The sequence below is a fragment of the Rana temporaria genome, chromosome 6 (assembly GCF_905171775.1).
Source record: "Rana temporaria chromosome 6, aRanTem1.1, whole genome shotgun sequence".
Lineage (NCBI taxonomy): Eukaryota > Metazoa > Chordata > Amphibia > Anura > Ranidae > Rana > Rana temporaria.
The window spans coordinates 126,931,888-127,076,066 of NC_053494.1; the positions used below are offsets into that span (position 1 = coordinate 126,931,888).

The 144,179-nt window shown below is 41.8% G+C and overlaps 2 protein-coding genes across 2 annotated transcripts; one reads left to right on the forward strand and one right to left on the reverse strand.

The window, feature by feature from the left end:
• Nucleotides 1-16,103: 16,103 nt before the first annotated feature.
• On the reverse strand, nucleotides 16,104-80,483 carry LOC120943787 (carboxypeptidase O-like). The gene is made up of 11 exons (XM_040357332.1): nucleotides 80,264-80,483; nucleotides 67,009-67,084; nucleotides 64,274-64,398; nucleotides 50,030-50,141; nucleotides 42,973-43,074; nucleotides 40,797-40,901; nucleotides 38,708-38,818; nucleotides 38,486-38,576; nucleotides 32,886-33,088; nucleotides 28,037-28,121; nucleotides 16,104-16,460 (listed from the first exon to the last, which is right to left on the reverse strand). Exons 1-11 carry the CDS (start codon nucleotides 80,341-80,343, stop codon nucleotides 16,189-16,191), a joined length of 1,362 nt encoding a protein of 453 aa, XP_040213266.1. The 5' UTR covers nucleotides 80,344-80,483; the 3' UTR covers nucleotides 16,104-16,188.
• Nucleotides 80,484-109,164: 28,681 nt separating this feature from the next.
• On the forward strand, nucleotides 109,165-122,541 carry LOC120943788 (gamma-crystallin 2-like). Its single transcript, XM_040357333.1, has 3 exons — nucleotides 109,165-109,250; nucleotides 117,631-117,873; nucleotides 122,194-122,541. Exons 1-3 carry the CDS (start codon nucleotides 109,203-109,205, stop codon nucleotides 122,467-122,469), a joined length of 567 nt encoding a protein of 188 aa, XP_040213267.1. The 5' UTR covers nucleotides 109,165-109,202; the 3' UTR covers nucleotides 122,470-122,541.
• Nucleotides 122,542-144,179: the final 21,638 nt, after the last annotated feature.

The following is a 144,179-nucleotide window of genomic DNA, read 5'->3' on the forward strand; positions in this document are numbered from 1 at the left end:
TGGAAAGCTTACTGAGGAGAAACAGAACGTGAGAAATTCCAACAAAGAAAAAAAACATTTAGAAGGGAAATCAAACGAAAAGGTAAGTGAACCAACAATGCACTCGCTTAAAGGAACCCATTTAGAAAATAAAAAACAAACCTTTAAAACCCCTTTAACACCATGTCACCCTTATTTCCCTGAAAATTAAAGTCAGAAACAAGGCAGTCAGTTCACAGTTTCCTTGTATAGAGTTTAACCACTTCAACCCCGGAAGGATTAGCCCCCTTAATGACCCCCGTTCTCTGTGAATCCGGGCCATTAAGTGTAATGATACAGGATACAACTTATAGGCCCGGATTCACAGAGAACGGGCGCACATTACGCCGCCGTAGCGCATCTCAATGTACGCTACACCAACGCAGCGCAGAGAGGCAAGCATGGAATTCAGGAAGCCAGTGCTCCCAAAGCTGCGTCAGCGTGGCGTAGATTTCGAAGGCGCAGGCCGGCGTAGGTGGAAGTGGGCTTGCCCCATGCAAAAAATATGTGTGAAAGTCTACAGCGCTACTAGTGATTAAATAATTATACCACTTAACCAATGAATAAATGAAAAAGCTGCAATTATATCGGTGAACTAAACCAAGCAAAAATATGTGAAAGTGATAATGCGCTAAAACAACTGATTAGGTGAGGTGTCAACACATCAAAATTACTGGAGGAGACAGGCAATTTATACAAAGAATAAAGTTCCAAATTTCATTGTAAAACGTCCCTTGATGCTATAATCCTAAAGCAACTCAGCTACACCTTCCCAAACCACACATGCACAGTGTGTGGGATATCAACAGCTTGATGGTGTGATAATCAGACTTGTCAGGTCAGAGTGTGCTTTCCACCAGGTATTCACGTGCTCAAATATGCAAAGAAAGGGAGACAGAAAAGACCGATAGTGTGATACCGTAATTGAAACACTGGCATCTCACAATACTCAGAATATCACTCACGAATCCTCGATAACATTAAGGCTTCAACGTATGTGCATGTGTGCTGCTCAGCTTGTCAGGCTCCTCATCCGGCACCTCCGTGCGTCCCGTCACTAAAGCTCCTCCCCCACGCGTATCGTCACTGGACACGTGACTTAATCATGGGTCAATGTGTCACTGAGGCTTGCTTAGGCTATAAATAGCCAATCACACACTCGCATCAGCGTGAACGGACCAATGGGGAGGCACCAATGACTACATCATTGCAGAAACACCACAACATCTCAGCAATTGCGGTTTATGAAAAAGTAATAACATATTTTAATATGATACAAAATAGAAACAATTAACTTTAAAACCGCTGTGTTTACAAAACAATTGAAATATATCTCAAATTCTGGTACAAAAATCCGTGCAGCACGGATTAGAGCCAATCACATGAGTATATGCATACAACATCCCGTGGTGTTCATATAGATAAACAGATACCACTACCACGGAAGCAAAAATTAAACATTAAACAATTACACTGAAATCCCACAATATATATATATAAAGGGAGGTAATCCAACATATTAAAAAATTCATATTTAAAATTCAACATTATACATATATTACACATAGGTATAAATTATGCTACCGGCCAATCAGGATAAAAAGCACCAGGAGCATGAAGTTCTGATAACTACCTTACAATTTGTGTGACAAATTAACAAATCAATATGATGATACTATGTACAAGAGCGCTGCACCACTAACCAACAAGTGGACACACACTCATGTTAAGGTAGGACCTCATTGTATATAAGAGATGTATATTATTAATGAATATTAAAAATATAAAAATATCAAAAATATTATTATTGAAGATTAAAATAAAGGTTAAAAATCAAAGGTTAAAAATCTGATATAAAACAATTAAGATCAAAGTCAATGTTTAAACCATTCGGGGAGAGCGATCTCATCTCATGAATCCATCTGGATTCAGCTTTACTAATCTCTCTCACCCTATGGCTTCCTCTCCAGTGGGGGCTGTATTTTTGTATGCCCCAAAATTTCAAACCCTTTGGGTTCCCTTGATGGCATAACTCAAAATGCCGGGAGACATTATGTTTTGGGAATGCCTTAAGAATATTCTGTACATGCTCTCTTAATCTTTTCCATAAAGGTCGTTTAGTACGGCCTATGTATTGTAGAGAGCACGGGCACTCTGGGACATACACAACGCCCTCAGGTCTGCAGGTAATAAGGTCATCAATGTTATACTCCTTCTTGGTGACATTTGAAGTGAACTTAGTACATTTCTGACCATTAAAATTGGTGTTCTTACATGCAAAACACCTCTTACATAATGCACTTACCTTCTTTCAGGGAAAGGGATTCTTTCCATGTAAGAGGTGTTTTGCATGTAAGAACACCAATTTTAATGGTCAGAAATGTACTAAGTTCACTTCAAATGTCACCAAGAAGGAGTATAACATTGATGACCTTATTACCTGCAGAACTGAGGGCGTTGTGTATGTCCTAGAGTGCCCGTGCTCTCTACAATACATAGGCCGTACTAAACGACCTTTATGGAAAAGATTAAGAGAGCATGTACAGAATATTCTTAACCTTCCTGGCGGTGTTCCCGAGACTGACTCGGGGTTAGATTTTCCTGCTACGATCGGTAACCCCGAGTCAGTCTCGGGCTTGCCTCGCTAGATCCACAGGCACTTTTTACTTACCTTGTCCCTGGATCCAGCGATGCCACCGCGCTGTGTGAGCGAGCGGGACCTCGCTCGATTCACATAGTGCCTCCGTGTGACGCCGATCTCCGTTCCCTGCGACGTTACGACGCACGGGGACGGAGAACGGCGCCAAATTCAAAAACGTAAACAAACACATTACATACAGTATACTGTAATCTTATAGATTACAGTACTGTATGTAAAAAAAACACACCCCCCTGTCCCTAGTGGTCTGTCCTGTGTCATGCATGTCATTTTATATAATAAAAACCTTGTTTTCCCCCTGCAAACTGTAGATTGTCCATAGCAACCAAAAGTGTCCCTTTATGTCAAAAATAGTTTTAGATCAGCTAAAAAACAGCGATAATAAATTATAATCACTTGCAGAATTGTGCGATAGCGATTTGTGGGGAAATTCGTCATAAAAAAAAAAAATAATGACAGCAACAATTCTGCAACTGAGCAAATTTCAGTGATTTTAATTTGATTACATTATTGAATAATTTTTATTATAATTATATTATTATTTGTTATAATTATTTATAATTATTTATTATATTATAATTTAGAATTTTGTTTTTAAAAAAATGTCATACCCGGGATGCCTATTAGAATCTTGTTTGGTCAGATTAAAGTGAGTTATTTCTAAAAATTACAGACCTACAATATAAAACGCCAAATTTCCTTGCAAATAATGGTACCGCTTTCAGCATGTTTTTTCGGAATGAATCATACCGCCAGGGAGGTTAAGGCATTCCCAAAACATAATGTCTCCCGGCATTTTGAGTTATGCCATCAAGGGAACCCAAAGGGTTTGAAATTTTGGGGCATACAAAAATACAGCCCCCACTGGAGAGGAAGCCATAGGGTGAGAGAGATTAGTAAAGCTGAATCCAGATGGATTCATGAGATGAGATCGCTCTCCCCGAATGGTTTAAACATTGACTTTGATCTTAATTGTTTTATATCAGATTTTTAACCTTTGATTTTTAACCTTTATTTTAATCTTCAATAATAATATTTTTGATATTTTTATATTTTTAATATTCATTAATAATATACATCTCTTATATACAATGAGGTCCTACCTTAACATGAGTGTGTGTCCACTTGTTGGTTAGTGGTGCAGCGCTCTTGTACATAGTATCATCATATTGATTTGTTAATTTGTCACACAAATTGTAAGGTAGTTATCAGAACTTCATGCTCCTGGTGCTTTTTATCCTGATTGGCCGGTAGCATAATTTATACCTATGTGTAATATATGTATAATGTTGAATTTTAAATATGAATTTTTTAATATGTTGGATTACCTCCCTTTATATATATATATTGTGGGATTTCAGTGTAATTGTTTAATGTTTAATTTTTGCTTCCATGGTAGTGGTATCTGTTTATCTATATGAACACCACGGGATGTTGTATGCATATACTCATGTGATTGGCTCTAATCCGTGCTGCACGGATTTTTGTACCAGAATTTGAGATATATTTCAATTGTTTTGTAAACACAGCGGTTTTAAAGTTAATTGTTTCTATTTTGTATCATATTAAAATATGTTATTACTTTTTCATAAACCGCAATTGCTGAGATGTTGTGGTGTTTCTGCAATGATGTAGTCATTGGTGCCTTCCCATTGGTCCGTTCGCGCTGATGCGAGTGTGTGATTGGCTATTTATAGCCTAAGCAAGCCTCAGTGACACATTGACCCATGATTAAGTCACGTGTCCAGTGACGATACGCGTGGGGGAGGAGCTTGAGTGACGGGACGCACGGAGGTGCCGGATGAGGAGCCTGACAAGCTGAGCAGCACACATGCACATACGTTGAAGCCTTAATGTTATCGAGGATTCGTGAGTGATATTCTGAGTATTGTGAGATGCCAGTGTTTCAATTACGGTATCACACTATCGGTCACACCATCAAGCTGTTGATATCCCACACACTGTGCATGTGTGGTTTGGCAAGGTGTAGCTGAGTTGCTTTAGGATTATAGCATCAAGGGACGTTTTACAATGAAATTTGGAACTTTATTCTTTGTATAAATTGCCTGTCTCCTCCAGTAATTTTGATGTGTTGACACCTCACCTAATCAGTTGTTTTAGCGCATTATCACTTTCACATATTTTTGCCCCATGCAAAGCCATGCAAATGAGGCGTGACCCAATGCAAATGATGGTTTGAGAGCCAGACAAGTACGTTGAACGAACTGCGCATGCGTCGTGTCGTGGACGCATCCCCGCGCGCATGCTCATAACCACGTCGGAAAAAATACCTAAGATACGCCGGATCACTGCCTACGCCATGAACGTAATCTACGCCCATCCAGACACACGTCCAACGTAAACTAGGTAAAAACCGCCGGCTTCTGTTCCCTGATGCAGACCATTACATGTCTGCTGATGAGTTACACCTCCTTTATGGGGCTTAACTTTACGCCGGACGTACAATTTACACGCACCTCTCGTAGCCTGCGTCGGGCGGGCGCAGGTTCGTGAATCGCCGTATTTTCCTCATTTGCATATTTGAATGGCTAATCAATGGCAGCGCCACCATGCGGCCATCGTAAATGTGCGCCCACCCTACGCCGGCGTAGGCAAGTTACGCCAGCGGGATTAAGCCTTTTTAGGTGTATCTTAGTTTGTGGGTACGGCGCACAGATACGACGGCGCATATTTGCACTTACGCGGCATATCTGGAAATATGTCGGCGCAAGTGCTTTGTGAATCCGGGCCGTTCAGTTTAACGAGTACGTAGGTTGGGGCCACAGAGGAAACTGAATCATAAGAGGTGTAGCCCCGCTGCTATAGCGTAAATAGGATAGGGACGTTCCTCTATAAGTTGGGGACTAGGAGTCCTAAGGGTAAGTTAATTTAGCAAAAATCATTACCAGTGGAGAGATTATGAATAAAAAAGGTAGTTGAGGGAGAAGAGGACAGAGCAGAAAGAGAAAAGCAAAGATAAAAAAGGAAGCAGGGGAAGGTAGAGAGAAGGTGGTCAGAGGGATCGCACGGGTCCCCGATATATTGTGATGCAAATTTGGGACCATAAGGGGGGGCTAAGGCTCTAGTAAGTGGTAATCAAAGTCTGGGGTCAGAAAATGTTCCACCCATGGGCGATTTTGAGATGTTGGGGGATTCAGTCTAAGATTGTAGCCTCAATTTTGCTATGTATCATGGCTTGGGTAATTCTGTTTTTTACCTCAGCAATGTTTCGTTTTGGGGTTTTCCAAGCTTTAGCTATCATCTGCTTGGCCGCTGTAGTGAGTTGGAGGAGGAGTCGGAGCTGGGACTTTGTAAATTCCGCCATGACATGGTTCAACAATGCAAGGAATGGGTCAGGGTCTAGGGTAACACAAAGCAATGTAGAAGCCATGCGGAATATTATTGCCCAAAATTGTACAATTGGGCACGACCAATATATATGCGCGTGCGTTTACCTCTCACCACAGCCTCGAGAAGCATACTGGAGGATAGTTCGGCAAAAATTTTGATATCCTAGCTGGGACTAGGTACCACCGCATGAGTACCTTATAGCTTGCTTCGAGTGCGACTATGTTATGGGAGGCAATTTTTGTATTAGCCCATATATTCTTCCAGTCTTCATCATCTAGTTTTATTGCTGGATCCTTAGACCACTGTGCAGCATATGATGGGAGGATAGCTGGAGGAGATGTAAGGTGACTGTAGAGGCGAGATATGATGCCCGGAGCATGAGGGTCCGAATTGAAAATACCTTCAAACATAGATATGCTGTCTAGGGAGGAGCATGAGCCTATAATTGTTTGGGCAAAGTGGGAGATTTGAAGATATCGAAAACATTATTTTGGGGGGGGGGGGTTGTTTTGGACTGTAGATCAGGGACTGGCTTCAGGAAGGTGCTAGTCACAATGTCACATATACGACTCAGTCCAACTTGGGACCAGAGCTGAAAAGAAGCTGGTCAGTAAAGGCTGGGTAGACATGTGGGTGGCTCAGGAAGGAGAGTAATGGAGAATGTGGATGACATCTGTTTAAATGGGCCTTGTAATTTTTCCCACAGTCTGAGAGAGTGTTGTGTTATGGGCTTGGTTATGGGGCCACGGGCAGAGGAGGGCAGCCATAGTAAGTTAGTCACCAATAGGGGGTAAAGATCTATCACTTCCAGACTGACTCATAGTGGTATTTCAGTTTTTGCATGGAAGAGGGTGATCTTGGCTAGCTGGGCGGCGTGATAGTATTGGACAAAGTTAGGCAATCCCAGGCCTCCACTAAGCTTACTAGGGAGTAATATAGATCTTGACACACTAGGTTTTACAGTGCCCCATATGTATTTAGATACTCGAGTTTGTATGATTCGGTGGAAATAAGGGGGGACTGCGATCGGAAGGACTCTGTAGAGATATAAAAGTTTAGGAAATAGGGACATCTTCACAGCCGCAACCCACCCCAGTCACGAGACGCACAACAGAGAGGACAACTGTGTCAACATAGGAAGATAGTTTGTTTGAAAGAGGTGGGATGGGTTACTAGTCAGTTTTATCCCAAGGTAGGGTATCGATGTCATGGACCAGGTGAAAGGGGGGGAATTCATTCCAGGGGAGAACGCAGATCTAAGGTTATTTACAAACTTTTATGAATTATCCCTGGTAATTATGCTATGCTAAGAGAGCCGACCTGATGCAGTATATCTGCGTGAGCTGGTCGGTTAGTGGTTAATGAGAGCTCCAAACAATGTCTAAAGCCTGATGGAATCTAATCCAATGGATTTTTTCGTTGGATATCCAATGAAGCTGACTTTCATCAGTCTTGCCTACACACCATCGGTCAAAAATCCGACCGTGTCCAAACGCAGTGACGTAAAACACTACGAAGTGCTGAAAAAAATAAGTTTCAATGCTTCCAAGCATGTTTCGACTTGATTCTGAGCATGCGTGGATTTTTGACCGATGGACTTCCACACAGAAGATCGTTTTTTTCTATCGGTTTCTTATCCATAGGAGAAATTTAAAACATGTTCTATTTTTTTAACCGATGGAAAACAAACCTATGGGGTCCACACACTATCGGTTTGACCGATGAAAACAGTCTATCGGTCTGTTTTCATCAGACAAACCGATCGTGTGTACAGGGCTTAAGAGTCTACAATTTACTGATAAAATTAGGTCATAGTAACACAGCAAAGCCAACACATTTCTTGGACAAAGCAAACTGCCCCTTTTGCAATGCTCGGGTATTTTAAGTGGAGGGACTCTTAGCATAGCATAATTACCAGGGATAATTCATAAAAGTTTGTAAATAACCTTAGGTCTGTGTTCTCCCCTGGAATGCGTTTCCCCCCCGAAACACATTGTATGTTCTGTGTCCACTTTTTGTGTTTTATCATTTGTAGAATCTTGGCACTTTTATTACACATCAGATTTATCAGGTTCCCAATTCCCTTTATAAGGGCTGTCTCTGTTTCATGGAGTGTGGCTGAACCAGAGCCAGTGCACCAGGAATAATTTGGCTGACCTACCGAAAATCTGTATTCAGTGTTTTTCACTCTTGTTTATATCTAAAAAAAAAATCTTTGCTTAAGCAGCCAAATAAGACAACACATTAAAACAAGTGCAGTTAAAAGGAATGGCATCACAAACCTTAAAGGAGAAGTCCAGCCTGAGCTTATTTGTCTGGGCTTCTCCTATGGGTCACAGGAGTGCAATTCGTTTTGCACTTCTGTGACCAGTTTTCAGCAGAGAGCGGGCTGAAGAGCATGAAATGCTTGTAATTATACTTCAATATACCATAGTAAGCACTGAAAAAAAGATCTAAAAACACTTAAGCAGCAGAATTTGTAAAAAATGTATTATCAATCAACTGTGTTTACTCTTTTTAAGTCATAATGACAACAGAAACTACCCAAATGACCCTGATCAAAAGTTTACATACCCCAGTTCTTAATACCGTGTATTGACCCCTTTAACATCAATGACAGCTTGAAGTCTTTTGTGGTATTTCTGGATGAGGCTCTTTATCTTCTCAGATGGTAAAGCTGCCCATTCTTCTTGGCAAAAAGCCTACAGTTCCTGTATATTCTTGGGCTGTCTTGCATGAACTGCACATTTAAGATCTTCCCAGAGTCGCTCAGTGATAGTGAGGTCAGGAGACTGAGATGGCCACTCCAGAACCTTCACTTTATTATGCTGTAGCCAATGACAGGTCGACTTTGCCTTGTGTTTTGGATCATTGTCATGTTGGAATGTCCAAGCACGTCCCATGCACAGCTTCCTGGCTGATGAATGCAAATGTTCCTCCAGTACTTTTGATAACATACTGCATTCATCTTGCCATCAATTTTGACCAAATTTCCTGTGCCTTTGTTGCTTACACATCCCCAAAACATCATCAATCCATCTCCGTGTTTCAGAGTAGGAATGATGACCTTGGCTTGGTATCAAAAGAGCCCCTAATTTTCCACTTCCTAATAAGTTATTAAACAGTACTGACTGGGATATTCAAGGCTTTGGATATCTTTTTTATATCCTTTTCCATCTTTCCCTTAAAACCTTGTTACGCAGGCCTTTTAAATGTTATTTTCTACCTCCTCATGGCTCAGTGTCTAGCCTGCTTAGTGCATCCATGTCAGAGCTAACAAACTCATTAACTATTTATACACAGATATTAAACGTTATTTAAAAAGCCACATATGTGGTAAATTAACCTTTATTTTTGATCAGGGCCATTTGGATGATTTCTGTTATCATTATGATTTAAAAAGGATCCAAAAAACTATGTGATAATAAATGGTTTCATGTGATTGCTATCCTTAAATACAATACTTTTTTTTAGCATGAACAATCATATTTTCAATATTAATGCCAAGATTTCACAATTTCTGCCAGGGTATGCAAACTTTTGAGCACAACTGTTTGTGTGTATATATATATATATATATATATATATATATATATATATATATATACATATTCCATAATAATAGGCAAACAGCCTGTGATGTCTCATTATACGTCACTAATAAAAGGATAAACTACACTATACGTGATTCAGTTCAGTCCTCCATGGCTTCTTTGCAGAAATCATACCACCAATAACCTAATGCTTATGTGAATACACATGCTTATTATTAAAAAATATATACATATATTATTTTTCCATAGTGTATATATATTTCTGTCTACGCCACAGTTATTACCATACTTTTTGGCCAAAATGAAACTATCTTTGAGAAATTTCTGTAAATCTCTATAAATTTACCCAAGGCAGTCAAACAAGTCTCAGGGCAAAAAAAATATATATATATTTTTTAAATAAAACCCTTTATTTAAAAGCATAATATGAGCATATTCAAAGAAAGTGACAGCCATGTCTGGGCCCATTACTCTTTACGGGCTCAGGCAAACCTTTTGAACTTCACATAGAACTGTTTTTTTTTAAATTGTTTTATCCACTTGTAAAGCTCATCAACACAAACTGACTACAATCTTCTTTAGATTTACCAAAACTATGTAACATGGGGAACTAAATCTAAATGATGCAATCAATTTGTGTCCAACTAAACAACCCCTTACACTTCATACTTGTTGGTAGATCTAAAGGAGATTGTATTGTCAGATTGTAATGTTTGTGGAGAGCCTAAAGTTTATGGAACAGGGCATTAAAATAAATGATTGTAAATTCTCAAGGTTTTTTACCCTAATGCATTCTAGAGCTGCACGATTAATTGCAAATTAATCGCGATCTCGATTCACCCCCCGCAATCTCCAGGCCGGATGACCCGCGATTTTTGGGTACGGCCATAGGAAAGTCCCTGGCTTCCGCCTAGCTTCGGAGCGGCGGCCATCTTGGTGCACCCGGCGGTGGCTGTCTCACCAGGAAGTGACGTTTCGTCCCCGCCATCTTGCTCCACCCCACACTTCTTCACAGTAATGTTAGTGAGAAGGGGGTAAGCAGACATCTTGTTACACCCAACAGAGTATTACATTTCACAGTTATTTTCAAAACAAAACGGAGCTTATGCGGTTAAATACAGTATATGAAAATCTGACACTGGGCCAGATTCACGTAGAATCGCGGCGACGTAGCGTATCGCAAGTTCATCACAAGTGCCTGATTCACAAAGCACTTGCGAGAAAACTTACGCCGGTGGCCTCCGGCGTAAGCCCGCGTAATTCAAAAGGGCATGTGCCATTTAAATTAGGCGCGCTCCCGCGCCGGACCTACTGCGCATGCTCCCTTATGAATTTCCCACCGTGCTTTGCGCGAAGTGACGTCATTTTTTCGAACGGCGACGTGCGTAGCGTACTTCCGTATTCCCGGACCTCTTACGCAAGAAGGAAAACATTTAAAATTTCGACGTGGGAACGACGGCCATACTTTATACAGCACATACGTGTGCTGTGTAAAGTTAGGGCACCTAAAACAACGACTAAAATTGCGACGGGAAACTAGACTAGCAGCGACGTAGCGAACGCAAAAAAACGTTGTGGATCGCCGTAACTACTAATTTGCATACCCGACGCTGGTTTACGATGCAAACTTCCCTCAGCGGTGGCCGCGGTATTGCATCCTAACATCCGACAGTGTAAAACAATTACACCTGTTGGATCTTAGGGCTAACTATGCGTAACTGATTCTATGAATCAGTCGCATAGTTAAGAAGACCCTAAAACAGAGATACGACGGCGTATCAGGAGATACGCCGTCGTATCTCTTTTGTGAATCTGGGCCACTCTGTTTACATGTTACATTTTAAAAGCAGCAGCAAACATTACATGCTTGCTAATGTGACAGATCACCTCTGATTTTCACATTTAGTTAAATGTGAAAATCAGAGGTGTTATTTCACATTAGCAAGCATGTAAGGTCAGCAGGTTTGCTGCGGCTTTTAAAATGTAACATGTAAACAGTCCGTCAGATTTACATATACTGTATTTAAAGTGGAGTTCCACCCATTTTTTTATGTTTGTCTGTGCTGCATGCTCTAATCTCATAGTGTTCAGAATGGACAATTTTTATTTAATTTGTTGCTTGTAAATACCTTTATTTTGTAGTCCTTCATTACTTCCTCCTCCTTATTTGCCTAGGCTATTTGCAAGGGTTTCTGGGATAGGCATCATGTTTCCCAGTAGTCCTTGCAAACCTGACTGAAACCTATTACATTGCTTGCGCACTGAGCATGTGCGAGATATGCAAAGCTGAAATCCAGGAAGTCATACAGTCTGGCTTCATGATGTCCACACTTAAGATGGCCACGGTCTATTTCTAGATTATAAACTATCTAAATGCTGTAACAACCTAACAAAACGGACCTTAGTTTACAGACTAACTTTACTAGAATACATTAAGCTTGTGTATTACAGGGGTATTTATATTTAAAAAGTGAAATTGTGGGTGGAACTCCCCTTTAAGCACATAAGCTCCGTTTTGTGTTGAAAATAAGTGGTAGTATACTCTGTACTGCCACTTTTACCTACAGGTATGCCTATAATAAGGCTTTCCTGTAGGTATAAAGAATATCTCCTAAACCTGAATGGTTTAGGAGATATTCCCCTCGCAATGCGCCGCTGCAGTCAGCATGTGCAGGAGTGACGACATCGCTGCTCCAGCCGCGGTGCATACTAGCTCATTATGGCTTTTGCCTTTCAGGTAGGTTTAAAATAAACAAGAACGGGGTTTACTACCGCTTTAAATATTTTTTTTTGAGAATCGTGATCTTCATTTTATGCAAAAGAATCGCGATTCTAATTTTTCCCAGAATCGTGCAGCTCTAATGCATTCTATGCATTGAGGTGAAAAACCTTATTTGCTGCAGCTGCCCCCAGAGCTCACTTTTTTGTTACCTGAGCCTAATTCGATCCAGCGATGTGCACAAGCCCAGCGGCTCCAGCCGCTCAAGCCGCTGTCTCTCTCCTTATTGGACAGATTGACAGCAGCATTGGCTCCCATAGCTGTCAATTAAATCCAGTGACATGGTAGCCAGGTGCGGGGCCGATTCCCGCTGTCTGTGTCAATGGACACGATGAAGGGGAGAAGCCAGGAACGCCGGCAGGGCACCCCAGAAGAGGAGGATCAGGGCTGATCTGTGCAAAACCCTTGCACAAAGTAGGTAAGTATAACATGTTTGTTATTTATTATTAAAAAAAATAAAGGAACCTTTAAAAACCCTTTAATGTTCTTAAAATGTTTTAAAATTATCAAAAAATACCTTTGTGAAAATGTATAAATAATATGGTATTTTATAAAGCACTCATACAATGAGCATTTTTAGTCTTAACTCTGTGGAGTGCATACTCACCGGGTGACTGCTTGTTAAAAAATTCATAGGATGCCTAAAAGTAAAAGGCAAGGCACCAATATAAACAAGTACTTCAGTAGAAAAATTCTACTACTACTAGCCCCTTTGCTGTAGAAATTAATGTGAATAGTGAAATATTCACTGAACAGCAATGCAGAATATTGTAGAAATATATGAAAAGAAAGAAATATATACGTATATGTATAATGTTTATAACTGTGTGTGTGTTTGGGGGCACTTTGGTATGGACTTCTTCTTTAGTGGAGGCTGAAATAAATTGGACTTCTACAGCACTGTTAAAAATACTAGAGCTATGCAAAAATACTTGTGAATGTATATTTTGATTTGTTTCTACAATTTGAAAAGTCCTGCAATAGACCTCAGACCCTTCAGTCTGCAAAAGCTGCCCAAAGCCTAAGTTTGCCTTTGCTGCAAATACGCAATCCATAATTTCTCAGAACTGAACTTTACCTTTTTCCTACTCCGTGTCCCTCATTGATAAAGTCATAAGCTATAAAGTATAATATATGGAATACTTATCCCCACTCAGGAAACAACAGGGATAATGTTTAATGAATGCCAGATAAACACTAAGATAACGCTAGAGATGACCTTGGAAGGGCTGTTAAAGGTACTGTAAACCTATGAACAAAATTAAAGAATGTTAAAATCATTTTCCCGTAGTTGTATATAATTTCTGTGAATGATAGGAGAAACTGCTGTAGAATCTGCTGTTTTATGTATCTAGCTTGTCTGGAAAAAGATTTATTTTTTGCTTTTGTGAAGCGTACCTTATTTTATAAATGAATATTGTTGCGCTAGTATTAACTTATTCCTATAAATACAATAGTGCATATGAGATCCCCAGGTGGAGCATAATAAAGGGGCATCAAAGGTGCAAATTAACATCAAGCAAACAATGAGTTAATAACATGAGGATAAAAAAACAGTGAGGTGCTATAAGGTGCAAAACAAAACAGTCCCGTTTGAAATCAGCATGAAACCTTCATGGAAAAAAACAGCAACCTGCACAATCACTGAGAGGAAAAAACGACAAACAATCCTGTGTTATGGAGTGTTCAGTGCATGGAGACTTCACCCCCTGGATCTCCTATTCCTTCAGGGCAATACAGCTCATAATAGGAAAAAGAAAACAGACATAGTGCAAATAACGTTTTAGGATAGATGAAAGAAACTTTGCAATGCAGCAATTGCACTCACGATACATTCGATCAAAAGAAGCTCAGCTGTAGAGTCAAACGCCGCTCAGTGCTTTGCGATCTCCTCAGTTGGACGGATCTCCCGTCGATCGCGTCACTAGGCTCCTCTCCCACACGTTTCATCACTGGACACGTGACTTATTCATGTACCTTATTTTATCAAACAATACATAAAAAAAAACGATCTGGATAATGACCATGTTAGTAATATTTTTCATCTTTAGGATGAATTCCAAAGATATCCATGAATGTGACTCACTAGGATGGTTCAAATGTGCCCACATATTTCATCTTACTGCATTAGGCACTGTGGACAGCTGGGCACTATGTTGCATGTATAGTGGCAGTGTTGAAAAATAAACGTTAGATTATAATTTTCAACTTAGTTCACTCGGTTATGGGATTAAATATAGCTTTGTCACCAGAAACCGCACTTAAAGTCAACAGTGACATCCCAAAACATTAAAAAGATGATTTTAGCAGCTAGAATTTGTAACAGTCAATGGTGCCTCTTGACTACATTTTTTTTTTTATCTTTTTTTTTTTACTTTATTTCTTTATTGAAACATTTTTAAAATGTGTACAACATTCACCATCAGGTAGTAAGCAGAGCATACCCCCCATATCCCATCCCCCCCTCCCATATTCCCACCCGCCTGTCTAATTAATTATTTTTTTGTGTCATTTTTCAGAAGACAGAAAATTACGTTTTGCCCACACACGATCATTTTAAATGACGTTTTAAAAAATGTCGTTTTTTTTCATCACAAAAAACGACTGTGTTTGTACGCGGCATTAGGGGTTTCCTGAGTTGGGGGTAACTACGTACATATAACCATATCTGGTTCTTCTTTTTGCCCTGTCGTCCTGGACCAATCATTAGCCCCATTCACCACCATCTGGTTCACCCACTCATCCATCTTTTTCACTCTCCTTTATCTGAGTCCGAGTTTCTGTTAGGTCACCTTCATCATTTAAGTTCTAAAGTACATATTTATTATTTAGATGTTAATCCCTCTTGCTGCCCACCAAGGCTTCCAGATGTTATTGTATTTCCTTAGTCCCCCTTGCTTCACATATATCGTTTTCTCCTTAAGAATTACCACATTCATGTTATTTGCCCATTTGCTACTGGACAGAGGCAGTGTTGACTGCCATCTCAGGGCGATCAGCTTCCTAGCCTGAAATAGGCATCTCAAAACCACAATCTGGGTGTTTCCTGGATTACCTGCACCTTCTACTAAGCCCAGGAGACAATGCTTTGCCTCCAACTCTGTGAAGGTTCCAAACAGTCCATGCTTAAAGGCCAATCTCCTGTGCTCAGAATGCAGCAGGGCAGGTGCAGGACCCGGAACAAGGGCAGACCACTAGAGTATTGGTGTCTACTTTACTGATTTCCAAGTTCCATGAGCATTGGCCAGGTATGGTATATGCATATTTACATTGGTCCTGGACTAATGCAACTAAGTGTAATAAATCCATAACTGGAATTCTTAAGGCCCCGTACACACGACCGGATCTGTCCGCTGAAACTGGTTCGACGCATGCGTGGAAGCTTTGAACTTCCAGGGCCGCCCACGTCGCCGTGTCATCATCGCGGCGACAGCGCGGCCACATCCCCGCGTATTGTTTACGCGCAGATTTCTGTCTGATGGTGTGTACAACCATCAGACAGAAATCTCCGGGCGGACATGTCCGCTGAAAACGGTCCGGCGGACCGTTTTCAGCGGACTGTCCGTCCGTGTGTACGAGGCCTAAGACAACAGCTATGGGTTATGCTATTTTGTAATACTTTGTTTTGGCAACACCCTATTTTGGCATCTTGGTACCACTGTTGTTGAAGAGTATGAAAACAATACTGCATTTTGTTTTTGGGCAATAATTTTTTTTACAAACACTCATTTAAAGCAAACAATGAATATCTGAATGTCGTTTATTGTTATTGCTAGAAGAAGGCGTGTACAATAGTAAAATTCCGAAAATAAAGACAGTTACAGATATTAAAATAAAGAATAATATGTGCCAATTAGGACTGAGAAACTCAGATTTATCCACAGATTTATAGAGAAAATTGTTGATGCGCTGTTAAAATGTTTTTCATTGAGATGTTCAATAATGGACAAAATTGCGGATGTGGTTTCTTCACAGGTTGGTTTGATCTGATCTTCTGGAAGAACAAAGCCATATGTCCCATTATCTCTTAACTCAAACGTGTATGGAAAAGGAATTCCTATGTCAGTAGCCCAGTCCCTTGAAGAGCCAGAGTTGAAATCTGTTAAATGAATAAACAGAAACAAATGTAGCCTGGTTACTGGCAATCAAAATCACTCTAAGCCTGCTGGTTAATATGTTAACTAACTATTATTGAACCCAAATACATAAATGTTATATACTGCAATCCAATTCTTCGATGCAGTGGCTGCATTCATTTGCTTTAAGACTTTTTCCTTTTATTTACACCTGGTGATCCTGCCAGTAAGCCTGTTATTTTTCAACCTTCTTTTAACAGACCAAGATGTCTAGCCAAAGAGGCAGTTAGGGGGTTGAGATGAACCAATTAATGCTTACAGGGATGCTTACAATGATCAGCTTTTTTCATTAATGTAAAAACTTTATTCCAAAAAAAAAAAGAAAAAAAAAACCTGTTGCTGTAACTGCTTTTAAACTGTTAGCTGGAGTTAGGGCCTAATTTGTTACTCAAATCTCTCTAAATCTGCTAGTGCATCTAAGACTCCATTCACTGCTGAACATTTTGTAGCTCTAAAGCCCTGTACACACGGGCAAGAATCTGGTCAGGAAAAAAGCGTTGGTTTCCCTGATGAGATTCTTGGCAAGAATCTCTTGCTGCCCGAGTGTACAGACTCTCCTTTCAAAAGAACCACGGTTCTCTTGAAAGGCAAGAACGCAGTGACGTCAGCACGTACGACGAGCATGCGCTCGTCACATTCAATGCCGCCACCGCCATCTTGCTGCACTCTACCTATGCCTAGGAAGCAACCGCGCATGCGTCAAAGTCATTTCGAGCATGCACGGGTTTCCAGGGTGACAGGTAAGTATACACACACTTGGGTTTCTCGTCAGGAAAACTGCCGAGAATCTCACGACGAGAAAAATAGAGAACATGTTCTCTATTTTTCTTGTCTAGATTCTGGGCAGTTTTCTTGTCGAGAAACCTGAAAGCCTCATACACACGCACGGTATACTCAGCAAGAAAGCTCTGCCAACAGTTTTCTTGCTGGTTCTTGCCGAGTAAACCAAGCGTGTGTACGAGGCTTTAGCTCCAAAATCTCAACATCCAAAATTCCAAGGTTCACACTTGAGTGTCATGTCACTTGATGTTTGATGCCAATAGTATGAAACTGTATATGAAACTGTACATGAGCTCTTTTGAGCTACATGCTTCAAGAGTTTTTTGGCCCCAATACATTTCCATGGGAGTGCTAAAAATGTGTCAAATACTGATGGAAGAACATGTGGAAATAACATATCATGCATTTTTTTCCTAGCAATTGACAAAAAGTAATGTAAAAAATGCTAAAGCTTCAGATGCCAGCACAAACACTAGTACTCAACAGAAAAAAAAAAAAGGCAAAATTATCAGATCAAAGACACCAATATTACCCTCTCCCTAGACTGACAATGTTGCTGTCCAAAGGTGTCTCTGTGAGGCCTTGTACTCACGACCGGATCTGTGCGCTGGAAACTGTCTGCCCGACAGTTTCCGGCGTACAAGGCTGATTTGTGTTTTGTTCCGCTGGCGTGTACACACCAGCGGACCAAATTCCCGTCGTACCGGAACGCGTGCACGTAAACTACGTACGACGTCACTATAAAGGGGAAGACCAAAGTTAATGGCGCCGCCCTCTGTTCCTCTTTTGCTAGTTACGTGTTTGCTCGTGTTAGTGAAGGTTTGGTTAGAGCTGATTCGCGCTTCTCGGTCTCCAGGCTTTGACAGCGTGTATTCACGGGTTCAGTGCGTGTGCTTGCGGTAACGTAGTTGTCATTCGGCTATAGGCAAGCAGGTTGTTTCTGCTTTAGCAGTTGCATCCTGTGCGCTCGTATCTGTTTGTCGCGCGTTTGTCGCAGGTAGTGCTGGATTTGCGAGTGCTTTCTGTTTCAGTGTGTTCTTGACTGACCAGCCGGCCGGTTTGAAGCCATGATGGAGCAGCAGCGTCAATTTTCGCGAGTTGGTGCTGTTTATGGGATGGCTGCTGGATATGTTCATTTGTCCAGTACTTTGGCCAGAAACAGGGGGCGGAGGCGTTTCTGGACCAAGAATTGGTTGCGCCAGCGTGACCAGTTCTCACATATGCCTCTGCTTAGGGAACTCCAGGAGAATAATCCTAATGACTTTAGGAATTTTCTCCGCATGACGGACCCCGTATTCAACCGTCTGCTGGATCTTCTGTCCCCCTATATCACGAGGCAGGACACTGTGATGCGCCAAGCCATCACGGCCGAGCAGAGGCTTATTGCCACGTTGCGGTACCTGGCGACTGGGAGGAGCCTGCAGGACCTCAAGTTCTCGACAGGCATCTCTCCGCAGGCGCTTGGGGTCATCATACCGGACACGTGTGCTGCCATCATCAAAGTTATGCATGAGGAGTATATTAAGGTAAGTTTCCTGGCTCTAATAATGTGGCCAACTAACTTTATTTTTATTTTCCCAGATATGCTGTGTGTTTAACTAACGTTAGCTTTTCTCCCTATGCATGTTGATATCAGCTTTACATGTTTTATTCTTGGCCTACCTGCATATTTGTCCCTTACCCAATATTAACCTGTCCAGCATGCTATCCTAGGGACAAACCCACCTTGCCATTTTTTCAAACAGGACTTTTTGGGGTTTTTCCCCCCCCCCCCCCCCCTTCAAACTTTTATTGTCCCCATCAGAGGGCTGTGGAGTCTCTTAATGAAGTGGCCCTATATATTTCATTTTCCAAATTCTCCATGCACATTTTTCTAATGCAATTTTAATACTGTGAACTGTCACAAGGATGCTTGTAGGATGTATTTGTTACAAAGTACTAAATCTCTAATTTTGTTTGTCCCCACAGCTACCCTCCACACCACAGGAATGGCAGTCTGTGGCTTCCCAATTTGCCCAGCGGTGTGATTTTCCAAACTGCGGTGGAGCAATAGATGGGAAACACGTCCGCATTGTGCCCCCACCCCGCTCGGGGTCCTACTATTATAATTACAAGGGTTATCATAGTATTGTGTTGATGGCGGTGGTGTCGGCACAGTATGAGTTTCTATATGTGGACGTGGGGAAGAATGGCCGGATGTCTGATGGGGGAGTGTTCGCACGGACTGATTTCTATGATCGTCTCCAAGCTGGTGGTCTGGCATTGCCACCAGATGAAGATAATGTGGAAGGACTTCCGTTTGTGTTCCTAGCGGACGAGGCTTTCGGGCTTGGTCCTCACCTCATGCGGCCTTTTCCCCAGAGGACCCTCACCTCAGAGAGGAGTGTGTTTAATTTTCGGTTGGCCAGGGCTCGGAGGGTAGTCGAGAATGCCTTTGGGATACTCACCAACCGGTTCCGCCTGTTCAGGACATCGATACATCTGGCGGAATATAAATTGGACACCGTTGTATTTGCCTGCTGCATTTTGCACAACTTTTTACGCAGGCACTCCCAGACGTACCTACCCGACATCGGTTCTGAGGCAAGACTACCCTCAGATCCCCTTCCCGGGCTGGACACTGGTCGCGCTGGCTTGGCCCCCCAATCAGCTCGTGAGGTACGCGACAAATATGTTGAGTACTTCATGGGTCGGGGGGCCATTGCTATGCCAGATCATATTTCTTTCTAATTCGGCCCCCAAAGAAAGGAATATTCTAAAAAATAATAAATAATTAGACCATTGGACTTTATACAGTTGTTTGTCATTAATGCTTTTTCTCTTTTTCTGTCTTCCTGGTTCTCTAACTAACTTCTTCAATTGTAATGCATAATTGATTTCTCCACTTTTAGTAACTAACCACATTTTGCACAGTATTCACTCATCTACAAACAGGGTATTGAGTCTAGAAATAAGAAGCAACTCCATTTGTAAATGTTGAGGTCAATTTTTTTTTATTTTTGCTTGTTCATGACCCCAAAAAAATTTTTTGATTTTTTTCATTACTCCCTGCTTTTGTACTTAGGAGTCTTCAAAATTTTTTAAAAATTTTTTTTTTTTTTCAGGTAATTCAACCAAAAATATTATGCAGATTATACATTTATTAACAAGTTCACTTTTTTTTTCCTCAAATATAGTTAGATTTATTGTTTACATATATATATATATATATAGATTATATTTGGTGGGGTGTTTACCGCCTTAAATTTATTTTTGGCCATATTTTTTAGGCACAAAAAACAATAATTTTGTAACCATTTTTCTTGTTTTTGGTGTGTTTTTCTAAAACAAAATTTTTGGGTGAGAATTTGGAGTCAAATCTCTACTTCACTAAATTCAGTGATTAGAGAGATTTATAATTCTATATATATATTGAAAATAATTTTTGGCGTTGTTTATTCTTTATGGTCTAAACTTTATAGTATCCCAAAATGTTCAACATGGTCAAAAAGTAACAAAATCAAATTCAAAAAATATAAAAACTCACAACAGCAGTCAGTCATGGTGTGCTTTCACACTGGAACACGCCAAAATTGGAAGATACACACATTCAGTGCAAACTCGCCAAATGTCATTGGTTCAACAGACAAATGGCCACATGTGCTATCTGACATCATGGGTGATCAATGTCTGTGTTTTGTGGGAGCAAACCCTTCCTCTCAACTACTTGAGGATGGAGGAGGGGGTTGGACCCACAAAGCACAGACATTAGATATTCTGTGATGGCAGATAGCACATGTTGGCACACTGTGTGTGTATCTTCAAATTTAGGCGTATTCATTATTCAAACTGTTAAAATGTTTGTGGGGGCGGGGGATGGGCGGGGGGTGTTTCAGTCTTTGACACGGCCCATCATGTCAATAATGTTCTTAAAATTTGCTTCGATTACCATCATTCTTTGCCGCATATTGTCCATTTCCGTGCTGCATTCCAAAAGGACATTTGTTACATTCTGTTCCATGAGAAACATCCTTTCACGCATATTGTGCATTTCAGTGCTGCACTCCATTACCTGCTGAATAATTATAGCAGCACTTGCACGTGAAAATCTTGGCACACCATCCTCCTCCCCTAAACCAACAAAAAAAAAATGGCATTTACAATATTATTTTTCAATGAGGCCTATCTACATATGTTTTTTGGAATCAAGCTAGGGTGACACTGACCTGATGGGCTTCTCCTTTCCACCTCTTCGACATCTTCTATCACTCCTCCTTCTTCCACCACCTCCCCATCATCTTCAATCACTCCTCCTTCTTCCACCACTTCCCCATCATCTTGGACTCCTCCTTCATCCATCAATCCACCTTCTTTCAATTCGCCAAATTGTTCTTCCGCCACTTGCCCTTCATCTGCTATGACTTCTAAGTCCAAAATTACTTCTTCCTCCTCTCTTCCTTCCTCCTTTCTTCCTTCCTCCTCTCCTTCCACATCCTCCTCTCCTTCCACATCCTCCTCTCCTTCCACATCCTCCTCTCCTTCCACATCCTCCTCTCCTTCCACATCCTCTTCTCCTTCCACATCCTCCTCCTCCTCCACATGTTGAGATGGCAGATTTTGGCCTTGTCTGGCCCTCTCTGCCTCCTCCAAATGCTGGCGACTTCTTTCCCCTGAAATAAACCAAAAAAAATGTAGACTCATCAGCACACAGATATTGGAGAGCATAAATCGCACACATTGCTTAGAAGATGCTTTCATTTAGTTACTTTTATCTTTCACCAAACCTACATTTTGCAATTACTTCTATATGGCAAGCTCTGATCCTGCCCCTTTTTAGCAAAGTGACACACATGGATGTCCCCCCTAAACTGTATTTCTGGGATACCCTACCAAAACCCATTTTTGATTTGGGGAGACACAGGTGCTCTGCATTGCAGATGTGAAAACATCTGCTTTATTACCACTGTTTTTAGAATGAATCCTGTTTGCCTTTCCCATTCTCCTTCTTTTTTTTTATAGAACTAGCTTTTACACAATGTTTACAAACAAAGTTTTTGGCCAGTGAGCCATGTCCAGGTGTGTTGTTCCTGGAATAACCGAGCCTTTATGATAAACTATGTGATGTTACGTTGTTTACTAAGAACACTGTTTGTAAATATGTAGTTATTTATGTTCTAAAAAATAAATAACAACATGTCTTTAAAATTACAAGCAGGCCAAGGAGGCAGATGGTGAAATATACATGGCAACACATTATTGCAGACAATCACCACCCCCCCCCCCCCCAAACCCAATATATATTTACTTACTTTTACGCAGAATTTTAAGTATTTTCTTCATCTGATGTGGCTCCCTCAATTTTAAGTCTGACCATCGTTTCCTCAGCTGTTCCTTGGACCTGGTGATCCCAAACATCCTCTGCATTCTCCTCGCCACCTTGTCCATAATATGTGCCTTTCGGCGGTTAGGGGTCTTGTATGGCCCTAATTCACCATCATAGTCCTTTTTTCGCATGATGTAAACTAACTCCACCATTTCCTGGAACCGCATATTAGTGGCTTTATATCTTCTTTTCCTTGATCGGGACGTCCCTGCCTCTGTCCCTTCACTTGTGGCATGAGAGCATCGTGCCCGCTCGTGTGACATCGCCATCTTTCCTTTCCCACAGAGATTATGGGCGTGGAAAAGATGAATTCTTACGCCATGGGCGGAGAAGAGGGCGGCGTTTAATACATACGCGGAGTGTAGAGAATGCAAACAACGTGTTTACGTCCGTTACGCGGAGAATCTTCGAGCGCATCCAGAACATACACAGTTAACGCCATATTTCCTAAAATCATTGATTAGGGGCCTCGCAAAGGTGACGAGGGCGGGGTTTCATAAATACGCGGAGTGTTAAAAAGGTTTACGCCGTGATTACGCATCTTACGCGGTAATTAGGCGAGCGTGAGAAACGAGGAGCGAGAGACAGGAAGGTAAGGAATTTAAAAATGTGATCAGCAGAGGCCTTGAAAATGTAGACACATGGGATGGGGGTTTGGGCTGTTGGTTGCACCCTTTTTAAGCTATTCTGTCTATGGGGTACCACAATGTTATTTTGGTATCCAAATGCTTTTGGACACCTCACAAAATAGAGATGTGAACAATGCTGTACCTCATTGACAAGTTTTTGAATGGTGTATTCAGATCAGGCAAAGTATTGTTCAAGTGTTGGTTGTACAGAGGTCATTAGGAAGTGTCTTTTATGTCATCCATTGTCAGGGGTATGAGATTTACACATGAAAGAGTGCCTAGATGAAAACTGTCATTTGTAAGCATTGTTTAATTTAATATATTTAAAATATTTACTGCAATGTGAACAATGGCTCTGCATCTAGCAAATCAATGTTTGGTACAAGCAATGCGGCCGAGCTGCCAATCATTGTTTAAACAAGAGAGACTGTGTTTGGAATTAGATATAGGTAATAAATTTGAAGACACATATTAGATCAAGGTCAACGCTGATCCTTTGGAATATTTATTTTTCTGTGGTTTATGTTTTTGTAATCTAGACTCAAAAAGAAATATAATTTTTCAAAAATTGAAATGGACCTCCTACAAAGCAAGGAATCTATAGAGGCCTTACTTCAAAAATACCAGGACACGCCCATCCTGTGGAATTCAAAACACTCGTTATATTGCAATAAAGAGGTACGAGCGGCAGCACTAGAAGAGCTAGCAAATTATATGCAAACTTGGGTGCCAGGATGCACTGCCAACATGGTGAAGGATAAACTTGCCAACCTCAGAAGCACATACAGGAGAGCATACAAAGCTAATAAAATCAAAAAATCGGGAGCAGCAGCAAGACAAGCAAAGGAACCCAAACTGTGGTATTATAAACAGATGGCTTTTTTGCGGGACGAAATGGAAGGCAGGAAAACGATGTCCAGTCTTTCTTCCAACCTTTCCTCCATGCTACCTTCCAGCGGACATTCCCCAGATGACCACAGCCCTGCAGAGTCGGAGGAAGAGGGCCTGGCTGACAGAGATGCAGATCTGCCACCCTTCGATGAGGAGGTATAGTAGTTTCCTCTATATTTATGGCCTAAATAATTCTTGGTGGATTAATGATTAGATATTGAAAAAAAAAAACCAAGCTGGAAAAAAACAAACAAAAAGGTGTACAGACAAATAGGTGTCAGGGATGACAACTGCAGGGGTCAGAAGTAGAGTGTATTCAAGTAATAATGAACAGAAAATACTGAACGAAAAACATGAAAATGAGTGTGGTTTTATTTAGCGAAATTGTAAAAAAATTCCTTTTTTTTACACACAGGAAGAAGAGATCAGCCAGGAGGTGGCAGATCCTCAGGTGTCTGTCAGCCAGGAGGAGGCCGGGGTCAGTGGCAGCCAGGAGGAGGCCGGGGTCAGTGGCAGCCAGGAGGAGGCCGGGGTCAGTGGCAGCCAGGAGGAGGCCGGGGTCAGTGGCAGCCAGGAGGAGGCTGGGCCCAGTGGCCTGCAGCAGGTCCACCCGGCCAGGAGAAACACCACCAGCCAGTCTTCTCCCCCCCAGGTGAGGCCATCAGGCCGAAGGAGGCAGTTGAGGCCTGTGGAGGAGGCAAGCCTCCGCATGATCCAGGAGGCAAGCGCCATCATGAGGGCCCCCCTCAACCCCACAGAGGCCTTCAGTGCCTCATTGGCCCATGATTTAAATGAAGGGGAGGAGGACCAGAGAAGACTGGCAAAGGCCCTGATGAACCAGGTACTTTGGTGGATGCAGAGGGGCCTGCTGACCCCAGACACTGGGCTATGTGACCCGGCCCGGCTTGCGGAACACCATCCTCCTGCTGCCACATCAACCCCACCTGCAAGACCCCGTGTTCGATCCGCTGGAAGGCTGCCTGGAGGGAAGGCTGGAAAGAGGAGGAAACGTTGATTTTCTGCCTTCCATTTCCTTCCACATAAAGGACATCTTGTTTGTACTACCACAGTTTGGGTTCCTTTGTTTGTGTGCTGCTGCTTAATATTTTTGTGTTTGGCTCCTGAGGCTTGGAAGTTTATCCTTCACCATGTTGGAAATGCAAGTTTGCATATAGTTTGCTATCTATTCTAGTGCTGCCGTTCTTTTTATTTTTTTGTGATGACATTTGCCAGAATAAAAGGCCTTTTGCTTTCATTTGAAAACATGTCTATTGTTTGATATACTGTGGGGATTATTAGGCAGCAAACCTTTAATAAATATACAATGGGTAATTTACAAAGGACACACTCCTTGGGGGGGGGGGGGACATTTGGTGTGCCAACATGGTTTAATATTCTCTAATGAAACACCAAAAAAAAAAAAAAAAAATTAAAAATACATGTAAAAAAAAAATAGTTTAAATGGTGACATAACTAGAAACAAAAAAAGAAATTAAAAAAATGCACATTCCTTTACAAAAATGAATACTCTAAATTATGGAGGACCACCAACCAAAACACACGTCTGGCATAGAAAACATTATTAAAGGATTACATCACAAGCAAGAAATGTGACATTTCAGTATGGGACAACTCTATTGAAATTGCATCAGCAAGAGAACGGGGTTATTCTAGCAAGAGAAGAATTAATCAAACGAGGCTTTAAAATGTGGTTTAGTGCGCCTTTTTAAGACATTGTTCTCTTGCTAGAATAAAAGGTTTCTAATGACGAATGTGCCATATCCCAAAGAAACGCGAGTTTTACCTGAACGAGCGCTCCCGTCTCCTCATTTGGACTGAGCATGCGCGGGGTTTTTGTACGCTGCTTTTGTGTACAGACGACCGAACATGTCTGACGGACACGATTCCAGCAGACTGTTTTAAAGCAAGACCAGGAAACAGTTGTTCGTTGGAAAACGGTCTGGCCGACGATTGTTTGCTGGAATTCTGTACGTTACTGCCTACACACGAACGAACATGTCCGCTGAAACTGGTCCGCGGACCAGTTTCAGCAGACATGTTTGGTCGTGAGTACGAGGCCTTAAACTGGCTACACATTATACAATGTTGTTCAATTTCCTTTAGATTTATCTTCAATTATGTAGTGCAAGGGTCTGCTTGACTGCATAAAATTTGAAAGTGTTTAGGTTTGACTTCTTATTATATGGTTTTGGTAAATCTAAAGGAACAGTGTACAATAAAATTGTATAATTTGTAGCCAGCTTTAGATTGCCTAAGAGAGGAATATTGTTACTGGCTGGATCACTAAGTGAAAATAAATGCCTCCCTATTTACTGGCAATATTTGCAGGTGGTTATAACTGTGGGTTTAGAACAAGTGACAGAAGAAACTTATGTGAGAGTGGGGAATTTGTGGGTTGAGTAGCTCAGTGTTGCCTGCCATGTCTGCAAAGGATCTCATTTGTCCAGGTCATGAAATAGCTAGTAGTAATAAGGGCTTGCTTATGTTGCCTGTATGTTATACATTACTCTTTAGTGTGCAAGCAGCTGTCAGCTGTCGCCATAGTACACATCACTAGGGATGAGCCGAACACCCCCCCCCCCCCGTTCGGTTCGCACCAGAACCTTCGAAACGGACCGACCGTTCGTGCGAACATTTAGAACCCCATTGACATCTATGGGACTCGAACGTTCGAATTCAAAAGTGCTCTTTTTAAAGCCTAATATGCAAGTTATTGTTGTAAAACGTCTTTGAGAACCCGGGTCTTGCCTCAGGGAACATGTATCAATGGAAAAAAAGTTTTAAAAACGGTCGTTTTTTTCATGACTCCTGAAAAAACGACCGTTTTTAAAACTTTTTTTCCATTGATACATGTTCCCTTGGGCAAGACCCGGGTTCTCAAAGACGCTTTCACAGGCATACTATAGACACCTAGCAGGTACAATATTTAAAGGAATTTTTAATTTTTTTTTTTATTATTTAAGCATCATTAAAATCACTGCTCCTGAATCTTTAGGTGCAAACTACAGAGCACACGGGCAGAACACACCAAGTAGCTTTAGGTGCAAACTACAGAGGACACAGGCAATAAACCACGTGAGAATACTGCATCTAGCACATTTACCTGCCTGCCAGTAAATTAGGAAGAACTGATCTAGCTAAACTATACAGTGTATAAATATATGTACAACACCTGGGATGTATATATATCCTCTACACACTGTAACATTAACTGACTAGCCTGCCTGCCTGCCTGCTCTATCTACCTGCAAAAAATGACACTCTCTCTGTCCTCTCTTAACCACTGTAACACACTACACAAGGCCGACCTGCAGGCGGCCTTTTATAGTGTGGGGCGTGTACTAAACCCCCTGAGCCATAATTGGCCAAAGCCACCCTGGCTTTGGCCAATTATGGCTCTCCGTTTTTTGCAAGCTGTGATTGGCCAAGCATGCGGGTCATAGTGCATGCTTGGCCAATCATCAGCCAGCGATGTCGCAGTGAATTATGGTCTGTGAAGCGTAACTCGAATTTGGCGCGAACGACCCGTTTTGTTCGTATTTTGACGAACGATCGAACATGACAAATGTTGTGGTGTGAATGGGAAACATAGAAAAAAATTAAAACTACATAGAATGAGATCTAAGGCACTGGATTTGTTCTGTAATGTTGAAGATGTCCCACAATTTTTCAACCCCAACTCTTCAGTTAAAATGAGTCTTGGGAACATGCCCCAGCATTTATTGTCTACCATATTGTTATAACACTATGCAACATTACAGCTCCTAAAATGGCTTTATAATCATATTCAAATGCTTTATATGCTAGTGTTAGCAAGAAGAAGAACATCATTACTGTATGTTCACATCAGACTTACATAATATGTGAGATGCTGATCCAACTCTATATGTTTTCCCATGTATCTGTGCCAGTTTGGCAGCTGCCGTCTCCCCAACAGACAGCTGCAAATCAAACATACAAACACATTTTAATGTGTGTACTTTTTAAAAAAAGAGCCAAATATACAAGAATGTGGAAAGTGCTGTTTTGAGGCTAACACAAATAATTATAGACAACTAACATAAAAGATTAGTCTTCATTCTATCTTGACCACTGAACTCCTCATTTTCTTACTGTCACTGTTGAAAAAAGATTGGTTATTGAAGACTTTAGATGAGGGGTCTCAAACTGGTGGCACCAATACAGAATATTATAAGTAGTAATAATTCAATAAAATAAATAACAACCTAAGGTTGATTATCCATATGCAAACATCAAATTACTTGTAAAAATGTGTCCCATTCAAAATTGAGGCCCATCGTAATTCAGGTCTCCAAAGAAAAAATCTAGAAGTTTGCATAAAAGCATAAAAGAATCCTCAAGTTTGCATAAAATTCTAAACCCTGTCCCCACCCCTCCTGGGGGTGGCGACACTTTCAATGCCCTGATTCTGTATCAAAGAGGTATAACCCCCATGAGCTCCTTTTAAATGTATAGCCAAATTAGTGTTCTGTTCTTTCTCAGTGTTAAAAACATGATCGTGCAAACGAAAGGGTTGCCATCCCCAGGAGGGGTGGGGACGGGTTTAGGCTTTTGTGCAAATGTGAGGTCTTCTGGATTTTTTCTTTGCAAACCATAATTTAAAATGGGTCTCAATTTTGGATGGGACTTTTTACAAGAAATTTGATGTTTGCATATGGATAATAAACCTTAGGTTGTTATTTATGTTATTAGATTTCGATTACTTATAATATTCTGGATTGGTGTGTTTTTCATTTAGATTTAAGAAGCCACTGTTCTTATTAATTGATTACATGCGACACTGACATATATATATATATATTTGTGTGTGTGTGGTGGTTATTCCATATAAGGGTCTGACAAAGCATGACAAGCCATGTGAAACACGTCACCCGTGTCCCCCTGCCTATGTACCATTGTGTGCTTATGTTTTTACTCTTCCAATAAATCCTAAATTGCATTGTGTATGGGAGTGTGGCAATCCTTTGTTTCGTCACACGTAATTGTTTATGTTCATTCTTTAATTATACTACATGTCTCAGGCCTCGTACACACGACCGAGAAACTCGACGGGCGAAACACATCGTTTTCCTCGTCGAGTTCCTTGTTAGGCTGTCGAGAAACTCGACAAGGCAAGTTTCTCCATTCCCGTCAAGGAAATAGAGAACATGCTCTCTTTTTGGCTCGTCGAGTTTCTCGAGAGTTTCCTCTATGAAAATGTACACACGACCGGTTTCCTCGGCAAAAAAATATCTCCCTGCAAATTTCTTGCTGGTTTTTGCCGAGAAACTCGGTTGTGTGTACGAGGCCTCAGTGTACTTAGCACAATGGCTTGGTGATGTGCACTGATATCTACAACGCACTCAGGTTATGAGTTCAAATCCCAGCCTACCTAAGACAGCTGTGTTTTTTCCAGTGCACAAGAAAATAAAAAATCAAAAAGTTTAAACTGCATGTTAACTAGTGTTTATGATTTTTGGAATTCCACACCATAACATTATTGAATACTTACATACCGAGCATATATTTGAAGAGTTAATATTATGCAGACCACTAGGCTACTGGGCTAAGGACAAGCATGTATAGAAAATACATTTACCAGTGTTTGGTTTTTTAATTCTGTACAATAATGTTTTGCATTTGAGGCATTAATATTATGGAAACAACCATGCTCAAGCTGATGTGGCATTGGCTATTAGACATTCAACAATTTTTTTGCGAAGATGCGAATGCTTAGAAAGTCTATGGGACAGGAACATGAAAAATCCAAAGTCCTCATTTTAAAGGGTTATATGCAAGTTATTGCCATAAAAAGTGTATGGGGACCTGGATACTGCCCTAGTGGACATGTATCAATGCAAATATTTTTTTCAAACAATCATAATATTCCTTTAAATATCATGCCTGGGGGGCCCTTTTAGACTGCCTGTAAAGTGGTACATCTGTGCGATGTGTAGAACATGCCACAGCAATAATGACAATGCTAAAGCAAAAAAATGTATTTTATCTTGCTTGCGGCTGTAATGTATTGCTGGGTCCTGGCAATATAGATGGAAAAAAAATTTAAAAGATTTTTTGTAATCAAAAATATGTAGAAGAATATATATCCACTAAACTGATGAAAAAATGTGTTCTTGTATATATTGTTTTGTATATGTATTATAGCAAAAGGTAAATATATATATATATACGGTATATATTTTTAATTGTCAGGGAAAAAAAGCTGATTACCAGCTTGTGTCAGAGGGACAGCATTCCCAAAGAGGGTGAGACATCACCCAAGTATCTGTGCCCACCAGTATCACCTGCCAGTTCCCACCAGTGCCACCTGCCAGTGCATAGCAATGCCGCCAACCAGTGCTACCTACTAGTGCCTACCTGTGCCACCTATCAATGCCCACCTGTGCCACCTATCAATGCCCATCAGTGCTGCCAATCAGTGCCCATCAGTGCCTCATCATAAGTGCCACCCATCAGTGTAACCTAACAGTGCCCATCAGTGCCCTTCAGTGCCACCTATCAATGACCTTCAGTGCCGCCCATCAGTGCCTATCAGTGTCACCAATCTGTGCCACACATCAGTGCCACCTCTCAGGGCCACCTATCAGTGCCCACCAGTGCCGCCTCATCATTCCTTTCCAGTGCCACCTATCATTGTCCATCAGTCCCGCCTTATCAGTGCAGCCTATCAGTGCCCATCAGTGCAGCCTCATTAGTGTATATCAATGAAGGAGAAAAATTACCTGTTTGCAAAATTATATAATTTATAACAAACTGTAAAACTGTTTTGTTATTTTTTCCCCAAAATTTTCAGTATTTTTTTGTTTTTTAGCAAAAAATAAAAAACCCAGCAGTGATTAAATGCCACCAAAAGAAAGATCTATTCATGGGAACAAAATTATAAAAATGTCATATGGGTACAGTGTTGCATAATAGTGACAGTGCTGAAAGCTGGAAATTGGCCTGGGCAGGAAGGGGATTTAAGTGCCCGGTAAGCAAGTAGTTAAAATATATGTGCAGGCCCAAAACACACAGTTCTAGATTTGGTGCAAATTTATAATTTATAAATTGATTTATAATGTAATTTCTTGGGTTTCCATGTTTTGAAAGCTGGTTATGGCTGATTACTGTCAGTGTGCTGCTAGTGCAGTGTTTCTCAAATCCAGTCCTCAAGGCATACCAACAGATCATGTCTTCAGAATTTCCCTCAGATGAAACGACTGTTTATTATTTTGCACAGGTTATTTGATCAGTTTTAATACCTTAGTAATTATACTAAGGTATTAAAACTGATCAAATAACCTGTGCAAAATAATTAGGAAAGCCTGAAAACATGACCTGTTGGGGTGTCTTGAGGACTGGAAATAAGAAACACTGTGCTAGAGAACCATCTCTAATTGTTTTGCTTTTTGCTTGGTGTGAAATGGGCCTTAATTGAACATGTTAGAAGCTGATTAGCTACCATGCACAGCTGCACCAGTTTCTGTGTGCACCAGTATTAGTAAATCTCCCCCATTGTGACTGACTGCAATCTGAGATTAAAAAGGAGGACAAAGGCCAGTTAACAAAATGTATGAATTATATTACTTCATGATGATTTGAGGCCTTATTCCAGGTGAGTTTAACTTGTTTGTGTATTTAGTTTTGTTTAATATCAAGGAAGGATGGCAGGCCTACTGACAACACAGGTCCAACTAACATACAACCTCAGTGGCCAATACACCTACTCCTACTCAACTAATTTAAATCATTTGTCAGTCTCTGATTTACTTTTGTACTGCCTTAAAGTTGTTGTAACCGCCCTTGGACATTTTTACATATAGGTAAGCCCAGGGCTTTTTTTCAGGGGGTACTTGGTGGAACTCAGTTCCATCACCTCTGGCTCAGATCCTTTGGTGCCTGCTCACCACAATCACTTGTAAACACAGAAGTCTGGTTTCTGTGTTTACAATTTATAACTCTGCACTTTGTATGCAATGCAATCCTGGTATTTAATGCCCCTTTAAGATCCTCTTACTGTTTTCGTGAAATTTGACTGACCACACCCACTATTTGATGTGATTTGGAGGGTGTGTGTAGGGTGAGGGGATTTGTGGGGCAGTGGTTAAGTTCCAGCACCTATTGTTTGAGGGAAAAAAAGCCCTGGGTATGCCTATAATAAGGCTTTCCTATCTGTACTAAAAATATCTCCTAAACATGCACTGCTTCGGAGATATTTACCTTGTAGTGCGCCAATGAGGTCATTGGCATAAGCACAGTGAAGAAACGGCCCTCCGTGCCATTTCTTCCCAGCATGTGCCGTGACTGGCGGCTCCCATGCGCATGCGCGAAAGTGATGTCATGTGGCTCCGGCCAGTCACAGAGCCAGTTTCCGTGGCCTCCCAGAAGGAAGAGGGGCAAAGATGGATGCTTCACCAGTGGGGACATTGTGGACATCATGGGCTTCGTTTGCAGGTAAGTGCCACATAATGGGCTATTGCAGGGGAATAAAGAGGAAGTAAAACCCATTAGGTTTTACTTCCTCTTTAATAAAAATAACATGCAATAGTCAAGTCCTTAGTCTGCTGTAAAAGACATTTAACATTAAAATATAAAAAATATTACATCTTTAGAAATGTGAGTCACAGGCTATCAAGCTAATTTTTTTTCTAGCAATAAAAGGGAACTGATCTTTCACTGTACAATAGAAGGGTCTAGGATATTACCTTTTCTTCATGGTTAACAGAGGCATTTTTGGTATAGCCATATGGAAGAAGAATAAGTTGTCCATAGGAGTGCATTGTCAGGAAACACAAGATGTCAGATTTCAGCCTGCTCACCAGCTGTTGCACAGCATCGGCCTCTGGTTCTGAGGCTGGACCAGTTCCACAGAATGTAATGTCGCTACAGTTACTGGATGCACCAATAGCTACAAAGTAATAATTTAAAAGATGATGAAATCAGTCAAAGTATCTCAGTAAAGACTTAAAGTATGCTGAATATCAAGTAAAACATTCTTGGTTAAGCACAGGCAATTTTTCTAAGATATACATACTCTCCAAATGGCCTGCGAAGTCATAGTTGGTGCCTATGACCCATTGTTTTGTGTTGGATCAATGTCAGCCCATTTGAAGTGTGCAAAAACCTCTGCTTTTCATCTTACTATGAAGCAAGACTGCCCAAGTGTTCATGACAATTATATGATGTACAACTATGCCATGTTTTACTGAGATGCTGTGGATACATTATGAGGAATATAGCTTATGTGGTCTAGACCCCCAAAGCATCCAGTATAATTACAGAGCCATCATAATATTTCATCCAGACATATAAGTGTAATGTGAGCCACTTTTTCATAAAATGTTTTCCAAATGGAGAATCATATTTGCAAGACAAATGTGCTGCAAAGCAAATTTTCTTCTAGTTTCAGCTAAAACCCTAGTTCTGTCACATTCCTTAGTAAAAAGAACCATTTCACATTATCAACACATAGCAATGTGACAGAACTAGAGTTTGGCGACTGGTTTCATACCGTGATGTACCCTTTGTAAAGTGAACCTGTTACTTTGTCCAGTAAAGGCAAAATACAGGTTCATGCTCATTTTTAAAATGTATTTATTTGAATATTGTTGAAAAAATGTTTACTGAAAAAACATCAGGCCACAAACAGGCAGACTAGAAACACTGATCAATCATTCAATCAAAACAATTATGATTTTCTTTTCTTCCTCTCAACAACATGGAGCTCCCCAGAGAATTAGGCATTTAGACAAGCTGTTCAGTATAGGCAGTAAAAACCTTGCATGGTTGCGCCTAGCCCAGAAGGGAGGCAAACAAGGTCATACTTGTGAACATACAGTGGGGATCGAAAGTTTGTGCACCCCAGGTAAAAATTTGTATTAATGTGCATAACTAAGCCAAGGAAAAATGGAAAAATCTCCAAAAGGCATCAAATTACAGATTAGACATTCTTATAATATGTCAAAAAAAATTTGATTTTTTTTCCATCATTTACACTTTCAAAATTACTTTTTAAAAATGTTTTTTATCTTAATGCATTTTATGCATTGAGATAAAAAAAACTTCTGTGTGCATCAGCCCCCCTCAGCCCCACTAATACTTACCTAAGCGTAATCTCGATTCTGCGATGTTTCATAGTTACATAGTTGGTGAGGTTGAAAAAAGACATCAAGTCCATCAAGTCCAACCTGTGTGTGTTTTTATGTCACTATTACATTGTATATCCCTGTATGCTATGGTCACTCAGGTGCTATCTAATAGTTTTTTGAAATTATCTATGCTCCCTGCTGAAATCACTGCCTGTGGAAGAGAATTCCACATCCTTATCATTCTTAGGCCTCGTAAACACAACCGTTTTCCTCAACAGAATCCATCAAGAAACTTGGTGGCAGAGCCTTTTTGCAGAGGAAAACGGTCGTGTGTATGTTTTTCGTCGAGAAAAATGATGTGGAACTCGACGAGAAAAAAAGAGAACAAGTTCTCTTTTTCCTCGTCGGGAGTCTCAATTTCCTCGTTGTTTTTCTCGTCGTAAACCAGCCCGATGAGAAACATGACGAGGAAATTGAGACTCCTGACGAGGAAAAAGTGTACTTGTTCGTGTGTATGCTTAGAAACCCGCACATGCTCAGAATAAAGTATGAGACGGGAGCGCACCTTTGGTAAAAGTAGCGTTCGTAATGGAGATAGCACATTTGTCACGCTTTAACAGACTGAAAAGCGTGAATCGTCTTCTCTTAACACGCAGTAACATGAGATTAGCAAAAGCAGCCCCAAGGGTTGTGCCAGTGGAATCAAACTTCCCCTTTATAGTGCCGTCGTACGTGTTGAACGTCATCGCGTTTGAGAACGACGAGATTTTGTCTTGACAGTGGATACGCAAAGAAAGCTTGTTAAGATTCTCGACAAGCCTAACAAGGAACTCGTTGAGGAAAACGATGTTTCATTTACGACGAGTTCCTCGGTCGTGTGTACGAGGCCTCACAGTAAAGAACCTTCTATTCAGTTTAAGGTTAAACCGCTTCTCTTCTAATTTTAATGAATGCCCGCGTGTCTTTTTAAATTCCCTTTTGTGGAAGAGCTTTATCCCTATTGTGGGGGTCACACCAGTACGGTATTTGTACATTGAAATCATATTCCCTCTCAAGTGTCTCTTCTCTAGAGAGAATAAGTTCAGTTCTTGCAGTCTTTTCCCATAGATGAGATGCTCCAGTCCCTTAATTAGCTTTGTTGCCCTTCTCTGGACTTTCTCCAGTTCCAGCACATCCTTCCTGAGGACTGGTGCCCAGAACTGGATGGCATACTCCAGGTGCGGCCAGACCAGAGTCTTGTAGAGTAGGAGAATTATTGTTTTATCTCTGGAGTTAGTCCACTTTTTAATGATTTGCATGTCATTGCTGAGCCTGTCATCTACTAGGACCCCCAGGTCCTTTTCCATCCAAAATTCCCCCAGAGGTTCACCCACAGGTGAGTAGATTGCATTCATGTTTTTGCTACCCATATGCATTATTTTAAATTTTTCTACATTAAACCTCATTTTCCATGTAGTTGCCCACCTCAATAATTTGTTCAGATCTTCTTGCAAGGTTTTCATACCCTGCAAAGAAATTATTGCCCTTCTTAGATTTGTATTGTCTGCAAATACTGATATTGAGCTGCTTATCCCATTCTCCAGGTCATTTATGAATAAATTAAATAGGATTGGACACAGGACAGAACCTTGGGGGACCCCACTTTCCACACCAGACCAATTCTAGTACTCTCCATTTATCACTACCCTCCGAATTCACCCCTGTAGCCAGTTTTCAATCCATGTACTCACCTTTTGATCCATGCAGACAGACCTTACTTTGTAAGTAAATGTTTATGGGGAACTGTAGCAAATGCCTCTGCAAAATCCAAATACAGCACATCTACCGGGCTTCCTTTATCTAGATGGCAGCTCACCTCCTCATAGAAGGTTAATAGATTGGTTTGGCAAGAACGATTCTTCATGAATTCATGCTGATTACTGCTAATTATATCATTCTCATTGTTATAGTCTCGTATTTTCCCCTTATTATGTGCATGAGTACCTTGGCCATTTGAGACTTTCCCTCCTGATTGGCTGAGACACAGCAGCAGCGCCATTGGCTGCCAGCAATACAATTCAGTTATACAATGATTAGAGAGAGGTGGTGGACACACAGAGCTGCAGCTCAGCTCAGATGAGCCCATAGCAAGCTACTTGCTATGGGGGCATTCAACAAGAGGTAGGGGCCAGGAGCACCAGTGAAGGACACAAGAAGAGGAGGATCTGAGCTTCTCTGTGCAGAACTACTGCACAGAGCAGGTAAGTAGAACATATTTGTTATTTTTGATGAAAAGAAAAAATAATAATTTAGTATCACTTTAACTCCTCATTTAAAAATAAAATGTCCTATTTTTTACCTAAATTGTAGTTCTTAATTAAAGCCAATCTCTGGGCAAAACTCCTTCCACCCTTATACCTACCTCCTTCCCCCTTCTGATCCATTAATTGGTCAATCTTCGAGAGCTTTTTTTTTTTTTTTACTTATCTAATGCCACCATTCATGCTTCTCACTAGTGCTGCTTCCAGGACTGATGACTAGTGATTCAATGCTATATTCTGTTCCTCGATGACCAGGTGCCTCTTCATCACATAATCACGCCTCTGCAATCTCTTGTATCTTAAGAGGACCCCTTTGATGGACAACCAATAGGAAGTGGCCGCATTGTTTAGGCAACCATGAGAATTTCGGAAGAAAAATCATCCTTCTATACAGATTTGGGTAAGTAAAAGGGACTTTTGGATTTATTTTTCTTTAAATAATCTACCAAAGGCCCACATTTGGTGGACATGTCCTAAGGTATGCAGACTATAGGTCAGGGTCTACACTCTTCTACGCAATATGCTCCATTCCAGCCTTAAAAGAGACCCCTTTGAAGCCCTTCTATGTAAACCCATACATGAACTCCTCCGCCCGGAACACCAATCAGCTCTGCACCTTTTTAATGCAACTAAGTTGACCATTGGGAGGGCATGGAAAACCTCTGTACTCGATGGACTCTTCCCCCTCTTCTTTCCTCCCTCTTTTTTCTTCTCTTTCTCTTAGGCCCCCTCCTACTCCCTGCAGTCTACCGATTCTCTTTTTTTTGTGCACTCTTCCCTGAGACTCCCGATTTCAAGGAGTTGGTCTAGTGACGATGGTTACAGCGATACAGAATAAATAAAACAGAAAGACCAAACAAAGAAAAAAAAAAATCTCTATTTCCACAATCAATATGCAGTTAATCTATGAATGTATGCACCCCTTTCTGCTGCTTGGAGTTTTTGAGTTTTTGCCTACCATATAGCATACTCTGGGACATTGATTGACTTTTTTTTACGACATACTGCTGCCGTTTTTATTTTCTCTTTTTTTTCTTCTTTTCTTATTGTACTGATGAATATTGTACCACGTATATAGCATCCCTTTGTTGGGATTCTCCTCTTCATCTTATGTTTGATGTAACCATCACACTGTTGCACTAACCTGTTGTAATTACTTTTCTACCAATAAAAACTTTGTATCTCCCCCCCCCCTTTTTTTTTTGTATTTTTTTTTTCTCTCTCTTTCTCTCCCTCTTTCCGTTTCCTTTTCTTTCTCTCTCTTTTCCTCCTCCTCTTTTCACCTACTGAAGCTGGATGTGGGGAGTGGACGGGGTCTCCACTGGTAGGCCCCCTCCCCCTTCCCACTTGAATTAAGAGGAACGAAATGACAAATAGGAGATGTAGACCAATAGACAGGGTTGTCAGGTTAACTGTGGTCTCTGGGAGTCCACGGAAGCCCTTTTTATTGGGAACGATTAGATATGTTACCCCTGAGCCACTTTACTGTACATCTTCTTCAGGTACGGGGTATGGTAGAGATGTCTTATAAAGATCTTGTGATTGTTCTCTGATACATGCCTTGCATACCTAAAATGTACCTTTAATCCTCCTGTAAACGTTTTGTTACATATCCTCTTGTAAAAATTGAGCTTTTCTATTCGTTGCCCTCTGAGGCTATGTTTGTACCATTGTATTTGCCTTTCTTTTTCAATAAAATCTTCATGGATTAAAAAAAAAAAAAAAAACTTTGTAAAATAAATAATTTACCAATTATTCGGGGGAGGAGCAAAGGGTGGGGGGTATACTCAGAATTCAACTTTAGCTCATACTGAAGAATCATACAAGGTAAAATATATGTACAGAATAACATTTTAAATCTTTGTTAATGTATTTTTTACATCCCCATATAAACATCGTCCCTTGCAATGAACTTACTGCACCAATTTGAATCAAAGTTTCGATTGAGGTCTACTCCAAAGCAAGTTCCATTGTCATGGGGTGAGCGTGATTTTCTCCAGAGACGATCCTATGCATTAAAGCAGGATAAAACAGAGATTGAGACTAAAGAGATTACTTAACTATGACACTAACACTTTTAGACTGTATGGAAGTAGGTAATATTATTGAAAATCATCTTACTGGGTCATATTTTCTTACCGTAGTCCAGGAGTACACAAACCCATCAATATTGAGGACAGGAACAATATAAAAGTCTATATTTTCTAGGGCTTTATGTATGACTTTATTGCTGTTATGTTGTTCAAGTAGCTGCATGGAAAAACAAATGTAAAAAGTTTATTTATATATTTTATTTGATCTTACAGACTCCCTGAATAAAAACGAATACATATACAATTGGCACATAATTATATATATTACACACCTAGAATATGAAAACAAAAGAGGTAAAATATAAGATCTGCCTCTATTTGTAGGTGTTATGGGAAAATGTGTGAGCATTGAGCATTGAGAAGAGGTGGATCACAAGCACTTGGTGTGGGTGTTTATATATGGACAACATATGAGCACAATTAAGACACTGTAAAGGTGTGGTGGACTATTTCTTGAAATTTTGTGATTCATACTGGGCTTATATAGATATATAGAAATATTTGTGTTAATGGCTGATCGCTTAGCGCCACCTTATATCTGTAATTTTATTGCAGATGTAATGGTATGCTGCCATTGATGTAAAGGTGGCAGCAGTGATCAATGTTTGTATATATTATTGAAGTTTTACATCAGATGTTACATTATCTTTATCTTAAATTTTATTTTTTATCTTTTTATTTACCCATGTTTGTTTTTAAATGTTACATGTAAAAATTGTATTATATTTTTCTAGAACCCCAAAACATTATATATATTGTTTTTAAAGGAGTTGTAAAGGAAAAAAATGTTTTGCCTAAAATTAATGTCTGCAAGGTAGACAGACAGAATAGTGTAATGATTCTGTTAAAAAACAAGTAAATACCTATTAAATTCCTTCATCTATATCACCTCCGGCGTTCTAATTTCTGTTCTCTCATTCACTTCCTGGTTTGCGGTGCTCGTTCATGTAAGAACTACATTTCCCAGTATGCATTGCGGCACGCCCAGTAATTCACACCTCCTTGAAGTCTCTAACACGTAGAGAGCGTCCTGCCACACAGATGTAGTTCCAAGGAGGGGGTGAGCACGTCACTGACCACCGCAGTAAAGCCTCCCTTCACGGTGGTGAGTAACAATCAGACAAGCAGGAAGTGAACAGAACAGAGAAGAAATAGAGCAACTTCTGAGCAAAAACGAACAATGAGGAAGTGAAAAGAGGAATGTCTGCAGGTAAAGGATGCTTATTATGAAAAAAAAAATCCTTTACAACCACTTTAAGCAGAGGCCCTAGTGAGTAAAATGGTGGGATTTGCAATATTTTATGTCACATGGTATTTGCACAGTGTTTTATTTAAACGTACATTTTTGGGGAAAAAATACACTTTAATTTTAGTGCACACAAACACAAATCTAATACCTATTTATTTTTATTTTTTTGTAAAACATAAAAGATGATGTTATATTGAGTAAATAGATACCTAAAAAACATGCCATGCTATAAAATTGTGCACATTTGTGGAACTGCGCCAAACTGCGGTACTTAAAAGTCTCCATAGGCAACGCTTTACTGTATAAGCCTTTACAGGTTACCAGTTTAGAATTACACAGCAGGTCAAAGTCAAGGACGTCATAGTCAAGGATGCCTACGGATGGGAAGTGGCTAAATAGCAAAGTGAAACTTTGCTTAGTAAATAGGGTGAAACTGTATTCACTTCGATTATCCAATCATGTGTAATCATGTTAAAATTTTTTTTTTTTTTTTTTACCTTAACACAGTATTACTTTATTCAGTAAGCTAAGAGGACTTTTATTTGCAATTTGCACATCAAGACATTATACAAATTGGTTAACAAACTTAACAACACAATATCAATGTTTTTATTATGATGTGCTTATTCAGCAGAGCAAAGTAGAGAGTACAAAGTGCAACAAGTCAAGGTAGCTGATCACAAGTCACAAGTCACACTTTGCAGATCTGACTTCATTAAGGATAATTCTAAATGCTATGGACTGCCTCACTTTGCACATCATTGTTTTTGTACAGCTTTGTTACAGGTTATAAACTGAACACACACGTATTTAGTAGTGTTACTGCAAAGGTTTTTTTGGTTAGTTATATTTATCTGAGTATAGTATAGCATAGTAAGTTACTTACCTCTCTAATAAACCATTGACAAAATGCTACTGAAATCCATTCCCGGGCATGTATTCCACAGTCCATCCAAATAATTTTCTTTTTTTTATCAGATGGATATCCAATCTGCAAAATCATTAAATACATGTAATCAATGAACATTCTCCTATCAGGACAGATTTTAATTTAGTCAGATTATGAATAATTGGGTAGTGATATCACCAGGAGAAGAATTTAGTCTATAGAGAATGCATGTTTTTCATTTTACAGTAAGAATTCTAATTTATTTTAGATACAATCACTATTTTTATTTAAACCAGTTATATAAGCTTGAGGAAAGTCTAGGATCAATCATATGACCTCTAAAGTAACAGGAAACTTTATGTGCAAGACGCTGTTTGTAAAACAAAAATACTTTATCACAACTTTTTAATGACAGCATCATAATAATGTATTAATAACATGTTTTGAGAATGTTTATTGATCACTTACTGCCACTGCCCGTACACTTGTAGCATTCCTAAGGGTTATAGTCCCACTGCACTGTCTACCACAATATATGTTGCATAAAAAAAAAAAATTGTTCACTTTAAATGCGAACCATGAAGCACAATTACATGCATTCACCAAAAGTAAAAACCAATTGAATTATTCTCAGTGCCCGGTTTAATGTGTTTTAGCCCTTTGGTTACATATATATGGTTACATTACTTAGAGAAGCTTTGTGCCAACTGAATGGCTACTTTCTACCTACAAACCACACCATCTATGGGCAGCACAGTGGCTAAGTGGTTAGCACTTTGTCTAGCTCCTGACTCCGGTTTCCTCCCACACTCCAAAGACATGCTGGTAGGTTAATTGGTTCCTATCTAAATTGGTCTTAGTATGTGTCTGTTTGAATGTGAAATAGGGGCCTTAGATTGTAAGCTCCTTGAGGGCAGGGACTGAATGTATAATATACAGTATATGTAAAGCACTGTGTAAATTGATGGTGCTATAGAAGTACTTGTAATAAATAAATCTCAACTCTCATTACCCAGTCTCCCTGACGCTCATATTGGACAGCATTTCACAAAGAATAGAGAGCTACACGTACATGCAGATTCTTTAATAGTTAAGCAGTGTGAGTTTCCCAACAACCTTACCTGAGGCAAACCTCTGAAATCAACCTCTAAGGGCCCTTTCACACCTGTTCACTCTAGTGCATTATGTTGAGAGTTGTCAAGCATTCCTGTAGGCAGCCCAATTATTTGAATTTGTTTTTTTTTCTTGCTTTTTTTTTTTTGACACAGCACACCACAACACATTGTAGTACATTACCATGGGTTGCAGTGCACATCAACTCAGGTACACTGTGGAGGTCGAAAGTGAATGCCACTATAATACACTGGTGTGCACATAGTGTGCACATTGCAACGCACTAGTGAGAGGCCAGCTAAAAGGTTAGTTCATACTAAAATTAAAACAAAATATTCTATGCAGTTTAACTGTTATTAAGTATGTAGCACACTCCTAGGTATATGCTTGAGTGAGTGTACTATAGTTTTTTTGTGTTTCTCTGCTTAACAGAGAGACAGTAAGTAAATGTATGTGCTGTCTACTTAACAGAGCATGTGATTGTTTAGCAGAGTCTGCTCAGTGTACTCTGGTGCTGCTCATGTTGTCTTGAAGTTTTACACAGGTCTGGTAGCAATGGGATGTGCTGGACAGTGGGGTGGAAACCAGGCAAATGAAAGCATTAATAGCTATAAAGCCCTGGTCAATTAGAAGGGGAGGTGCCCCAATGCATGCTGGGTAACTGTACTTATATTTGATAAGCACATGGGCTCTGAGTCTTCCTCTACAGAGAGCGGTCCAGGTGGGGAGGGGGCCTGCTACCCCTCCTCAGCACAGGCTGCCATGACCTGACGGCCTGAAACATTGAAGCTGATTCCCATAGTTCTCCTGAGAGCTGGCTGAGGGAGGATCTTCATGTGGGCTGCCATCCACCCGCTCTACTCATTATGGCCCACGATCGGTTACCAAGTTGCTTAAGTGGCCCTTGCTCTTCAAAAGATTGGGCACCCCTGCTGTAGACTGTGCCCTGGAGCTTGAACTGTATTACGGTGTCAAGCTATTGCAACCCCCAGTGCTGAATAGAGTCCTTGGTTGCGACACATTCCTGCTGTCCTCAACAATGTTCATGTATAAAACTTACTTTAAAGTAGTAAATTGGCCTAATTTCATAAGTTGATCCCAAATAATTTAATGTAACTAGATGTGGATATTTATGCTTGATTTGGTCAATCCACTTGTAAATCTGTAAAAGACAAATAAAACTGTATAAATACTTATGTGTCTATGAAAGGTCTCATTTATCCAGGTCATGATAGATCTAGTGGTAGTTAGACACATACAACTAGACTTGTTCTGTAAAGTTGAATAAGTTATGTAGCTTAACCAAACTTTTTTCAGTTCTTCAGCTCTGTAGATGTGGACTGCACAAACTATGAAATATCTTTAACATTACAGAACAATTCCAGTTGAATGTGCCTAACTACTACTAGGTATACTTACTTATGTATTAATTATGGGTACCACATTTGTAGAGCAAAATTCTATTAGGTCACAACTGGATGTTTTTACTATGTACAGGACTACATACTTTAAAGTAAAACTATAGGTAGAACTTGTTTTTCCATTTTGGATAGCGTAAAGGAGGGTCATAACCCCTGTCTGATTTTAAATTTTTCCGCCATTTGTGTTCCATTGTGGAGATTTTCCTTCACTTCCTGTCCCATAGCCAAAGAGGATGTTAGAGGAAATCGCTGCAAATTAAGAGAATTCTTTGGGGACCCCCAGGTCACCGGGACTAGTATCCCCATTGTAAGAGTCCCCCTCTTTCTGGGGACTACCCAAAATGTGTGGTTTTCTTTTACTTTCACTTTCAAAGATAATGGTAAACAAGACACATAGGGAGGATGAATCTCCTTAATAGGGGCACAGACAGCAATAAAAACCGACAAGTGTTCTAATCCCTCTTCACTCTGTCCAAAACTGAAAAAAAAGTTTTGCCTTTAGTTATACTTTAAGAAGTAAAAAGGTAAACTGTGTTATGGTGCTGAATATGGGTTTGATGTTGAAAGCAATACATTTGGGTCCCCTGTCCCCAGGCACAGGTCATTTGTAAATTAATAAATTAAAGTAAATGTATAAGAAGTGCCCTCCATAATTATATTAAGAATAAAAAAAAGTAAACATTTCTTCAAATAAACTAACAAACGTGTTTTAATTTTTTCAGATAAATATGAAATATTACATAATTATATTTATATTTATATTTGATATTTATCTCAGTAGTCATTATAAATAACTCCAGCTGCTATTACCTGTCAGACACCTGCTGGTCTCACATTTTGGGTTGTCACCAGAAACGTATAGAAGAAAAATATTCCAATGGGGACATTAGTTCTTTTTTTTTTTTTTTTTGTTCCGCCTCAGAGAACTATCAGGAGACTTAATCAATTTGCGTTCATTCGCAGTCTCCTTAGTTCACATCATGGTGGGAAACTTTTTTTTTTGGTTATTTTGTTATTGCAAAAGTGCATTTAAATATATGTCAATAAATATACAAAAGAGAAAAAAAATACTTAAATATGTGAATGAATGCATTAATTTCCCCTAGCCGAACAGACCCTCATCCCACCCTCATTCCACCCCCATCCCTTAACCCCACCCTCCCGCCCTCCCCTATCTCCGAAATTCTGTCTCATATTGTATCTCTCTTTGCCCGTTATACTTCTTACACTATATCATCCTATCTATATACCTCGGTGAAAGTTTAAAATTAACCCAATCCTGCCATTTTAATTCAAATCCTCCTTCTCCTTCCTCTCCCATGAACCTGAGCTGTTCAGCATAATATATATCATTGATTTTGCAAAACCAGCTCCTCTCTAGGGTCCTTGCAAAACCGGCTCATAGGGTCCTTCCATTGTTTGGGGATCAGACTCTTTGCTGCATCTAGTACGTGGGGAAGTAAAGTTCTCATGTACTGTTTGGTTGACATTTCTGTCCCGTGGAATAGACAGACCCATGGATCAGGAGGTATTTTAATTCCGGTTATCTCCTCAATTACTAATAATACGTTATTTCAGTATGTTTTAATTTTTGGACAGGTCCACCATATATGTGACATAGTACCCACTTCGAGACAGCCCCTCCAACAATATTTGGAGGTATCATCTCGATAACGGTGTGCTATGACCGGGGTTATATACCACCGTGCTAAACATTTGAAGTTCATTTCGATCAATGCACAGTTAGTTGAACTAGTATGCGTCTTTTTTAATATTTTCCTGACCTCTAACTCGGTTTTACCCGTTTCCAATTCCTCTTCCCATTTATTAATATAAGGAGGGAAACCGGGATCTTTCAATCCCATCAAAATTTTGTAAATTGAGGAGATCCGGCCCCTTCCTTTTGGTGCCAAACACAAACGCTCCAAAGGGAACAGATTTCTATCTGACCTCGGGGGGGAGGGGAAGGAATCTACAAAATGCGTCAGCTGCATATATCGCTACCAGTTCAGCTCAAACAATTCTTTTTTTTTTACTTAATTCCTGGTAGGTAAGAATTTTGCCGTCTTTTAATATATCTTTTAATTGTGCATCTGGTTTTTTAATCCAGTTACCAAACAGGCCTATTTTCCCTGGTGCAAAAAAAAATTGTGTCGAATAGAGGGATTAATGGGGCGTTAAAGCCCCATCTGTGCTTTTTGTGTGTCCTATCCCATATGGACATGGATGCCAATGTGATCGTGTGCATGTGCGTATTTTGTTGTCTGAAATGTGGCGGTATCCAAATCTCTTTTCCTAACAGTGACTTGTTTGAACAACTTTCTAATCTAACCCACCTTTTCTCATTGTTATCTCTAACCCAATCAACCACCTGTGCCATGTGAATAGCCGTATAATATGTGTAAATATCAGGTACCCCCAAACCACCATGTTCCTTATCTCTAATTAATATTTCCATACTTATGCGCGTTTTTTTGCTCCGCCATATAAACCTATTTAATAACTGTTTTAATATTTTAAAGTAAGCACCCGGTAATACGATTGGTAACATTTGAATTTTATATAATATCTTAGGGAGAATAAACATTTTAAAACAATTTATTCTCCCTAGTAGAGATCTTTGTCTAGATGCAATTCTCTTTAAATTTATTTTAATATCATTTAATAACGGGATAAAATTCTGTAAGTAAATTAGCTCAGGGGATGCTGTGATATTAACTCCCAAATATTTTATCTCGATATCTTTCCAAATAAATGGAAACTCTTGCTTATATTTCCGTACGTCCTGTGCATTCACGCTAATATTAAGGATTTCTAATTTTAGAGGATTGATTTTGAAATTTGATACATCTCCATACAATTTAAGAGTTTTTAATAGATTCGGGAGGGTTATAGTTGGATTCGTTATATATAATAAGATATCGTCGGCGAATGCTGCGAGTTTATGTTCCCCATCATTTGTTTGAATCCCCCTGATGTCCGGGTTATTTCTAATCCCGTCCAGCAATGGTTCCAAAGATAAGATAAATAAAAGAGGGGACAGGGGGCACCCCTGTCTGGTCCCATTGAACATCTCAAATGTCCCTGATAGTATCCCATTCACCTTGACTCTTGCTGTTGGGTGTTTATACAGAGCATTTATCCACCCCATCATTTTTGGGGACATTAGTTCTGTTGACTCTAATGACAACCAGGGATTCACTCCTTTTGGAGAGATTTTCTCTCACCTCCTGTGTTGTCTATGTAACAGGAAGTGAAGAGAAATCTGCACAATGGGTCACAGATGGCGAAAAAAAAATGTCAGGGGTTATAACCCTCTCTTACTTTGGCCAAAATAAAAAGATTTGCCTTTAACCTCCCTGGCGGTATGATTATGTCTGGAATTTTGTACCAAAAGTGGTACAATTTTTTGCATGGAAATTTGGTGATATGTATTGTAGGCCTGCAATTCTTAGGAATAACTCACTTAAATCTGTCCAAACAAGAGTCTAGTAGACATCCTGGGTATGATAAAGTTCAAAACACAAAATCATAAGCTATAATATAATAAATAACTATAAATAATTATAAAACATAATAATGTAATTATAATAAAAATTGTTCAATAATGTAATCAAATCAAAAACACTGAAATTTGCTCAGTTGCAGAATTGTTGCTGTCATTATTTTTATTGTTTGATGATGAATTTCCCCACAAATCGCTATCGCTCAATTCTGCAAGTGATTCTAATTTATTATCGCTGTTTTCTAGCTGGTCTAAAAGCACTTTTGATGTAAAGGGACACTTTTTGGTTGCTATGGACAATCTCCAGTTTCCAGGCAGAATGAACAGTTTTTACTATATAAAAGTGCATGTAGGACACTGGGCAGACCACTAGGGACAAAGGGGATGTGTATTTATTTCATACAGTACTGTAATCTGTAAGATTACAGTATACTGTATGTGTATTGTGTGTTTCACTTTTTGAATTTGGCACCAAACTCGGTCCCCGTGCGTTGTAACGTCGCAGGGAACGAAGCTCGGCACTTGGCACTGTGAATCGAGCGAGGAAACACAACGGACGAGCTCGCACACACAGCGGGGACACAACGCAGGATCCAGGGACAAGGTAAGTAACTTCCCCCTGTATCCTGCAATGCAATCCCGAGTCTGGCTCTGGGATTCCGCTTTTGATATGAAAAATTCACCCCGAGCCAGACTTGGGAATACTGCCAAAGAGGTTAATTCAACTTTAAGTTCTCAAATCAGCCACAAAATGGCCATTTATGGTCTTCCAAAGGGGTGATATAACATATGGATGGATATATAGCATTTTTCTATAAAAATCTGTAAATCATTGGAATTAATTCTTGCTATAAAAATTACTTTATTAAAAATACAGTATAATATTAATGTGCAGTGTAGTATTTGTATCTTAGTTTGATTTATTTACCTTTGCACAGCTTATTCTTGTCTACACTAATTGTCAGTCCCTGTCTGCCAGTCTCTGTTTTACTGTCTGCCTGCCCCAGTTGCAGTGTCCTGACCAGTTCATGCTCCTTAGTTGCCCTTTCACTCCTGTAAGTCTGGGGTTCAGTATGCACAACTGCCATGCGTAAAGGAAAGGGGTACTTGAAACAGCGTTCCACCCAAACGGGAACTTCTTCTTTAAGCACTCCTCACCCCCTTACATGCCACATTTGGCATGTCATTTTTGTTGGGGGGGGGGGAGTGGGGGCTTCGGTAGAAGTGGGACTTCCTCTTTCTGCCCAGGGACCGCCTAGGCAACTCCTTCTTTCCTGTTAGGCAATCTCCTGGGACAAGTGACAGGTCCCAGGAGGTCGCCTGTCCATTCATAGAGCGCAGTGCGACTCGCACATGCGCAGTGAGTGCCTGGCCCTGAAGCGGAAAGCTTCCAAAATATGAATGGAGGTGCCGGCGGGGAGGGAGAGGAGCGATGCTCCGGGCGGCCGTATCGCTGGAGCAGGTACAGTGGGGATTGAAAGTTTGGACACCCTAGGTAAAAATTTGTATTAATGTGCATAACGAAGCCAAGGAAAGATGGAAAATCTCCAAAAGGCATCAAATTACAGATTAGACATTCTTATAATATATAAAAAAAAGTTAGATTTTATTTCCATCATTTACACTTTCAAAATTACAGAAAACAAAAAAATGGCGTCTGCAAAAGTTTGGGCACCCTGCAGAGTTAATATCTTGTACTGCCCCCTTTGGCAAGTATCACAGCTTGTAAACATTTTTGTAGCCAGCCAAGAGTCTTTCAATTCTTGTTTGAGGTATCTTTTCCCATTCTTCCTTACAAAAGTCTTCCAGTTCTTTGAGATCTCTGGGCTGTCTGTCACGCACTGCTCTTTTAAGGTCTATCCATAGATTTTCAATTATGTTGAGGTCAGGAGATTGTGAAGGCCATGGCAAAACCTTCAGTTTACACCTCTTGATGTAATCCCCCTTGGATTTTGAGGTGTGTTTAGGATCATTATCCATTTGTAGAAGCCATCCTCTCTTTAACTTCAGCTTTTTCACAGATCAAGTTACCATCCAAAATGTGCTGAAATTTTATTGAATCCATTTTTCCTTCTACTCGTGAAATGTTCCCTGTGCCACTGGCTGCAATACAACCCCAAAGCATGATTGATCCACCCCCATGCTTAACAGTTGGACAGAGGTTCTTTTCATTAAATTCTGTGCCCTTTCTTCTCCAAACGTATCTTTGCTCATTCCGGCCAAAAAGTTATATTTTAACCTCATCGGTCCACAGAACTTGTTTCCAAAATGCATCAGGCTTGTCTATATGTTCATTTACAAAGTTCAAACGCTGATTTTTGTGGTGAGAACGTATAAGAGGTTTTCTTCTAATGACTCTTCCATGAAGACCATCTTTGTACAAGTATCTCTTTATAGTGGAATAGTGTACCACAACTCCAGTGTCTGGCAGATCTTTCTGGAGGGATTGTGCAGTCAAACGTGGGTTTTGAATTGTTTTTCTCACAATCCTGCTAGCTGTTCTGTCTGATATTTTTCTTGGTCTTCCAGATCTTGCTTTAACTTCCACTGTTCCTGATGACTGCCATTTCTTAATTACATTCCGAACAGAGGATATTGACATCTGAAAACGCTTTGCTATCTTCTTATAGCCTTCTCCAGCTTTGTGAGCATCAACTATTTTCAGTTTCAGTTTTCTAGACAACTGCTTAGAAGAACCCATGGTGCTGATTGTTGGGGCAAGGTCAGATGAGTCTGAGCATTTAAAACCTTTGAGATTGACATCACCTGGTCTTCCCAGACGATGATTGAGAACAATCCATGACACTGGCAGGTCTTAGCTTTGCAAAGGGGGCAGTGCATGCTATAAATTCTGTAGGGTGCCCAAACTTTTGCAGACACCATTTTTTTGTTTTCTGTAATTTTGAAATAAAATCTAACTTTTTTTTGACATATTATAAGAATGTCTAATCTGTAATTTGATGCCTTTTGGAGATCTGTCCATCTTTCCTTGGCTTTGTTATGCACATTAATACAATTTTTTACCTGGGGTGCCCAAACATTTGATCCCCACTGTAAGTGTCTGTTTATTAAAAGTCAGCAGCTACACTTTTTGTAAACTTAAAAAGGCTGGAGCTCCACTTTAAAAGGGGAACTCTATACCGCACAACCCAGCAAATGCTAATTGTATTTACAAATATGCATATTCTTACCTCTTGCATTGAATGGTACTTTGTGTAGTCAAATGAGGACAGCAATGTCTGCACTCTGTGCTCATTTTCAGTGCTTTTAGCAATGAGTGCTTGTACATCACTGATCATGACTCTATAAAAGAAAAAATGAGAGAAGGAATTAAAAAAATTTGAAAAAAGCTTATTTAAAATAAAACCCTTCAAATCATTTTTATTTTCACATATTTTATTTCAAATACTAACTGAGAATCATGTGTGAGGTATAAATCAATCACTAACTATATCCATTCACCCCTTTGAACGGAGTCAACATTGCTATAATTTGAATAACTTATATCTGGCCAGAGGAATAAATGAACACCCAAGCACTTGGCGTGCCTAAACGCGCCTAAATGCATTTGCATCAGGCTCATGAATAGGTTTGAATGCCTTGAAATGTGTTTTGTCACGTCATCTGTGATGCCGGCTGAAAGAGGTTCCATTCCCCTGACTCCTTTTCTGGGTTTTGTCCATGAGGCATTGTGGTCCTGTGTTTTGTGTTCCCAGTTGTTTGAGACATTTATTTTGGATACCAAATAATTTATAATTGCAGCTTAAACCCTTTCTGCTCTAAGGCACAGTGCTGGATCAAGATTGGGCTCAGGTAAGTATTTAGGTGCACTGGGTGGAGGTGATCACAGAAGGTTTTTTACCTTAATGTACAGAATTAAAGTGATACTAAAGTCATACTAAACATGTTATACTTACCTGCCCTATGTAATGGTTTTGCACAGAGCAGCCCAGATCCTCATCTTCTCGGGTCCCTCTTCGGCGCTCCTGCCCCCTTCCTCCTGTCGAGTGCCCCCTCATAAGCAGCTTGCTATCAGGGCACCTTAGTCGAGTCACAGTTCCGTGTGTCCATTCAGACACAGAGTCGTGGTTCGGCCCCGCTCCTCTCTGTCATGATTAGCTAACTGACTTTGATTGACAGCAGCAGGAGCCAATGGTTCCACTGCTGTGTCTCAGTCAATCATGAGGGAGAGTCCCGGATGGCCAAAGCAGTCATGCACATCGCTGGATAGAGATGTGGCTCAGGTAAGTATTAGGGGGGCTGAGGCACACAGAAGTTTTTTTATCTTAGTGCCTAGAATATATTAGGCTAAAAATACTTCTGCCTTTACAATCTCTTTAACACCATCTGTGGTAATTAGTCTATAAGTCTGTGTGTCATGCCAATGATCCATTTGCAAAAGCTTGCTGGACCCTGAAAGGTTGGTGGGAATGCAGGGTTATGGGTAAAAGCCATAGGAGGTTTACTCAGAGATTATATAACCCCAGAATTAAAGACAGCATTCCAAACCCATATAATACAGTGAGGAAGATTAACTAAAATGGTTGCACTCCAAATCTGGTGCAGCTGTACATGGTAGCTCATGGGTCTTCAAACTATGGCCCTCCAGTTGTTCAGGAACTACAATTCCCATCATGCCTAGTCATGTCTGTGAATTTCAGAGTTTTACAATGCCTCATGGGATGTGTAGTTCTGCAACAGCTGGAGGGCCGTAGTTTGAGGATCCCTGTGGTAGCTAATCCGCTTCTAACTTCAGCTTGTTTAGCTAAGCTCTGATAATAAAACCTGGAAGCTGATTGGTTTCTATGCAAAGCTGTACCAGATTTTGCACACACACACAGTCTTAGTAAATAACCCCCATTATGTTTTAAAAAGTACTGTTCAAAGAAGGAACCTGTATCATTTTCCAGCAACCATATCAAAAACTTAACCTGGGACATACCAGAGGAAAGAGTGAAACAAATCATTGCCATGAGATGTAGCAAGCAAAGATAAGTGAAATCCGGCAAAATCTGACAGCAAAGATCGTTACTCCCTAATGCCAATTTCACATCAGCAACAGCCTCCCCTAAAATAATTTTGACATTAAGGACAGCAAATACTCAAAGCAAATGGCACCCAGTTCCCAAGTGAAGTTGATCTGGTCGTTCCTGGACGTCAGTGTTATGTCGGAATTCAGCAGCAGAGATGACCAGATCTATGTAGCTACACAAGGAAACTGAGACCAGACTGTATATGGTGAAATAAATATATTGATAGTAAAGCAAAATACATGCACACACCAGCAAACGGCAAACATAAAAATACAAGTGAATCACAGGCATATAACCAAAATGCCTAAAAAACTAACTATATACAATATGAACAATACAGTATATACAAGATAAATAACCTGGGTAACAGGGATTACCAGGGATGCAAGGAAGGGGGGAATCAGGACTGGGTACAGGAGCAGATATAGGACAGCAGATCACAGGGTACAGGATGCAGGGCTAGAAAAATGAGTGCAACTTTACTTACACTTAGTCTTTAGTAAATCAACCCAGATATGTTGAATTTGTTTGGCCACCTGTGTCCTAGGTTTCAAAATAAAAAATCTGCAAAAAAAAGCAGATTTAACTTGATCTCCCACATTTTACCCTCTAAAATCATCTTATGATTCAAAGGATATCAAGAGATAGATTGAACAATAAAGGGGACCGTGGGAATGCCTGTCTTGTTTCCCTTTGACATATAAAAGGTTCAGGCATCATATTTTAAGCATACATTTGAACCATAGGGATATTGTATAGAGTTGTAAGATAATGCATACATTTGCATTCAAACCCCATATGGCTATGTACCAGCTTTAGCCATGTCTAAGGTCAACAAGGCCAGGGAAGACAGAAGAGCTCTTCAGTCTACAATGCTTTATTACTGGCATTCCTTTGTGAATAATTGATAATTCCTGAACTATCATTTACAAACTCGACTTGTAAAGGTGCAAACTGTTTGGGTAACACAATTGCCACAATTTTAGATAGGAATTTAGCACCCTGATTTAACAAGGGATTGGCATGGTAGGAGCTAGGTTGGAGTGTGCCCTTCTCTGATTTAAGCAAAAGTCATATGTAGGCAGCATTACCAGGGTATGATCATATGATAATACATAGACAGCAGAGAAATAAAGGATTCTTATGTCAAAAGTTTATGAAATTCTATTGACAGACCCATGTGGGTCTGGTGCCTTAGCCGTGGGCAACTGCATTATAACTTGTTCTATTTTACCTGGAGTAATCTCAGCATTGAGGTTGTCTAAGTCATCAATTGTTAACTGGGCTTACAGTGTAGGGTGGTCTGGGTTATAATATCTTTATAACTTTAGTATCAGTGAGAATATTACCTTTTACTGTAAATGCCTGTGTTGGGTAATGTGAGAATGTGTTTAACCACTTTGCTAAATTAGCAAGTATTCTACCAGTCTTGTTACCCATTCTGAAGAGTTTCACGTCCCTTAGGGTTCTAATATTACAATGATCACAAATTATCTTACACTTCAGCCCTTCTTCCCTCTAAATCTTGGACATTTGAAATTTATATTCTACATTTGTGCACCTTATGCCATAAATATTTTTTTTTTCAGCAAATTACATTTCAGGGATGTCACATTGGCCAGGATCACCTCATGGCAATCAGCTCTTCAGACCACAGTAACTGGCAAACCTTGCTTCTTTGGGCGCTGCATTCCCTGTACCACCTTCAGGGGTGCACACCCTGGTCTCCAACCTGACACGTGACACTGGTTTTACATCCCACTGCTGGTGCTCTAACCACTATACTCTCCATAACATGTGTAGTCTAGTAATGAAAGATGGGTTTCCTGTAGATGTGCTATATCTGTTCAAAGTGGTCACCTTTGGCCAGGCAACTTCCAAGTAATGAGCTTCATGTTACTGTATATATATATATAATTGGAGAGCAAAGGGTAATCACATTGGTTCGGATAGGAAGCAAACAGTGGCTAGCAGACAGATAAATAGATAATTTCTACCATTCATAAGTGCAGAGAAAGACTGAGGGGCACCCCATGCCTGCCCATGTTGTCCGGTGAGAGTTTGAGAGGAGTTAACCAGATAGGAACAGTTTTAAACTGATATTAAACTCAGATTCAAAATTGTAAAATATTGCAGTAGCTTACCAAATTTTAGATGCAGTGGTTACATTAGTGTTCTTTTAGTTTCCTTTTTTAGGCTTTTTTCCCTTTTATTTTCAACTCTTGATCTGGCCAGTACATGTGTGTTTTTCTACATCATTTTAACCAATTGTTGACAAGCTCACGCAGATATACTGCGGCAGGTCAGCTCTCCTATGCAAAACGATGTACCTGTACGTCAGTCCGTGCAAGGAGGCAGGGCCGTTTGAAGGAATTTGGGGGCCCCAAGCAAAATGGACATAGAGGCCCCCCACCCCCCCCCCCCCCTGCACACACACAAAGCCTACAGGAACCATACAGTTTAAGTTCACCCACACTCAAAGACTGGTCCCCTATCACAGACTGGTCCCCATCACAGACTTATCCCCCATCACAGACTGGTACCCCCATCAAAGACTGGTGTCCCCATCAAAGACTGGCACCATCACAAACTGCCCCCATCACAGACTGGTGCCCCCATCACAGACTGGTGCCTTCATCACAGACTGACCCCCATCACAGACTGCCCCCCCATCACAGACTGGTGCCTCCATCACAGACTCACCCCCCATCACAGACTGGTGCCCCATCACAGACTGACCCCCCCATCACAAACTGCCCTCATCACAAACTGCCCCCCATTACAGACTGGTTCCCCCATCACAGACTGGTGCCTCCCCACAGAGCATTACCTTATTCACATAAGATGAGAAGCACGGCAGCCCTGGACAACGGGCGGGACTTTTCATGTTGAAGGTGAGTGATTGATTGCTGGGACCGCCCCGCTGCGTAGCAGCCAATCACCCACTTCTTAACTTAAAAAGTCCGGTGCTTTGTTCAGAGCGGCCGAGGCTCTTATCTTGTGTGAATAAGACAGGCAGGGGGTGGGGGCAGTGCTGCGATCTTACCGAAGGGACAGACTCGTATGCGGCGCGCCTGCAATGCAGCCTGTGAACATAGCAGCAGGCAGACAGACGAGCCAGCTTGGGGGCCCCATGCTAGCTCGGGGCCCCAAGCAATTGCTTGGTTTGCTTGCCCTGTTGCGACAGGCCTGCAAGGAGGATAACCTGCTGTGCACTACGGGGGCTTGCCCGGAGGTCTCGCGGACTCAATGTCCACTGGCGACCCGTGATCATGTTGAGGGAAGGCATAACGGGGAATTGCCTATGCAAACAAGGTGATTCCATGTTCTGCCTAGTGACATGACAGAGATCTACTGTTCCCACTGATGGGAACAGTGATCTCTGTCATGTCCCTGGGAGCCCATCCCCCCTACAGTTAGAACACACCCAGGGAACACACTTAACCCCTTGATCGCCCTAATGTTAACCCCTTTTCTGCCAGTGCAATTTTTACATGTAATAATGTCACTGGTCCCCCAAAAAAGTGACATTTGGGGTCAGATTTGTCCACCACAATGCAGCAGTCCCTCAGATCACCGTCGTTACCAGTAAAAACAATTAAAAAAAAGTCCTTAAATCTGTCCCATAGTTTGTAGACACAAGAGGTCAGATTCACAGAAGAAGTACGCCGGCGTATCTACTGATACACCGGCGTACTTTCAAATTTGCCGCGTCGTATTTTTAGTTTGAATCTTCAAACCAAGATACGACGGCTTCTATCTTCGATCCGACAGGCGTACGGCTTTGTACGCCTTCGGATCGTAGGTGCAATACTTTGGCACCCGCTGGGTGGAGTTTGCATCGTTTTCTGCGTCGGGTATGCTAATTCGCTTTTTCCGTCGATCCACGAAGGTGCGCGCGGCCGTCGCATTCTTTTACGTCGTCGCTAGTCGGCTTTTCCCGGCGTATAGTTAAAGCTGCTATTTCGTGGTGTATAGATAGACTTGCCATGTTAAAGTATGGCCGTCGTTCCCGCGTCGAATTTTGAAAACATTTTTTTTGCGTAAGTCGTTCGTGAATAGGAAAGGACGTAACTCACGTCTACGTTTAAAAAATGACGTTGGTGCGACGTCATTTCGCGCAAAGCACGGCGGGAAATTTCGAAACGGAGCATGCACATTTCAATCGGTGCGGGGACGCGCTTCATTTAAATGAATCACGCCCCCTACCCACCCAATTTGAAATACGCGTCGAGAAATACACTACGCCGCCGTAACTTACGGCGCGAAATCTTCCTGGATTCGAAATTCCGCCAGGTAAGATACGGCGGCGTAGCGTATCTCTGATACACTGCGCCAGGGCAATTCTTTGTGAATCTGGCCCAATAACTTTTGCACAAACCAATTTTTTTTTTTAACAAAAATTTGTAGAAGAATATATATCAACCTAAACTGATAAATAATAAATACATTTTTTTCTGTCTTTTTTTGTTTATAGTGCAAAAAATCTAAACTGCAGGGGTGATCAAACGCCACCAAAAGAAAGCTCTATTTGTGGGTAAAAAAGGACATTAATTTTGTTTGGGTACAGCGGCACATGGCCGCACAATTGTCAGTTAAAACAGCGCAGTGCCATATCGCAAAAAATGGCCTGGTCATTAAGGGGACAAATCCTTCTGGGACTGAAGTGGTTCACAGTGTCTAATAACAGTGGCACTTAGCATATTTAGACACACCATTTATCACTGACTGGGGTGCTTACAATGGTCAGCTTTTATTCACTTATGTAAAACCTTTATTAGAAAAGGAAAAATAAATATGTTGCTGTAACTGTCTAAAAAAGTTGGAGTTTGGCTTTAATTTGTTAAGCAAATACCGTATTTATCGGCGTATAACACGCACAGGCGTATAACACGCACCCTAACTTTAAGAGGGAAGTTTCAGGAAAAAAACTTTCCACAGCCCCCTGCGTATAACACGCAGGCACAGTTTACCCTCTATTATCAGGGTAAAAAAGTGAGTGTTATACGCCAATAAATACAGTACATCTAAATCTGGTAGTGCAGCTACCCACTCTTTAGATTGACAATGCAGCAGTCTAAAGGTGTCTATGTTGCTCTTCCAGAGGAGTGAAGACACCCTGAGACAGGAAGGATGTTACTAGCTGGATCACCAGGAAATACGCAAAAAAAAAGAGAATGAATGAATCCACAACATTTGGAAATTGGTAAGCTGCAATATATTAAAAGTCTGTTTTTGGATTTAACACAGCTTTAAACAAAAGAATAATGATTGTCATTGAATAGATGAGGGATTTCCTTTTATTCTTACAGACAAGAGCAAACCAAAATAAGTGGGGCATAGGTGTTCGGCCCTGTCCAAAAACAACCCATGACCCAACCGTGCCCCATACCAAGTAATATCCAATTGCACATCCCTCCCGTCAGGGTAAAATATGAATCATGTACACTATCTGGTATATCAAAAGTAAGTCTTCTGATTTGTTGTAGTGATTCTTAAAGTTGATGAGAATGTATTTTACTCTTTTGTTAACAAGAGTCTGGCATACCTGATACCTTTAAGAACTTACAATGGTTATGGACTTCCACTGAGTAATCTTCAAAAGGCAATTTTTTGCACCCCTCTGCATAAAGATTATGTTGTGCTCTAAAGCCATACAATATTTGTCTACGGTCTCTAAAGTACAGAAAGAGGACAATCACAAGATACGGGGTCTTAATGGGTCCAAACCTATGTGCTTGTTCCACTTTGTGCAGAGCCTTGAGGCTTAGTGCTTGTGGAAGGATAAATGCTCTAAACTTGTGCGAGTCTGCTGCATGGTATAATTTCTACAGTCCTATAATCCATAGATTATTCCAGTGCTATCTATTTTCTAGGTCATCTAAATTGTCTATTAATGCTATCAATCATTCCTAACTTTTGTGCACTTTTTCAAGCCCATGCTAGTATGACCTCTATTCAATCTTCCATGTTGCTGATTTCATGCTCTAATGGGATAATTTGGGTCTCATTCTCCTGTGGCATAGTTTACAAGGAGGTCTGCTTTAAAGGTCAGAGGCCACCTCCAGTTCCAGTGTTTTATAGTTCATTTGCAGCTCTGAAAATATAAAATCACCACCAGTATCTTCATCGTTGCTGAGCAGTGATCTGTTTTTGTTTGCCATCTTGGTTGGTGGCACTCTCTTGCAGTCCCTATGCTAAGCCTGACTGTGCTTGGAAGACATCAATTTTGTTTTTGAAATATCTCCATGCCTATAGCGCTAGAAATAGCCTCTAAAAAGTTCATAAAACTGCATCCCTTTCAGTGCAATGAGTCATTTCACACTGGGGCTGTGCGCTTGCGCAACATTAGAAAAAGTCCTGCAAGCAGCATCTGGGGCGGGTTGGGAGCGCTCCTAAATCGCACCTGCCTATTGAAATTAATGGGCAGCGCTTCCAAAGCACCTTAAAAGCGCATTAAAAACTGGACTTTTTCCCTTTAAAAAACAAAAACGCCTAAAAAGTGCTACAAAAACACTGCAAAACCGCCTGAGCTTTAGCAGCGCTGCAGTGTAAAAAGGGTCTTATATGGCTTTTGATTCACAGAGAAAATCTAATAAGTCTAAAATTTTCAATTTACTTTTTAAAGCTGCTACTTTGGCAAAGTTTCCTGGGACTTCATAAGGTGTGATCAGTGACGCTGTTACGAGAAATATTGCGGCGTTGAAATATCATCTGAAGGGAAACATCAGGAACCTCAGCAGAATACCACAAACTTTTATGTCATTAATGTCATTTACCACAGTTAACACCACTTTCTATTCCCTGTGTTGTAGTTTTTGTATATTTACATGATAATAAAGTTGTGTGTATTGTACTGTTATTGTTTTTTTTTCCAAATGTTTGCTAGTTTTATAGTCCTACAACATATAAAATACAATATATAAATACACAGCATTTCGCAATGTATTTTTTAACATTTTGCATTCGGAAGTACATTTATATTTAAAATATATTTTAAAAAAACATTCTTAATATATTTTTCCAAAATATATTGCCATATATTTGAAATGCTACAATTTTGGCCAGATTCAATATATTTCAAAAATATATTTCAATATAATTGTGAATATATTTTGGAATGCATTGTGAAATATGTTGCAAATATATTCATAAATATATGTTAAATGTACTTCTGAATGCATTTAGCAATATATTTTTGCAGCCATAAATATATTGCAAAGTGCATTTTGGAATGCATTGTGAATGTATTCAGAAATATACAGTATGTGAAATGTACTTCTGAATGCATTTAGCAATATATTTCTGAATATATTGAAAATGCATTCCAAAATGCACATTGCAATATATTTATGGTTGCATAAATATATTGCTAAATGCATTCAGAAGTACATTTAACATATATTTATGAATATATTTGCAACATATTTCACAATGTATTCCAAAATATATGCACAAATATATTGAAATATATTTGAAATATATTGAATCTGGCCAAAATTGCAGCATTTTAAATATATGGCAACATATTTGAGAAAAATATATTAAGAATGTTTTTTAAAATATATTTAAAATATATTTTTCTTTCACATGGGTATGTGAGCTATAGATTCTGGCATTCACAGTGTCAAATTAGCACAGGGAGATGCAGGATTTCATAGGGATAACAGGCAGCAGGATAGAGCTCCCCATACCTGTGGCTATCACATCAGTTTCCGGAACATTAGTTGGTAGATCATCTACTGTATATCACTGCTGCTCTACCCAATGAGGATATCCTAAATGTATCCAAGATGGTAATGTGGCATTTGAGTTAACACAGAAGGGGAGGGCAATTGGCTGTGTATAGCCCATCATATGAAGTGGTTAAATGCATCCCTAAATGGTCAAGAAGTAGTGGAAGTCCATTGAAGCTCATGAGTCTTTTGCATCGACCATCTGTTGTGAGAGAGTAATGTTAAATGCCTAGGATTTATGATTATTGAACTTGAGGCGCAACATAGATGATGTGGGAGTCTGCACGCAGTGGGTTTATGCAAATCTAGAAGCCCCTTTTACATTGCACCCCATCTCAACAAAAATGTGTCAAAATAAATAGACAGGAGGCAGTTTTTGACAATTCCTTTATTAAAAAATCAAAAAGCAATATTCCCCGATGTAGATCCATTGTCAATCACAAAGCCTGCCACACCGCTGGATCCCCCAAAAAAGGCTCTACCTGTGACGATAGAAAAATGCAGAATGCCTGCTCCTCCGTCTGACAATACCTAAATATGTAAGGGTCGGGCCACCTGGTGGCACCGCCCCCTTGTGATGTCACCAACTGGTGCATGCTGGGTATGTGATGTCACAAGTGGACATTGCCATCAGGTGATGACAAAAGGTGGCCCAGCCCCTTACCTATTTAGGAACTGTCAGATGAAGGAGCAGGCATTCGGCGGTTAGCCTCCATCACAAAAAATGCCATCTTTATTTTAAATACCATTTTTAACTGCTTCCGGACCAGCCGCCGCAGTTATACTGCAGCAGGATGACACTGCTGGGCGAGCCATCGTAGCTATATGTCGGCTCTTTAAGACGCTTTAGCAGGCCGCTGGGCGTGTCCCTGGAGCTGATGCGTATGCCAGCGGGCGCGATGACCACTGGGCACCTGCGATCTCTCGTGACAGAGCGAGAATCAGGATCTGTGTGTGTAAACACACAGATCCCGGTTTCTCTCAGGGGAGAGGAGTCAGATTGTATGCTCCTACTAAGGAGGAACACCAATCGGTCTCCTCCCCTAATCAGTCCCATACACCTAGGGAACCTAGTTAACCCCTTCATCGCCCCCTAGTGTTAACTCCTTTCCTGCCAATTACATTTATACAGTAATCAGTGGCTATTTTTAGCTCTGATCGCTGTATAAATGTCACTGGTGTCAAAGTGTCAAAAGTGTCCGATCTGTCCCCCACAATGTCGCAGTCACAATAAAAAACAATGATCACCGCCATTACTAGTTAAAAAAATAAAAATGCCATAATTCTATTCCCTATTTTGTAGACGCTATGGCCCAGATTCACAGAGTCTGGGCGCACATTACGCCGCTGTAGCGCAAACGCTGTACACCACGCCAACGTAGCACGGAGAGGCAAGCATTGCTTTCAGCAAGCTATTGCTCCCAACGCTGCGTCAGCATGGCGTAGGTTTCGAGGGTGTACATCAGCGTAGGTGGAGGTGGGTGTGACCCATGCAAATGAGGCGTGACCCCATGCAAATGATGGGCCGATCGCCAGACAGATACGTATCACAAACTGCGCATGCGCCGTGACATGGACGCATTCCCCTGCGCCTGCTCACAACCACATCGGAACAACTGCCTAAACTACACCGAATCACTGCGTACGGCGTGAACGTAACCTACGCCCAGCCAGACACACGTCCAACCATGTCCAACGTAAAATACGCCGGCTTGTGTTCCCTGGTGTTACCTTTGCATGTCTGCTGCTGGGTTGCACCTCCTTTATGGGGAATAACTTTACGCTGGACGTACAACTTACGAGCACCTCGCGTAGCCTGTGTCGGGCACATGCAGGTTCGTGAATCGCCGTATTTTCCTCATTTGCATGTTTGAATGGCTAATTAATGGGAGCGGCACCATGCACCCAGCCTAAATGTGCGCCCACCCTACGCCGGCGTAAGCAAGCTACGTCGGCGGGGTGTAGCCTGGTTTTAGGCGCATATCTGTTTGTGGGTCTGGCGCACAGATACAGCGGCGCACATTTGCACTTACGTCAGCGTAACTTGTTATACGTCGGCATACGTGCTTTGTGTATCTGGGCCTATAACTTTTGCGCAATTGCATACGCTTATTGCGTTTTTTTGGCCCAAAATGTCTACAAGAATATATATTGGCCTAAACTGAGGAATTTTTTTTTTTTTTTTTTTAAGTTTTGGATATTTATTTTAGCAAAACGTACAAAATATAGTTTTTTTAAAAAACAATTACACCTTTTTTTGTTTATAATGCACAAAAAAATGCAGATGTGATCAAATTCCCCACAAAGATCTATTTGTGGGGAATAAAGGACATACATTTTGTTTGGGTACAACATTGCATGACTGCGCAGTTGTCAGTTAAAGTGACACAGTGTCGTATCACAAAAAATGGCCTGGTCAGGAAGGGGGTAAATTCTTTTGGGGCTGAAGTGGTTAAAGGAGCATTGATTGTAATGCTGCTTAAAGTAAAAAAATAAAATTCTAAATTTCTTTAAATATAGTGCCTAGGGGGTCCCCGTGGTCTGCATGTAAAGTGGCACATCTGTACCTCCTACATTAAAACTGACTTATATAAAGAAAAATAAAAGACATTTAAATAGATATTTCAGGCTGCAAATATATATATATTTTTGGTAATGAATTTTTTTCTAAAAATGGTGTGGTCCTTAGGTCTGGTTTGGATTTTGAGGGGAACCCCCATGCCAAAATTATAAAACAAAAAGGGGTGGGGTCCCCCAAAATTCATACCAGACCCTTATCCAAATATGCAGCCTGGCAGGCTGAGCGAGCGCCCCTCGAATCATATCAGGCCACATGCCTTTTACATGGGGGGTAGTTTGGGGGCTCTGCCCCCCACCCCAAAGCACCTTATCTCTATGTTGATGGTGACAAAGGCCTCTCCCTTTAATCCAGTGTTTCTCAATTCCAGTCCTCAGGCCCCCCCAACAGGTCAGGTTTTCAGGATTTCCACTATTTTGCACAGGTGATTTGATCAGTTTCACTGCCTTAGTAATCACCACAGCCTTTTCATCTGAGGGAAATCCTGAAAACCTGACCTGTTGGGGGGCCTGAGGACTGGAATTGAGAAACACTGCTTTAATCCCATTGGAATCTGGAAGGCTTATCAGAATCTGGCAGAGCCCCCCTGCCCCTTAAGTATTATAAATCTGAACACAGCTCATGACTTATTTGCCTTATTTTACAAATTCTTATTTTATCCAGTTTACCTTTAGTACTTAAAGGTTTATTAGACTAGTTATAAGTTTATCTCTCAGATTTAAGTAACATTTCTCACAAATAAGTTAAACGCTTAAGTAGTCTCTTAAGCAAGGTGATAAAAGAGTTCACCAAACATGTTTCTGTGAGTGCTGACATCACCATCAGAGGTTTGTTTTATGTGTGTGTGTGAGATTTGGATAATTTCTCCCTTCAATGAAAATGTCTTCCTTTTCCTTTCACTATGCATGTGATTCTTCCCCAGATACTAACTGAGGCTTGAGTACCCCACTGTGAAATGTTGTGTTCCTTATGTGGCATACACACAACCATTTTTCATGACAAGAAAAATGCAATTTTTTAAATTGGTCATTAAAAACGACCGTGTGTAGGCTCCAGAGCATTTTTCTCGATGTGAAAAATGGGCATTAAAAATTTAGAACAAGCTCTATTTTTTCTCGTCGTTTTTCACGTCGTGAAAAGCGGGCGTGTGTAGGCTTTAGCGATGGGGAAAAACGTGCATTCTCAGAAGCAGGTAATGAGAAGAAAAATTTGCATAATAAGCCCAAAGGGTGTCGCCAATCGAATGAAACTTTCCCTTTATAGTGCCGTTGTACGTGTTGTACGTCACCGCACTTTGCTCAAGCATTTTTTTTTCATGATCATGTGTATGCAAGACAAGCTTGACAAGAATCACGTCGAAAAAAATGTTTTTTCCATGACATGGAAAATGGTCGTGTGTACGCGGCTTTAGCTACTCACTAATTATTCTCATTACTGTAACATCATTGAGTGTAATTTTACACATTAGGTTTTTAAATAAATATTTTGTTAAATACAAATTTTATGGGCTTCTCTTTCCTATCTAATGCTATTAACTGCTCTTGGAGCCTCCTCTTCATCAGAGATGAGTGCATGAGGCTTCTATCACCATGTAGTGATAGTTGTAGTTGACCACTGCTCTGTATTTATTATGGTTAATTGTACATATCCTTTTTTTATTGCACTTTAATATTATCATCATTGTTTGTTATTTGCACTAGTTTCAGTCAAGAGGGCCTATACAAGGATACATTGCATTACATACCCTTTCCCTTTTTTACCTTACTATCTTCTGCAATCCTGCATAGCTCCTCTCCAGCCAAGTTTCTCATGTCATGGCCAAAAAAAGCATTTTCTCTTTCTGATGGATAGAGTTCTGCTTTTCAAGAGCCTGCACCACAGTTAAAAATGTATGAATTTTTTTAGGTTAATATACTAAAGGCAAATAGGTTGTTTACTCCAGAACATGATTGTAAGGCAATTAGCTTATGTCTAAATTGTCCTTAATAAGTGTTTTTCTGCTCTAGTTTTAAAATATATACTCTGAAAAGTGCAGTGTAATATGTTGGTGTTATATATAGCTGGAAAATACAAAACTCAAATACATACGTAAATGCAATATCTCTTTGAAGCAGACTTCCTTTTATTTGGTCCAGAAGGGAAGGTGGCACATGAACATGTACTTCCCTTCCAGGAGAGATTTCCTCTAATATACTTGGTTTCCAAAGGTCCAGCTAAAATGAAGAATGACAGTTAATTAACACTATCAATGTAATATCATGCTTTTATTTGCAATAAAAAATAATATTTTTTCTCAATAAATTTGTATTGAAGATTAGAATGAAAACATACAACGTATAGCATGGTATAAATCAACAGAAAAGGAGAAAAAAATATTATATTTATAGAATAAACTTCTTCCCAGTACAAGTTCACAGATTCAACTGTTTTTTAGTACAATTTCATGAAGCATTAAACATTTTTTTTGTAAGGGTAGTCACAGGCAGGAAGCTGTCTACCCTAGTACTGTGGATAGGTAGATATCTGCCTGCATTTGAACACACCAGTAAATTCTGATATGTGTCTTGTGGATTAGCATTAACCAAAGTGGGCAATTAATAATAAAATGGAATGGTCAGCCCCATTGTCCAATACAGAGTTAGGACTGCAGATAATAATGGGGTGCCATGGGATGGCTCTACAGCTTATGTATGTATTTGCAAATGTGTGCTAACTAAACCCCTGTTTTTAACACATATTGTTAGACAGGAGAATTTGATTGGTTGCAGGCTGGCTTGTGAGTGGAGCTGGGAATTTTCTTTTGTTTTGTTTGACATGCATTGCCCTTTCATGTGCTCCTTATTGCAAAGGCCAGTTAAAGGTGGGGGCAATAGGTAGTTGTTTGTACCATTGTTCAATTGCTCCAACCTACTTGAAAATGTCTCCATTTGATATTGAATCTTTTTAATGGTGAATGAGATTTGGCTTCAGTGTATGTTCTGTTCTCCCAACATATATGAGTACACATACATATTAAACTATGTGAAACAGCTATTATATTGATATTTAATGAAAATGACTCCCTGGTGAATTTTATGGTGGTTTAGCAATTACAACTCTTTATGTTCTTTGTGATGTAAGATAAGATATCTAAAGCTGAACTCCTGGCAGGTAAACCAAATAACTTAACTAATCTTCTAGCCCCTATACAGCACAGTTTAGGCCCCGTACATACGGCCGGTTTGGTCCGATGAGAATGAACCGAAGTTCATTTTCATCGGACCAAACCGACCGTGTGTATAGGCTATCGGTGTGTTTTCCTTCAGTCCAAAATGTCTAAACATGCTTCAAAACCGAACCGATGGACCGCTGCCCAATCAGACCAAACCGATGGTTAGTACGGAAAAGCATCGGTTCAAACCCGCGCATGCTCAGAATCAAGTCGACGCATGCTTGGAAGCATTGAACTTCGTTTTATTCAGTACGTCGTGTGTTTTACGTCACCGCGTTCTGATCCAATTGGATTTTGAACTGATGGTGTGTCCGTCGGACCATTCTCATCGGTTTTGTCCGACCGTGTGTACAGGCCTAAGAGTGAGAGCGGAGTAAGCAGCACAAGGAGCACAAGGAGCCATTCAGTTTATGTGCTTGCAAGAAGCATGTTTTATATGCTGACCTTACTCATTTGTGCTTTTTCTAGTTGTGCTTGTTTAGCGACCAAGAAAATGTTGAAACTGTTAGATCAACAAAGGCAGCCTATGCAACTCACTACAACCAAGAGAAATGCTTGCTTACCAGATCTCAATGACTCCCCATTACAGAGGATCAAATACAGCCTTGAAATAAAACAGCTCAATCTTCTCCAGCCAAATCCAAATGACGATGGTTCAGGTCAGCACACTAACAGACTCAATGGATTCCAATAGCTGCACGGCTAATATTTTCTGAGAATTCCCCTGAGAGGCAGCTTGGAAGTGAGCCAGCCCAGCCTGGTTATAGAGGCCTCGTTGTTTGAAAAACTCCACCAGAGCCCGGTCCATCCTGCTCTGCAGTACCGAGATCTGTCTCTTCCTTTTTTTTTGGGTGTTTTAAGTCTCAACTTTATTTCACTAACTTTACACAGACTCTATTTTATTGATTTGTGTTTCTTCTGGACTTATTTGCTTTACACAATACCAATTAGTTTTATGTAATACCACACTGTTCAGTTCACTGGACTATTACATTTATTTTTGTGTTTTCACACATTCATGTGCACCAATTGGTAATAATATTTTTGCCTAAATTTTGTGCTGACAAAATTGCAGTTAGCGCAACCTATATTTGTATCACTTTTGTTCACTGTTTTGTTATTCAGCAGGTTTGCAGCTTTCTTATTTTCACAGATACACTTGTTTACCATTCATATTGGGATTTAATCTTTATACAATGTTTTCTTTTCTTTTACCATTTTTTCCAACTCACTACAACATTATTTAATACATTATCTGTAATTAAACTGTCTTAACAGAGATGATATTATGACTTTAGGCCCTGAAAGGGGGAAAAAACAAAAGCTGCTATTGGTGACCTAATTTTCTAAAAATGTTGGTTGTTGGGTTGTCAAGCTTATTTTAAAATGTATGAAATTCGTGATTTCCTTCTTCACTCTGATTTCACTGGATACATGGCTATTTCAGATCTCTCTAAAATGTCAAAATAGGAGACAGCAAAGCTGCTAGCTATTCCCTCTGTTCAAATGGGTCAGTAATGGCATACCACTGAAAAATACGTCTCTGGTATATTACAACTTGGCAAATAGTTTTGCTTTTTCCTTTGTTTTTTTAAGCTCATTTATAACTCACCTGTAATTCACTGCAGACATTTTGTATGTAGTCAGCATGGCTCACCGTCTTCGGAATAATGCTTAGGACTTGATGCCTGAAAAAAGGGCAAATTAAAGATTAATCCTTCTGACATGAGATAGTCTTTGTGAAGTTTTAGCTAATTAGCTCCATCGATATCTAGACTTATATATCATATTTATTTAATAAAAATGTTTATCATGCACTGCTACATGTGACATACAATTTGCAGTAATATTACAATGAAATCATAACACTTTGTGGAAGTAACAAAATCATTCCAAATTTCCCTTTATGTAACAAATATTGAAACTGAAGCACCACACCACTGCTAAGAGGACCAGAAACAACTTTATTTAAAACTTTATATATAAAGTCAGAAGAACATTAAAAAAAGTATCCAATGTGTTTTGGGGTTCAAGAGAGCCTCCTTCATCAGGACTAGATTAACAATAATGTGAAGAAACTAGAAGTGAACTGAACCCCAATGTTATTTTCTCCAGTAGGGGTGAGCCTAACCCCCCCCCCCCGGTTCGGTTTGCAGCAGAACATGTGAACAGGCAAAAAATGAACACACGAACACCGTTAAAGTCTATGGGACACGAACATGAAAAATCAAAAGTGCTCATTTTAAAGATTAGTATGCAAGTTATTGTCATAAAAAGTGTTTGGGGACCTGGGTCCTGCCCCAGGGGACATGTATCAATGCAAAAAAAAGTTTTAAAAATGGCAGTTTTTTCGGGAGCAGTGATTTTAATAATGCCTAAAGTGAAACAATAAAAGTGAAATATTCCTTTAATTTTCGTACCTGGGGGGGTGTCTAAAGGTACAAACATTTTGTATTTAGCACCCCCTTAATCCTTACCTGAGCTGCCTCCGATCCAACGATATTCACGATACCCTCGGCTGTCCCGGTACTCTCCCTCCTCATTGACAAAGACAGCACCGGGAGCCCATTGGCTCCCACTGCTGTCAATAAAAGCCAGTGAGCCAAAGAGGAGAGAGCAGGGGGGCTAGGCTGAGCCACAGCTCTATGTGTCTTATGGATGCATAGAGCAGTGGCTCTGGAGCATGCACTCAGTGGTGCCCCCAGAGCAAGTGGCTTTTTCTGAGGGCACTGCTCAAGGAAGAGGAGCCAGGAGCACTGGCGGGGGACCTGAAAAGAAGAGGATTGACACTGGTCTGTGCAAAACCACTGCACAGAGCAGGTAAGTATAAGCTCTCTTGTAAGGTAGATTTCCAGGAAAGAAATGGCCTGGATATATAGATTGAAGACTTATGTGCCATTCAAATTAAATGTTGATACTGACGTGAACGCCTTTATCAATAACTCCTGATTAGTTACATCATGTCAGTCTGGTCAGAAAATGGTTCATGCTCACGTACAGAATTGTTTTGTTATGTTTTCTTTTTCTTTCTTCTTTTTTCTTTTTCTTTTTTACATGTATTATGATATTTTTGGAATCTGTATTTATTTTTTTGATCCTGTATACATTACGTGTTTTTGGTCACTGGGTCTGGTTCTGGTTCATTACCTACTTATGGACCTGTATTTTTGTTTGAAATTATGGTTCACACATAATTTTATAATTTTCGATTGGGAGTTGGATAATCACATTAATCCACAGCGCCCTTTTTTAGAAAAGAGGGTGTGGGCCTGTCATGTATGGGCCATATGCAGTCACCTAGAGTCACTAAACTGGGTCTGATTGTTATTGGGCTATGCTCAATGACATTTATCATTTATTTGTACGACACTAGCACATTTGTTCTTTAATAATAACAATTATTTTTTAGTAACTATAATCTTTAATTTCGGGTCGATGATAGTGGTTCTATATGGTAGCTTTAGATTGCCATATTTATTTTGAGTTTTTTGGCCTATGAGTGGGATATCCTTATCAGTGTTTATAGCTGGTTATTGAGTATTGCGCTGGGCCAAGATAACTCATTAGAGCCTTTTATAATTTTAATATGATTTTTATGTTAGGGGCAATATGTTGGACCCCACTATATATATGTTTTATTTAATTGGATTTGACTTAGTTTGATCTAAAAATAAATAGATACATATACCTTTTAGGTATCTCCTTGGGTAATACAATGTTGCCATAAGGAGAAAACCTTTTTAATGGTGTATAAGCTTAATTGCTCATATGAGTATATTTGTGCATTGTACGTTTTTGTATAGGGGCACACAACACTCCTGTTCACTAACATACTTGCTTGTTATGGTCTGTAGAATTAGTACTGATATTGCCCAGTAGGTATCGCTTCCTTGGGCTAAAGTCACGCAAACGTACATCGGAAATATTCGTAGTAAGCAGCACTGATTTGCTATGCATTAGGGTTTACACATTCACAAATATCAGCAGGCACTTTATCTTGATAGATGCGGGAGCGGCTGTTATCTTGTGCCGAATTATGTTACATTGATCCACCCCCCTCTTTTACGATGGCTATCATGGGCTGTCTGTGGTGCTGGGCACCATGTTGGAGCCCGTCCGCTCGCTACTGCGCATGCTGTCTGCGGTGCTGGCCGCCATGTTTGAGCCCGTTCGCTTGTCTGGAAGGTGGTCATGAATCAGAACGAGGCTTGGTTTTATTTAGGTTTGTTTATATAGAGGTGATGCAGCGCACCGCCCGTGCCCCTGGAAGAAGTAATATTTTATGAAACAGACGTAGGGCGGAGCGGTGCGCTGTTGTCACCCAAGAGCTCCAAACGTTCCACCAGAGGACAGGTGTCTGGAAATTTGTTTACCGGCCGACACATCAAATTTGAGGCATTATTTTACTGCATGCTTGTGCAATACAACTTTTTAATACATTTTTCTACTCATTTAATGCACTATGTGGAGCTGTTGTTGTTTTTTACATGTCGGGCATTTATGCTGGTGATCTGTAATCACTTTTGGATGAGACCCAATGTTAAGGATCGAATCTGTTGTGGCTGGAAGTGACTACCTATTATATGCTGTTCATGATCCCCTGTCATAAGGGATCATGGCGATCTGGTAAGGAGCCTATTCATTGTTTGGTGGAGGATACATCACTTTTCTTTGGACACGTTTTCAACATACTTAGTCAATATTCCAATCGCACACCTTCTTGGACAAACGGCTCAAAAATACAAAAATGGGTGCTGAAGGGATCACCAGCTGGGAACTGGAACAACAAACCATATGAACATATTCGCCAGCACACCACGGATCGTATAAAACGTCCAAAAGTTTTAATGCAATGAAAACATCACAAGGATTGCAACGTTTCGAGGCCACGCTGGACCTCTCCGTCAGGCAAGTGTTTTCAACATATTCTGGAATTTGGCACCGATCACGGGTGTTTGGCATTTTATGTGTTAAACATTTATGGACTTTATTTGCTATAATATTTTATAATTTAATTTTATACATTTTAAGTAGATTCATGTGAATGCATAATTTTTATTTTATTTATTTTGATTGTTCATTATTAATGTTATCGCTGACTCACTGTCATTAAGGGGTATGAGAGTGCTCTATAGTGGTAATCAACCTCTCCTGTTTTTGGTATATTAGTGATTTACATATACCATCATACATTACTTATGTCAATTTTTTGGATATTTTTAATGCTTTTTTCACATGTTTTAGAGGTAGCGTGATTTATATATTTTTCTCAGGTAAGTATAACCTGATTGTTGAGAAAAAAATGTATATATAGGAACCAGCACCAGTATTAACCACTTCCTGATGGCTTTAGGACTTTATCCAGCCGCAGGGTGGATCTAAATTTCCGGGAGGCCGTCTATATATGGCCTCCGGCCCCCAGCCACTGGGGGCGCACGCATGCCCACCGCATCACTGAGATGCCAATGCGCGTGCCTGGCCGTCGCGATGTCCGCCAGGCTCCTGCAATCGGTGGTTACACAGACAAGGACGTGGTTCTGTGTGTGTAAACACACAGATCCACGTCCTGTCAGGGAGAGAGGAGACCGATCTGTGTCCCTTGTACATAGGGACACAGATCTGTCACCTCCCCCAGTCAGTCCCCTTCCCCCACAGTTAGAAACACTATGCAGGGCACACATTTAACCCCTTCCTCACCCCCTAGTGTTAACCCCTTCAATGCCAGTCACATTTATACAGTAATCAGTGCATATTTATAGCACCGATCGCAGTATAAATGTGAATGGTGTCAAAAGTGTCCGATGTGTCCGCCATTATGTCGCAGTGCCGATAAAAATCGCAGATCGCCGCCATTACTAGTAAAAAAAATAAATAATACAAAATAATAATTCTGTCCCCTATTTTGTAGGCGCTATAACTTTTGCGCAAACCATTTGCTTATTAAAAATATTAAGAAGAATACGTATCGGCCTAGACTGAGAATTTTTTTTTTTTTTTTTTTAATTGGGCTATTTATTATAGCAACAAGTAAAAAATATAGTTTTTTTTTTCAAAATGTACGATTTCTTTGTTTATAGCGCAAAAAATAAAAACCGCAGAGGTGATCAAATACCACCAAAAGAAAGCTCTACTTGTGGGGAAAAAAGGACGTCAATTTTGTTTGGGAGGTGAAGCACTTTGATTGAAGCACGTTGCACTTTTTAGGATGCATGGTGTTGGAGTATTAGAAGACCTGAAACATTATATTGTATACTGAATACCTATAAGGACTTTTTCGACCAATTTTGACACTTAGCACTTTGACATTGTAATTTTGCACATATTCTTTTTTTTTATATTTTTCTTTAAATTCAAGTTTTCCAAAAATATAACATAGTACGTAAACAGTATCAAGGAGAGAAATAATCCCAGATTACAGTGCCATTGGCACACTTCAGGTCATCTGATCCAGTTACACAACATTCCTTAATTCTAACCAATTATTCATCTGATTACCTCATAATCAGTTAGGGACTTTATTGCCCTTTACCTATTGGGATAGAAGAAACAAAGAAAAATACAAAAAGGAGAACAAAACACCAAAATTATTGATTTCCTCATTTTACCTGAATCTTCCAATAACTCTTAATTAAGTTCTATCTCCTCCTTAATATAACTTCCCTTCACCCTCTATTTCTTATTTTATCCCATTATTTACATATCAAGCTACTTCCTATTCAACTCCTTTACCCTTTACCCCCCCTCCCCCCCCCAAAACACCCCCCTGAGAAAAAAAAAAAACCTTATCCACTGCCCTCCTCCCCCCACTTTCTCCTCCCTCTACCCCCCCTCGTTGTCCCCTCCCCCCCTTTGAGAAGGCACCCGGCCCTCCCCTTTCCCATATATGCTAACTGAATTATTCCCTATTTTCACTCCCCAGTAGTCTCTTCCCTTCTTCTGAGTATATAAATACATTCCATGGTCCCCATTAAATTATATTGCTCTTTTCTATCTTGGGCTGATAGCACCAGATCCTCTATGGCCCCTACATTTCTAACCTTTTTCAGCCACTCTGCAATCGTGGGTGGCCTAGGGTTTTTCCAATTCCGGGCAATGCCCACCTTGGCCTCGTCCATCAGGTGGCAAATAATCAAGTTTTTATGTGTCTTTATTGGGATCTGCGATAGGTGTAGTAAACAGAAAGCGGGGTCATCCAATATTTGATAGGGAGTACATTTTTGAGAGATCCTTTGTATTTTTGATCAATACTTCCTAATCCTAGGGCAAATCCAAAATATATGAAGCAAGGTTCCCTTATTCCTCTTACATCTCCAACACATGTCTGAGCTTCCTGGAAATAACCTACCTAGCTTCGCAGGTGTATAGTACCACCAATTTAAAAGTTTATAATTTAGTTCCTGTGTTCTGGTACAAATTGATGTCTTCATAGAAAGGTAAATTATTCTTTGTTGTTGGGCTTGAGTAACAATTTTGCATATTCGTATTGCGCCCTTCACTTTTATTAATAACCTGTTTGTTATTTTAAGAAAATAACAAAAAAAAGCAAAGCTTTAATACCGCTAAATTTTAAAATGCCTTTTGAAATCTAGTGAGCTGATAACTTCCTCACACTCTTATAACTCTCTCCTTGTGCTAACTGATAACAGTTGCATTGTCCCCAGCTGTTTTGTTGGACTTCAGAACTTTGCCCCTCTATGTTATGCAAAATAGGGAAAGGGTAGAATTCTGCAGCCCCACCTTTTCCCCACTGTCTTTTCCAGAAAGGTAAGTGAGCGCTATCATTTTATGAATGAAAATGTGTGAATGAAAAAATCCTTAAAAATATTTTTGGCTTTTGCAAAATGTGTAATACTGTATGTAAAGTATTATTATCAGCAAAGCAGTGTTACGTGAGTGGGACCTTCCCTAGTTAACTAATTGGTTGTTAGAACCCAGGGCAACCAATCAGTTAACTGGGCCAGCCCCCGCCCTCCTTGCATCGCTGTGCTGCTTTTCCGATGTCGACACTGTGAAGATTACAGAGCCAGCAGGCAGCGGCGAATGAAGACAAAAAAGCAGATCTTTCATGGATGGAGCATTGACGTGGTGCGGACTTGGCCCGTGGTCCGCCATTTAGTGATACCTGATATAGTCTGTTTCTAGCATTAACACAACAGTTTTTGAGTTCACATGTAGCATTATTTGATTAACTGTTGATCCTGTCAGGTAGCCTGTTTTTTTTTTCATCTTCTTAATATTTCAACAAGTGTCAGTTAGAGAATTGAGACAAATCATCTAATACTGACAGGGGTTACAATGGTCAGCTTTTATTTAAATAGTTAGAACCTTTATTCCAAAAATTAACTGTTACTGTAACTGTTTAAAAATGTTAACTAGAATTAGGATTTAATTTGTTAGTTACTTATGCAAACTCTATCTAAATCTACTAGTCCATCTAACATTACCCTCTCCATAGATTGACAATACTGTTGTCCAGTGAGGGGATCTCCTCAATGTAGTCACAGACTCCAACAAAACCATTACACAAACAAAAAAATGGCGGGAGTTGGCATACAATACTTTGTGTGATATACGCACAGATTTAGGAATTGTGTTTGTTTAAGTTGGGCTTCACAAACATGAATGGTAAAACGATTTTGCACTCCTGATGCCTGCTGAAAACCCCCCCAGGTGCCTTTCCATAATAAAATGCAACGAGCCATATAACTTAATACTTGTGATTTAGCTTCCCCTTATATCACATTGCAGTGAGCATTGACTTCACATCTAAGTTTTACCTGATGCTGCAAACTCATTCATTGTGGAGTGACCAGTGCCAAGCCCCTAGGGGACTTAGATGTATGCCTAGAACCTAGAGGGTATCCAGGGACCCTATGCTACCCTACTATGTAAGGCCTGCCTCTGCAACTTAAAGTAGTTGTAAGGCCTTAAGGTTTGCACCTTGCATCCTATGCATTAAGGTGAAAAACCTTCTGTGCTGCAGCTCCCTCCCCCAGACCCCCCCTTTTCTTACCTGAATCCGATCCAGTGATGTGCATGAGCGCAGCAGCTCCAGCCGCTGTTGCATTTCTTATTGGACAGATTGAAAGCAGCAGGAGCTATTGGTTCCCACTGCTGTCAATCAAAAGCTGTGACACAGGGGCTGGGGGCGCTGCCAAGTCCCACTGTCTGTGTCAGTGGACGCAGCAGCGGAGCTCAGAAACAAGCCTGCACGGGTGCTCCCATGGAAAGCATCTACTGGCAGAGGACCCCAGATGAAAAGTATAGGGGCTACTCTGTGCAAAACCATTGCACAGAGCAGACCCTGCCAGTGGTAAATGGTTTGTCCCTGTCAATGGTAAATGGTTTGTCCCATCCTTTTTAACTGATCCATCTGCAAAAGAGCTTGTTCTGATGAAAAACAAAAAAACTTGCTGGCTGGATCGCCAAATTAAAATAGAAGAAAGAAAGCCTAAAAAATAAAAAGATTACACTATTACAGCTTTCACAAATTGTTGAATGTTTGCTTTTGGGTATAATATTGCTTTAAACCTTCCTGGCAATGCCCACACAGTTCTTCTTTTGCACTGGTTTCTCCCAGTTAAAGCAAAGCAATAAAATGTTTGGGGTATATGTGCACACTGAAAATCTTATCAATACAGAGAAGGAATGCACAGCACTACTAGTAAAGGGAATACCACACGTAGGCACTAGCAGAATGGGATTGGAGCTCTAGGATATTTCACATGAAAGTGTGTAGTGATTGTAAGCATGCAATGCAACAACAATCTTAGTGATCTGCCAAACTGTAGGTATAATTACATTATAATTACATTATAATTACACAGCCAATGTAGACTTATCTCAATATCTCAATGTATTTCCAGAAAACAACCACACCCTTCTTACCCCTCCATGTACTTTGATTACTTACTTGGAGCAACAATAACAGATTTAACGATTCCTAGTTAATTATTAACTATTATAACTTTATTTGTTATTATTGGATAGTACACTCAGTCTATAATTTGGGCATGCACAAAGTTTATATGTTTTGTCAATTTATTGATTTAAGATTAAGATATAAAAAAAATTCACCATAAGCTTACTGTTCAAATAAATGACATACATTTTATAAAATTAATGCAAAATAATGACAATTAACCATTTAGGACGAGCATCTTTCTAAGATTTGTTGCTTACAAGTTAAAAACAGTTTTTTTTTTGCTTGAAAATTACTTAGAACCCCCAAACATTATACTTTTCTGTTCTAACATCCTAGAGAATAAAATGGCAGTCGTTTCAATACTTTATGTTACACCGTATTTGCGCAGCGGTCTTACAAGCGCACTTGTAAGACTTGTAAGACAACAGTAAAGTTAGCCCATTTTTTTTTTAGATTGTGAAAGATAATGTTACGCCAAGTAAATTGATACCCAACATGTCACGCTTCAAAGTTGCGCCCATTGTGGAATGGCGACAAACCTTTACCTTTAAAAATCTCCATAGGAAACGTTTAAAAAATTCTACAGGTTGCATGTTTTGAGTTACAGAGGAGGTCTAGGGCTAGATTATTGCCCTCGCTCTACCGATTGCAGCAATACCGCACATGTGTGGTTTTAACACCGTTTTCATATGTGGGTGCTGCTCATGTATGCATTCGCTTCTTCACACAAGCTCGGCGGGACGGGGCACGTTTTAAAAAAAAAAAAGTCTTATTTATTTTAACTTTTATTTTTATTTTTTACTGTTCTTTTAAAAAAAAAATATTGTGTCGCTTTTATTTCTATTATAAGGAATGTAAACATGTAATAATAAAAAAGCATGACAGGTCCTCTTAAATAGGAGATCTGGGGTCAAAAATGCAATACAAAAATGACCCTTTAAGAGCTATGGGCAGAAGTGATGTTTTGATGCCACTTCCGCCCTGCTATGGTATGGATACGGGTGGGGGCCATTTTCCCCTTACTTGTCACCATACCCAGACATCAGAAGCACCCGATCGCCTCCACCGCTGCAGACGGCTCCGGTAAGCGGCGGAGGGCATGGGAGAGCGGCGAGAGGGGGGCCCTCTCCCGATCAAAGTGATCTTGCGGCAAATCCACGGCAGAGACCACTATTCGGAAATCAGACCCCCCGCTGAAAAGGAGGATACCTGGATTATGGCAGCTAGCTGCCTCCATAGCAAAGACATCCCTCTTCAAACAGCCAATGTATATCAGCGTGCAGCGATTTTTAATATTGTTGAAAAGCTAAAAATTTTGTATTATATAATGCTGTGACCATACACCCCTGAAAATGGAGTGACTCATGTATCGCTTTTTTGTTTGTTTACATTTTTGTCTTGTGCATAATACCCAAGAATTAAGAGAGGTAATTCATTTATTTACTTGATGGATCCAATTTCAAACCACAGTTTACTTCATGAGACATTAAAGGATCACTAAAGGATTTTTTTTTTTAGCTAAATAGCTTCCTTTACCTTACTGCAGTACTGGTTTCATGTCCTCATTGCTCGTTTTTGCTTTGATGTTGCTGTAAAACTGCTCTGATCTCCACACGTCCTGGTTGTCTATTTCCTTATAACCATCATACTGGGAGCTTTTCACGATGGTCTAAGCTGTCATTACTGTGGGTCTAAAACTTAACAGAACCAATCAGATTCATTTTAAAAACAAAACACTGCCCTGGATTTGTTTGTCTTTGTTCTGTGGGTCTCTTTACTTCACAGAAACATGAAACCAGTTTAAAAACAAAAGTGAAACTGTAGGCATATTATATGATTGAATTTAATCTATTTTTAATCATTTTTAAAAGGAATCAGTTAACTTTTATGTCTCTATACCCTGTAAACAGTCATTTCAGCAAAACATTTTTTTTTCCTTTAGTGACTCTTTAATTCTGCATATTAGACTCTTTTCTGTATTTCATGTTTTATTTGTGTGTAGTAGTTTATACTGTGTACATTTTTTATGGGACTGACTACATTGTATATTATGTAGCATAGCGAGAGTGGTGGAGACTACTTAAAGTGGAACTAAACTGTATCTGAGCATCAAAAACCAAAAACACTATTCAATTAATGTTTAATATTCAAAGCAAACTCCCCCATCCATCCGTGTTTCTTTGCCTTATTTTTAGCTGCTGCCATTTGAGTAAGGGCAGGTGATTCATGTAGTATTTACTTTCTGGAATCCATCTGCCCTTTGTTTAGGCAAGCAGGCAGGAGGGTGTGCTTAGTTGAGAAAGCCCCTCCTCCAGATGAAGAAAAAAAGTCTTCATGGGCTGTATACCATCATTTTTGGCCTAGTCCAGAAACCAGGAAGCCACCGAAGAAATGTAAAAAAAAAAAAAAAGCTTAGTAATTAAGTGTAGTAAAGTAAATAAATATGATATACCTTCCTATCTATTTACTAATGCCAGCAGCATAAGAATTACAATTAGTTAATGTTAATTGTGAGAGTTTAGTACCACTTTAAGGGAGGGCACAGCCCTCTTAAAGTTTATGAGGTGACTGTGTGGTTCCCCCCTGGTGGGCAGTGAAGAAGATGACAGTTTTCATCTTCCTATTTGCCACTGGTAAGAACTTTTCGTTTCTGATATTACACAATAATCAATGATTTGTGGAAAAATTTGAAAAATTCCAAAAATGCGCTACCCCTGGACGAAGTAAGTTATTACGAAACAGACGTAGGGCGGAGTGGTGTACTGACGTCACCTTGAGCTCCATCAAATCCCCAGTAGGACGGGTGTCTGTGTTTTGTGTACCAGCCGGCACACCAGACTTTAAGACCTATTTTTCTTGCAACATTCGTAAGTGTATTACCAAACGTTTCTTTTTTTAATACCGTATTTATCTTGCTATAACGCGCCCCGGCGTATAGCGCGCACCCCCGAACTTGAAGGAAAATTCCTGAAAAAAAAAAAATACTTACAGTTTGGATGCCCCTCGTCGGTGTCTTGCCCGTCGTCCATCACGTCCTGCCCGTCGTCCATCGCGTCCATCGGCAGCCTCGTCCGGTCCGGCGTCCTTCTGCAGCCATCGTGGTGTCCTCCCCGCTGGATCCCAGCTTCCCGCGCTGTGTTTGAACCACTGCGCCGACATATACCGAGCGCAGTACACTCGGGTATAGTCGGGCAGGCTCGGCTCCTCTCGCGTAAAGGAAGTAGAGGATGCACAGGACGTGACCGCGAGAGGAGCCGAGCCTGCCCGACTATACCCGAGTGTACTGCGCTCGGTATATGTCGGCGCAGTGGTTCAAACACAGTGCGGGAAGCGGGTATCAGAGTATATCATGCACCCACAATTTTGCCCTGATTTTTTGAGCAAAAAAGTGCACTGTATACGCCAATAAATACGGTAAATATTTTATATGTTTAATGCACTATGTGGAGCATCCATTATCTTTTACATATCGGGTATATCTACTGATGATTTATGTCTGCCATTGGATGATAGTTACTGCCTAAGGATCTGATTTGTTTGGGCTGTTTTCTGGAGTGAGAATTTTGATTACATGCACATAGTGATCCTCTGTCATAGGGGATCATGGCGAGCTGGTAAGAAGTAATTTCTGCTGATTGGTGAAGGATTCATCACGGTTTTGGACATTTGGACAGTTATTAGTTTATGGACTTTTATTCCACTGATCACTGGTGTTTATTATTTGGAGTTCATTAACATCAATCATTTAAGGGCTGTATTTTTTAGGGATTGTCTCTGATTCACATTTATTGGTTATAACCATATTACCATTGGTTTAAATAATTATCACAAAACCACTGTTATAATGGTAACTGATGTATTTATGTTAACTGTCACCAGTTATTCTCTAGTTTATTACTAGCCTATTTTGGGGTATACCTATATTTTTTGGTGATTGAATTTTTCAAAATATTATTTATACCACATGGTTAGAGGGTCAGCGCAATTTCCTTTTCTTTCTATAATCAATGATTTGTGTTTCCCCCAACATGGAAAAATGTATACTGGGGACATACTGTACATATTCACTGGAATACCCAATTACTATTGGACATTAATGTTTGCCTCTTTTGTTTGGATCTCAATAGTTTAGGTAATGGTAAATATATACACACATATATCCAACAATTACAATAATAATAGAATATTAAATACAATCTCAATATCTCTATTCTATCTTTCCAAACAACCACCCCCCCCATGTATTTTGCTTGCTTACTTTGAGAATAAACTCTTATTTAGCACACAATTAACAAGCAACAATGACAGAATTACTCATTTTTAGATATTAACCATTATTTATAACACATTATTATTTAGGTATTTTGTACAACATAAAAAATCTCAACTCATTCAATCTTTTGGTTTTAAAGTGAATATATTCATGGTTATATGTTTCTAAATTTGGCACTCTAAACAGCAGTATTGATATTGTGTGAAGATATTTTCTGACAAATTATCTTTCTTGGGATCCCTGAACTGTCACATTGCATAGGATCTTGCTTGGTTTTAAACATGACCTAAAGTCATAAAGATCCAATTGTGCTAAAATATTTTTTTTATAATCTCTAAGCCAAAATTACATTTTCCTACCAATCTTGCTTCTGCATTGCAACATAAATAATCCACCAAAACTATTCATATCATTGCAAACCATCTGGTGCCCTATTGTCACTATACAAAATAAGACATTGCCAATAGCATTGCACCACTTTCTGCACTGATATATTCAAAATGTTGAGTACTTTTTCCTTGCATTACCAATTACATACTGGAACCGATAAAGGTTATTTTCTTACCACAATGCTTGTTTAGAAAAGGGGCAGAGACATGTAGAGTATTCATACATTCAAACATACATTCAACACATTTTTATAACAATTGCCAAACTGTTTGAACTTACCCATTATACTGGACTTTTTCAGCAAACACTTTGAGTGCTATGGTGCAAAGAAAGTTGGTGAAGTAAGAAACAATCTTCATCCTTTTTACACTGGTTTTCTGTGGTTCTTTTAAAATCTTGTATCTAAATGTATTCTGTTAAGGGAATCTAGCATGTCATAGTTATTCAGATAACATTATCTATGCCCAGCCCATGAATTGCATTCGTAAATAGCTCAGTAATGGATTCCAGTGCGAAATTTCGTATTTAACACAGATAACTTGTGCTACAAATCAAGTGACATTTTTATTGACAACCGACAAGTAACTTCTTGAGTCAGCAGTTATAACAAAGGATACTTGGCATTACAGAGCATGGATGAGAGGCATAGTCCTTAGATTTTCTATATTGCTCTGCTGCGTACTGATTTAAAAAGATATTAAAAGCACAGTACTGTGTACCTTTTGTAAGGGAAGTTCGTTATGCCTCTTTGTCTGCTATTGAAAGACTATATAGAACAAGTTCTGTTGGACTTTTCTAACTGAGAAATATTTCAGTATTTTGTCAATGATTAAGGAAAATAAATCCCAGGTCCCACACATTACACAAAACCCTCATGTAAAGAGTAAAGAGGCCTCAGCATAGTCTTCGTCCAGGTCACACTCCTGACATGTTTCGCCCCGCCCAAGGGGCTTAGTCATAGGAATCACTGGAGGAGCACATTTCAATTGTTTCATTCATCTTTATTATATACATAGAATTCTGACTTAAAGCGGAGGTCCACTCTAAAAAAAAATAGCCAAAAAGGCTCGATTTTTTTTTTATACTTACTAGAAATGGCTGTTGCTAGGCAGATCGTCCTAATCTGCCACTTCCTATTCTGCAGTGGTCTCCTCTCTTCTCCTCCTCGCGTTGCCTCCTGAGAAATGGGGCGTGCTGTCTTTTGGGAACTGTGTGTGTCCCAGGGGACAGCCGTCCATTCGCGAAGCGTTGCGCGACTCACGCATGTGCAATAGGAAATGGGCAGTGAAGCCGCAGGGCTTCACTGCCTGTTTCCCTTAGTGAGGATGGCGGTGGCCAACATTGCAGGCACCCTGGACAGGTAAGTGTTCTTATTAAAAGTTAGCAGCTACAGTGTTTGTAGATGCTGACTTTTTAAAAAGAAAAATCCCAGCTGGACCTCCGCTTTAAATGGACTCTAAAAATATACCATTTCCCTGATGTCGAATGCAGGAAAATGTAGTTTTATTTTATATTTCTATGTCGCCATTGTTTAGAAACATAAATTACTTTACAAGAAAAAGTGCAGTTGTTTATCTGATTTGTTGAACCACTTCACCCCCGGAAGGATTTACCCAGGGCCATCTTAATAGCATCATGGGCCCCTGGGCAAAGTAATGCTCTGGGGCCCCTACAGTGCAGGTAAACAGACATCAAGTAGGTAGACAAGCGGAGCTTCCCCTTTTGGGTGGAGCTCCCCAATAAAGTGGTTATGCTACAGGTAAGCCTGGATTAAGACTTACCTGTATCTACCCAGGATATCTCCTTCACCTGCACGGTTTAGGAGATATCCCCTGTCCCCTGCATGTGCCGATGTCATCGGCACTGGGGCAAACTGAAGCAATGACACATATGTGCCATTGCTTCAGTCTGTGTGCCGCTACCAGTGAAAGTGACGTCATCGTGGCTGCGGCCAATCACAGCGCCGAGGCCGGGATACCTGGAAGTAACCCCTGGGAGAGACATCGGTCGCCAGAGAGGTGTACGAGGACAGCTGCAGGGGCTTCGATATCAGGTAAGTAATTAATAATGAGCTAGTGTGCTATTTTTGGGGGAAGCGTGGGCTCAAGGACCAGCTGCTTTGGGGAAAGTGCAGTGGCCGCACATGCAGCTGGGGCCCCTGGGCAGTGCCCAGGTGTGCCCTCTCACTAAGACAGCCCTGGATTTACCCACTTCCTGACCAGGCCATTTTTTGCAATACGGCACTGCGGTCACTTTATACTGACAATTGCACGGTCATACTACGTTGTACCCAAACCAAATTGATGTCCTTTTTTTTCCACAAATAGACCTTTCTTTTGGTCGTATATGATCACCTCTGCAGTTTTTATTTTTTGCGCTATAAACAAAAAAACTGTGAAAATTGTGAAAAAAACTCAATATTTTTTACTTTTTACTATAATATCCCCCCCCAAAAATGTAAAAAAACAAATTTCTTCCTCAGTTTAGACCAATATGTATTCTGCTACATATTTTTGGGAAAAAAAATCCCAATTGATTGGTTTGCGCAGTTATCACGTCTACTCTTTTTTGGGCCAGTGACATTTATACAGCGATCAGTGCTATAAAAATACACTGATTGCTATATAAATGGCACTGGCAGGGAAGGGGTTAACACTAGTGGTGATCAAGGGGTTAAATGTGTTCCCTGGGAATCACTAGGAACAGACAATCTCACTATGCTCCCTTGACAGAATGGGGATCTATTTGTTTACACTGTTAGATCCCCCGTTCTGCCTCTCTCTGGAGCGATTGCTGGTGGCCGGCAGACATTGCGAATGGGCACTTTGATCTGTGTGTATGCACCCAAAGTACAATGACAGTGATTTGCTCAGCCTAGCCAACCTGCCCCAGTACAACTGCGGCGGCTGGTCGGCAAGCAATTAAAGCGATTCAATTTATATCACTAAATTCTACTACAAATGATTTGGAAAAATACTATAAAAGAGGCAAATATATCTACTCAGCGACTGTTGGACATACCTCCCAATCATCCCTGATTAGCTGGGATTGTCCCTCAAATTGGTCCCTCTCCCGGAGTCCTAGTGAACCAGGGCTGAGTCCCGGAATGCCCACGGCGTTTGCGGGTTGCCATGGTTCCCGCGTGCCGCAAGCTACACTTGCATGGCAGCCGTATCTCTCCCCTCTGCCTCTGACAAACAGAAAGTGCAGAGCAGACTGCAGGGCCCCCGCCCCTAATCAAAATACATTTGTTCCTGGTCTTCCTGCAGTTCCGTTGGGAGGTCCATATGATGTCAGGAGGGAAAAAGAGAGGCATTTACGATGAGCTTCAGCTACCCAATGGCTGAGGAGGAAGCAGGGGGTGGTGCAGCTGCTTCCTCGGCCAATGGGAACACAAAGAGCATTGTCCTTCCCTTCAAATTCACTTCCTGTGTTAGTGGGTGCAGGATAAAGCAGCACCAATGCGGGGAGAAGCCTGAACAAGAGCTGCATGCAATGAGTGTGAAGGTCCTGCAGTGATCCAAAGTGAGTGATCTGCTACTGACTGTACTGCAATCAGGGTTGGTGCTACCACTAGGCAAACTAGGCGGCCGCCTAGGGTGCAATGCTGCCTAGGGCGCCCAGCCACTGGTGCTCCTACTATCTTCTCTCTGCAGCAAACAACTAAGTTTCAGCATCAGCAGGCAGCCACAGCTCCATTTTCACATAGTGTCAGTGGCGCAGCGGAGGACTGTGTCTGTCTGTGTCCCGACTCCCGAATGAATGGAAGCAAGCAAACATTCATTGATGGGCACTGGTAGGCTGTATTTGATGGGAGCTGGTGAGGCTCATTGATGGGCACTGGCGAGGCTGCATTTGCTGGGCGTTTCATTAAAAAGGCGGGGTATACATGGGCAGGGCAAAGGGGGTAGAGTCAGGGGTGGAGCCAAGGAGGGTCGGCAAAATTAGGTTTTACCTAGGGCAGAGGTCCTCAAACTACGGCCCACCAAGGTGATTTACCCGGCCCACGGCATGGACTGCCCCTTTCATAAGGTCGGAGCATTTGCCCTCAGCAGCACTTCCCCTGCCCTCTGCTACATTATTCACACAAGACACGATGCATGACAGGTCCAGGTCCAGACAAAGAAGCGGGTAATTGGTTACTAGGCAGCAGGGCGGTCCCAGCAATCAGTCATCTGCCTTTCACTTGAAAAGTCCCGCTCTTTGTCCGCACCTGCAATGCTTTGCATCTTGTGTGAATAAGGTAGGGGAGGGGGGAGTGCTGCGGAGGGGAAGTGCTGCAATATTATGGAAGGGACAATTAATATTGCTGGAGAGATCTGTGATGGGGGACTCTGTGATATGGGGATCTGTGATTGGGGGGCTTTGTGATTGGGGGAGTCTGTGATGGGGGATCTGTGATTGGGGGAATCTGTTATGGGGCTTTATGATTGGGGGGATCTGGGATGGGGGGCTTTGTAATGGGGAGTCTGTGGTGGGAGGGATCTGTGAAGGGGGCTCTGTGATGGGGAGCTTTGTGATTAGGGGGATCTGTGATGGGGGCTTTGTGATAGAGAGGAGTCTGTGATGGGGGGGCTCTGTAATGGAGAGGAGTCTGTGATGGGGGGGGGCTCTGTAATTGAGAGGAGTCTGACGGAGGGATCTGTGATGAAGAAGAATCTGTGATGGGGGGATCTGTGATGGAGAGGAGTCTGTGATGGGGGGATCTGTGATGGAGATGAGTCTGTGATTGTCACGTACCCGATGGTAGAGCCCGATATGCAGGGAGCAGCTACTCTTACTCCTCTGACTCTGGAACCCCTGGTAGTGCAGACAGGGAACTCGAGAGTGCAGAGTTGCACACGCGCCTGACAGGAACGCTAGTGCTGGAACTGAGCTGGACTTCCGGAAACTCTGGAGAGATGTCAGTGGTACAGGTGATGACTGGAACAGCTGACAAGCTGGAGGCAGAGGTGCAGGAAGCTGGAAGCTGCAGCAGTGGGGAAGGTGTTCTGTAGTACAGGACACAAGCAAGTCCAGACAGGCCGAGTCACAGGCAGACGGATCAGGTACAGATTCGGAGGCGGAGGCGGAGTCGTGGTTCAAGCCGGGTCAGCAACAGGCGGGCAGCAGTCAGGCCAGAGGGAGAAGCAGAAGCGTAGTCAAACAAGCCAAGGTCAAAGGCAAGCAGAAGTCAGGAACAAGCCGGGTCACAGGAACGGGTTAAACGAGTAGCAGGTGGGTCTCAGGAACGCTGTAGACCGAACAGCAAGGAGCCCAGCCATCAGTCCCTTTAAATAGCCCCGTTTGGCGCCAAGAGCCGTCACTGCACGCTCCCGTGAATTGGCCCCCTGTTCAAAAAGTTTGAGGACCCCTGGCCTAGGGTGTCAAAAATCCTTGCACCAGCCCTGACTGCAATGTCACTCTCCTCCTTCTGATAATGTCTCCTGATTCATGGGCACCTTTCACTCCCAGCTGCACTTTCCCTCCGTGTACTACATGTCTATATCTTCCCGGTAAGACCATGCAGTAAATCACACCAATGCTCATCACCCCTCCCCTTTCCAGTTCAATTTCTCCTGTTTCTGCTCTCCACTCATGTAAATCTGCACTTCCACCCATGCTTTTTATGTCTTCCAACTATTCTGCAGCCTGGTACATTCCTTGCAGTCTTTTAAGGAGTAGTACAAGTATACAGTGCAAACACTCTCTACAGACCACAGCACCTGTGATCATTATTATCATGCTGATGACCACACTGTACAGCCCGTGTCTTACTGTAGTGTATACAGGCTGTACAGTGTGGTCATTAGCATGATAGAAATAATCACAGGTGCTGTCGCTGTATTTTAGCTGAAATGTGGGACTCCTGAACCCTGCACTCTATACGTATCACACCCTGGACCCTGCACTCTGTACGTAGCACCCTCTGAACCTTGCACTCTGTACGTAGCACCTTCTGAACCCTGCACTCTGTATGTAGCACCCTCTGAACTTTGCACTCTGTATGTAGCACCATCTGAACCCTGCACTCTGTACGTAGCACCCTCTGAAATCTGCACTCTGTACATAGCACCCTCTGAACCCTGCACTCTGTATGTAGCACCCTCTGAACTCTGCACTCTGTACGTAGCACCCTCTGAACTCTGCCCCCTGTATGTAGCACCCTCTGAACCTTGCACTCTGTACATAGTACCCTCTGAACTCTGCGATCTGTACGTAGCGCCCTCTGAACCCTGCACTCTGTACATAGCATCCTCTGAATTATGCACTCTGTACATAACACCCTCTGAACTCTACACTCTGTACGTAGAACCCTCTGAACTCTGCACTCTGCACATAGAATCCTCTGAACTCTGTACATTTAACCACATCCCTTAATCCCCTCCCTCTGCTAGGCACTTGACCACACCCACAATTTACCATGACATAGTGCACCACAGGTCTTTTTGCTCCTCCAGTGTCCCTCATTCTAAAGTTCAAAAGTTGGGAGGCATGCTTTTGGAAAGCAAGCACACTGTTGCTCTGTCTGTCATCATCAGAAAGTGATTAGTTAATTTTTTTACCTCAATATCATCTCTTAGCCCACCCTAATGTAGATACCAGACTGGGGGATACTAAGTCGATTGCATTTTACTAACTTTAAATAATGATACAACATTTCAGCAAAATACAATACAGTAAAACAACAACATGAAAATGTATGGCGTAACTGGACAGCAAATGTTACTAGTAGGGGACAGCTAATCCTGCACAGTCCTGAGTATGACTATCCTCTGTCTATGAGGTAAATATCTCTCACCTCTTTTATCACCATGTCCAATCTCATGTACCTTCTTCAGGAAGTTTTTTTTTATCTCTCACTTTGAAAATAGGACATTTAACAAACAAAACAATAAAGCCATGTTTTAATACACTGCTGACTACCATGGACTTTAGATATAATATAATTGGCGTGCTTCTGCTGCACTACCAGCTCAACTTATTTTCCTAGTCAATAAAATAGAAAAGTCAATGTAACATAATTACCTTTCTGCTGATAGTACTAAGATAGAACAGAAAGGGGACATAGAATAAGGGATGTGTTAGGTTGTAAGACATTCATGTGCACTGTGGATGAGGCAAGATGCAGCTGAAGGCACTTTCAAGAATGTGCACTGGACTTATCATTTATAGAAGTCAAAGCATTCCCTGCGACTTTAAGACAATGAAAATATAATACTATTGTTATTGCCCCCCCCCCCCATTCTGTGGGAAACACCTGTTAAAGTTCCCTGTCAGCTTAGTTGCAGTGAATTAATTTATTTTACCTTCTCATAGTGTACTGTATATTATGTGCGCTTTTTCAGCTCATGGAAAAAATCCTGTATTTTATAAATAATTTTTATCAATGGCCTGGAATGTAAACACAGGCCATTCCATATATGGTGGCTCATCACTTTTTTTGTTAATTTTACAGTAAGTACAATGAATGGGTATGTTGATAAATGGTAAAACACATTCATTTAAGTACAAACAAAATATAGAACTATTTTTTATCCTTTTCCCTTTTCATGTATTTTCAAATAGCCAACTTTAAATAGTTTTGGTTAAGTTAAATCAGTCAATTTTTCTCATGCCTATTGGGCACATGACCAAATTCATGATAGGTTAATTGTGTTCAATAAACTTATGAATGCTTCTTTAAACAAAATCTATCTTTGACCGTCCCTGTGTTCCTCTAGTGCTGGGCTTGAAATTACTGTATACAGACACCTTACAAATGGAATTACTCTGAGGATTACAACTAGCCAGGCACAACTGCTTGCTTTCATTACACATCACTGTGCTATACTCAAGATTCTTGCTCTATGAGCTCCAACTTGCCAGTGAAGATCATTGTGAGGCCTTGCATCCTGTACACTGTTAAACTAATGCTATTTTAATGGACATACCCTTAAAGCGGGGGTTCCGCGGGATATCGTTTTTTTTTTCTACTAATCCACAGGGCTTACCTGTACTCCAGCACTAACAGGGTGTCCCACTCCTTAAGCCGGCCTAAGCGCTGTAATTCAGTGAAGTATATTTTATATTCTTGGGCGATGGACGTTTCCATCTTACCTGTTGGCACTGTGAAGCCGACAGGGTCTTCTTCCGGGATACGGCGAAATGCCTCCCAGCATTCACCGCTCGATCCTGCGCATGTGCAGTGTTGACAGCGAGCGAGTGTTGACAGCGAGCCTTCTAGACTAATGTACTATCTATTTTGAAGCTTTCAGGGTTGTAACTTGGATTTATCTAGGTAATCTGTTTTTTTAAATAGGGAAGAAATTCATGATTTTATATGATTTTTATTTCTTTCATCAGTATATGAGCTCTCTGGGCCAGATTCACGTAGAAGTGTGGCGGCGTAACGTATCGTAGATACGGTACACCGCCGCAAGTTTTCATCGCAAGTGCCTGATTCACAAAGCACTTGCAATGAAAACCTACGCTGGCGGCCTCCGGCGTAAGCCCGCGTAATTTAAAGGGGCGTGTGCCCCTACTGCATGCCCCTACTACGCATGCTCCATTCTGAAATTCCTGCAGTGCTTTGCGCGAACTGACGTAATTTTTTCGAACGGCGACGTGCGTAGCGTACTTCCGTATTCCCGGACATCTTACGCAAACGACGTGAATTTTTAAATTTCGACGCAGGAACGACAGCCATACTTTATACAGCACATACGTGTGCTGTGTAAAGTTAGGGCACCCAAAACGACGACTAAATTTGCGACGGGAAACTAGACTAGCAGCGACGTAGCGAACGTGAAAAACCGTTGTGGATCGCCGTAACTCCTAATTTGCATACCCGACGCTGGTTTACAACGCGAACTCCCCCCAGCGGCGGCCGCGGTACTGCATCCTAAGATCCGACAGTGTAAAACAATTACACCTGTCGGATCTTAGGGCTATCTATGCGTAACTGATTCTATGAATCAGTCGCATAGATACTCTGAGACATACGACGGAGTATCTGAGATACTCCGTCGTATCTCCGCTGTGAATCTGGCCCTCTATTTTTAGTTATGATCACAGAACACCAGTTGAGCAAGTCTATCATAAAAGGCCTACTTTTGCACACATGCTTATGTGAGGATGATGCCCTCTAGTGTTATATTTCAGACCATGATAATATAGTGATCACCTAATATCTAATTATTTGTAAAAAATAATTAATGCTTTAAAATGTTAATGTAATTAAAACTTAATTCGTTTTCAGTATTTTGAAATCTACAGCTTTAATTTAAGAAATATTACCCGTTGATCCTGACATGAAAGACCTTTTTTTGCACTTCCTATTTTAGGGTGTCCCTGTCTCCCAAAGTTGTGTCTCTGCCCTGTCACCCTATCACACAGGCATCTGTTGGAGACCGCAACACATATTATGCAGGCATGGTCTTTACTGTTGTCAATATCAGGAAACCTGCTCTGAGAATTGCCATGCACCCATTGTTGGAGAGCTACAACAAAAGGCAATACAGTTGATGGTACCTTATTTTCCGGCGTGTAAGACGACCTTTTGTACTTACAAATATCCCCCAAAAGTCGGGGGTCGTCCTATACGCCAGTACCTGTATGCAGAGTCAGTCAGATTGCGAGCGTCCATTGTCAAAAAGTCACGCCTCCTCCATGTCCTGTGCTGTGATTGGCGGAACACTCAGTTTCGCAGCAGAGCCTGCGTTCAGTGTTCCGCCTATCACGGAGGTTCTTTCATCCTCGGCCTCGGACAAGAGGACCTCCGTGATAGGCAGAACACCGAACACAGGCTCTGCTGGAAAACTGAGTGTTCTGCCTATCACGGAACAGGACAAGGAGGGGACGCGGCTTTTAAACAGTAAACGCCTGAAGTCTGACTCTGCATACAGGGATAAGCTATGGAGATCGGCACAGTGAGGTAGGCAATGGGCACAGTGAGGTATGCAATGGGCATAGTGAGGTATGTAATGAGCACAGTGAGGTATGCAATAAGCACAGTGAGGTATGCAATGAGCACAGTGAGATATGCAATGAGCACAGTGAGGTATGCAATGAGCACAGTGAGGTGTGTCGGAAGGGGGTCATTTTATACAAGGAGTATATCCCAAAACCAATTTTTTTGCTGAAAAATTAGGGGGTCGTCCTATACGCACACTCGCCCTATACGCCGGCAAATACGGTATATATTATTTTATACACAGTAGTTTAGCAAATAAAATGTCTCTTAATTAGGGTTTACATCTACGTTAAAGAACAGTTCATTACTTCAATGTATGCTCAAGCTTGCATGACCTGGACTCAAGAGAATTTAATGAAAGGCTCCTAAACAGGTTGATAGGATACAGATAGATTTTCCAGTTAGGGAGGGTGGGAGTGCATGGATGTAAAGATGTTTAAGCAAGGCTGTGGGGTGCCACACAGAGAAGGGTGTTCCTGCTCTGGTAAGTTCCTGCTCTGGTAAGTATAACACATTAGCTTAGTCTTGGTTAGAAGTGGGACGAGGGCTTGCTTCAGTGTCCTGAAGTGCTAAACACAGATGTGGTAAAGCCATATTGCTACTTTATAAATGCACCCCTAAATTCAATAAGAATAACAGCATTAGATTTGACTATACACCATGCACAATAGTGATTTGTAAAGTGAAAAACCCCTACTGTATATTATCAACCAATCAACTTTTAGATTTCATCAGTTATTAGAAGTCAAAATATTGAAAGAAAAATGCTGATCGGTTTCTCTTGGCTGCTGAAATGTGTGCACTGCTCTTGACCCTATTATGTAAGCACAAACTCATGGGTTTTATCAGCCTCCTTGTTTTTTTTCTAAATCATTACAGATAATACCAGAGAGATTATAGTTCTGGATACATAGCAGGTGAGAAAAATTGGAATCTTAATACAAAGGTTGCATTTATGGAAGTAATAAAGATAACAGTACACATAGAGGGATGTAAAAACGAAGTACATATATTTAAGGACACTTAACTGAAAAACAAATAGATTTTATTAGGGTTCTTAACCACTTCAGCCCCGGAAGAATTGGCTGCCTAATGACCGGGCCATTTTTTGCGATTCGTCACTTTAACTGACAATTGCACGGTTGTACCCAACCAAAATTACGTCCTTTGTTCCCCACAAATAGAGATTAATTTTGGTGGTATTTGATCACCTCTGCGGTTTTAATTTTTTGCGCTATAAACAGAAAAAGAAACAACAATTTTGAAAAAAAGCAATATTTTTTACTTTTTGCTATAATAAATATCACCAAAAAGTAGATATTTTTTGTCCCTCAGTTTAGGCCGACAAGTATTCTTTTACATACTTCTGCCGCTCCGTGACACGATGGCGGGACACCAGCGGACATCGAGTCCGTGGGCATGGTAACTAGGGATGAGCCGAACACCCCCCCCGTTCGGTTCACACCAGAACCTTCGAACGGACCGAACGTTCACGCGAACATTTAGAACCCCATTGACGTCAATGGGACTCGAACGTTCGAATTCAAAAGTGCTAATTTTAAAGCCTAATATGCAAGTTATTGTTGGAAAACGGGTTTGGGAACCCGGGTCTTGCCCCAGGGAACATGTATCAATGGAAAAAAAAGTTCTAAAAACAGTCGTTTTTTCTGAAGCAGTGATTTTAATGATGCTTAAAGTGGAGTTTCCATCCCATTTTTTTATTATTGTGCTCATTAAACCTAAAAAAAAAAAAAGAAAACATTTTTTTTTTACTCACCTGGAAATGCCTGTTGCTATGTGCTAATCTGCCTTTGGAATCACCTAGGATTCCGACATCATCTCCCTTGGCTCCTCAGCACGCTAATGCTCCTGGGAAGCATTAGCGGGCCCCCTTTAATAAGGGGGCCCCCAGATACCGGCCCCCCACCCTAGGTGAATGAATATGGGGTACATCGTACCCCTACCCATTCACCTGGAAGAAAAATGTCAGTAAAATAAACACACAACATAGGGTTTTAAAATAATTTATTAGTCAGCTCCAGGGGTTTTCTCTGCTCTCCTGGGGTCTTCTCCGCTCTCCGGGGGGTCTTCTTCCATCTTCTCCGCTGTCGCCTCGGCGCTCCCCGGTTCTTCTCCCGCTCGCTCTCCGGTGCCTTCATTCGGGGCTGGCCGCCGCTATCTTCTTTTTAGCTCTCTTACTAGCAGCGGCCAGCCTGGTCTTCTGCCTTCTTCTTTTCTTCCGATGTTGACGCAACGCTTCTTCCCGCTGTAATGACGGGTACGCGGCTTGCACCGATTTATATAGGCCTCTTATGACGTCATGGTCCCATCATGCTCCGGGACCCACGGAGCATGATGGGATGAAGGCACCGGAGATCGAGCGGGAGAAGAACCGGGGAGCACCGAGGCGACAGCGGAGAAGACGCGCTCGCTGGAATGTGCTTTTCCTATTCCTGCGAGAGCGAGATGTCGGCACCATGTCGCCGAGAATCAGCGTGATGCCGTCGTGCTGGAAACACATTCTCAGTGACAGGTACTGTAAGTGACCAGATTTATATTATAAAAACGCATGATGAAAGGACATACAGGAGTGGGAACAGGAATTAAAAAGGGTATTTAGCATGGAACAGCGACAACGTATATACAAACGAACGCATAAAACATCAATATGTGCAAAGACACAAGAGACAAATTATAAGATTTTTGCAAGGTGGTATAGGACACCGGAGAGATTAAACAAAATCTTCCCAGAGGTGTCAGACAAATGTTGGAGGTGTCAAGGCAGTAAAGGGACGATGCTACACATATTTTGGGACTGTCCCCTGTTAAGGAGCTTTTGGCTGGAGATTAAAAGGGTACTTCAGACCTGTTCAGAATATGAGATTCCGGAAGACCCAGAATTTTACCTTTTACACGTGAATCAAATTCAAGAGAAAGCGTATAGGGAGACAAGCTTAGGTCATCTATTAGATGCCGCAAAAGCGTGCATAACAAAGAAGTGGAAGTCACCATCTCCACCCACAATAGAGATGTGGATAAACAAAGTAAAAGAAATCAGTAAATTAGAAGAATTAGTACAGATAGCACAACACCAAAAGGAAAGATATTTAAGAATCTGGACCTCCTGGAAATCCTTTTTGGATTCTAGGGAGGGGGGAGGAGGGGGGTAAGGATTGATATTACAGATGGTAATTTGAACAGGGAGGGGGGAGAGTGGGAATGCGGGACAATGGAGAGAGTGTAGGCGGATTTTCCCCCCTTTTCCTTTTTTTTTTTTTTTTTTTTTTTAATGTCTATATTATTTTATTTATTTACTTATTTACTTATTTATTTATTTTTTCCTCTCCCAGTTTTGCAGTAGTGTTTTGGATGGTACCCACAGGTACCCACAGGTTAGAGGGGACATATGACGGTATGCATTTGCATGATTAGTGGATTTATTTGAGTTGTGTACCATAACAGTATTAAGCACTACTACAATTGTATAATGTATTATTATTTTGTATTCAAATAAAAAAAGGTTTAAATCATAAAAAAAAGAAAGGACATACATTTAAAAAATGCTAATTGTGGTTGGAACATAATGAAATAATGAAAAATTCCTTTAAATATCGTACCTGCTGGGTGTCTATAGTATGCCTGTGAGGTGGCATGTGTTTAGAACTGTCCCTGCACAAAATTAGGTTACTATAAGAAAAAAATAATTTGAAACTGCTTGCGGCTTTAATGTAATGTCTGGTCCCTGCAATATGGATGAAAATCATTGAGAAAAATAGCATGGGTTTCCCCCCACTCCCCCCAGGTCATTACAAGCCCCTTTGGCCCTATATACTTTGAACAGCATTATACAGGCAGGGCAAACAAGACAGACACTGTAGGTTTGTTGTTAAGTAGAATCTGGCCCAGATTCACATACATCGGCGCATATTTATGCTGCCGTAGCGTATCTCTTTTACGCTACGCCGGCGCAGCGCACAGAGGCAAGCACTGGATTCACAAAGCACTCGCTGTTAAAGATACGCTGGGTTTCCTCGACGTAAGCCAGCGTGGGTGGAAGTGAAGCGTGAGCCATGCTAATGAGGCGTGACCCCATGCAAATGATGGGCCAAGCGTCATAGAAGTACTGAAAATGAACGGTGCATGCATTGTCCCATGGCCGCATCCCAGTGCGCATGCTCAGAATCACGTCGAAACAACTGCCTAAGATACGTCGAATCACTGCCTACGATGTGAACGTAACCTACGCCTAGTCATATTCACGTACAACGTAAACGACAAAAGATACGACGGCTTGTGTCCATACCTTTGCATGAGTTGCGCCTCCTATATGGGGAATAACTTTACGCCGGACGTACGACTTACGGAAACCACGTATATAATGCGCCAGGCGCAACTACGTTCGTGAATCGGCGTATCTCCCTCATTTGCATATGTGCATAGAAAAATAATGGGAGCTGCAAAATGCGCCCAGCGTAAATATGCGCCCACGATACAACGGCGTAGGAAAGTTACGTCGGTCGGATCAAGCCTATTTTCAGGCGTATCTCAGTTTATGGGCACGGCACATAGATACGACGGCGCATACTTACGCTTATGCGGCGTATCTGGAGATACGTCGGCGTAAGTGCTTTGTGAATCCGGGCCTCTGTTTGTAATTTTGAACTGGTACTTTTTTAAAGTGTAGCTCCAGCCATAAAATCTATTTTTAAGCTTTTTTGAAAACATAGAGAAGGGTTATCACCCCTGTAAACATTTGTTTTGCTGTCTGTGTGCATCTGTTCAGAAGATTGCAATTCACTTTCTGTCCCAATGACAAATGATGTTTTGAAAATGTGGGTTTTTTAGTGAAACAAGGATTGGTGATAAAGCATCAGTGGACAGGAGACACCTCTTACAGAAAAGAATGTCCCTTCCTAGTGGTAGATTTCCTCTCACTTCCTGTTGTCTCCTTCCGTTTGCAAGTAGTAGTCATTTGTAAGTTGGATGTTTGAAAGTAGGGGCCTGCCGTATATACTCTGCATAAATTTGGGCCCTAGGTGTTGGTGTTGCCACAACACTGTAAGCCCTCACAGTTAGTCTTGGTGGGCGCTGGAACGCCCTGCTGTGTGAACTATTATATCATAAATTGTAATTACATGCCATTGTTGAACAGTGGTAGAAAAATTGGGCCTTTGGTGTTGGCGCTGGTGCCACAACTCTGTAAGCCCTCACAGTTACTCTTGGTGGGCACAGGAATGGGCCCTGCTGTGAAATATTAGATAAAGAATTGTAATTACATGCCCTTGTTGAACAGGGGCTGAACAGGGGCAGAAAAATTGGGCCTTTGTTGGTGGTGGTGGTGGTGGTGGTGCTGGTGCCACAACTCTGTAAGCCCTAAGGCCGAGTACTCACGAGCAGACATGTCCGATGAAACCGGTCCGCGGACCGTTTTCATCGGACATGTCTGCCCGGGGACTGCCCGGGGACTTCTGTTCGATGGCTGTACACACCATCGAACAGAGGTCCGCGCGTAAACAATACGCGGGGCGTGTCCGCGGTTTCGCCGCGTCGATGACGTGGTGTCGCCGCGACAATGACGCGGCGACGTGGGCGGCCTGCCTTTAAAATGCTTCCACGCATGCGTCGAAGTCATTCGTTGCATTCGAGGGATGGCGGGCGGCAGGACATGTACGGTAGGTCTGTACAGACCGTACATGTGCGGGCGGACAGGTTTCCAGTGGACTGTTTTAAAGCAAGTCCAGGAAACAGTTGTCCGCTGGAAACCTGTCCGATCCGCCCGAAAATGGTCCGCTCGGGCCTACACACGGACCAGTTTCAGCAGACATGTTTGGTCGTGAGTACGGGGCCTCACAGTTAGTCTTGGTGGGCGCTGGAACGCCCTGCTGTGTAAACTATTATATCAAGAATTGTAATTACATGCTATTGTTGAACAGTGGTAGAAAAATTGGGCCTTTGGTGCTGGTGCTGGCGCTGGTGCCACAACTCTGTAAGCCCTCACAGTTACTCTTGGTGGGCACAGGAATGGGCCCTGCTGTAAAATATTAGATCAAGAATTGTAATTACATGCCCCTGTTGAATAGGGGCAGAAAAATTGGGACTTTGTTGTTGGTGGTGGTGGTGCTGGTGCCACAACTCTGTAAGCCCTCACAGTTACTCTTGGTGGGCACAGGAATGGGCCCTGCTGTGAAATATTAGACCAAGAATTGTAATTACATGCCCCTGTTGAACAGGGGCAGAAAAAATTGGCCTTTGTTGGTGGTGGTGGTTGTGCTGGTGTCACAACTCTGTAAGCCCTCACAGTTACTCTTGGTGGGCACAGGAATGGGCTCTGCTGTGAAATATTAGATCAAGAATTGTAATTACATGCCCCTGTTGAACAGGGGCAGAAACATTGGGCCTTTGTTGGTGGTAGTGGTGGTGCTGGTGCCACAACTCTGTAAGCCCTCACAGTTACTCTTGGTGGGCACAGGAATGGGCTCTGCTGTGAAATATTAGATCATTAGATCAAGAATTGTAATTACATGCCCCTGTTGAACAGGGGCTGAAAAATTGGGCCTTTGTTGGTGGTGGTGGTGGTGCTGGTGCTACAACACTGCAACCCCTCACAGATACTCTAGTTGGAGCGCAGGAATGAGCCCGCTGAAAAGTATTGCATCAAAAATTGTAATTACACGCCCCTGTTAAACAGGGGCAGAAAAATTGGGCCTTAGGCACTGGTGCTGGTGCCACAACACTGCAACCCCTCACAGATACTCTAGTTGGAGCACAGGAATGAGCCCGCTGCAAAGTATTGCATCAAAAATTGGAATTACATGCCCCTGTTAAACAGGGGCAGAAAAATTGGACCTTAGCCACTGGTGGCGGTGCCCAGAACCAAAAATGTTCTTACAAGCTATCAGCATGATCATTGAGGAGGAAAAGGATAGTCACTCAGCATAACAGTATAGTCACTCAGCATCAGCATAGGCAGTCTTAAAGGGATCTGACATTTCAAAACAAATTATTCAGTTACATCAGCATCAGGTGCTTGGTAGCTGGTGGTGATCCAAGCCTGATTCATTTTTTATGAAGGTGAGTCGATCGACCGAGTCGGTGGAGAGGCGCACCCTGTGATCGGTTACAAAGCCTCCAGCAGCACTGAATGTGCGTTCTGTAAGAACGCTAGATGCAGGACATGCCAGTAGCTCAATTGCGTACTGTGCAAGCTCTGGCCAGTGATCCATCCTCAAGACCCAGTAAGCCAGAGGATCTTCGGTGGGAAAGGTGTTCAAGTCTGATCTTGCCCCTAGGTATTCCCGCACCATGTAAAACAGAAGCTGGCAATGGTTGCTGGAACCGGTCATACCTTGGGGCTGCGGACCAAAAAATTGTCTGAACGCATCGGTCAGACGTCCACCTTCTCCACTGCTCCTTCTGTGACTGACCGAAGCCTCAGAAACACATTGTCCAGGACCAGGATTTTTTAACCCCCCAGTCTCTGGGAACGCGTTGCACAGAACTTTCTGCAAGGCCTCACAAAGATGTTTCATCTTCTGCTCCCTCTATGCCGGCAAGATAAGGTCCGCAACCTTATTCTTGTAACGTGGATCAAGGAGAGTTTCCAGCCAGTAATGATCGCTCTCCTTGATAGCACGAATACGAGGATCCTTCCGCAGGCTTTGCAGGATCAGTGCCACTGGATAGAAGCCGGATACACGATCGCCTCCATCAGCCTGTGATGCCTGGTACCACTCAGGGATTATTCTGTATTATATCATGAATGCTGGAATAATATTTAAAGGACGCCATTCTTTGTCCTTTGTTTTGTTCCATGCTATCCAGTTGCTGTGCATTTTGTAAAGCAGAGCATGCACAGCACTTGATGTAGACTGGCAAAATTTTAGCCCATTCAAATGAAAAAGCTGAAATTGCACAGCACTTGAAAGGCATGTGAATTGCATTGTCTGAACCAGCCCTGAGTCCTGGAGCCCAGTGCTAAAAAATATTCCAACACCCGGCTTGTCTAACTTGCCTGACAGGGAGGCACTAGTGTGGGCACCTTGTGCAATTGTCCCAAATCTCTAGCGAGGTGCCCGAGATCCCAGACACCATGATTGTCCCCTCAATAGCAGCCAGCATCTCTGTGAAGAAGCAGGGATGGGGGGGGGAGTTGTCAAGGAAGAAAACTTGCAGTGATTTGTAGGGATTAGAGGATACCCACTCAAATCACTGAATGTATTTTTCTTTGACAGCTTTGTCCCCTTCCCCCTTCTCTGGGTCCCCTTACCTGTGTCTTCTTCCCCTGCAAGTGTCATGTTGAGAAGCTTCAGTCTGTGTGTTTGTTTGAGGCAGGAGGGGGGAGAAAGGGAGAGATGCGGCTGCCGTACAGAGTGGGACCCGAAACACCCTGCACAAGCTGCAAGCAAGTCACTGGAGCCAATTGCTGGAACTTGTTCCGACACTGGGCTCCTCTCTGGGGGGGTTTACATACTGGGCTCAGCTGAGTACAATCTGTGCTACAGCTCACTTTCCTTGCGGTTGCTACATCAGGCGCCGGACTGGAAGACTTTCCTGCTGTCTTAGGTCCCCCTTACAGTGGCAGAACGCCAAGGCCTGGTCGCAAGTGCAACTGTTGCAACCCTGGTAGTTCTGCCACTGTAGTGTCCCATGTCTTAAAACTCTGATATTATTTAACACTTCTGAGTGTTTAAATACCTGATCCTCCTGCTGCATGCTTAGATTCCTCTTGCCAGCATTTACATAATTTCAGGAAGTATGAGCCTGGAGAGGGAACCAACAGCATGCATGTAGCAGAGAAAGGTGGGGGGGAGGGAGCAGGTATTTGACACACCAAAGAAGTATTGGATACCTGCAAAGTGTAGTAGTTTGAAGTTACAGGTCACTGTAAATGTCAGTATTGCTCTTTTTTTACTATGTGGGCTTTGCTTACTTTGGACCCTGTAGTGACAGAGACACTTAGGCCCAGATTCTCAAAGAAGTTACGCCGGCGTATCTCTAGATGCGCGGCGTAAGTGTAAATATGTGCCGTCGTATCTATGCTCCGTACCCACAGAACCAGATGCGCCTGAAAATAGGCTTCTTCCGACCGGCGTAACTTTTCTACGCCGGCGTAGCGTAGGCGCATATGTACGCCGGGAGCATCTTGCGCTCCCATTGATTTCTTATTCAAATATGCAAATGAGGGAGATGCGCCGATTCCCGAACGTACGACCGCCCGACGCAGGCTACGCATGGTGCGCGTAAGCTGTACTTCCGGCCTAAACTTGCCCCTCATAAAGCAGGGGCAACTTTGCACCAGACGTGTGCAGGTCAGCTGGAGAGCAGCTTCAGCAGCACCGTTACGGACGAGCTGAGCAACCACACTTGCAGGACAAGACTTCTGTATGCCAACATGCCAGGGGCATCCATGGTCATAGCACTACTAGTGTGCGCCCAGGCGCGTAGAAGGAGGAGGAGGAGGGCACGGGAGAGTATATACCGAACGCGCATAAACATCTTTGGCATGGGGGATTCTGAGGTGTATCGTATCTTCAGATTCAACACTGATGCCATCCAGGAAATAGCCACAGCCCTGCAGGATGACATCACCAGCCAGACACATCGCTCACATGCAGTGCAGCCACTGGTCAAGGTAATGGCAACACTGCATTTCCTCGCCAGTGGATCTTTTCAGCGTACAAGTGGAGTTGTGGCTGGGATGTCACAAACCAGCATGAGCATATGTGTGCACCAGGTTGTCCCCGCAATCCTCAGACGCATGTCCCACCACATCATCAGACCCACCCAGGAGCACCTGCGGAATAAGGCAAGGGCGGATTTTGTCAGAATTGCAGGATTCCCACGCACAGCCCCCCCGTGACACAGAGCACATATACCGCAATCGGAAGCACTGGCATTCCATCAATGCACAGGTGATAGTCGATGCCCAAGGCCTCATATGGCACGTCCGTGCCAAACACCCAGGGTCCAGCCACGACAGCTACATATACCGTCAAAGCACCATCCCAACAGAATTTGAACAGAACGTGTATGGGGACAGCTGGCTGGTTGGTGAGTGACATGGGAGTCAGGCATGACTGTCCGACCCCATGATGCAGACATCACAAGGGGCACATGCATGACTAACATCCTCCTGTCTTTTCCCTTCCAGGTGACTCTGCATATGCACTTGGACATCGGTGCATGTTGCATTCTGCACAACTTTGCAGAGAGAAAGGGCCTGGAGATTGAAATACGTGATAACCTGACCCCCGAACCAGACAGTCCCCCCTAACCGAGGCTACCCCATCTGCTGAGGGATCAGCAGTCAGGAGATGTCTCGTGGAACGCATCTTTGCACGTTAAACACACACATTCATCATGGCACAAGGAGAATGCACGCATGCACACCACTGTGGTCCCTAGCAAACACCCCACATCCTCATCACATTGGATTTGCCCAAGTCCACCAAGCAGGACTTGGGAGCAGCAACGCCACGCCAAGGCCCCAATTATGTTGCTGTACATTCATACCACATTCACACGGCCGAGGGTGACACCCCCCCCCCACATTCACACACCAGTCACACTAATCTGCACGCCTCACCGTGTGCATTATTACCAACAAAAAAAAACCTCTTAACCAGAGAAATTAAATAAATAAAACTCTCTTAACCAGAGAAATTAAATAAATAAAACACTCTTAACCAGAGAAATTAAATAAAAACTAAACAAAATTAATTGCCCTGGCTACTGCCACGCCCACGGCCACGGCTCCGCAACTGCCTGGTTGATGGTGGGGGGGACATCAGGTGGAGGAGGATCCACCATGGCTGGAGGCCTGCCCTCTAACGCCACAGCGATGCGGGTCAGAATGCTGTTGGTCTCTGCCTGCATCTGCTGTGAGCGTAACCCCTCAGCCTCAATGGCAGCTGTGTGGCCCTGGACGGCCGCCGACAGGGTCCGCACCTCTGCCACGAGGGTAGCCGTGGTGGCCTGCAGATCCCCCAAGCAGGTGATGATAGCTGCTGTATTGCCTGCCACATCCTGCAGACCATCAGTGATGTGTCCCCTGGAGGCCAGGCTATCGGACACTCGCCTCATGTCCTGGGCCATCTCACCCATATGGCGGGTCTGCATGTCCTGGGCAGTGGTCAGGGTCACTGGCAGGTCGTCCGGAACCCCCCTGGTCTTCCTGGTTGCCTTCCTGGGGCCAGGAGAGGGACTTGAGGGAGTGGGTGGGTTGGGGATGGATCCAGAGGGACTTGAGGGAGTGGGTGGGTTGGGGATGGAGCCAGAGGGACTTGAGGGAGTGGGTGGGTTGGGGATGGAGCCAGAGGGACTTGAGGGAGTGGGTGGGTTGGGGATGGAGCCAGAGGGACTTTAGGTTTGGAGGCTTGACGTCCGGGAAGGACCAGCTGAGATGGACGACTCCTCGAGATAGAGGGACACCTCCTCACCCATATGTTCAGCATCCTGAATGACCTCATCACTGGAGGTCTGGCCAGCGCTCCCCTCCACCAATGCCTCTTGGCTTCCCAGGGGGTCAGGGGAAGAATCATCAGGGGATGGTGTGGGACGGGCAGAGGCACCAGATGGCCCAGCTCCCTCCTGGACATCTGCGGATGACACAAAACATTCACATGTTGCTGGACCCACACACTTGTCACATATTCCCTTCACCCCCCTCACATGCTACACACCAGATAGTAGAAAAAACACACTTACCTGTCCTCAAGGGCGGCTCAACTGAGTCGTAGCCCTGCACTCCCTCCACTTGCTCCCTCTGAAGGCAGCGGGCAACAACCTGCTCGTCAGGAGTCAGACGAACCCTAGAGGGTGGTCCACCACCAGTGCCCCTGGCATGCCTCGCCATAAGGGCCATCTTCTCCTTCACCCTCCTTCGAAGATCATTCATCTTCTTGGTGATGTGTTTGGGCCTTCTCGCCTCATTGCCCACGGCATTGACTTGGTCAGTGATCCTCTGAAGGATCTCGTCCCTTCTGCCCTTACTGGTGTCCTTGCTACAGGACCCATGGAGGCGATCATAGTACCTCTCCATGCCAGCAAGGATAATGCCCTTCTCCTCTGGGGAGAATTTTTTTTTCTGGTCCCAGAACACTGGGCAGACATGTCCACAATCAGAGCGCAAAAGTATATGCACCAATCCACCAAACCAAACAGGTGTACTTTTGCACTCGACGGGCGCATGTCTGGGCGTATTTATGCCCTGGGCGTAAATGGTGGGCCGGCGTAACTTAGGAATTATGCCGGGCGTAGTTGTGAGCATGCGCAGAGGGGCGTGGAACATGCGATCACGTGACGGTGCATGCGCCGGTCTTTCGGCCATTCATTTGCATTGGGTCACGGTTCATTTAAATGGATCACGCCCACTTCCTTCCTACTTTGAATTATGCCCTCTTACGCCAACGAATTTACGCTACGCCGGCGCAAAAAGGCATGCTTCTGATTTGAGAATACAGAGCTTGTCTCTCTAAGTTACGCCGGCGTAACGCATCTGAGATGCGCTATGCCGGCATAAAGATGTGCCGATCTACGAGAATCTGGGCCTTAAACTAGTGCTCTTAGTCTAATTTTGTAAGCACAATTGTATAGGTTACATCTACTTCCTTGTTTTCCCATTTATATTTACAGAGACTGAACTAGGTTGCTGCCAATTACATGAGATTTTACTTTAATAGGTGACATATACTTTTGTGAAAAACTAACTATACCTCATTAAAATTGTTAATTTATTTTCAACATATTTGTACAAACAAACATCAGATCTTCATCTAAACAGTGCCTACAGATAGAAATTATATACATGAATACAAACACAAGGTAAATATTATGCCTCGTACACACGATCGGTTTTCCCGATGAGAAAACTGCCATTTTTTAGATTGGTTGGGAAAACCGGTTTTATGTATGCTCCATTGCAGTTTTCCTGACGAGAAAACTGTACGCAAAAAAATTCGAACCTGCTCTATTTTTTCCCGTCGTGTTTCCCCTCAGTCTTTTTCTCGTCACGAAAACCACTCGTGTGTATGCTTTTCCGAGGGGAAAAAAACGTGCATGCTCAGAATCAAGTACGAGACAGAAGCGCTCATTCTGGTAAAACTAGCGTTTGTAATGGAGATAGCACATTCGTCACGCTGTACCGGACTGAAAAGCACAAGGTTGAAAAGCGCAAATCGTCTCTCACCAAACTTTTACTAACACGAGGATCAGCAAAAGCAGCCCAAAGGGTGGCGCCATTTAATTTGGCACTTCCCCTTTATAGTGCCGTCGTACGTGTTGGACGTCACAACGCTTTGGCCAAGCGTTTTTTTGACTGAACATGTGTATGCAAGGCAGGCTTGAGAGGAATCACGTTGGGGAAAAACGTTGGGTTTGGCATGTCAGGAAAACTGGTCATGTGTACAGGGCATAAGTTTTCAGTCAATTATTCAACAAAACTATCAATAGATGCAATAGATGAAACTCCTCCATGTAAAACTCTTTCAGTTTGCAAGATGTTTTTTGCTTTCATGAGTTCCTTGTTTTTAAATCCTCTCACATGGTACCCAAATTAGGGCTTTTATGACAAACACCCTGGTGGATTTGCTAGTGGGCTTCAAATCAATATTGTGCTGAAAGATCCATTTCTGGTTCAAATTCAGCTTTCAAACTGATGGCCTCATATACTTATCAAACACACTATGATGTAATGCAGAATTCAAAGTTAATTCAATGACTGCAAACTGCCCAGGTCCAGAAGAGGCAAAGAAACTCCAAACGATTACATTTCCACCAAGCTTTTTGCCTCTGAAGCAGCCAGCTTGCGTCCGGAGAAACTGGTCAGGTTTTATCACACATTCCACATACACCCTCTTTCCTGGGGGAACTGGTGATCCCAACCTCTATGATTTGGGACTTCAACAACCCAGCAGGAATCTTCCTGAAATGGCAATTCTGGTCTTATATCTTCAGAGACATCTGGACTGATAGGTATAACATGCATGCATGCACATTCCATGACAATCTGGTCTTTGTGACACCTGTGGGCATTTCCAACATTGAGGATTAATTTCTAAGTTGGTGATGGAATACACTCACTTTGTGTAACCTGGAACATGATTGGTATGTGAGGGAGGTGATATCCATGTTCTCACATATCTTTTGGCTACTTCATCATTGCTGTGGCTATATGCCTACTTTATATCAATAAAGCTGACATAACAGTACAAAATCAGTGAACATTGATCCTGCTCTGGACCACATCATACATTGATACACAAACAAACTGAAGATTTGATCATCACTTCACCATATATCCTGGATGTATCCTGGAATTTTAAATGTATTGCTTGACAGATATGCTATCCTTGACTGGGTGCTATGAACTTTTACTTGCATAAAAACAAATTTGTAACCAGAATGTAATTCCATTTATCATCAGGATCCCCAGCCCTACCACATACATATATACAGTATCTCACAAAAGTGAGTACACCCCTCACTTTTTTCTAAATATTTTATTATATCTTTTCATGTGACAACACTGAAGAAATGGCACTTTGCTACAGTGTAAAGTAGTGAGTGTACAGCTTGTATAACAGTTTAAATTTGCTGCTCCCTTAAAATAACTCAATACACAGCCATTAAAGTCTAAACTGCTGGCAACAAAAGTAAGTACACCCTAACTGAAAATGTCCAAATTGGGCCCAATTAGCCATTTTCCCTCCATCGGTGCCATGTGACTTGTTATTGTTACAAGGTCTCAGGTGTGAATGGGGAGCAGGTGTGTTTACATTTGGTGTTTTTGCTCTCACTCTCTCATACTGGTCATATCCATACTGTATCATATCCAGAGGGTTTCTTTGGGAAATAGGTTTATGAGTGCTGCCAGCATTGCTGCAGAGGTTGAAGGGGTGGGGGGTCAGCCTGTCAGTGCTCAGACCATATGCCACACACTGCATCAAATTGGTCTGAATGGCTGTCATCATAGAAGGAAGCCTCTTCTAAAGATGATGCACAAGAACCCTGTAAACAGTTTGCTGAAGACAAGCAGACTAAGGACATGGATTACTGGAACCATGTCCTGTGGACTGATGAGACCAGATAAACTTATTTGGTTCAGATAGTGTCAAGCATGTGTGGCGGCAACCATGTGAGGAGTACAATGACAAGTGTGTCTTGCCTACAGTCAAGCACTGGGGAGCTACAGTTCATTAAGGGAACCAAAAAAGCCAACATGTCTGTGACATACTGAAGCAGAGCATGATCCCCTCCTTTCGGAAACTGGGCCACAGGGCAGTATTCTACATGATAGCGAACCCAAACACACCTTCAAGACGACCACTGCCTTGCTAAAGGAGCTGAGGATAAAGATGATGGACTGGCCAAGCATGTCTCCAGACCTAAACCCTATTGAGCATCTGTGGGGCATCCTCAAACAGAAGGTGGAAGTGTGTAAGGTCTCTTACATCCACCAGCTTTGTGGTCATCATGGAGGAGTGGAAGAGGACTCCAGTGGCAACCTGTGGAGCTCTGGTGAACTCCATGGCCAAGAGGGTTAAGGCAGTGCTAGAAAATAATGGTGGTCTTATATTCCCATCCTCTTATGTATGGATATTGGAAGGATGCCCTTAACATTTGAATATATACATATGTTAGAGCCTTCCCCTTTTCTTGGACTGGACTGCATTTAAGTAATATCTGGAGGTATTTTTGATTATAACAACCAGCTATAATGGAATGTATTCCTTATGAAAGTTTACATACTAATACTAAGTTTGAGTATCATAATTTTTTGACATACCTTTCTATATTGTGCCTGTGTGACCAACAAGGTTGGCATCCCCTATGCCACTTTCAATGACCTGTGATAACTTTAATGTTCCCTATTGCCCTATAGAAAAACTGGTCCATTAAATGGCTGGTGTAAGACATAGTAACTCAACAATAGTGTTTTTAAAATAATCCATATTGTGGAAACATGAATGTATATACTTGTATTAGATGTTCCATATGTATGAATAATCACGCATTCTGTTTGTCTATATAAGGAAGAAACAGTGCTGGAATATGTAAACCTTCTCTTGTTACCAGTTTATTATTTGCCCTGATACAATTATGTTTGCTTCCAGTGAGGAGAGAGAGAGAGACAAAAGCTCTGCTGTTCTCAGGCAGAGAACAGCAGTGGATCAAGATTGGGCTCTTATAAGTATAAGTGGGATACGGGGGAGCAAAACATGAAGGGTAGAGAATGCCTTAAGGTGAAAAACCTTTAAGCCTTATCTTTACAACCGCTTAAAGGCAAAATTATTATTTGTCTTTTTTGTTGGCATTTAGTACATAAGTGTATTTTTTGTATGTCTTATTGCTGTTGGAAATGTTACCCCCACACATCTGCTGCTTTTTTATTTGTAGCTTATCTACGATTCTTAATCATTACAATTTGCTTTACGTGTGCAGAACAAAGCATGTTTTACTATATTTAAAATAATTGGGCTATGGAGAACCCAAATAAAAAAAAACACAGCACTCAGCACCAGTCTTTACCCTGCTCTTAATGCATCAAAAAGATTGTGGCAATTGACCAAAACAACAAACATAAGATAAATAAAAAGAAAATTTCAAAAATAATATTAAAAAACAATAACAGCCATATGCTACATATGCTTCTAAGGTTAATCGATTAATTTAGTGAGGATCTAGAATTAGCATGAAAGAAAATAACATGGGTAGCCCCAAAAAAAAAAATTAATCTGCAATGATCTAACAATAAGGGAGCTGGTCTTGGACCAGAGGGGGTGCTCAAAAGCAAGTAGATTAAATAAAGCTTGGAAAACAAAAGGAACAACAGGAGTGCAAAACACCATAGTGTAATATATTAAGCAGAAAGCATTTATTGAATGGATAAAATTGCACTCACAAAAAAGGGCATGTGCTAGGCATAACAGTCCAGGTCGCCTGGCAGGCAGGAGTGATGAAGTAAACCAGGAGCCAGGACTGCTGCCTTGGCCACCGGCAAGGGTATGAAAGTACACTTGTGATGGAATGAAGCCACTTTCACTGAGGAAGAAGCTTGAAGCTTGGAAACATCCCTGTATCCTACTGTGCATGTGAACATCGGCTACATCGGGTGGCCTCCATTTCCAGGCTTGTGCATTGGTGACATTGGGGTAGATTTACTAAAACTGGTGCACTCAGAATCTGGTGCAACTATGCATTTTAGCCAATCAAACTTCTAACTTCAGCTTGATCAGTTAAGCTTTGACAAGCTTTGAAAACTGATTGGTTTCTATGCAGAGTTGCTCCAGTTTTAGTAAATAACCCCCAGCGTTCCTTCCGTGACAACAGCTTTATCCCATCACAAGTGTGCTCCCAAACCCTTGCTGGTGGCCAAGACAGGGGTCTTGGTTCACACTATATCACTCCCAGCTTCCAGGTGACACAAACTGTTATGCTTAGCACAAGCCATTTTTTGTGGGTGCAATTTTATCCATTTAATAAATGCATTCTGCTTAATATACTACACTATGGGGTCTTTGTCTTTCCATTTGTTTTTCATGATTTATTTAATCTTCTTGTTCCACTAGTTTTAGCTCATTTTTATAACCTTGTTTTTTGTTTAAAAGGTGAGCACACCCAACTCAAATTCTTCTATCTCAGTACCATACTTTAGTGTAACTAAGGGCATTTTATTTTATTTTTTGAAGTAGAACACCTGTCAGTTTTTATTGCTGTCTGTGTCCCCTTTAGGGGCATTAAAGGGGTTGTAAAGGTTATTTTTTTATTTTCTAAATAGGTTCCTTTAAGCTAGTGCATTGTTGGTTCACTTACCTTTTCCTTCGATTTCCCTTCTAAATGTTTATTTCTTTGTCTGAATTTTTCACTTCCTGTTCCTCCACAGTAAGCTTGCCCCCATCACCCGAGCCGTTCTGGTTGGGGGTTAGTCAGCATGCTCGCCCCCTCCCTTGGGATTACATCCCTGTGGGATCCCAAGGGAGCCAGAGAGCACGCTGACCAACCCCCATCCAGAATGGCTCAGATGATGAGGGCATGGTTACTGAGGAGAAACAGGAAGTGAGAAATTCATACATAGAAAAACATTTTTTAGAAGGGAAATCAAAGGAAAAGGTAAGTGAACCAACAATGCACTAGCTTAAAGCAACCTATTTAGAAAATAAAAAAACGAACCTATACAACCCCTTTAAATCTTCTTATTTGTCCTGTTTACTATTTTCATCATAATTGCAAATTTTGGATCGACACCAGGACAGTAAAACAGGAAACTCCTCCAGTGGGGACACTAGTTTTGCTGACCCTGATGACAGCCTGGGTTTTCCTTATGTTTGATACATTTCCTATAGCTTTTTGTTTTGGCTACGGGACAGGAAGTGAACAGAAATTTCCCTTATGGGACCCAGATGGCAAAAAAACACCCTCTCTTACTTGGTCCAAAATGAAAACAAAGTTTTGCCTTTAGTTCTACTTTATTTCCTTCCTTTGATTCCCTTCAGAAATATGGGATGTGCTAAAAAAAGAAACATCGATAAATTACAATTCAGTGCAGATTGTGCTGTTGATATGGTGTTTTTGGTCTGTAAGTCTATTACAGACGCATGTAGCTTTATGATAGACCTTTGTCTAATTTAGTATCAATGCATTTAGAGGTAAAGGGACCAGTGGACCAGTTTAAATGCATGAATGACCTGCAGAAAGCAAACTGGGCTGTCAGCTCAACTATTGTGTCTCTGAATGAGGGAAGCATCTGGAATTACAGCAAAAGACTCACTCATTGAAATCAGAGTTACTGTGCATACATTTTTTTGAGGCAATTTATAAAACATTTGTAGAGGTGAATACTGTATGCGTGCGTGTACGTGCATACACAATGAGAGAGAAAAACTATAAAAGAGTATATATTTGTGTTTGGGTAGTGTTGTCAAACAAAACTGATCTTATATCCATAACACATATGGTTTGCTGCTTTTATGGTTTACCGAATATATTAGCTTATACAGTATATTAATATGAAAATTATCAGGTAAACAGAATAGTAATTGTGTCATCCTGCCAGATAGTTCCCTATCAGTTCAGGTAGAGTGTAACATAATAAAGGTTGTGCTGATCTTGCTAGTTCTGTAAACCCTAAATGAATAGCATCCAATAAAATGTACAGTCGTACAGTAGCATACAAAAAAAGTTTCTGTAAAATGCACTTTAATTGTGATTGGGTGGGGGAATACATGTGTTTACAATATGCAAATATACTCAAAGGCCTGATACATATAAAAGGGTTAGAATTACTCTATGAAAACACAGACCATTCAAAAGAGCTGTCCCTTAACCATGAGCAAGGTAATGTCATTCTTTTACTTTCATATAAATTCAACATACTTTACATTTTTAGCTTTCATACAGCACACCAAGGTCTTATTTATACCATAATTGTGTATTCAGGCAGGTTCAGTTTTCAGGGATCTTTTTTCAATTATTTGATATTGTTCATTTTCCATTTTTGCAGAAATTTATAAAGGAGCAACAAATAGGTCTGCTTATACAGGAAGATATGCATAGTGTTAGAAAAGTTGTGAATAAGTAGTGACTAAGCAGCAATAACGTGGTGAATAATTAAAGGATACAAATTTGACTACACAGTATCTACAGTGTAGAGTTAGAAGTTCATGGAGTTTCCAGTCTAAATAGAATTTGGGCCAGATTCACGTAGATCAGCGGATCTTTAGATCCGCTCGATCTACCTGATTTAAGATCCGCTCCTGCAAGTTTGCGAGGCACGTGGGTAATTCACAAACCACTTACCTCCAAACTTGCGGCGGCGGATCGTAAATCCCCCAGCGGAATTCAAATTCCGCGGCTAGGGGGTTTCTAATATTTAAATCAGGTGCGTTCCCGCGCCGATTTAAATGAGCATGCGCCGTCCGCGGAATTTCCCGGCGTGCATTGCTCCCACTGACGTCGCTAGGACATCAGTGGTTTCGACGCTTAAGTAAACGACGTCCATCCGTATTCGAGAACGACTTACGCAAACGACGTAAAAAAAATTTAAAGCGACGCGGGAACGACGGCTATACTTAACATTGGCTGCGCCTCATAGAAGCAGGGGTAAGTATACGCCGGGAAAGCCGCTACGGAAACGTCGTAAGAACACTGCGTCGGGTCCGCGTACGTTCGTGAATTCGCGTATCTCGCTGATTTACATATTATTCAACGTAAATTGAAAATAAGATCCGACAGTGTAACACAGTGTAATACTGTCGGATCTTAGCCATATCTATGCGTAACTGATTCTATGAATCAGACGCATAGATAGGACCAGTTTAAGTCAGAGATATGACGGTGTATCAGGAGATACTGTACACCGTCGTATCTCTTTGTGAATCTGGCCCTTTGTGTCTTACTGAAGACTAAGGGGCAGATCCACAAAGATCTGCCTATCTTTAGGCAGGTGTAGCGTATCTAAGATATACTACGCCGCTGTAACTTACTTTTTCTTCTTGTGAATCCTCAAAGAATCCGCACGGTAAGTTATGGCGGCGTAGTGTATCTATTGCGGCGTAAGGGCAATTTTAAATGGGAGTGATGCGCCGTCCTTAAAATATCCCAGGATGCATTGCGACAAAGTACGCCGCAAGGACGTCATTGGATTCGACGTGAAAGTAAATGACGTCACATACCTATTCACGAATGACTTACGCAAACAACGCAAACAATTTTAAATTAGACGCGGGAACGAGGGCCATACTTAACATTGAGTAAGCCACCATATAGCAGCTTTAACTATACGCCGGAAAAAGCCGAATGGAAACGACGTAAAAAAATTCGACGGCCGCTCGTACGTTCGTGGATCATCGGAAATAGCTAATTTGCATACTCGACGCGGAAACGCCACCTAGCGGCTGCCGAAAAATTGCATTTAAGATCCGACGGCGTACTAAGACGTATGCCTGTCGCATCGATCCCAGATGCCGTCGTATCTTGTTTTGTGGATACAAAACAAAGATACGACGTGGGAAATTTAAAATTGCGTAATCCTTTTGTGGATCTGCCCCTAAATATATAAAAGTGACACATAAACACTTTCTAGTTACATTTCAAAGCAGAGCTTCAGTATTATTTTCTAGTTCTAGATAATATAGTGGAAGGGTAAAACCACTGTCAAGTCTTTATTGCTGTTACTTTTATTTTTTATTCCAATACTTTTTTATTTCAAGACATCACATGTTAAAGTACATTATTATTATTTTTAATCCTTTTTTGTCCTGGTGACAACTGTAATCTGGCAGAAAGGGAAAACCAAGATTTTGCAGATTTTAAGTAATAAAGGGAAATGCTTGTGTTAGTGACAAATTATAAATTGTAAGCTTTCCACACTTATGGGGAATTTATGTTCCCTTTATAGCTCTATCTTTGGAACAGGTAATAAAGGGAAAGCTCCCTGATGGGGACACAAAAAACAATAAAAATATGACAGAAATTCCATTTATTACTAAAAAAAAAAAAAAAAAAAAAATTGGAGTAGTTCACTGTAATATTTTCTAAAAGTAATGTACAGGCAAATGCCTCATTTTATTGTAATTATTACATTTATTTTGTTCAATGGGACCAAAATTGTGAGTGGGTGTCTTCTAAACTGTTGTTATTTACTGGTTTAGAGAAATGTAAAAAAAAAACATAACATAAACTTTACAGACAAATTCTTCCGGTCCATATTTCCCAACTGTAAGTCCTCGTACACACGACCGAGTTTCTCGGCAAAAACCAGCAAGAAACTTGCTGGGAGATATTTTTTTGCCGAGGAAACAGGTCGTGTGTAAATTTTCGTTGAGGAAACTGTCGAGAACCGCGTGGAGCCAAAAAGAGAGCAAGTTCTCTATTTTCTCGACAGGAGTCTGATTTGGCTCGTCGAGATCCTCGACGGGCTGGTTTTCAACGAGAAACTCAGACGTCTGTATGCTAAGAAACCCGCGCTTGCTCAGATTAAAGTATGAGACATGAGTAAAAGTAGCATTTGTAATGGAGATAACACATTTTTAAAGCTGTAACAGACTGAAAAGTGCAAATCGTCTCTTACCAAACTTTTATTTAACACGCAAGCACATGAAATTAGCAAAACCAGCCCCAAGAGTTTAGCCAGTGGAATCAAACTTCCCCTGCTGTTGTATGTGTTGTATGTCACCGCGTTTGAGAACGAGGAGATTTTGGCTTGACTGTGTGTACGCAAAGCAAGCTTGTCGAGTTCCTCGACAAGCCTAACAAGGAACTCGACGAGGAACTCGATGTGTTTCGCCCGTCAAGTTTCTCAGTCGTGTGTACGAGGCCTTAGGGCTATTTCACACCAAATGCAGTGGGACTGCATTGGGGCGGCTATTCCAGCACAGCCCCCCCCCGCATGAACAAGTGCCCAGTTCACACCACTGCAGTACTGCAATATTTTCTTTTAGCGCAGTGCGATGCACAGTGTCTGTGGTCTGTGTGACATCTCAATAAAGTTCATATTAAAAAAAAAGGACATTACTGTGCTTATCTTGGCCCCACCGCACCAGCTGCTGGAAACCAGCCCTTACTATTCAGTCAATTATTTTTCCAGGGACAAGCTTCTAGTTCCTCTCCTCCTAGGCCAGTTGTCTTTTGCCACCCCCTTCTACCCCAGTCAGTTGGCAAACACATCACACTAAATAAATCTAAATAGATCAGGCATCATAACCACATCATAATGTGACCCAAAAAGATAAGAAGAGTAGGACAACCAAGAGTAGCCGTACTATGCTTGTAATACAGATTTAAGTGTATGAGTCCAGACAAGGCGAACTAAAAGTACTAAAATGAACTATACTAACTAAAAGAAAAAAAATCCCAGATGTGTGGGGAAAGCAAAATGAGATCCCAGGATAGTAGCCATTAAAGTGGTTGTATAGTCAAATTTTTCACTTTGACCTACAGGTAAGCCTATAATAAGGCTTACCTGTAGGTAAAAAAATATCTCCTAAACCTTTACGGTTTAGGAGATATTCCCCTTGCAATGAGCCATTGGACACTTTTACCCCCTTCCTGCTCAAGCCAATTTTCAGCTTTCACTGTTGTCACACTTTGAATGACAATTGCACGGTCATGCAACACTGATACCCATATGACATTTTTAATTTTTTTTTCACAAAAATAGAGCTTTCTTTCTGTGGTATTTAATCACTGCTGGGTTTTTAATTTTTTTTACTAAATAAAGGAGAATAGACTGAAATCTCTTTTCTTTATTTCTGTTATAGATGCAAATAAATAATATTTTTTCATAAATTTAGGCTAAAATTTATTATGCTACAGTACATTTCGTTGGTGAAAATAACTCAAATTAGTATATCTTATTTAGTCTGTAGGAAAGTTATAGAGTCCACAAATTATGGTATATAGTGTATATCTAAAAATGTATCAAATTTTTGGGTGAAGATGAGTTTAAAGGGGTTGTAAAGGTAAAAAAATGTTTTCCCTAAATAGCTTCCTTTACCTTAGTGCAGTCCTCTTTCACTTACCTCATCCTTCAATTTTGCTTTTAAATGTCCTTATTTCTTCTGAGAAATCCTCACTTCCTGTTCTTCTGTCTGTAACTCCACACAGTAATGCAAGGCTTTCTCCCTGGTGTGGAGAAAGCCTCTTGAGGGGGGGGAGGGGGCGATCAGGAGAGTCAGGACGCCCACTAACACACAGCTCCTTTCTCTATCTGCAAAGTAGATAGCGTCCTGACCTTCCTGCTCGCCCCCTCCCCCCTCAAGAGGCTTTCTCCACACCACGGAGAAAGCCTTGCATTACTGTGTTTAGTTACAGACAGAAGAACAGGAAGTGAGGATTTCTCAGAAGAAATAAGGACATTTAAAAGCAAAATTGAAGAATGAGGTAAGTGAAGGAGGACTGCACTAAGGTAAAGGAAGCTATTTAGGGAAAAACATGTTACCTTTACAACCCCTTTAAGCAACTCTTTCCTTTTTCAATATTTGAAAAGGACACTCCCTGACATAAACTATTTGGTTAATAAAAAAACAAAACACTATGAATAATCAAAGGACAAACATAGCTCCAGTCTGTCCCCAGAGGCCCAGTCATTGTGTGCTGATAATTTGTCTATTGCACAAAGTAAAGCCAGGTTTTAAATTATAGTCACGTCAAAGAAACCTCTGCTCGTACCATAATACGTATGGGTCAATGCTCTTTGCAATTGTCACTAACCATGGGAAGTAATATTAATTACAGTGCTATTTAGTCTGCCTATGCTGCATATTTTGAAATAAAGAGTGCATTTTAGACAGCATATGGAGTGGATTAAGCAATGGGGAGGTTTACTATAAAACATCTAGAAAATATGGATGATTGGAAAGCATGAAAAGGGTCTAAAATAGCAAATTAGGCAATGCTAAAATATTTATAAACTAGATTTTAGAGCCTTTAATTACCTGATTAATTTAGCACTTATGCACACTTCACGTAGCCAAAAACACACATAAACAAGAAAAATGCATGTGCATTTAAAGTGGAGGTCCAGCAAAAAAAAAATAAAGAATCTTAAAAGCCAGTAGCTACAAATACTGCAGCTGCTGACTTTTAATAAATGGACAATTACCTGTCCTGGAGTCCAGCGATGTCGGCAGCTGAAGCCGAGCTAACGCTCGTCTCTCAGCTGCCCCCGCCTGCCATCCTCGGTGAGGGAATCGGGAAGTGAAGTGTTGCGGGTTCACTGCCTGGTTCCCTACTGCGCATGCATGAGCAGCGCGTCGCGCACTCACTGGTCCCCGCTATCTCCTGGGAGCAGTGTGTTTCCCAGAAGATAGGGGGAGGGGGGGGGTGACACGAAGGGTGTGAGTCCCACGGGAGTCAATACCCGGAAGTGGTGCAAATACCTGTTTTATACAGGTATCTGCACCCCCTCCCCCTGAAAGGTGCCAAATGTGACACCGGAGGGGGGGAGGGTTCCGAAAGGCGGAAGATCCATTTTTGGGTGGAACTCTGCTTAAAATATAAAGCATTTTTCTTAGTTACTCTCACAGAATACAGCATGCTGCATTTTCTCTCAACACACATCTTTGATGAGTATAGAGCTATTGATATTGATTAACCACTTCAGCCCCAGAAGGATTTACCCCTGTGTGACCCTGTACCAAAACAAAATGTATATCCTTTTTTACCCACAAATAGAGCTTTCTTTTGGTGGTATTTGATCACCTCTGCGGTTTTTATTTTTTGCACTATAAACAAAACAAAAAAAAAATCATTTTTTTTTTACTTTCTGCTATAATACATATCTAAAAAAAATATATATAAAAAACAAATTTATTCATCAGTTTAGGACGATATATATTCTTATACATATTTTTGGTAAAAAAAAAACGCAATAGGCATATATTGATCGGCTTGCACAAAAGTTATCACATCTACAAACTATGGGATAGATTTAGGGATTTTTATTTTATTGTTTTTTCTGGTAATGGTGGCGATCTGCGATTTTTAGCGAGACTGTGACATTGCGGCCGACAAATCGAATCCCAAATTACTCTTTTTGTGACATTTTTACATTGATCAGTGCTAAAAAAAATGCACTGATCAATGTAAAAATTACACTGGCAGGGAAGGGGTTAACACTAGGAGGCGATCAAGGGGTTAAGTGTGTTCTGTGGGTGTGTTCTAACTGTAGGGGGAATGGGCTACCAGGAACATGACAGAGATCACTCTTCCCGATCTCTGGGAACAGTAGATCTCTGTCATGTCACTTGGCAGCGAATCGCCTTGTTTACAGTTCTACCTTCTGCCTCTCCTCACCCAGATTGCGGGTTGCCTGCAGACAACGAGCTTACAGGACCCCAGTGGGGTTGGTTTACTAAAAATGGAAAGTGCAAAATCTAGTGCAGTTGTGCATGGGAGCCAATCCGCTTCTAACTTCAGCTTGTTCAATTAATGGGGTTCTAAAGGCAGAAGGCAGAAGTTTTTTTAACTCAATGCATTCAAATATGTATTTAGATAAAAGTCATCCCCCTTAATACTTACCTAATACTTACCTGAGCCCCATCTCGATCCAGCAATGTTGCACAAGAGCCTCGGCTGTCCAGGACTCTCCCTCCTCATTGGCGGAGACAGCAGCGAGCACCATTGGTTTCCACTGTTGTCAATCAATATCACTTTAAGCTTTGCCAAAAAAAAACTGTAAGCTGCACCAGATTTTGCACCCACCATTTTTAGTAGATCAACCCCACTATGATGTATGAAAATGAAGGTAGTGTTAATGAGCCCAGAAAGTGTATCTAAACCAACATTTATTATATTTCAGCCAGTAAGTCCTTAATGCCGCGTACACACCATCACTTTATGTGATGAAAAAAAATGACGTTTTTAAAAACGTCACTTTAATTGACTGTGTGTGGGGGAAAACGTCGTTTTATGTCTTGTAAAAAACGACCAAAAAAAATTGAAGCATGCTTCAATTTAATGTGTCGTTTTTCAAAAGTGCACTTTTTACTTCACAGAAATTGACCGTGTGTAGCAAAAAACGTCGTTTTCTAAGACGTTTTTTCATCCACGCATGCCCAGAAGCAAGCTTCAATGGTAAAACGTGGTGGAACGTAACCTCACTTTGCAAGAACATTGTGAGAAAACGATGGTGTGTAGGCAACTTCGTCTTTGAAAATTGAAGTTTCAAAAACGTCGTTTTTTACTTCACAGAAAGTGTCGTTTTTTTTCATCACATAAAGTGATGGTGTGTACGCGGCATTAGATGTGGTGGCTGCATTCTTTTGTTTTTTTCAGGCTTGTTTTTAAACGTTAAACTTTATTTTAACCTGATGATCCTGTCAGTAACACATTGGTGGTCTTGTCATAGGGTGACAATGATCACTTGGTGTACTGTATCTTTAGTTACTCTGATGGCGTGTACACACGATCGGTCCGATGGACTTTTTTCACTGGAAAAAATGATCGTGTGTGGGTCCCATCTGACTTTTTTCCTTCCGTGTAAAAAAATAGAACATGTTTTAAATTTTTCTGAGGAAAAAAAACAAAAACTAATTAAGTCGACGCATGCTCGGAAGCATTGAACTTCATTTTTCTCGGCTCGTCATAGTGTTTTACGTCATCGCGCTTTGGGCGGTCGAAATTTAGTCTGATAATGTGTAGCCAAGACTGATGAAAGTCAGCTTCATCGGAATTCCGACTAAAAATTCCATCGGATTTTATTCCATCGGAAATCCGATCATGTGTACGCGGCATAAGACAAAAAGTGTAATAGTACAACACTTCCCCACTCCTCAGCTCCATGACATGAAGGGTCTTCAGTTCACAGAAAAACTGGTAATGCTAATAACATTGTTTGAGCACTGGATTTCGGGTTGGATCAACAGGTATTTTCTGCTTGTAATGTATTGTACGTAGGATGAAATAAAGAAAACAAATGCAGCCAGTGCATCTGAGGACTGGTAAGCTCCAATATGTTAACCTTTGTGCTGATGGACTTAGATATACTTTAATCATCTGTTTTATTTCTACATTATATATCTGCTAGTATAAGTAGGGGTTATAAAATTGCAAAGTTTGTAAGTTATGCACAGATTTGGACACCTGTGTAATTAATTTTTTTATACAAAATTTACAAAAATGCTATAACATTGTACAATAACAAAGTTGTTTAAAGTGTTATTAAAATATGTAACGTTCCTAACTCTTCATTTTCTGTTTTGAATTCTTATTCCAGATTACTTTTTACGAGGACAGGAACTTTCAGGGAAAGTCCCATGAATGTTCTGGTGACAATGCAGATCTGCATTCTTACTTTGCACGCTGCAATTCAATCCGTGTAGAGAATGGCTGCTGGGTGATCTATGAACGTTCTAATTACATGGGACATCAATATTACCTGAAGAAAGGAGATTACCCTGACTACCAGAGCTGGCTGGGTCTGAATGACTCTATTAGATCATGCCACTCAATCCCATTGGTAAGTTATTCTTTTAATCAATCTTCAGCTTGTAATGACCTCTTTACTATTCACATGTAACTGTAAAGCCCCGTACACACGATCGGAATTTCCGATGGAAAACTATTTTTATATGTGTATGCCCATCTGAGTTTTTCCTTTAGATATTCAGAGGAATTCCGTCTGAGTTTTCGCTTTTACTCCGATGAAATTCCGTCGGAATTCGGATGTGAGTTTGGCCGGGCAAAAGCCTGATCGTGTGTACGGGGCATAATGAACACTCATTAGATTAAAATATGGATATAAAATCTTGTGCTGGTAGGTGGATCTGAGAACTCTTGCTGCTCTGAAACATAAAAACACATGCAATGAGAAAATAATAAATTCAAGCCCTTGCTGCCCTTGCTGTCCAGATATAGTGAAATGACTAGGGCTGTTACTGAAAAATGTTCTGTTTGATTAATCTTTTTTTTTTTAAATCGATTAATTGACTAATTTCGATTAATTATAACGCACATACAGATCCAACTACTTTTAGCTGATCTCCTTGGAGATAAAATCGATGTAGCTACATAAACTGTAAAAATTGTGCGAGTAATACAAAACGGTACCAAAAGCAGTCATAAAAACATGTAGCCAAGTATGATACTGGTATAAAAATGTGTACAACGATACCACTGCTGAATGCAGATGAGAAGAGGTTAACATCAGTCCGTTGGCATGTAGATGTCCTATGAAGGGAACTATCACAACTCCCAGTGGATGATTGTAGAATCCCAGGTTGATAGAGGGAAGTGTAACAGCCCTTGCGTGTTGCAGATAGTAAGATCCCGCCAGCATGCAGATATGAAGGCACAGCAAAGGAGCCCTTCAGATGGACACGGCAAGCCCCGCCGGTGTCCGTGACGTCACCGGATCTCCGACGGAACTCCGTGAAGGCTCAGAAGCCGGCGGAGAGGTGAGTACCAATCAAAAGAATTTTAATCGATCAAAAAGATTTTGATCGATCAAAAAAATTCAAGATTAATCGAATAATTAAAAGTTAATTTTCACAGCCCTAGAAATGACAATACCGATGCTCAAAGATGTAAGTGATTTGCTCCTTCCTAACCCAAACTGACTGTATAAGAAAGACTCTGTCCTATTAGTTACATAGTTACATAGTTACATAGTTACATAGTTAGTCAGGTTGAAAAAAGACACAAGTCCATCCAGTTCAACCACAAAAAACAAAATAAAAAAACACAGTAAAATCCTATACACCCAACTTCATACCCTCAAAGTAATATGACTAGTCTATATTATACTATATGTAAAAGATGTACAGAAATAATAGGCGCAGCTTATCTATGTACAGCTCTGCGCTTTAGGATATACACACTCAAATTGTCCAACTTCAATAATGATGTACCATGGATAAAAAGCAGCTGCTAAAAAAACAGTCCAAAAGTGCAAAAGGCAGAAATGTAATAAGTTGACTCCCAATGGGTCCAATACAGTCCTGCAGCAGCGCTGCAAACTCTACGTTTGCTGTGATCCTATACAGTGTAGAGGTAGAGAAGATGTGCTCCCAATCACCACTGTTGTTCACCACGTGGGGGATAGGAAACCCCTTCAGGGGATGCACTTACCAGATGGTAGACAAGTAACAGCATGTAATCCACCTCACTTAGTAATCGTCAGACTTTCACCATACTCATGATATTCAGCATGTATGAGGAAAAGAAAGCTCATATAGAGTAGTAACGTTTTGAAAAATGTATTGAACAAAACTCCCCCAAATGTGCTTTCCCCTTCAATAATATGCGTACCACATAAAAATGAAAAACAGGCATGTAATCAATAAGTGTTTGGCTCACGATTGTTGACCCTGAAGACTGCTCTAACTCGTTTCCTTGCAGCGGCTTCCTGGTTCCTTCCTCGTGGAGCGCAAACGTCACTTCCGGTCGTTGTGTTTGGAGAGTCACGCCCTGACGCGTTTCGTCACTTCCGGACTTCAACTGAGGGCGTGACTCTCACAGACACAGACCGGATTTATACAGAGCAGCACCGCCCGTCATCCACAAATGATCTACGCCCCCTTGCGTCATTCGCGTCATTCGAAATGCTTGGCTGTGATTGCTCACATTATTCATACTAAGGGCGGAAGTCTCTGCATGCAATATGTACTGCGCTACTGATGCCAGACCCTGTTGCCACCATAATCTGGCTCAGAAAGCGCGCTGACACGCTAACTAATGCTGCGGTCAAATACATCGAATAATGGTAACAGTATTAGGGTGTTCACACCAATATTACTAGATATACATAATACAACTATATTTAAGAGAAAATGTATCAGCAGACAAGTGAGGTGACTCCACACTTAAATGCTCAAACACGGTGTTGTATAGCCAATATAGAATCCATGCTACATTCGTATTACTACTGTGGAGCACAATATAGATATACAAAGGCATAATATCTGTATAATCAAAAATAAAATCACAAATAAAATAAAATATAATATCTAAAATATCTGTGCAAGTAAAACATCCCTATAAATTAATCCCCATAAAATATGACTATAAAATTATGCAATGAATAAAATCAAAGTACACACAATTACATAAAATTCCTGATGCGCCATATATTGGTCTCTTACTCATATAGATACTTATCTATATGTAAAATATAATATGTTACAAAATAAATATAAAATATAAAGATAAAGCATAATACATACATAACCATCCTCCTAACAGAAAAACCAGTCCACCCTAGTTCAACTGAGATTGTGGATGGATTAATGGCTAATTCAATTATATCTGTCGGAGCGTCTGTATAGTTATGTGATGAATGTATTCATTTTAAATATGTAAAGCAATATATATATCTAAAAAAATATAAATTTAAAAACACTGTGGACTTGCAATATAATTCTCACCACTTGGGGCAGATAAAAAAGGTCAGAGAACAAAGCAAAAGTATCCCTGAATAACATAGTCCCTGTTAACATAATAAGGGTTGTTATATCTCTTCAGAGTGGAGAATAAATGTTTATAGTGGTAGATCATTCGTGGATGACGGGCGGTGCTGCTCTGTATAAATCCGGTCTGTGTCTGTGAGAATCACGCCCTTAGTTGAAGTCCGGAAGTGACGAAACGCGTCAGGGCGTGACTCTCCAAACACAACGACCGGAAGTGACGTTTGCGCTCCACGAGGAAGGAACCAGGAAGCCGCTGCAAGGAAACGAGTTAGAGCGGTCTTCAGGGTCAACAATCGTGAGCCAAACACTTATTGATTACATGCCTGTTTTTCATTTTTATGTGGTACGCATATTATTGAAGGGGAAAGCACATTTGGGGGAGTTTTGTTCAATACATTTTTCAAAACGTTACTACTCTATATGAGCTTTCTTTTCCTCATACATACTGAATATCATTATGGTGAAAGTCTGACGATTACTAAGTGAGGTGGATTACATGCTGTTACTTGTCTACCATCTGGTAAGTGCATCCCCTGAAGGGGTTTCCTATCCCCCACGTGGTGAACAACAGTGGTGATTGGGAGCACATCTTCTCTACCTCTACACTGTATAGGATCACAGCAAATGTAGAGTTTGCAGCGCTGCTGCAGGACTGTATTGGACCCATTGGGAGTCAACTTATTACATTTCTGCCTTTTGCACTATATTATACTATATGATAAGTCACAGAGAGTACATTAAATTGGGTTTCTGAAGTCATCCCAGGCCTGGAGAATTTCCTAGTCTCTGTAAGAAAGCAGATAAAGAATTTTGGCCATATGGCAGCATCTCTCAGATGGCAATCTCTTTCACATGGCAGAGTCTTGACATTGTATATAATGGGAAACTATTTCTTAAAAGCTCTTATGGAATTATCTCTCTAATTGAATAAGCTCTTGTGTGACAGGCTCTTCAACAAAACAGCCTGGTAAGATAGCCATCACAAATCTCCTGCAATGTGGTAGCATCCTCTAGTAATATGGTAGCATTAGAAAACAATAAGTATACATGCATCATATCTGGTTTGGGCAGAAGAGGGTCTCAAAAATAAGGTCCAGAATACTTTTGAGTTGAGTATTGGTCTATAGATCCATGAATGTTTCTGGAAACATGACAGATACCTCTGGTAATAAGTTCTCAAATTTGGATAATGTGCCATACGTTTCTACTGTAATGCAAAACTGGCTCAAGGCATTGAACATTCAAATATAATATTCATATTGCATTAATATGTGAGGTTAATTGGTCATAGGGGGCTGAAGTTGCCCTCCAGGCTAAAAGTTTGCAGTTACTCCCTGACTGAGCCAAAAATAATTTTTATGTTTAATTTATAGCATCGTGGTTCTTATAAAATAAGACTGTATGAAAGAGAAGACTTTCGTGGTCAGATGAAGGAATACCAAAATGACTGCTCTAACATCTATGAAAGCTTCCATGTTCATGATGTTTTGTCCTGCAATGTGCTGGAGGGCTACTGGATATTATTTGAGGAGCCTGGCTTTAGGGGAAACCAATACTTCCTGAAGCCTGGAGAATACCGAAGATATAGCAACTGGGGAGCCCCAAATTCCAGAGTTGGATCTTTGAAAAAAATCATGGACTTTAATTAGATGCAACATTATTTAATGTGTTAAACTTGTTTAACTAATATCTGTAAAGAAAATAAATCAATATAAATCTGGCTTCTTTCCTGTTTTGTTTCAATCATTTTTATTGAAGACACAAGTATCAATACAAACAGTTAACGTCTTACATCATACTTGATATCATATACATGGTAATGAGTAGACATATCACAATAAGTTGACAAGAATGGTTAGAATACTTAACTGGAACAGGTGGTGAATGCAAGGCAATCTGTGGAGTCCAATACACCTAGACACTCTTAATGGGAACAATCTGTGCCCAGCGGAAGGCTGAGAAACTCACCCTCCTGTGGATACGGTGAAGTTGAAAGAAGAAAAAATTCTAACAGTTTGAAAAGTAATAATAACAATGAAGAACACAAAACTGTCAAGCATGAATGTGTACAGAAGGTGGTATTTGCCCAAAGTATGTATACTATCTTGGAGATAAATAGTGAGGCATATGTAGCCAGAGAACAAATTACTTAACTTTTAGAAGGGTAAAAGAAAAAGAAAAAAGTAAAAAAGGGAGGGGGTGAGGGGGGTAGAAAGAAAAGGAGAGAGCAAGACGGTGACTACACTACTTCAGAGGTGAATTAGGTGAGCTTGGTGGCGTACCAATCAGTGGCGGCTGGTGCTTAAATTTTTTTTGGGGGGGGGGGTGCAAAAAAAAAATTGCAGCCTCACTGTGCCCATCAAATGCAACCACTGTGCCATCAATTGTCACCACTGTGCCATGCCATCAAACACAGCTACTGTGCCATGCCATCAAACGCAGCCGCTGTGGCATCAATTGTCACCACTGTGCTATGCCATCAAACACAGCCACTGTGCCATCAATTGTCACCACTGTGCCATTCCATCAAATGCAGCCACTGTGCCATCAATTGTCACCACTGTGCCATGCCATCAAATGCAGCCACTGTGCCATCAATTGTCACCACTGTGCCATGCCAACAAACGCAGCCACTGTGCCATCAATTATCACCACTGTGCCATGCCATCAAATGCAGTCACTATGCCATCAATTCGCACCACTGTGCCATGCCATCAAACGCAGCTACTGTGCCATGCCATCAAACGCAGCCACTGTGGCATCAATTGTCATCACTGTGCTATGCCATCAAACACAGCCACTGTGCCTCAATTGTCACCACTGTGCCATTCCATCAAATGCAGCCACTGTGCCATCAATTGTCACCACTGTGCCATGCCATCAAATGCAGCCACTGTGCCATCAATTGTCACCACTGTGCCATGCCAACAAACGCAGTCACTGTGCCATCAATTATCACCACTGTGCCATGCCATCAAATGCAGTCACTATGCCATCAATTCGCACCACTGTGCCATGCCATCAAACGCAGCCACTGTGCCATCAATTCGCACCACTGTGCCATGCCATCAAATGCAGCCACTGTGCCATGCCATCAAACGCAGCCACTGTGGCATCAATTGTCACCACTGTGCCATACCATCAAACGCAGGCACGTGCCATAAATTGTCCCCACTGTGCCATTCCATCAAACGCAGCCACTGTGCCATCAATTGTCACCACTGTGCCATGCCATCAAACACAGCCACTGTGCCATCAATTGTCCCCACTGTGCCATGCCATCAAACGCAGCCACTGTGCCATCAATTATCACCACTGTGCCATGCTATCAAATGCAGTCACTATGCCATCAATTCGCACCACTGTGCCATGCCATCAAACACAGTCACTGTGCCATGCCATCAAACGCAGCCACTGTGCCATGCCATCAAACACAGCCACTGTGCCATCAATTGTAACCACTGTGCCATGCCATCAAACGCAGCCACTGTGCCATAAATTTTCACCACTGTGCCATGCCATCAAACGCAGCCACTGTGCTATCAATTATCACCACTGTGCCGTGCCATCAAATGCAGTCACTATGCCATCAAACGCAGCCACTGTGCCATCAATTATCACCACTGTGCCGTGCCATCAAATGCAGTCACTATGCCATCAATTCACACCACTGTGCCATGCCATCAAACGCAGTCACTGTGCCATGCCATCAAACGCAGCCACTGTGCCATGTTGTCAAACGCAGCCACTGTGCCATCAATTGTCACCACTTAGCCATGCCATCAAATGCAGTCACTATGCCATTAATTCGCACCACTGTGCCATGCCATGCCATCAAACGCAGCCACTGTGCCATCAATTGTCACAACTGTGCCATGCCATCAATCAAATGCAGCCACTGTGCCATGCCATCAAACGCAGCCAATGTGGCATCAATTGTCACCACTGTGCCATGCCATGAAACGCAGCCACTGTGCCATAAATTGTCACCACTGTGCCATGCCATTAAACGCAGCCACTGTGCCATCAGTTGTCACCACTGTGCCATGCCATCAAAAGCAGCCACTGTGCCATCAATTGTCACCACTGTGCCATGCTAACAAACGCAGCCATTGTGCCATCAATTATAACCACTGTGCCATGCCATCAAATACAGTCACTATGCCATCAATTCGCACCACTGTGCCATGCCATCAAACGCAGTCACTGTGCCATGCCATCAAACGCAGCCACTGTGCCATGCCATCAAACGCAGCCACTGTGCCATCAAATGTCACCACTGTGCCATGCCATTAAATGCAGTCACTATACCATCAAACGCAGCCACTGTGCCATCAATTATCACCACTGTGCCATGCCATCAAATGCAGTCACTATGCCATCAATTCGCACCACTGCGCCATGCAATTAAATGCATACACTGTGCCATGCCATCAAATGCAGCTACTGTGCCATGTCATCAAACGCAGCCACTGTGCCATCAATTGTCACCACTTTGCCATGCCATCAAATGCAGTCACTATGCCATCAATTCGCACCACTGTGCCATGCCATAAAACGCAGCTACTGTGCCATCAATTGTCACCACTGTGCCATGCCATCAAACGCAGCCACTGTGCCATGCCATCAAACGCAGCCACTGTGGCATCAATTGTCACCATTGTGCCATGCCATCAAACGCAGCCACTGTGCCATCAATTGTCACCACTATGCCATGCCATCAAACGCAGCCACTGTGCCATCAATTATCACCACTGTGCCATGCCATCAAATGCAGTCACTATGCCATCAATTCGCACCGCTGTGCCATGCCATCAAACGCAGTCACTGTGCCATGCCATCAAACACAGCCACTGTGCCATCAATTGTCACCACTGTGCCATGCCATTAAACGCAGCGACTGTGCCATCAATTGTCACCACTGTGCCATGCCATCAAACGCAGCCACTGTGCCATCAATTGTCACCACTCTGCAATGCCATCAAATGCAGCCACTGTGCCATGCCATCAAACACAGCCACTGTAGCATCAATTGTCACCACTGTGCCATGCCATCAAACGCAGCCCCTGTGCCATCAATTGTCACAACTGTGCCATGCCATCAAACGCAGCCACTGTGCCATCAATTGTCACCACTGTGCCATGACATCAAACACAGCCACTGTGCCATCAAGTGTCACCACTGTGCCATGCCATCAAACGCAGTCACTATGCCATCAATTCGCACCACTGTGCCATGCCATCAAACGCAGCCACTGTGCCATCAATTGTCACCACTGTGCCATGCCATCAAACGCAGCCACTGTGCCATGCCATCAAACGCAGACACTGTGGCATCAATTGTCACCATTGTGCCATGCCATCAAACGCAGCCACTGTGCCATCAATTGTCACCACTATGCCATGCCATCAAACGCAGCCACTGTGCCATCAATTATCACCACTGTGCCATGCCATCAAATGCAGTCACTATGCCATCAATTCGCACCGCTGTGCCATGCCATCAAACGCAGTCACTGTGCCATGCCATCAAACGCAGCCAATGTGCCATCAATTGTCACCACTGTGCCATGCCATTAAACGCAGCGACTGTGCCATCAATTGTCACCACTGTGCCATGCCATCAAACGCAGCCACTGTGCCATCAATTGTCACCACTCTGCAATGCCATCAAATGCAGCCACTGTGCCATGCCATCAAACACAGCCACTGTGGCATCAATTGTCACCACTGTGCCATGCCATCAAACGCAGCCCCTGTGCCATCAATTGTCACAACTGTGCCATGCCATCAAACGCAGCCACTGTGCCATAAATTGTCACCACTGTGCCATGCCATCAAACACAGCCACTGTGCCATCAAGTGTCACCACTGTGCCATGCCATCAAACGCAGTCACTATGCCATCAATTCGCACCACTGTGCCATGCCATCAAACGCAGCCACTGTGCCATCAATTGTCACCACTGTGCCATGCCATCAAACGCAGCCACTGTGCCATGCCATCAAACGCAGACACTGTGGCATCAATTGTCACCACTGTGCCATGCCTTCAAACGTAGCCACTGTGAGTACTGTGATTTATTGGGGTGTAAGTTCGTGGAGCAGTTAGCACCAAGCAAAGCATCCGGCCGGAGGTTTGCGATATGGTTCATGTGCAATCCCGCCATACAGATAGGGGTAGAGATCAGTGTTTACCACCAAAGTGATTTTCATTCAAGGGATGGGTATTCTTTCTGCAGTTAGGTTGCGCTGGTTGAGGTGTGTCCAGTATGATACCCCATTTTTTAAGTAGTTTGAGGCCCTCTTCAACTGTGGATATGAATTGTTTGGTCCCATTCTGGGTAATTATGATTTTCTTGGGGAAACCCCACTGATAGGGGATTTTGTGATTATTAAACGGTTTTGTGATAGTGTTAAGTTGTCTCCTCAGTTGACGTGTATGTTGAGAGAGATCAGCATACAGCTGGAGGTTGGCGTAAGGGGCGGGGAGCTGGCCAAGCTGTCTCGACTTGAAGAGAAGTTGATCCTTAGCGTGAAAAAAGTGTACCCTCATAAGGACATCTCGTGGTACCTCTGCTTGGAGGTGCGGGGGTTTGGGGAGGCGGTGGATCCGGTCTATGATAGTTTCCATGGGGGCGAGATCAGGCAATACAGCAGAGATCAATGTTCTAGCATATGCGTTAAGGTCATGCGGTAGGGCTGTTTCAGGGATCCCCCTGATTTTTTACATTATTGTGGCGGTACCTGTCCTCGAGGTCCGCCATTTTGGCCCTTGCTGTTCTTCAAGTGTATGGTCATGGGCATCTACAAGGTCATTTACTGTTTCAGTCATCTGCCCCATTTGTTTTTCAACAAGATGTAATTTCTGATCCATGCAATGTATTTGTGAGGAGAATCTATTGAACATATGCGAGATGTCATTATGAAGGCAGCTCTGGAGGGAGATGAGCATCTCCTTCATGGTAGTGTCCAGCACAGGTTCATTAGTGGTGGGGAAGACCGCAATAGGGGATGAAGGCTCTGGGGGGGGATCAGAAAAAGGGCTCACCTCGTTAGCTGCCGAATCTGCATCCAGTCTCATCCGCGATTTTGCAGGGCTGTTGCCGGCCGATGAAGTGAGGAAGGATGGTGTGGCATCAGGGGAGCGAGGATGGGGCGATATTTCTATGCCTTCAGCGTCCGGGGGGTCTGTGTAGGCCGCAGATGCTCCGTGGACAGCATCGCGGGCGCCATCTTGGATGTTCGGCAGTGTGCAGAAGTCAGTCAGCTTCTTAGGCTGACGGTAATCTTTCCATTTGCGGTTCGGTCCTGACATTCTGGATGACAGATGCGGTGGTCCGGTAATGTGAGCAGGTGCTTTGAGCTATCAGGATAGCGGAGATGCTGCTAAAGGATCCGGTCGGTGCAGGAGCTGTGTGATCACCTGTCCATCTTGCTCAGGCGGTTGGCCACGCCCATGCTTCTTTCCTGTTTTGATAATATATATATATATATATATTTTTTTTTTTTTTAAGGGATATTTTTGTGTTTAAGGGATCCTGTCACCAAACCAAAGGCATTACTTTGAATACTTCATGTACTTCATGGCCCCTCTGGTCAATAATTTTTTAAGCAATTCCAGCATTATGAGTGCCTGGAAAATTAGAAGAATCTGAAAATTCTGGGTGTTTTCCCACTCTACCATCTACTATGTCATAAGTATTGACAATGGCTCTGCAGGAGAATGCTTGTAAAGCTTAATATTGTGCTGTCCCCAGTTCGTCTCAGGAACTGTATCCCTTTCATTCTCCCACTCTCCCGATTATCAATTGAATGTTTTGTAAATGCACTGCTATAATGTGAATGCAGCCTTATTCTATTTAATAACTGCAAAGAAAACCCCTATTGATCTTGCCAGAAATCTGAGCTAATAATGTCATGTGCTTTCTGCTTGTGCTGAACTCTTATCTGTAACATTGTTCCCAGCTACCTCTGTGGCAAACAAAACACTATCCATCCTCTTGGGAAGTGAAGGAAAAGAGGCTAGGGGGGCGTGTGAAGATAATGCGCTCTTAGTACCAAAAAACTGAAAAGGCAAACACAGGGCATAATCATCATGAGCTGGCATGATTCTCGATTTGAAAATGTTATCATTGCACAACAGCAAAATTTGGGGAAGAGGGGAGGGGGAACATTGGGACTTTAAATGAGGCAATGGCCTGGTAAGGTCATGTGCCTCCATTCCTGACAATCATATAGTTAAAATTAGGAACAGAAGGGTGGGACTTTGAGTGAAGCACGTGGTTGAAATGAATACAATGGTGGAATTTAAGAACTAGGAATACACATAAATTGTGGCATCAATTCCTAGAACAGTGGTAGCTGGTAATAACATGGTTAACCGCTTGCTGACCGCCGCACGTCTATTTACGTTGACAGAATGGCATGGCAGGCAGATTGGCGTACAGGTACATCCCTTTGAATCTGCTTCCCAGCGGGAGCGCCCACTAAGTGCCTTGCGAGTGCAGCCGTGGGTCCCAGGAACTCGATGTTCCCGGGAGTCCCGCGTTTGCGGTCGGCAAGGGCAGAACAGGGGAATGCCTTTGTAAACAAGACATTCCCCTATTCTGCCTAGTGACACTATCACTGATGACCATTCCCTGTGATCCCCGTGGGAACACTTAACCCCGGCAGCGCCACCTAGTGGTTAACCCCTTCACTGCCAGTGTAATTTTTACAGTAATCAGTAGACATGTGCATTCGTTTTCGTTCGAATGCATTTTCGTACGAATTTCAGGTATTTTCGTTATCGTTTTAACAAACTAAAACGAACGCACAGAATACGAAAACCGAAAGATCCGACATAAACAAATGCTTTATTTTCGTTTTCGTTGGTCGAATGTGCCCAACCTTAACTCTATTAGTCCAAGATTATTGTACATAGAGAGAAAAGATTCGACATTATAAAGAGAAAAGATTCGACATTATAGAGAGAAAAGATTTGACATTATAAAGAGAAAAGATTTGACATAAAGAGAAAAGATCGCTGCTGGAATTGAGTGGGGGAAGTAAACTAATAATGATGATGATGAATGTTATTGGCTGATTGTAACCAAAGAGGAGGAGCAGTAAAATAGCTAGAACTAACTTGACAATTCAACATGAACTGCGAAGATTCAACAAAGCATCGAAAAACATACAAACGTCAAATCTGTCATTGAAGGCTTATGGTGTCTGTTGATATTTCTAAGAAGATTCGACGGAGCAGCTAAACTGTACGACGCCGCAATCATACATTTCCGGTCAAATGCTCGGCCCATAGGCTATAGAAAAATGTTAATGTTGGTTGACTAGTAATAATAATGAATAAATATACAGTAGGTGTTTGTGATATTGCGTTTTTAGCACGACAGCATCGCGCTGATTCTCGGCGACATGGTGCCGAGATCTCGCCGACATCTCGCACTCACTGGAATAGTGACAGCACATTCCAACGTGCGCGTCATAGAAGCGACGGGAGATCCGACTTGGATTCCCGCCAATTCTACACGTGTGCAGCATTTGTTATGAATCCTGAGGGGGAAGTCCCCGCCGGATTTTAAATAAAAATTCGGCATGGGTTCCCCCCTCAGGAGCATACCGGGCCCTTAGGTCTGTTATGGGTTGTAAGGAGAGCCCCCCTACGCCGAAAAAAACGGCGTAGGGGGTCCCCCTACAAACCATACCAGACCCGTATCCAAAGCACGCTACCCGGCCGGTCAGGAAAGGAGTGGGGACGAGCAAGCGGCCCCCCCTTCTCCTGAGCCGTACCAGGCTGCATGCCCTCAACATGGGGGGGTTGGGTGCTCTGGGGCAGGGGGGCGCACTGCGGGCCCCCCCACCCCAGAGCACCCTGTCCCCATGTTGATGAGGACAGGCTCCCTTCCCGACAACCCTGGCCGTTGGTTGTCGGGGTATGCGGGCGGGAGGCTTATTGGAATCTGGGAGCCCCCTTTAATAAGGGGGCCCCCAGATACCGGCCCCCCACCCTAAGTGAATGGATATGGGGTACATTGTACCCCTACCCATTCACCTGGAGGAAAAGTGGTAAAAACACAAATAAAAAACACAGGGTATTAAAATATTTTATTAGTCTGCTCCGGAGGCTCCCCCTGTCTTCTTTAGCTCTTTTACCAGGGGGAGCTTCTTCTTCCGATTTCCGGGGGTCTTCTCCTGCTCTCCGGGGTCTTCACCGCTCTTCTGTGACGTCTTCTCCGCTCCGGGGGGTCTTCTTCTATGTTTGCCGCTCTCCGCTCTTGACTTGGCGCACCCCGGTTCTTCCTCCCGCTGTCCGGTGCCTTCTCCTTCTTCCGCTGTTCTGTGACGTCTTCTCCTCTTCTTCCGCTGTTCTGTGACGACTTCTACTTCTCCCTTCAGGCCGCTGTGCTGTGACGTCTTCTCTTCTTCTCTTCCCCCGATGTTGACACGCCGGCTCTTCTCGCTGAAATGGCAGGTGCGCTGCTTTCATCGGACCTATATAGGCCTCACAGTCCCATCATGCTCTGTACCTACCCATGTGATACCTACCCACGTGGGTAGGTATCACATGGGTAGGTACAGAGCATGATGGGACTGTGAGGCCTATATAGGTCCGATGCAAGCAGCGCATCTGCCATTTCAGCGAGAAGAGCCGGCGTGTCAACATCTGGAGAAGTGAAGAAGATGACGTCACAGCCCGGAAGAAGAAGAATACGTCACAGCACCGAAGAAGAAGAATACGTCACAGCACGGAAGAAGAAGATAGACGTTCAGCGCTGAAGGAGAAGGCACCGGACAGCTGGAGGAAGAACCGGGGTGCGCCGAGTCAACAGCGGAGAGCGACGAACATAGAAGGAGACCCCCGGAGAGTTGAGAAGACCCCCCGGATAGCGGAGAAGACCCGTCGGGATAGCGGAAGAAGAAGCCCCCCGCCGAAGACGCCGGAGGAAACCCGCCGGGGGTGGGGGCTTTTTTAAAAGCGACCCCCCCGGCGGTGGAAGAGAACCAGACGGCAGCCCCCACCCACCCGAAGACGTCAAAGAAGAAGAGCTAATAAAGAAGACAGGGGGAGCCTCCGGAGCAGAAAAATTAATTATTTTAAAAACCCTTGTGTGGTGTGTTTATTAACTTTGACATTTTTCCTCCAGGTGAATGGTTAGGGGTACGATGTACCCCATATCCATTCACTTAGGGTGGGGGGCCGGTATCTGGGGGCCCCCTTATTAAAGGGGGCTCCCAGATTCCGATAAGCCTCCCGCCCGCATACCCCGACAACCAACGGCCAGGGTTGTCGGGAAGGGGCCCTGTCCTCATCAACATGGGGACAGGGTGCTCTGGGGTGGGGGGGCCGCAGTGCGCCCCCCTGCCCCAGAGCACCCAACCCCCCCATGTTGAGGGCATGCAGCCTGGTACGGCTCAGGAGGGGGGGGGGGGCGCTCGCTCGTCCCCACTCCTTTCCTGACCGGCCGGGTAGCGTGCTTTGGATACGGGTCTGGTATGGATTGTAGGGGGACCCCCTACGCCGTTTTTTTCGTCATAGGGGGGGCTCTCCTTACAACCCATAACAGACCTAAGGGCCCGGTATGCTCCTGAGGGGGGAACCCATGCCGAATTTTTATTTAAAATCCGGCGGGGACTTCCCCCTCAGGATTCATAACAAACGCCGCACACGTGTAGAATTGGCGGGAATCCAAGTCGGATCTCCCGTCGCTTCTATGACGGCTTTGTCTCTATCGCGGCAAGCCAGCTCGGCGCTGGCTCCCGCGATGGGGCTCGTAGGTGCTCAATCTCGCCGAGAAAGGGAGCGAGATTGACACAATATCGCGTGCACCTACTGTAAGTATTACTAGTCATACAACAATAGAATTCTACTATAGCTTGTAGGCAGAACATTCGACCGGAAAAGTATGATTGCAGTGTCGTACAGTTTCGCTGCTCCGTCGAATCTTCTTTGAACATTCGACAGACACCATAAGCCTTCAATGACAGATTCAACCTTAATTCCTTCGGATTTTCGGACAAATGCAATTTCCAACGAAAAACAAAATAAATAAAAACAAATTTCTGGAGTAACTAAATAAATGTATTTTTCGGTGTGCACATGTCTAGTAATCAGTGCATTTTTATAGCACTGATCGCTGTAAAAATGACAATGGTCCCAAAATGGTGTCAAAAGTGTCCAATGTGTCCGCCATAATGTTGCAGTCCTGATAAAAATCGCCGCCATAACTAGTAAAAAAATAAATATTAATAAAAATGCCATAAAACAATCCCCTATTTTGTAGACGCTATAACTTTTTTTTTTTTTTACCAAAAATATGTAGAAGAATACGTATCGGCCTAAAGTGTGGAAAAAAAATTTTTTTTATATATTTTTGGGGATATTTATTATAGCAAAAAGTAAAAAAAAATTTTTTTTTTCAAAATGTATTTTTGTTTATAGCGCAAAAAATAAAAATCGCAGAGGTGATCAAATACCACCAAAAGAAATCTCTATTTGTGGGGAAAAAAAGGACGTCAATTTTGTTTGGGAGCCACGTGGCACGACAACGCAATTGTCAGTTAAATCGACACAGTGCTGAATCGCAAAAAGTGGACTGGTCTTCGACCACCAAAATAGTCCGGGGTTGAAGCGGTTAAAATTGGGTAACATGATAAGGTTGCAGAGTCCACTATTTGTCACGGTTGGATATAACATTTTTGCAAAGTAGCAACTGCATGACCTATGACCTTACCTATCCATGTCACAGGTGTAATGGTACAATTGTATAAACATTAGAGACTGTTGGGGCTGTAGTGTACTGGTACACGGCAATTGTTAGCTCAACAGGAGCAAGCACGTGGTGTATCTGCAAATGGGAGATGAACAACTAGATAAATAATCTTGTATCAAAAAGAGGGGAGGAGAACAGAAATGGAAACCCCACCAATGGATCACTTACAGGGCTCAAGTCTTGCGGGAACGCGTGGGAATGGAGTTCCTGCACTTTTTTCACAGCAGGAACTCAGTTCCCTTTGTAGGACTAAAGCAGCTGAGAGCAGCCGAGCCGCCCGAGCCGATCCTTCACTTAGCGGTGATGCCCAGCTCGAGTCACTGTCAGGGGCAGGCGAATCTTAGTAATCCTTTATGTTACTGGTTGCTTCCTGTATATGGATTCATCGGGTAGTGTGTGGGTATTCCGTCACTTCCTCGATGCCGCAATGTCTCCTGGGAACATTTGTCATTGTTCCCAGGAGACATTGCAGAGGTCTGCCACGAGTTATCACTGGATTTAGAAAGAACTTGCATGCGGTTTAGTAATTATGCATATGAGCGTATCATTTTTTATTTTTTTATTAGTGGGGTAGTGGATCTTGGGTGGGAGTTCCCACACTTTTTCCCCAGGACTTGACCCCTGCTTACACGTGTATATGCAGCTGGAGGCATGATGTCAAGGACCACAGACCACCCAAGGCATCAATGTCGGCAGCTGAGGGCGGTGGTCCAACGGCGATGTATATCACACAGGCGGCAACCCAGGCATACAGGGCATACCAAGGTGAACATGTGACAATGAGAGTAAGAGGTGATGAGGCCAAACTAAATGTAGTGCAAAATTAGTATGAATGGGAGTGTGGTGACAGTGGGGTTGGTGTCTTGTGATGGGATTAATGTAGAAGCAAGGGAATGGGAAAAGAAGGGGTGGGGTAAATAAACATGCACATACAGTATTTGGAAGTCTGTGACACTGTTGTTGATGCATTTTAAAAGCATCAGCAAGCCTACTCCTCTTCTGACTGTAGGTTTTCTGCGGATGAGTGAGGAGTGTACAGATATGGCTGCGACAGAACATAGATTTGGTTGCATTTTCTGATGGGTAGCGGTATTCTCATGGAACACAGCCCCTTACATCAGAGTCTCTGTTACATTAGAGGCAGAAGAGAAAAGGGAGGGGGAGACTTCACCCACAGTGGATGGATGGATCAGCAGATTGCGCCTTTCCTCTTCTGGCTGATAGGCTTTAAATTTCCCACCCACACATCTCCATCTCCTAAGGCACAACACTGCCCGGCAGGCATAGGAAGAGTATCCTGTGTCCTGCTCTTGCTGCTAATTGGCTGAGTGGTGGCTGCAGGGGGAGGGGGAAAGCGGGCTCACACAAACACATTGCCACTTTCTGCTGCACTCTGTCTCTCTGTCCAACAGCGGTGGGATGGGTAGAAGAAAATGTAAGCACTGCGTGCGATGCCAGGAGGTAAAAGACACCAATGTGCACAGGGTGATTAGGGTATGTCCAGGGACATCTGTCACACCCTGTGCGCACGCCTATGCAGAAAACATTTGCACTATATAATTTAAAAAAAATCTAAAATGTTTAAAAAAATAAAGGACCATTACCACATTCATACACATACTTATGCAAATTATTTATCACTACTCTCAGTGAGAGCAATCACTTTAGAACCATCATTCACTGTTGCTGCCAAACTGATGAGCTGTTTAGGTACGGCTGTTTATATGTTTTCATGGCATGCTCAGTTTTGTGTTTGACATATTTGGTATCTGTTTACCCAACACAATCCTATCTTTTACTGTATATTTTAACAAAATAATCTGGTGTTATATTGTGTTTTTGCGCACTAAACTAGTGGAAATTATTTTTTTACTGAAAGATGAACAGTAGCCACGCCCAGATTTCCCACAAGGCCACCGAGGCCAGGCCTCGGGGGGGCAGTGGCATGGAGTCCTCCAACGCCCGGAACATCAAGTTAAGGGCTGTAAGTTTCCACCTAGCAGGACTAAATGTAGTGTTGGGGAATCTGCTTGCTCGTTAACAAGTGATTGCGGCAATGTTGCTAAAATCACTTGTAAAATATGTGCTGCCATCCGTCCTCCCCCCCACATACCTCTCTCTGCTGGTTCTGTCTTCTGGACTTCGTCCTCCCCCCGGCCGCTGAGTCTGTCTCCTGTCCCTGCTGCCAATGTACACAATGAGAGGGGTGAACTGTGCTCTTCCCATCTCAGCTGTGACAGGAGTTCTAGCACAGTGCTAGGACTCTCACCTCCAATTGCTATCACACAGGGAATTGTTTTCTCCTGTGTGATAGTAATAAAGTTAAGTGAAAAAAAAATGATAAAAAAAAAAATAAATAATAATAATTAAATTAATAAAATAAAAAAGTAATTTAAAAGTAAAGAATAAGAAAAATAATATTAAAAATTATAAGAAAATTATACAAAAAAAGTAAACGACAAGCTATAAATAAATAATAAAAAAAAGTGATAAAAAGGTAAAAAAAAAAGGAACAAAAAATATTTGAACTAACCGTGCCGGCCCTGCCATCTGGTTGCCATTCTTCGCTATTTTTTTTTTTTTTGGGGGGGGTGGTTCGGGTTGGTGCGGAAGGGCTGCATTGCAGAACCTGGCCTTGGGGCGGCAGTAGAGCAAATCCGGCCCTGACAGTAGCACAACTATCATGTGATATAAAGCATTTCAGCTGCCAATATTTTATTGTAGAAGTTCTCCGCTTTCAGACAATATATCTGTAACAGGATGACCCGTGACACCCAGAGACTTTGTGAGGATGGGGGATACTCCTGTGTCAGCGTCACTGATAACTCTTGGGTCTGAGTCCACCCTGTACCCTTTGGGCATGGGGTGGCAAGTGAATCATAATTCATGTATTACATGAGATGGGACATTAATAATAGTTCATATTGCAGGATCTTGAGAGATTGCAAGTTGTTGGTTAATTGTGACCCAACCAGTCAATAGTGACTCATCTCTCTGGATAACCTAGTGACATGTTAAATGAGGCTGGCTCTTGAAAGGCCTTCCATTGTGTGAGGCTGTTGAGATGCTAACTAAGACTGCTTCTGTGGATTGAAACTAAGAGTCAGGCTGGCTCCTAGACCCTCTCATTATGTATACTGTTTATGTGTGGAATGTACTTGTCGGAGACGCAACGTCTGGGGGGATAATTAACTCTGAATATCATTATGAAAAAGAATGTGATTGAAGCCACCCATGGTGTGATGAGGGGGGGACAGTTTGATTGTTCCTGTGCCTTGAAAACTGTATAAAATCTGAGAAGAAACCATTAAAAGTTAGTTCATATTTTGACGCAGTAACAGAGCTTGTCAGTCTCGTTATTGAGGGAATTCTTATGGAATGGATCGAGTCCTGTTGGTTGGAGTGTCGATAAGCTGTCTTGGATGGGATGGAAGGTCGTAAACGGTGGTGACCGTTACAATATCATTTTTGGAAGTGTAAAGCAATCTTCAAGCCTAAAATGTGTATTTTAAAATATGTGCAAAAAATAAATAAACTAAAAAAATACACTAGCCTCAACAGCAAAAATGGTTAAAGGGAGTTCTGATAACTAGGAAATAAGACAGCTAGCAGTATTTAGTAAATAAGGTTCTGACATAAGATCTGCACATGATTTTGTAAAAAATAAATTACTTTTATTTCAGAATACTTTCTTGGATGGTACTACTACCATACATTATATGGCTAAACAAGCCATTAACTTTTCTGTAGAAACTTCTAAACTATATATGTAATTCAAAGTGGATGTGATACCAGCAAACGTTTAAAGTTTATTTTTGCAGTTTTGATACTGAAATATGCCTGTAGCTAGAACCTGTCCTAGGTAGCTAATATAACCTACATGTATTACAGCTAAACCTTTTAAGAACCTGTAAATGTAATGCACATGTTTATATGTGAGAGACAAAAGCAAAGTTATTCACTGTGATTTTATGCTTGTGTTTATCTATGTTGTGTTCACAGAGGCAAAAGAAAAAATATGCCTTTAAGAATCGTTTATTTATATGACAGTGAAGGTAAGCTCAAATGACACAGTAGATTTCATGCCAGAAAGCATAGAGTTAAGCTTTTGTGACTCATCAGAAGTCTTGGCCAATCACAGCTAATCTCACATTGAGCAGAGTTTTGACCTATCACAGCTACCTTTGCATCCATTCTGTCTGGGAGGTTCCTAATACTGTACATGTGCTGCAAATTCATTCCACATGAAGACAGAGAGCAGAGCAGATATACAGAGTTCGGTTTTATGGAAGCAAGGGCCTAAATAGGTATGTTACACAAGTTATAAATGTTCTTATTGTAAATAGTGTGATCAGAACTGTATACTGATCTAGTTGTGTGTTCACTTGTAGTTCCACCGAACTAAGCCATTCAAACAAAGTCATCTAACCGAACTAAGTTATCGAACTAAGTTACATCCATCCATCCACTCTAACAAGCTAACTGCACCAAACTCATTACCGAACTAACAAACCCTGCAAACCAAGTTGCAAACCACAGTTATACCTTTCAGAGAAATCCGAGAATGCTTTGATAACTTACAGAGAGAGAGAGAGAGAGTATAAATACTGAAGAAAGAAATATATCCACCATTTTATGTTGAATGACAAGATTGAATATTTGAACCGCAATTTTGTGATACTTATTCAACACGTGTTTGTACATGGACTGTCTGCTATGAAGAAAAGTGAAGTTAATAAAGAAGTTATTTAAGCAAACCTTACTGCTGCCATAGAACGGCAAATAAAAAGACGCCAATTTTGTTTGGGAGCCACGTCGCACGACCGCGCAATTGTCCGTTAAAGCGACGCAGTCCCGAACTGTAAAAACCCCTTGGGTCTTTAGGCAGCATTTTGGTCCGGGGCTTAAGTGGTTAATAACGCTATTTAAATATGTGTTGTTTAATAGTGTTGAGCGGAATACGCCATATTTGATTTCGCGATATATCACGAATATATAGACGAATATTCGTGAAATATTCGTTAAAATCGAATATTCGTGATATTTTATAAAAAAAAAAATTTGGCGAAATTTCGCTAATGCGAATGCGAAATTGATTGCGAAATTCTCGTCCGCGCATGCGCGCTAAGAACACGCGAGAACGGAGATCATTTCCTGGATCTTTGCCAGTCGATTTTCGGATCGCTATTTTGTGCTGCCCAGCGAAGCGAAGATGGTGGGGAGTAACTTTTCATCCAGTGAGGAAAAACTGCTGATTAGTGTAAGTAATTTCACCACTGTTATTTCATTATCTTTAACTGCATTTTAGACTAGTTTAAAAGTTAGGATATAAGATCAGATATTAGTATTTCCCAAACAGTGTGTCTCCAGCTGTTGCAAAACTACAACTCCCAGCATGCCTGGACAGCTTGCTGATGTGTGGGGGGGGGGGTAAACATTATTGGGGGGGGAAATGTGAGAAAGGAGTGTTTTTTGTTTTTTTAGCAAGACAGGCACGCAGACAAAGACGCAGACAAAGACGTAGACAGCTACTAAACTAGAATAAAACTACTACACCTAAAACTTTTTTTTTTTTTTTTTACACGGACAAAGACGTAGACTAGGACACGGTCAGCTACTAAACAGGAACTAAAATACTACAGCTAAAACTATAAACTAATATGCACTAAACACTAACTCTACTTACACAAACGTATATGACTAAACTAAAGCAAATTTTTTTTTTTTTTTTTATACACAAAACACAGAGACTAAACACACACTAAACTAAGCTACCTTAAAGAGATGTACACTTACACTAACTACACAGAAATATATCTAACACTAAGCTACACTAACCTGGACAAAACAACACAAATCTGAGCTTTTAGAAAAGCTGTTGGGTCTTTTGCTTTGAAAAAAGCAGTTGGTTATAGAAGCAGGAAACTCAGAACTGAAAGCACTATAGGAAGCACAATGCTCTAAGCTCTAAGATCGCAATACACTGGAAAAACGCACAGAAATACTCCACTCTCTCTAGCCACCTTGTGAATCTGCACTGAAATACTGCTGGGAGTGATCTTATATACTGGTCGTGCAGGCAGGTTCCTATTGGTTGCTATGGAGGTTGCTAACCTCTGACAACTGTGGTAGGAGAACTCTGCTTTTAGACGTCGATGGAGATCACTAGGATGTGATCTGTTTTAAAAATAAATTTGAAAAAATACGAATATTCGTAATAGCGAATTTTGACTGCGATATTCGAGTTATTCGCGAATATATGCAATATTCGTAACGAATATTCGCAATACGAATATTCTTGAGCAACACTATTGTTTAACTCACTCAGTAAATGTATTAGAATACGAGACTATTTAATAGTCCATAAAAATATATGTCCTTTCTTTTTTTGTTTTGCACATTCCTTCAATAGACAGATTTTTTTTAAAAACCTAAACATTTTTTATAGGCAACCTTTTAGCCATGGTGCTGGCAAAAATCCTTTTCATCCAACTAAATGTAGTCCTATTAGGCTTTGCCACTAGATGTCATCAACAGCCTATTGTAACTGTACCTTGCATGATCAGAACATTTATAGCTCTCAAGCTCATACTAGAAAAGATAACAATATAAAATTATATCGTTATTCTTTATTCTAAGAATAAAATGAAGACATAAAAAAAAAATCACAAGAATTACAATTAGCATAACGGATCTGTGATACCAACTTTTTGTAACTGACATTCACAACTGTAAACATTATTATTATTATACAGGATTTATAAAGCGCCAACAGTTTGCGCAGCGCTTTACAATGCAGAGGTGGGACAGTATGATTACAATACAGTTCAAAACTGAAGGATTAGAGGGCCCTGCTCATGGAGCTTACACTTTAAAGTGAGAGGGAGTTGCTACAAAAGGTAATAGTTGTGGAGATGATCTGGTGGAGGTGGCTCGGGTATGGTTCTTAGGTGAAGGCGTAGGGGTAAAGGGTAGAGGCTGACCGGACATACTGGCCAGCATGGGAGGGGGTAAGGAAGCTAGAGAACAGGAGGTCTTTGGGGGAGCGAAGAGGATGATTTGGGCGATATCTGCAAATGAGGCTGGTGATGTAGCTGGGGGCGATGTTGTGGATGGCCTTGTATGTTGTGGTTAGTATTTTGAATTGTATACGGTGAGGTAGTGGAAGCCAGTGAATGGATTGGCAGAGAGGAGCAGCGGAATGCAAACAAATACAACACATTTATAAAAAATTTGCTCTATATTTGACACATTTGACAAATATTATTGTTATCAGTAAGCTCGATTGACTCAAGTGAAACGCATCAACATATTTTATGTATTGTCTGGCTGAATGATCAATAAACATTGTTAAAGGATTTTTGACTGTGTCTGCGGTGTGCCACCATTTCCTGTTTTTCCGATTTTTTCAAATATTTGCCATTTATTCTTAGGGTGAAAAAACATTCACGAACAATACTTAAAGAGGATGTCTGCTGAAAAAAAATATTAAAAGCCAGCAGCTACAAATACTGCAGCTGCTGATTTTTAATATTAGGACACTTACCTGTCCTGGAGTCCAGCGCCGTCCGCAGCAGAGGACGAGCGATCGCTCATCACTCTGCTGCCCCCCCTGCCATCCTTGGTGAGGGAACCAGGAAGTGAAGCGCTTCACTGCACGGTTCCCTACGGTGCATGCTTGAGTCACGCTACGCCTGACGATTGGCTCCCTCTGTGTACTGGGAGCTGAGTGTTCCCAGAACACAACGGGGGGAGGGACGGGAGGTGACGTCATGCCCGCAGTCTGCCCGAGACTGTGTGGCCGGAAGTGGGTGCAAATACCTGTCTTTAGACAGGTATCTGCACCCCCCTCCCCCCTGAAAGGTGTCAAATGTGACACCGGAAGGGGGAAGGGTTCCGATCAGCGGGAGTTCCACTTTAGGGTGGAGCTCTGCTTTAACAACTGTTCTCAAAAAAGAAAAAGTGCCTCATTGGCCCTGCATATTACTGGATACTTTTTAATGTAACATTAACCTGTCAATCAAACCCTATGACACAGGAGTGGGGACACAGGGGTGGGGCAGAGTTCCGCTGTCTGTGTCAATGAACGCAGCAGAGGGACTCGAGAGCGAGCCCGCACGGGGCACCCAATAAAGGGGAGGAGCCAGGAGAGCCAGCGGGGCACACCAGAAAAAGAAGGATCAGGGCTGCTTTGTGCAAAATCCTTGCACAGAGCAGGTAAGTATAACATACTTGTTATTTGTTTATTTTTTTAAATCAAGCCTTTACAAACACTTTAAAATGAGGTGTCTGTTTATGAAACTGAGATAAGCCATGATAGTGTCTATTACAGCTTATCTCCACTGTAGAGTGTTTTTGTAGCTATGAGAAGGAGAGATGTTGTTTGCTGTGTGAAGCAACCAGTAACTGCAATGTAAATGGCCAGTTTATTAAGGTGTGATATAACCTGATGCACCTGACTGGCCATTTGTGTAAATTATCTCCTTCCAATCTTCTCCACCTCAGAGATTGTAATAGCAGGGGGAGAAGTGAGAAACAGCCATGATGTAATGAGGAAGTAAAGGAAATATGTCCTCATATGTACAATATATATATATAGATATATATATATAGATATATATATATATATATATATATATATATATATATATATATATATATATATATATATATATATATATATATATATATATATATATATATAATGTATATATATCTATATATTATATTTAATCCAGTGGTTTCCGTTAAACACGTATCAGAGAGAAAATGGGCCCAGGTGCCCATCAAAGCCTGTAGTACATACGGTCTAAAAGAGAGAGTGGCACTAACAGATCTTGAGAGGTGAATTCACAGTGCATATTTATTTTGATGCTTCGAGTAGGCACAAGCTCTGAGGAAGATGAGCTTGTGCTTCATGGAAACATTGAAAGATCGAAATAAAACTCCACTGCACATTCACCTCTCAAGACTCGTGAGTGCTGCTTTCCTTTTTGGACTATAAGACCCGGATCAATATGCAGGTAAAGGATCCTTTTGGGATTCGGCACTGCGTGGCTCCCAAACAAAATTGGTGTCCTTTTTTCACACAAATAGAGCTTTCTTTTGGTGGTATTTGATCACCTCTGCTGTTTTTTTTTTTTGCTCTATAAACAAAAATAGAGCGACAATTTTGAAAAAAAAAAACAATATTCTTTACTTTTTGCTATAATAAATATCCCCAAAAAATATATTTATAAAAAATGTTTTCCTCAGTTTAGGCCGATATGTATTCTTCTACTTATTTTTGGTAAAAAAATTGCAATAAGCCTATATTGATTGGTTTGCGCAAAAGTTATAGTCCTTACAAAATAGGGGATAGTTTTATGGCATTTTTATTTTTATTTTTTTCCGTGACTGCGAAATTATGGCGGACACATCGGACACTTTTGACACATTTTTAGGACCATTGTAATTTTCACAGCGAAAAGTTCTATAAAAATGCACTGATACTGTGAAAATGACAATGGCAGTGAATAGGTTAACCACTAGGAGGCGCTAAGGGCTTAAGTGTGCCCTAAGGGAGTGATTCTTACTGTAGGGGGGCGTGGCTAGACGTGTGACGTCACTGATCGTCATTCCCTATAAGAGGGAACAGACGATCAGTGACACTGCCACAGAGAAGAATGGGGAAGGTGTGTTTACACTCACCTCTCCCCGTTCTTCAGCTCCTGTGACCCGATCACGGGACACGGGTGGTGATCGGGTCCGCGGGTCCCGCGGGCGTGGTGATGGAGCTTTGGACCGAGTTGCGCGCGACCCATGACTGGGCACTTAAAGGGCAACGTACCTGTACGTGCCTGTGCCGAGCAGTGCCATTCTGCAGACGTATATCAGCGTTAGGCAGTCCTTAAGTGGTTAAATACATTATTGTGAAAGTCCCTAAATGATGAACATGCAAACTTTCTCAAATGTTTGCGAAACGCAATTTCGCGGCGGGCCCCATTGACTTTAATGGCAGGCGAACATTAAAAACCTGCAGGTCATATTTGCAGCCTCAAAATACTTACTAGCTGTGCACAAATAGTCCCACAACATGGACACTGACCTACCAGAAGTATTAAGCGAAAAAACGGATACAGAAGTAAGTGTTGGCCATCACAGGCCCCAAAAATTAGCCCACAGGCGTTCACCTGACAGCAAACAACTTTGTATTCTGTGGCTGGTGGTACATTAGGCATTCACCGGATACATAAGTAAGTGTTGGCAAGTACAGGCCCCAAAATTTAGCCCACAGGTGTTCACCTGACAGCAAGTCTGGTGCATCCTTTGACATAATCGAACGCACCTTGTGCCACTTTCCACTTTGGCTCCGGCCTGGTGCTCCTGCCCTACCCCTACCACCCCTGCAGAAGGACCTGCCTCTTCCTTTGCCTGTCATTTTTTAAATGACCCTGTGACAAAAGTCTCTAGAGAAGCGCAGTATATATGTAATATATGGTATATAACACCCCGCTATGAGTTAGCACTGATTGTAGTGCGAAACGTCAGCTGTATGCCCCAGTCTTTGCTGTGATGTGTGGTGTTTGAATACTTTTATCAATAAAA

What these genes read in the sequence shown, in the direction of transcription:
- LOC120943787 (XM_040357332.1), bottom strand. Translation starts at nt 80,343, where the DNA reads ATGAAGATTGTTTCTTACTTCACCAACTTTCTTTGCACCATAGCACTC. An exon ending in TTGTGTACTCCTGGACTACG is followed by an intron (nt 38,577 to 38,707) that starts GTAAGAAAATAT and finishes TTTAATGCATAG; the next exon opens with GATCGTCTCTGGAGAAAATC. An exon ending in CTGTTAACCATGAAGAAAAG is followed by an intron (nt 28,122 to 32,885) that starts GTAATATCCTAG and finishes TTTGATTTGCAG; the next exon opens with CTGTCTGTTGGGGAGACGGC.
- LOC120943788 (XM_040357333.1), top strand. Translation starts at nt 109,203, where the DNA reads ATGAAAACACAGACCATTCAAAAGAGCTGTCCCTTAACCATGAGCAAG. An exon ending in GTCCCTTAACCATGAGCAAG is followed by an intron (nt 109,251 to 117,630) that starts GTAATGTCATTC and finishes TTCTTATTCCAG; the next exon opens with ATTACTTTTTACGAGGACAG. An exon ending in CATGCCACTCAATCCCATTG is followed by an intron (nt 117,874 to 122,193) that starts GTAAGTTATTCT and finishes TTTAATTTATAG; the next exon opens with CATCGTGGTTCTTATAAAAT.